Here is a 120,954-nt window from a genome sequence, read left to right as displayed (position 1 = left end):
TGGCAGCTTCACACTAGACCTCAAGCAGCTTGTGTTGTGGCCTCTCCACTCTTCCTCCAGACTCTGTGACCTTGATTTCCAAATGAAATGCAAAATTTACTTTCATCTGCAAACAACACTTTGAACTACTGAGCAACAGTCCAGTTCTTTTTCTTCTTGACCCAGGTAAGAAGCTTCTGGCATTGACTATTGGTCATGAGTGGCTTGACACAAGGAATGCTACACTTGTAGCCCATGTCCTAGATACGTCTGTGTGTGGTGGCTCTTGAAGCAATGACTCCAGCAGCACTTCACTCGTTGTGAATCATACCCTCAATTTTTGAACGGCCTTTTATTAACAATCCTTTCAAGACTGTGGTTATCCCGGTTGCTTGTGGACCTTTTTTTACCATACTTTTTCCTTCCACTCAACTTTCCATTTCTATGCTTGGATGCAGCACTCTGTGAACAGCCAGCTTCTTTAGCAATGACCTTTTGTGGCTTACCCTCCTTGTGGAGTGTATCAATTATTGCCTTCTGGACATCTGTCAAGTCAGTAGTCATCCCCATGATTGTGAAACCTACTGAAACAGACTAAGGAACCTTTTTAAAGAAAGCCTTTGCAGGTTTTTTTTGTTGATTATTCTAATTTACTGAGATAAAGACTTTTGGGCTTTCATTGGCTGTAAGCCATAGTCCTCAACATTAACAGAAATAAACAGAAATAGATCACTCTGTCTGTAATGACTTTATATAATATATGAGCTTCACTGTTTGTATTGAAGAACTGAAATGAATTAACGTTTGGTGATATTCAAATTTTGTGAGAAGCACCTGTATGTCAGTGACCTATATAATCATATACAGCCTATGGAGCAGTGAGGATTGGCCATCCTGGCTGCAGACGTTTACCTGGGAGGAGCAGTTTACCCTGAATGTAAAAGTATCAAGGCTAGAAGAGGAGCTGCCTGCCAAGACTGGAAGCCATTCCTCCTGACACAAGCCAACAGTTCTCTAGCAGCATGGTAGGGATGAAGCTGCTGCTGTCCGCTTTGCTCATAGGGCTCTGTGCCTATTACTTTTACAGCACAGAGACCATAACTCTGGGTGAGTAGATTAGTATTCTATTTAACTTGTTGTAGATAGATTTTCTGCATTCATATTCATGCTTACTACATGAGAAATATCATGAATAGTGTAGTGTATGGGATTGTACCAGTCAATGCAAAGCAAAATTAGGATGTAGAGTAGTGTTCAAACTAATAGCAGTGTGTTATTCACAGAATCTTTAGATTAGTTTTTATTTCCAGCATTGGGAACATTGCACACTGTTTTCTAATTCAAAACATGAAGAGAAATGTATATAATTTTTAACTACTTTACAGAAAAAAAAACAAAAATGTACATTAGGCTGTTCTAAAAAATAGCAGTGTCTGCATTTGTCTTTTCCAACTCACAATATGTATTTTTTTGGGATTTAGCATTTCTGTGAATGACTAACCTAATATTTAGTTGTGTACCCACAGTTTTTTAGAACTACCGTATATACTCGAGTATAAGCCGACCCGAGTATAAGCCGACCCCCCTAATTTTGCCACAAAAAACTGGGAAAACTTATTGACTCGAGTATAAGCCTAGGGTGGAAAATGCAGCAGGTACCAGTGAATTTCAAAATTAAAAATAGATACTCCATACCATTCATTATGGCCCCATAGATGCTCCACATAAAGCTGTGCCATATATAATGCTCTGCACCGTTGCCCCATAGATAGCTGTGCCATATATATAATGCTCTGCACCGTTGCCCCATAGCTGTGCCATATAGTGCTCTGCACCGTTGCCCCATAGCTGTGCCATATATATAATGCTCTGCACCATTGCCCCATAGCTGTGCCATATAGTGCTCTGCACCATTGCCCCATAGGTGTGCCATATATGCTCTGCACCGTTGCCCCATAGCTGTGCCATATATATAATGCTCTGCACCGTTGCCCCATAGCTGTGCCATATAGTGCTCTGCACCGTTGCCCCATAGCTGTGCCATATAGTGCTCTGCACCATTGCCCCATAGCTGTGCCATATAAATAGTGCTCTGCACCGTTGCCCCATAGCTGTGCCATATAGTGCTCTGCACCGTTGCCCCATAGCTGTGCCATATAGTGCTCTGCACCATTGCCCCATAGCTGTGCCATATATGCTCTGCACCGTTGCCCCATAGCTGTGCCATATAGTGCTCTGCACCATTGCCCCATAGCTGTGCCATATATGCTCTGCACAGTTGCCCCATAGCTGTGCCATATATGCTCTGCACCGTTGCCCCATAGCTGTGCCATATAGTGCTCTGCACCGTTGCCCCATAGATAGCTGTGCCATATAGTGCTCTGCACCGTTGCCCCATAGCTGTGCCATATAGTGCTCTGCACCGTTGCCCCATAGCTGTGCCATATACACTCACTGGCCACTTTATTAGGTACACCTGTCCAACTTCTTGTTAACACTTAATTTCTAATCAGCCAATCACATGGCGGCAACTCAGTGCATTTAGGCATGTAGACATGGTCAAGACAATCTCCTGCAGTTCAAACCGAGCATCAGTATGGGGAAGAAAGGTGATTTGAGTGCCTTTGAACGTGGCATGGTTGTTGGTGCCAGAAGGGCTGGTCTGAGTATTTCAGAAACTGCTGATCTACTGGGATTTTCACGCACAACCATCTCTAGGGTTTACAGAGAATGGCCCGAAAAAGAAAAAAAATCCAGTGAGCGGCAGTTCTGTGGGCGGAAATGCCTTGTTGATGCCAGAGGTCAGTGGAGAATGGGCAGACTGGTTCGAGCTGATAGAAAGGCAACAGTGACTCAAATCGCCACCCGTTACAACCAAGGTAGGCCTAAGAGCATCTCTGAATGCACAGTGCGTCGAACTTTGAGGCAGATGGGCTACAGCAGCAGAAGACCACACCGGGTACCACTCCTTTCAGCTAAGAACAGGAAACTGAGGCTACAATTTGCACAAGCTCATCGAAATTGGACAGTAGAAGATTGGAAAAACGTTGCTTGGTCTGATGAGTCTCGATTTCTGCTGCGACATTTGGATGGTAGGGTCAGAATTTGGCGTAAACAACATGAAAGCATGGATCCATCCTGCCTTGTATGGAGCATCTTTGGGATGTGCAGCCGACAAATCTGCGGCAACTGTGTGATGCCATCATGTCAATATGGACCAAAATCTCTGAGGAATGCTTCCAGCACCTTGTTGAATCTATGCCACAAAGAATTGAGGCAGTTCTGAAGGCAAAAGGGGTCCAACCCGTTACTAGCATGGTGTACCTAATAAAGTGGCCGGTGAGTGTATATAGTGCTCTGCACCGTTGCCCCATAGCTGTGCCATATAGTGCTCTGCACCGTTGCCCCATAGCTGTGCCATATATATAGTGCTCTGCACCGTTGCCCCATAGCTGTGCCATATAGTGCTCTGCACCGTTGCCCCATAGCTGTGCCATATAGTGCTCTGCACCATTGCCCCATAGCTGTGCCATATAGTGCTCTGCACCGTTGCCCCATAGCTGTGCCATATAGTGCTCTGCACCATTGCCCCATAGCTGTGCCATATATGCTCTGCACCGTTGCCCCATAGCTGTGCCATATAGTGCTCTGCACCGTTGCCCCATAGATAGCTGTGCCATATAGTGCTCTGCACCGTTGCCCCATAGCTGTGCCATATATATAGTGCTCTGCACCGTTGCCCCATAGCTGTGCCATATAGTGCTCTGCACCGTTGCCCCATAGCTGTGCCATATAGTGCTCTGCACCGTTGCCCCATAGCTGTGCCATATAGTGCTCTGCACCGTTGCCCCATAGATACTCCACATAAAGCTGTGCTGCTGCTGCTGCAATAAAAAAAAAAAAACACATACCTCTTTTGCTTGCAGCTCCTCACATCCCGTCCCGGCGTCTCTCCGCACTGACTGATCAGGCAGAGGGCGGCGCGCACACTATATGCGTCATCGCGCCCTCTGACCTGCACAGTCAGTGCGGAGAGAGAGACGCCGGGAAGATGGCGCGACGCCCGGCGGGTGGAACGAGGGAAGGTAAATATGACATACTTACCTGCTCCCGGCGTCCCGCTCCTTCCCCCAGACAGCTGGTCTTCGGTGCCGCAGCCTCTTCCTCTATCAGCGGTCACCGGCACCGCTTCATTAGAGAAATGAATAGGCGGCTCCGCCCCTATGGGAGGTGGAGCAGCCTATTCATTTCTCTAATGAGCGGTCCCATGTGACCGCTCAGGGGAAGAGCTGCGGCACCCGGAGACCGTGGGACGGGCAGGGGGAGCGACAGGAACGCCGGAACTAGGTAAGTATATGACAGTCCTCACCCGCCGACCCCACCACCGATCATGACTCGAGTATAAGCCGAGAGGGGCACTTTCAGCCCAAAAATTTGGGCTGAAAATCTCGGATTATACTCGAGTATATGCGGTATGTCCTGGCACCTGTCATCTGTTATATCAGCCCAGGATGCTTGGACTATATCCCACAATTTTTTGGCATTGCTTTACCTCAGAAACTGCATTTTTAACCCCTTCGCCCCGAAGCCGGTTTTCACCTTCCTGACCAGGCCAATTTTTACAATTCTGACCACTGTCACTTTATGAGGTGATAACTCTGGAACGCTTCAATGGATCCCACTGATTCTGAGAATGCTTTCTTGTGATATATTGTAGTTCATGATAGTGGTAACATTTCTTTGACATGACTTGCATTTATTTGTGAAAAAAAAAACAGAAATTTGGCAACAATTTTTGCATTTTTTTACATTTTCATTTTTGTGCCCTTAAATCAGAAAGTCATATCGCACAAAATAGTTAATAAATAACATTTCCCACATGTCTGCTTGACATCAGCACAATCTTAGAAACATATTTTTTTTGTTAGGAAGTTATAAGAGTTAAAAGTTGACCAGCGATTTCTCACTTTTAGAAGAAAATTTACAAAACCATTTTTTAGGGACCACCCCACATTTGAAGTGACTTTGAGGGGCCTATGTGACAGAAAATACCCAAAAGTGACACCATGCTAAAAACTTCACCCCTCAAGGTACTCAAAACCACATTCAAGAAGTTTACTAACCCTTCAGGTGCCTCACAGGAAATTTTAGAATGTGGAAGGAAAAAATAAACATTTACTTTTCTTTCACAAAAATGTTCCTTTAGACATAATTTTCTTTTACTTTCTCAAGGATAACGGGAGAAAATAGAAATATATAGAAAAATAAGGCTAAAAGCCACAGCCAGCTCACCAACAGACCGAAGGAGCACGGAGATCTCGTCCAGGCCAAGACGTGCAGCAATGGAAGATGAGGAAAAGGTGTATACTCCAGCTCCTAAAATCTTGAAATTCTTTATTGGTGCATATAAAGATCTTAATCTTAAAATCGCATAGATCGAAACGCGTTGTCTATCCTCATGACTGCATCCACCTTTGTGCAAGGATTTCAATCACGCTATATTTATATGCACCAATAAAGAATTTCAAGATTTTAGGAGCTGGAGTACACACCTTTTCCTCATCTTCCAGGAGAAAATAGACCATTCAATTTGTTGTGCAATTTCTCCTGAGTATGCCAATACCCCATATGTGGGGGAAATCTACTGTTTGGTCACAAGGCAGGGATCGGAACAGAAGGTGCATAATTTCACTTTTTGAATGTAAAATTTGCTGTCATGATTAGTGGACGCCATGTCATGTTTGGAGAGCCCTTGATGTGTCTAAACAGTGGAAACCCCCAACAAGTGACACCATTTTGGAAACTAGACCTCTTTGGGAACTTATCTAGATGTGTATTGAACACCTTGAACCCCCAGGTGCTTCACAGAAGTTTATAACGTTAAGCTGTGAAAATAAAAAAATCACATTTTTCCCGCAAAAATCTTTTTTAGCTCCAAATTTTGCATTTTCACAAGGGTAACAGGATAAAATGGACCCTAAACATAGTTTTTCAATTTCTCCAGAGTTCATCGACATCCCATATGTGGTCAAAAACTACTTTTGAGTCACAGTGAAAAGCTCAGAAGCAGCACCATATTACAGTGCAGATTTTGCTGCACTGGCTTGAGAGTGCCATGTCACATTGGTAGAGCCCCTGAGGTGCCAGAACAGCAGAACCCCCCATAAGTGACCCCATTTTGCAAACTAAACCTCTCAATGAATTTATCTAGGGGTTCAGTGAATATATTGACACCACAGGTGGGTCACAGAATTTTATACCATTGGGCAGTAAAGAAAAAATAATTTCCTTTTTTACCACCAAAACTTTGTTACCTCCAAATTTTACATTTTCATACTAGGAAAATGCTAAAGATGTCACCAAAATTTGTCCCACAATTTCAGCTGAATTTAGAAATACCCCATGTGTAGCTGTACAGTACTGCTTAGCCATACGGAGAGACTCAGACTCTGGAGGGACGGAGCAGTATTTGCTTCCTGGAGCGCTGATTTTCCTAGAATAATATGCGGACTCCATATACAGAGCCCCTAAGTGCCTCAAAAGCAGAATCCCCCCTCAAGTGACCCCATTTTGGAAATCATACCCCTTTGTGAATTTATTTACAGGTGTAGTGACGATTTTGACTCCATGGGTGTTTTCCAGAAGCAAGCAGCATTGGATGTTTTCTGAGTGGAAATTTCAAACTGCCGTTCTAGTGACAAATACGCTGTAGTGACCAGTACATTGCAGTCACCAGTACTTTATGCCCAGCCCGTGCTTCTGGAGACATGCACCCGTAAGGTAGGCGGGCTCTCATCACTACAGAAATATCAAACATGTGGGTACTAAATGTGGTTTAGGCACACTGGGGCTCAGAATGGAGGGGGGCATTTGGATTTAGGAGTGTAGAATTTGCTGAATTTCTTTTGGGGGCGAGGAGCCATTTTGTTTTTCAGAGCCTTTGTGCTATCAGTAATGTGGAAGTCCACTATATTTCCATTCGCATATGACAGACCTGAGCTTGCTTTTTTGCTGATTGAATTGAAGCTTTTATTGGGTACATTTACATAACATTTATCACATCTTGTGTTCTACGCTGAGCACTTTCGGTGGGGTAAATAAGTATTTGATCCCTTGCTGATTTTGTAAGGTTGCCCACTAACAAAGACATGAACAGACTATAATTTTAAGAGTAGCTTAATTTTAACATTGAGAGATAGAATATCAAAAATAAAATCCAGAAAATCACATTGTATAAATTATATAAATTTATTTTCATTTTGCAGTGAGAAATAAGTATTTTATCCCTCTGGCAAATAAGACTTAATACTTGGTGGCAAAACTCTTGTTGGCAAGCACAGCAGTCAGACTTTTCTTTATAGTTGATGATGAGGTTTCTGCACATGTCAGGAGGAATTTTGGTCCACTCCTCTTTGCAGATCATCTCTAAATCATTAAGATTTTGAGCCTGTCGCTTGGCAACTTGGAGCTTCAACTCCCTCCATAAGTTTTCTATGGGATTAAGATCTGGAGGCTAGGCCACTCCATGACCTTAATGTGCTTCCTTTTGAGCCACTCCTTTGTTGTCTTGGCTGTACAGTTTGAATCATTGTCTTGCTGGAAGACCCAGCCCAGACCCATTTTTATTGTCTTGGCGGAAGGAGGTTGTCACTCAGGATTTTATGGTACATGGCTCCATCCATTCTCCCATTGACGTGATGAAGTAATCCTGTGCCCTTAGCAGAGAAACGCCCCCAAAACATTATGTTTCCACCTTCATGCTTGACAGTGGGGATGGTGTTCTTTGGGTCATATGCAGCATTACTCTTCCTCCAAACACGGCGAGTTGAGTTAATGCCAAAGACCTCAATTTTTGTCTCATGTGACCACAGCACCTTCTCCCAGTCACTCACATAATCATCCAGGTGTTCATTGGCAAACTTCAGACGGGCCAGCACATGTGCTTTCTTGAGCAGGAGGACCTTGCGGCACTGCAGAATTTTAAATCTTTACAGCGTAATGTGTTACCAATGGTTTTCTTGGTGACTGTGGTCTCAGCTGCCTTGAGATCATTAACAAGTTCCCCCCGTGTAGTTTTAGGCTGATCTCTCACCTTCCTCATGTTCAAGGATACCCCACGAGGTGAGATTTTGCATGGTGCCCTAGAACGGTGTTAATTGACAGTAATTTTGTATTTCTTCCATCTTCTTACTATTGCACCAACAGTTGTCTCCTTCTCACCCAGCGTCTTACTTATGGTTTTGTAGCCAATTCAGGCTTTGTAGAGGTTTATGATCTTGTCCCTGACATCCTTAGAAAGCTCTTTGGTCTTGCCCATGCTGTAGAGGTTAGAGTTTGACTGATTGAGTCTGTGGACAGGAGTCTTTTTTAAAGGTGACTATGTAAGACAGCTGTCTTTAGTGCAGGTAACGAGTTGATTAGGAGCGTCTAACGGGTCTGTAGGAGCCAGAACTCTTAATGGTTGGTAGGGGATCAAATACTTATTTCTCACTGCAAAATGCAAATAAATTTTATATAATTTATACAATGTGATTTTCTGGATTTTATTTTTGATATTCTATCTCTGAATGTTAAAATTAACCTACCCTTAAAATTAGAGACTGTTCATGTCTTTGACAGTGGGCAAAATTACAAAATCAGCAAGGGATCAAATACTTATTTCCCCCACTGTACATCGGGGATTGCATCTAAATCTCTGAGTGACGTGACAGATGAAACCCCCAATGGATCCATTCACTATAATGAGGCAGCAGAGTTACTCTGGACTCCATCTGGCCTCTATTCAGCAGTATCCTTCTTTTCAGAGGTGCACAAAACTGGCCGATGGCATTTTTTTTGCAATCCTAAAAAGACAGACACCGTCGGATGACAGGACCTATGGCGTCCACTATGCCGCCATCTGCCTCATTATAGGGAATCTTCCACAAGATGTTCCATCTGAATCATGTATTTCAGAGATTTATCAGGGCAGTGCGCGGGATAAATGTGCGCTGAGCCTTACTGAGATCTTTGGAAGGCGGAATGAAAAAAATCAACAGCTTGTGAAGAATTGGTTTTATTTTTAGTTTTTTACACCTCATGCGGTATAGATGATTAGGCGACTTTATTCTTTGGGTCGGTGCGATTACAGAGATACCAGATTTATATTGGGTTTTTATGTTTGGCAGCTGTCACACACTAAAAAACACTTTTTATTGCAAAAAAATAGTTTTTGCATCACCATATTTTGAGAGCTATAATTTTTCCACATTTCGGCCGACAGAGTCATGTTATGGCTTGTTTTTTGCGCGACGAGCTGACGTTTTTATTGGTACAATTTTCGGGCACATAACTTTTTTTTGTCCCTTTCTATTCCGATTTTTCTCAGACAGAATGAACAAAAACCAGCAATTCAGGAATTGCTTTTTTTTTTTTTCTACACCGCTCTGCTTGCGGTAAAATTGGTAAGGCAGCTTTATTCTTCGGGTCTGTACAATTACAGCAATATCCAATTTATATATTTTTTTTTTTTTTTTTTGACGCTTTTGCACAGTAAAAACTTTTATAGAATAAATAATTATTTTTGCATCGCTTTATTCTGAGAGCTATAACTTTTTTATTTTTCTGCTGATGGAGCAATATGATGGCTTGTTCTTTTGCAGGACAAGATGATGTTTTCAGCGGTACCATTATTATTTACATCCGTCTTTTTGATCACGTTTATTGCACTTTTTTTCGGCTGTATGATAAAGCATTGTTTTTTCCTTGTTTGTTTTTACAGTGTTTACTGAAGGGGTTAAGTAGTGGGAAAGTTGTATAAAACGGGTTGTTACAGACGCATCCATACCAAATATGTGTACTTTTATTGTTTATTTTTTTATTTGCATAAATAAATGTATTTATTGGAAAAATACACAAAACCTACAAGAAACAAAATGAGCAAAAAACCCTGCTGTAACTAAACAAGTAAAAAGCAAGTATATTTAAATAACTCAGAGTTCTTAGTAATTCTGTTTTTGATCAAAACTAGCATAAAAGCCATCCCACTATGGTCAAGGTGCCCTGATCGGGACGGTCCTATTCGGTCTAATATTAAACCAGCTTAGGGAAGCTTTTCATGATAATAATAATAATAACAATAATAATCTTTATTTATATAGTGCCAACATATTCCACAGCGCTTTACAGTTTAAGGAGTCACACTTAGCGTAGGGAAATACGGTCCATATTTTACAAGCGTAATACGCAGAAATGATCCCAAAACAGTGTTCCGTATGTCATCCGTAGGCATGGTGTGGCTGCGTATTTTACGCATGTCATCCTCCGTATGTAATCCATATGGCATCCGTACTGCCTTTTTTTCTCACAACTTTGCAAAATGGACATATAATGGATCGATGGGCTCAAATATTTGTGAAAACATATATATACAGTCTATATGTATATATATTATGTATATATATATTGTATATACAGTACAGACCAAAAGTTTGGACACACCTTCTCATTTAAAGATTTTTCTGTATTTTCATGACTATGAAAATTGTACATTCACACTGAAGGCATCAAAATTATGAATTAACACATGTGGAATTATATACTTAACAAAAAAGTGTGAAACAACTGAAAATATGTCTTATATTCTAGGTTCTTCAAAGTAGCCACCTTTTGCTTTGATGACTGCTTTGCACACTCTTGGCATTCTCTTGATGAGCTTCAAGAGGTAGTCACCGGAAATGGTCTTCCAACAATCTTGAAGGAGTTCCCAGAGATGCTTAGCACTTGTTGGCCCTTTTGCCTTCACTCTGCGGTCCAGCTCACCCCAAACCATCTCGATTGGGTTCAGGTCTGGTGACTGTGGAGGCCAGGTCATCTGGCGTAGCACCCCATCACTCTCCTTCTTGGTCAAATAGCCCTTACACAGCCTGGAGGTGTGTTTGGGGTCATTGTCCTGTTGAAAAATATATGATGGTCCAACTAAACGCAAACCGGATGGAATGGCATGCAGCTGCAAGATGCTGTGGTAGCCATGCTGGTTCAGTATGCCTTCAATTTTGAATAAATCCCCAACAGTGTCACCAGCAAAGCACCCCCACACCATAATACCTCCTCCATGCTTCACGGTGGGAACCAGGCATGTAGAGTCCATCCGTTCACCTTTTCTGTGTCGCACAAAGACACAGTGGTTGCAACCGAAGATCTCAAATTTGGACTCATCAGACCAAAGCACAGATTTCCACTGGTCTAATGTCCATTCCTTTTGTGCTTTAGCCGAAACAAGTCTCTTCCGCTTGTTGTCTGTCCTTAGCAGTGGTTTCCTAGCAGCTATTATACCTTGAAGGCCTGCTGCACAAAGTCTCCTCTTAACAGTTGTTGTTGAGATGTGTCTGCTGCTAGAACTCTATGTGACATTGACCTGGTCTCTAATTTGAGCTGCTGTTAACCTGCGATTTCTGAGGCTGGTGACTCGGATAAACTTATCCTCAGAAGCAGAGGTGACTCTTGGTCTTCCTTTCCTGGGGCGGTCCTCATATGAGCCAGTTTCTTTGTAGCGCTTGATGGTTTTTGCCACTGCACTTGGGGACACTTTTTCAAAGTTTTCCCAATTTTTCGGACTGACTGACCTTCATTTCTGAAAGTAATAATGGCCACTCGTTTTTATTTACTTAGCTGCTTTTTTCTTGCCATAATACAAATTCTAACAGTCTATTCAGTAAGACTATCAGCTGTGTATCCACCAGACTTCTGCTCAACACAACTGATGGTCCCAACCCCATTTCTAAGGCAAGAAATCCCACTTATTAAATCTGACAGGGCACACCTGTGAAGTGAAAACCATTTCCGGTGACTACCTCTTGAACCTCATCAAGAGAATGCCAAGAGTGTGCAAAGCAGTCATCAAAGCAAAAGGTGGCTACTTTGAAGAACCTAGAATATAAGACATATTTTCAGTTGTTTCACACTTTTTTTTGTTAAGTATATAATTCCACATGTGTTAATTCATAGTTTTGATGCCTTCAGTGTGAATTTGCAATTTTCAGTCATGAAAATACAGAAAAATCTTTAAATGAGAAGATGTGTCCAAACTTTTGGTCTGTACTGTATGTCATTTAGACACATATTTAAATATATATATATATATATATATATATATGTATATATATATATATTTATTTATATTTCATACAGCGCTAGATAGCAGAAAAGCCGGTAATTCAATTGCTGGCCTTTGCAATCTCCTTCCCAAACCCGACAGGATATGAGACATGGTTTACATACAGTAAACCATTTTATATCCCTTTTTTTTGCATATTCCTCACTAATAATTTTAGTAGAGTCTGTGCAAAATTTGGGGGCTCTAGCTGTTAAAATAAAGGGTTAAATCACAGAAAAAACTGGCGTGGGCTCCCGTGCAATTTTCTCCGCCAGAGTGGGAAAGCCAGTGACTGAGGGCAGATATTAATAGCCTAGAGAGAGACCATGGTTATTTGCTCCCCCCTGGCTAAAAACATCTGCCCCCTTCCACCCCAGAAAAGGCACATCTGTAAGATGCGCCTATTCTGGCACTTAGCCTCTCTCTTCCCACTCCCGATTAGCAGTGGGATATGGGGTAATAAAGGGTTAATACCACCTTGCTAATGTAAGGTGACATTAAGCCTGGTTAATAATGGAGAGATGTCAATATGACACCTATCCATTATTAATCCAATAATATTAAAGGGTTAATAATACACACACACATTAAGAATAAAGTTTTTTATTGAAATAAAAACACATGGGGTTGTAAAATCTTTATTATACACTTAATCCACCTGAAGACCCTCGTTCTGAAAAAGAACAAAAATAAAAAAGCAACAATATCCCATACCTTTCCGGCGCTCAGTCACGTCCCATGCTGTAAATCCATCTGAAGGGGTTAAATAAGGAGGCAGCGGCAATGCGGCGGCATGGTTATTGTAGGCTGTAGGCTTTCCTGAAGAGATGGGTTTTCAGGTTCCGTCTGAAGGATCCGAGGGTGGTGGATAATCGGATGTTTTGAGGCATGGAATTCCAGAGGATGGGGGATATTCGGGACAAATCTTGGAGGCGGTTGTGTGAGGAACGAATAAGTGTGGAGGAGAGTAGGAGGTCTTGGGAGGATCGAAGATTACGTGGGGGAAGATATTGGGAGATTAGTTCAGAGATATAGGGAGGGGACAGGTTGTGGATGGCTCTGTAGATCAGTGTTAGTAGTTTGAACTGGATTCGTTGGGGGATTGGGAGCCAGTGGAGGGATTTGCAGAGGGAAGAAATGGGAGTAGCGATGCAGCATCATCAACAGACTTGCTGCAGACTAGGGTCCTGGGGAAGGACATAGACAAGTGAGAAAATACAAACAGTTAATTTTTAACACAGTGGCTGCAAGCGAACACCATTTGCTATAAAAAAAAGTGAAAGCAGAAAGAATTGCATTAGAAGGAACTCAAAAGTGAAGTGCTTGTTCCCTCGGGGAAGAGTTTGAAGGAGACACCAGGTCACGTGACAGCTGTGGTGCAATTAGTAAGTGCCCAGGATGGCAGTGAATGCTAGAAGTTGGTGCCTGAACCTGTAGCAGGACAAATGTTCAGTACAGGGAGCTGGCTAGTAGCCACCATTGCGAGAGACCAGATCCAAGTAAAGGTGTCGAGAGACCAGATCCGAGTAAAGGAGTCAAGAGATGGGATCTTAGTAAAGGAGCTGAGAGACCAGATCCAAGTAAGGACTCGAGAGACCAGAGCTGGGAATGTTGACCCGAGCGAGCAGAATCAGAGCAGAGAGAGAGAGACAAGTATGCCGCAGCGGAAGGATGTTTATGTGAGTCGTCGTTTCCAGTGTAGATGTACGGTACAAAGGGGGAGCAGTGGTCGTGCTTGAGGAAACGAAATCGGCCAATGTGATAAGTGTACCGAGTAACGCACCCATTTGGAACTTGCAGCCTAGTGGGTAGAATCTTTGACTCCCCTTAGGGCCTATGTGATGTTTTGAGTTGCCTAGAGAGTGATGACTGTAACGGGCCCAGTAGTGACAGTGACGCATTTTAGGTTGGGATATTAGGACTAAGACATCACTAACAATAACAGTTATTTAATGGTAGAAATAGAAAAAGTGTAAATAGCATTGTGCCAATATCCTGTTCATCTGAATAACTGTATTCTACTTTTAATATGACTTGCTTCATTTTCACCGTTTGTGCTATTCCCTGGTATTGTGCTGAAGGCACCGCTTTGATTGTGTTCATCAAATAAATAATTGTTGGCTTAAGTACCACTGTCTCCTCATTGTTTGCGCTGTTACATCCGTGTACCTGTTAACACTTGCACCACTCCCTGTCAAAAGCTGGCAGGTTATCTTTAAGGGGTTAATAAATAAACAATTAGGCTTTGTAAAACATACCCAATTCAGGTGTCAGTTAATTATTTAATTTAAAGGGAACCTGTCATCAGGTTTTAATACCCTGAACTAATGTCATGTATGTAATGTCACTTTATTGCTGATTATATCCTTACCTTTCTTTTAGAAATCCATGTCTCTGTTTTAGAGACTTTCGTCATTGAAATCTTACGCAAATGATGTGCAGTGGGGTTGGACATTACATTTGAGGCTCTCCTGCCCTCTCTTGACATCTGACAGGTCACTGTTCTCTGTTACCTGCCTTCCCTAGTGAGATCTCTCGCCGACACTGTCATTTCCTGGGGCGGCACATAGTAAGGTTCTGATGATGTTGTGAGAGCCAGACTATCAATCTACACTTGCGTCGCCCCAGGCAATGACGGCGGTGCCAAGATATTTTGCTAGGATAAGCGGAGATGACAAACCTGTCAATCCCTCACAGAGGCAGGCAGGGGATAGGGAGAGAAAGAGGGTAGGAAAGCTACAAGTGCAGTATCCCACCCCACAGCACTTGTAGCTCATTTGAATAAGATTTTAACTATGTATTTTTCTAAAGAAGAAAAATTAATTTACAAAAGAAAGGTAAGTATTCAATAAGCGTTAAAGCGACATTACATAAATGACATTAGTTTGGGGGTATAAACACCTGATGACAGGATCCCTTTAATGACATTTATCCAATCATCCACACCTCATGATTATTCATTAGTCCAATGTAACTTTGGTTACTATTGGTTAGGTGTTTCGGTTCTTTCTTGGCTTTTCTATGTGTAAATTCCATTGCATTGTGCTGAGAGGTGAATACTATTCCTGCCATTTCATTTTTATAGTTTCTTTTGTGCATGTTCTATTTTCAAGGCATATTGCTTTAAGTTTTCTATCCCGGTTGTTTCAGTCCCCCTTTGGACTGCCTATACATTTTACTTTCATAAACTTCCAATTTTGTTTGCTAGTCTATAATTTCTTACTCCGGATTGAGTGATTCCATGTGTTTTTTTTCTGTACTTGATCTGGAAAAATCTATAACGATAATTAAACTCATTTACCGCACTTTCATTTGTTACCCAAAGCAAAATTGTTCAGGTATTACCATACTTTTTCATGCCATGACTATGATTTCTGTATTTGTAAGGCTAACTTCACACGACTGTATAAAAAAGAAAATCGTCCGATTTTCATTTATAAAAAATGACTGATTTTTCATCTGTATTCTTATCCGTTTGGCATCGATTTTTATCAGCATTAAATGTAATTTACAACAGTTTCCTATGTTAGGAATTGCAATGTATCCGTAAAAATCGGATGCTGTACCATTGATCCGTATGGGATCAGATTTTTTTGCACACCCATAGACTTGAATAGGCAATCTTATAAAAAGTATTCCATTGTTTTCATGCAGACATTTGATTTGTGTGAATAAAAATTGTCATCTGAGCTGTCCTATTGAATATCATTGGTCCACGTGCTGTCCGTATGAGGCCAATTTTTTTCTACTGACAACATTCATACTAAAATTATGATGATGGGAATGTACCCTTACCGTATAAATAAGATATTAACTTGGGATTCTATCATTTTTTATCAAATGTTGAATTACGGACTCTGCTGAGCAAGTTACCACCTGTGATTTGTGTACCTTTGCTTCTTCTAGAAATGGTAAAAGGGAAGAGAGTACTAGTGACTGGATCAAGTTCAGGAATTGGAGAACAAATTGCATACAGATTTTCAGAAATGGGGGCTCATGTTATGCTCACGGCCAGAAGGGCTAAGCAACTACAGGAGGTATGTTTATACAGCTTCAACTTTTCATGTATAATGATATGTAACACTATTATCATATGAGTATCGTAAGCAAACCAGACCCACCGGGAACATCCATGCAGGAATCTGGGCGTCAGGTGTCATCATCGCTTTTCTAGCTAAACCAACCTGAAATTAAGGTGAGCAGTCACCTAAGTTAGTCTGCCCAAATGAAAATACTGATTCACGTAACAGAACATTTTTGCTTTTTTCTCTCTCTGTATCCTTGAAATTTTGTTGGTATTTTAGGTGGCAAAGAAGTGTTTGGAATTAGGAGCAGCATCTGCCGGTTATGTGGTAGCCGACATGGAAAATTTGACTTTAGCTCAGAATGTGGGCCAAGAAGCAATTAAACAATTAGGTAAAATTGTTCTTTATTTATATGCCAATCAAGAGAATTTACTTTGTATGGTCACCAATGTAAAGACAATCTGCCATGCTTTAGTCAGCTTTTATTACATCATAGATAACCCATAATTCAAAAGGAATCTGTCACCACATTTGTCTTATGTAAACTATTAACATGGGCATACAGGTTATAGACTGCTGAAAAACAGTCCAACCTGTATGTGTCATATCAGATGCCTTGTTGTTGAGAAATCATCTTTTATCACTTTGTATAAATGACCGCTTCCAGGCTCTGGGGACGGCTCTGGAAGATAACTCTGCCTTCAGAGATTATTTTACATGAAGGGGAGTTACCTTCATGCAAATATCATAGCAAACATGAGGACCACACAATCATGATCTCAGGGTGCCGATGGGGATAAAGAGGAAGCCCCCACAGTCTGGTAGCCATTTATATGATGTAGTCATTATTGACAGCAGCATCTAAAGGGTTAAACAGATATGGACGGTGACAACACTGATCGTGGCTGATGCAGCCAGGTGTCAGCTATAGTGGACAGCTGACAGCTGCGGGATTGTCACCTGTATGGGGAGGCTATTCTCTTATATCTCACGTCAGTAAAAAGACGTATTGGCTGTCATTAAGGGGTTAATATCTAGTATTTACAATATTCTACAGGCTCCAGACACAGATTCCCTAGCTAGACACTCTTATATGCTCAAATGGGAGGAATATATATCTCAGATCAGTTAAAAGACGTATTGACGGTCATTAAGTGGTTAAACAGGCTGCCAGTCACCTGATGAATTAGTGTTTTGCTTGTTCTTTGGGTGAATTTATTTTTTGCGCAGTGGAAAAGTTCATCGTTCTCGGTTCATCGTCCTATTTAAATAAGAATTGCAATGCTGCAAACAATAGGTGTCTATTGGCACTGTAACAGTATTGCGAGAGTTTTGTGCGCATGCTCTGTGATCTGTGCGGTGTTCTTTGTGCAGAGAGAGGAGAAGACGAACAAATGTCCATCGCCTATTTCAGTGGTGCATCCGGTGTTATCTGCATCCAGCTTCCTAACACAGCTGTTCTCTTTCATTGTAATCTTGGCTCTGAATATAGGGAGATGAATATGAATATTAACAATTCTAAAATAATATCTTAACATAAAAACATGACTTAAACAATTGGTCATGTAACTATCACAACATCTTTATCATGTTTGGTTCTTGGGTTTGTGGAAGTTTTAGTAATCAGGCCCCCACCAATCATATTGTTATACCTCTTTAAAGGGAACCTGTCAGCAAGGTTGTGCATAGTAACCTACACACAGTGTCAGGTCGGCGCCATTATACTGAATAAAATGATACCTTGGTTGATTAAACTTGTTTTGTGGTTGTCTCTTAATCTTTATTTTCAGTTTTGTGTTAATAAGATTCTCATGCCGTAAGGCGGGGTCGGTGTACACCACAGTTCCAAAGTTTAGGGTCACCCAGACAATTTTGTGCTTTCCATGAAAACTCATACTTTTATTAATCAAATGAGTTGCCAAATTAATTGAAAATCTAGTCCAGACACTGACAAGGTTCGAAAAAAAGATTTTTATTTGAAATAATAATTTTCTCCTTCAAACTTTGCTTTCACCAAAGAATGCTTGATTTGAAGCAATTCCAGCATTGCAGACCTTTGGCATTCTAGCAGTTAATTTGCTGAGGTAATCTGCAGAAATTTCACCCCATGCTTCCAGAAGCCCCTCCCACAAGTTGGTTTGGCTTGATGGGCACTTTTTGCGTACCATACGGTCAAGCTGCTCCCACAACAGCTCAATGGGGTTGAGATCTGGTGACTGCGCTGGCCACTCCATTACAGATAGAATACCAGCTGCCTGCTTCTTCCCTAAATAGTTCTTGCTTAATTTGGAGGTGTGCTTTGGGTCATTATCCTGTTGTAGGATGAAATTGGCTCCAATCAAGCGCTGTACACAGGGTATGGCATGGCATTGCAAAATGGAGTCATAGCCTTCCTTATTCAAAATCCCCTTTATCCTGTACAAATCTCCCACTTTACCAGCACCAAAGCAACACCAGACCATCACATTACCTCCACCATGCTTGACAGATGGCGTCAGGCACTCTTCAAGCATCTTTTCAGTTGTTCTGCGTCTCACAAATGTTCTTCTGTGTGATCCAAACACCTCAAACTTGGATTCGTCTGGCGGGTGGCGCCATCTTGGTGGCGCCTGGGCAACAGCAGCTATTGGATCTCTATACAAACCTCCATTTTCAAAATGACTTTCCTCAATCAAGTAAATCTGCAAAAGGGATTAAGTGCACAGTAACAATGCGATTATGCTGCAGCGCATGTGCCATGGCTGGCACCTGCCTGCAAAAGCGTTTTTTTTATTCAGTATGTGATGGTATTTATTATGCAAACTAGGGGGAAGGTCACTGAGGAATCAGTGACCTGCAGCAGTCTGCGTTATGAATATCTAATCAGAGCACCACATACACTGACCCCACCTTAGGGCACGAGAATCTCATTAACACAAAACTGAACATAAAAATTAAGAAACAACCACAAGACGTATTTCATCAACCAATGTATCATTTTATTCAGTATGATGGCCTCACACTGTGTGTAAGTTACTGTGCACAATCCTACTGACAGGTTCCCTTTCAATTATTCTAGTAATTGAAGTGAAAAAGTTTAATGGTATTGGTGTCATCATTATGTTTTTCCTGGTATCATGACCACTTATACCGGGTTGTTAAAGGGTGACAGCCGTTAAATTATTATAATACTATTTATTAGTTTCATTTTACCATATAAATAGTGGCTTCTGAATATAAATTCATATAATTCAGGTCTGTTTTTTTTTTTATTATTAAGATGGCAAATGTAGGACTGTGGGTGTATTAAAAGGGTTGTTCATTACTTGAACATCTCCTATTTATATACTATATATAGTGTGTGAGGCAGTGAGGGGGATCATATGTGAGGGTCGATATGTGTCCCCCACGATGCGAACGGAGTCCTACTAAACCCGCTGGAGTGCATTGTGTTCACAGCAGGACGCCTGTGAGTCACAAGACAAAATAAAAGAAAGTATGGATTGGGTCCAAGTAGTGTCATATTTTTAGGAAAACCCGTTAAGGGCTTTTATTTTTAGAGGGATTTGCAGGTTTGGTAGTGGGGCGAAACCCTCTCTCCACTCTGGGTTTTGGAAGTGGCTCTATGACCACGATTCCATTTAAATCTGTCAGTTTTGCCTTGGGTGTGTCAGTTTTTGAAGTTTGCAAGCTGCAGAGCAGCAGGCTCTGTGCAATCCCAGGACTCTGTGGAGCTAACACAGAGCCAGGGGCTTCTAGGCGGCTGACGCAACCAAGAGATACGGCGGTGTCATTGTCCACGGCAACAGGTTTTTATACGAACTATATATATGGAAACACGGCTGCGATTCGGAGGATATAACGCCTGTATGTGAGTCTGCAAATAAAGACACTGTTTATGTTGAACTTTCTGTGGTCCCTGCCTGTCTGTTGCACTGCACCAACCCCGCTGCACTACATATGGTTGGAGAATGCGGGCAGTGTGAACTGATGCATACCCAAAGCCCGCTGCATGTTGGTAATTAAGCCTGCAATGCTACAGCTCAAGCCTGCTAACAAGATGTAGGAAATACTCAAGCAGTTGGCCCTCACCCAGCCATGGCAGCAGGAGCAGCAGCAACAGCAGAAGGAGCAGCTGCAGCAGAAGCAGCACAATCATCATCAGCTGTTGTATCAGCAGAAGACTAATGAGCTGATTCTCCAGCAGACTGCGGCCCTGCGAGAGGAGCCATCACCAGCGACCCCTATTTGTTCTGAGGCCCAGTTCAAGGTTCGGTCAGCACTGAGGAAGATGAGTCCTGAGGACGATATGGAGGCTTTCCTCACCGTGTTCAAGCACATAGCAGAGCGGGAGAGCTTGCCAATTTCCCAGTGGACTAAAGTGGTCGCCCCCTTCCTGACGCGAGATGCCCAGAAGGCCTACTTTGACTTCAGTCGGGACGATGCCCTGGACTATGAGAAACTGAAAGGTGAGATCCTTACCCGACTGGCGGTAGCACATATGTACGGGCACAATGGGTGTTCCAGTGGTCCTTTGTGGAGACTCGCCCAACTAGGTCTCAGGCATATGACTTGCTACAGCTGGTAAAAAAATGGCTTCAGCCTGAGACCTTAACTCCCTTACAGATGGTAGAGAGGGTGGTAGTCGATCGGCTAGTAAGAACTCTGCCAGCTGCTCTTCAATGCTGGGTGGGCCAAGGGGAACCCGGAACCCTAAACCAGGTGGTCCGTCTGATTGAGCGGTATGCGGCCACTTAGGATTTTTAAATGGGACTCTGCTCCACTACAGTTATAATGTCGGGCCCCACCAGCCCAGGAACCTGGGAAAGGTTCCCGACCCTCTGCTGGGGCCAATCAGAACTGAGCTTGTACTGAGGGAGTACCCCGAAGTGAGAGCGACGAAAGATACGTTTCCCCTAAAGTGGCCCCAAGGTTCAGTTGTGCCGCAGCTACTGTTGGCGGTGCCAAGGGCCACAACATGTGGCTGCCAACTATCCCCATTCTTCCCCGCCAGTGAACAACATCTGTGCCAGGTGCGTGTCAACGGAGACCAGGCCGAGGCCCTCCTGGACTCAGGGAGCCTAGTGACACTTGTTCATGGGTCATTAATCTTGGGCTTAGAACCCACTGATAAAAATATGGGTGTCGTGTGTATACATGGTGAACTCCGCGAGTATCCAACAGTGGAGGTTTCATTTGTTACGCTCTGCTGGGAAATTAAACATGTGGTGTGGGTGGTGAAGACCCATCCCTACGGGGCTGTCCTGGGAAGGGATTTTCCCCTCTTCTAGTCTCTGTGGAAAAATAAAATTTAATATTTTTCTGCGGGCAGAGACCGAAGATCCCGACACAGGGGTTCCTGCCGTAGGGATCACCCCCATAGGGAAAGAATGTGAACCCGATAGGTTTCCACTAGAGTTGATGGCAGGAGAGGTCAAGGAGACCCTGACAATCCCTGAGCTGGAAGTGCCACGGGGAACCTTTGGGACCGCCCAGCTCCAGGTTCCTACACTAACCCAGGCACTGGAAAGAGTAATCAAGGTACAGTGGGTAAGGAAAGTATTCAGACCCCTTTAAATTTTTCACTCTTTGTTTCATTGCAGCCATTTGATAAATTCAAAAAAGCTCATTTTTTTCTCATTAATATACACTTTGCACCCCATCTTGACTGAAAAAAAAAAAAAAACATGTAGAAATTTTTGCAAATTTATTAAAAAAACAAAACTGAAATATCACATGGTCATAAGTATTCAGACCCTTTGCTCAGTATTGAGTAGAAGCTGTTATGATCCTAGTGGCTGAGGATCACAAATCTAACCAGCTAAGTAGAAGAAAATAGGACGAGCTCTGGGGATGTGGTAACTGGACTGACCGCAAAACTGATCCTAACTGCACACACTATAGGCAGCCGTGGAACGTTTCCTGAAATCCTAGACGTCTCTTCACGGCCTGAGAAACTGACTACCCCTAAAGAGAAAGTAAAGACCTCACTTGCCTCAGAGAAATAACCCCAGAGATATAGAAGCCCCCCACAAATAATAACGGTGAGTTAAGAGGAAAAGACAAACGCAGAGATGAAACAGGTTAAGCAAATGAGGCCCGCTAACGCTAGATAGCAGAAAATAGCAAGGGATCTGTGCGGTCAGTAAAAAACCCTATGCAAAAATATCCACGCAGAGAATGCGAGAACCCACACAACCAACTAACGATGTGGGGGGAGCAACTCAGCACCCCAGAGCACCAGCAAGCTGGGAAATCACATATTAGCAAGCTGGACAAAACTCATCATATACTAAGAAACATATTGAACACAGATGAGCAAAAATAAGCAAACAAAACTTAGCTTCTCTTGGAGAGACTGATAACGGATGTAGACAAGAGCAATCAGAATAGCACTGAATACAACGACAACAGGCAAGGAATGAAGGACCAGCTGGATTAAATAGGAAACCTAACTAGCAGATGACGAGACAGCTGATCCCAGACAGAAACCTGCAAAATAACAAAAAGAGCCACCAGGGGGAGCCCAAAGAGAGAACTCACACAGTACCACTCACGACCACAGGAGGGAGCCCGGAAACAGAGTTCACAACAGTACCCCCCCCTTGAGGAGGGGTCACCGAACCCTCACCAGAACCCCCAGGGCGATCAGGGTGAGCCACATGGAAGGCACGAACCAAATTGGCCGCATGAACATCAGAGGCGACAACCCAGGAATTATCCTCCTGGCCATAGCCCTTCCACTTAACCAAATACTGAAGCCTCCGTCTTGAAATACGAGAATCCAAGATCTTCTCCACCACGTATTCCAATTCTCCCTCAACCAGCACCGGAGCAGGAGACTCAACAGAAGGAACCACAGGCACCACATACCTCCGCAACAAAGACCTATAGAACACATTATGGATGGTAAACGATGCCGGGAGGGCCAAACGAAATGACACAGGGTTGAGGATTTCCAAAATGTTATAAGGACCGATAAAACGAGGTTTAAACTTAGGAGAAGAAACCTTCATAGGAACATAACGAGAAGACAACCACACCAAATCCCCCACATGAAGTCGGGGACCCACACAGCGACGACGGTTAGCAAAGCGCTGAGCCTTCTCTTGTGACAACGTCAAATTGTCCACCACATGGTTCCAAATCTGCTGCAACCTATCCACCACAGAATCCACCCCTGGACAGTCAGAAGACTCAACCTGACCCGAGGAAAAACGAGGATGAAAACCAGAATTACAAAAAAAAGGCGAAACCAAAGTAGCCGAACTAGCCCGATTATTAAGGGCAAACTCGGCCAATGGCAAAAAAGTCACCCAATCATCCTGGTCAGCAGAAACAAAACATCTCAAATAAGTTTCCAAGGTCTGGTTAGTTCGCTCGGTTTGGCCATTCGTCTGAGGATGGAAGGCCGACGAAAAAGACAAATCAATGCCCATCTTAGCACAAAAGGACCGCCAAAATCTGGACACAAACTGGGATCCTCTGTCAGACACAATGTTTTCAGGGATGCCGTGCAGACGAACCACATTCTGAAAAAATAACGGAACCAAATCGGAGGAAGAAGGCAACTTAGGCAAGGGCACCAAATGGACCATTTTAGAAAAACGATCACAAACCACCCAGATGACAGACATTCTCTGAGAGACCGGAAGATCCGAAATAAAATCCATGGAAATATGCGTCCAAGGCCTCTTAGGAACCGGCAAAGGCAAAAGCAAACCACTGGCACGAGAACAGCAAGGCTTAGCCCGAGCACAAATCCCACAGGACTGCACAAAGGAACGCACATCCCGCGACAAGGAAGGCCACCAGAAGGATCTAGCCACCAAATCTCTGGTACCAAAAATCCCAGGATGACCCGCCAACACTAAAGAATGGACCTCGGAAATAACTCTGCTGGTCCATATATCTGGGACAAACAGTCTCTCTGATGGACAACGGTCAGGTCTATCCGCCTGAAATTCCTGTAACACCCGTCGCAAATCTGGGGAAATGGCAGACAAAATTACCCCCTCTTTGAGGATACCAGCCGCCTCAGAAACTCCTGGGGAGTCAGGCACAAAACTCCTAGAAAGAGCATCAGCCTTCACGTTCTTCGAACCAGGAAGGTACGAGACCACGAAATCGAAACGTGAGAAAAACAACGACCAACGAGCCTGTCTAGGATTCAACCGCTTGGCCGACTCAAGATAAATCAAATTTTTATGATCAGTCAAGACCACCACACGATGCTTAGCTCCCTCTAGCCAGTGTCGCCACTCCTCAAATGCCCACTTCATTGCCAACAACTCCCGATTTCCAACATCATAATTTCGCTCAGCCGGCGAAAATTTTCTTGAAAAGAAGGCACATGGCTTCATCACAGAGCAATCAGAGCTTCTCTGTGACAAAACAGCCCCTGCTCCAATTTCAGAAGCATCAACCTCGACCTGGAAGGGAAGAGAGACATCTGGCTGACATAAAACTGGAGCCGAAGAAAACCGGCGCTTCAGCTCCTGAAAGGCCTCAACCGCCGCAGGAGACCAGTTAGTCACATCAGTACCCTTCTTGGTCAAATCCGTCAAAGGTTTAACCACACCAGAAAAATTAGCAATGAAGCGACGGTAAAAATTAGCAAAACCCAAGAACTTCTGAAGACTCTTAACCGATGTAGGTTGAGTCCAATCATGAATAGCCTGGACCTTGACTGGGTCCATCTCAATAGAAGAAGGAGAAAAAATAAAGCCCAAAAAGGACACTTTCTGGACTCTGAAGAGACATTTGGAACCCTTCACAAATAAGGCATTGGCACGCAGGACCTGAAATACCATCCTGACCTGCTTCACATGGGATTCCCAATCATCTGAAAAGACCAAAATATCATCCAGATACACAATCATAAATTTATCCAGATATTCTCGGAAGATATCGTGCATGAAGGACTGAAACACAGAAGGGGCATTAGAAAGTCCAAAAGGCATCACCAAGTACTCAAAATGGCCTTCGGGCGTATTAAATGCTGTTTTCCATTCATCGCCCTGTTTTATACGCACAAGATTATACGCACCGCGAAGATCTATCTTGGTGAACCAACTAGACCCCCTAATCCGAGCAAACAGATCAGACAACAATGGCAAGGGATACTGGAATTTGACCGTGATTTTATTTACAAGGCGATAATCTATACAGGGTCTCAACGAACCATTCTTCTTGGCCACAAAAAAGAATCCCGCACCAAGAGGGGACGAGGAGGGGCGAATATGTCCCTTCTCCAAAGACTCTTTTACATAGCTCCGCATAGCGGCATGCTCTGGTACAGACAAATTAAACAGTCGTCCCTTAGGGAACTTACTACCAGGAATCAAATTTATAGCACAATCACAATCCCTATGAGGAGGTAGGGCACTGGATTTGGGCTCATCAAATACATCCTGGTAGTCCGACAAAAACTCAGGGACTTCAGAAGGAGTAGAGGAAGCAATTGATACCAAGGGAGCATCGCCATGAATTCCCTGGTAACCCCAACTCAACACAGACATAGCTTTCCAATCCAGGACTGGATTATGAGCCTGCAACCATGGCAGACCCAACACGACAACGTCATGCAAATTATATAACACAAGAAAGCGAATCACCTCCTGATGTACAGGAGTCATGCACATGGTCACTTGGGTCCAGTACTGAGGTTTATTCTTGGCCAATGGCGTAGCATCAATTCCCTTCAATGGAATAGGGAACTGTAATGGCTCAAGGATAAAACCACAGCGCTTGGCAAATGACAAATCCATCAGATTCAGGGCGGCACCTGAATCTACAAAAGCCATAACTGAGTAGGATGACAGAGAGCAAATCAAAGTAACAGACAAAATTAATTTAGGCTGTACAGTACCAATGGTGACAGATCTAGCGAAGTTTTTTGTGCGTTTAGAGCATGCTGAGATAACATGAGCTGAATCACCACAGTAAAAGCACAACCCATTCTGACGTCTATGATTTTGCCGTTCAATTCTGGTCAGAATCCTATCACATTGCATAGACTCAGGTTTCTGTTCAGAAAACACCGCCAGATGGTGCGCAGGTTTGCGCTCCCGCAAACACCGATCAATCTGAATGGCCAAAGCCATTGACTCATTCAGACTCGCAGGCGTGGGGAACCCCACCATAACATTCTTAATGGCTTCAGAAAGACCTCTGAAATTTGCAGCCAGGGCACACTCATTCCATTGAGTAAGCACCGACCATTTCCGAATTTTTTGACAATACACCTCAGCTTCATCCTGGCCCTGAGAGAGAGCCAGCAAGGCCTGTTGTACTGTTATGATCCTAGTGGCTGAGGATCACAAATCTAACCAGCTAAGTAGAAGAAAATAGGACGAGCTCTGGGGATGTGGTAACTGGACTGACCACCACAAAACTGATCCTAACCGCACACACTATAGGCAGCCGTGGAACGTTTCCTGAAATCCTAGACGTCTCTTCACGGGCTGAGAAACTGACTACCCCTAAAGAGAAAGTAAAGACCTCACTTGCCTCAGAGAAATAACCCCAGAGATATAGAAGCCCCCCACAAATAATAACGGTGAGTTAAGAGGAAAAGACAAACGCAGAGATGAAACAGGTTAAGCAAATGAGGCCCGCTAACGCTAGATAGCAGAAAATAGCAAGGGATCTGTGCGGTCAGTAAAAAACCCTATGCAAAAATATCCACGCAGAGAATGCGAGAACCCACACAACCAACTAACGATGTGGGGGGAGCAACTCAGCACCCCAGAGCACCAGCAAGCTGGGAAATCACATATTAGCAAGCTGGACAAAACTCATCATATACTAAGAAACATATTGAACACAGATGAGCAAAAATAAGCAAACAAAACTTAGCTTCTCTTGGAGAGACTGATAACGGATGTAGACAGGAGCAATCAGAATAGCACTGAATACAACGACAACAGGCAAGGAATGAAGGACCAGCTGGATTAAATAGGAAACCTAACTAGCAGATGACGAGACAGCTGATCCCAGACAGAAACCTGCAAAATAACAAAAAGAGCCACCAGGGGGAGCCCAAAGAGAGAACTCACACAGTACCACTCACGACCACAGGAGGGAGCCCGGAAACAGAGTTCACAACAAGAAGCATCCTTTTCAGCTAGTATAGCCATGAGTCTTCTTGGGAATGATGCAACAAGTTTTTCACACCTGGATTTGGGGATCCTCTGCCATTCTTCCTTGCAGATCCTCTCCAGTTCCGTCAGGTTGGATGGTGAACGTTGGTGGACAGCCATTTTCAGGTCTCTCCAGAGATGCTCAATTGGGTTTAGGTCAGGGCTGGTTTACTTACTAGTTCACATCAATCTGTTAAAGGCGTGGAAGAACAAGGAGTGTATGCTGATTGGATGTGACTCCAGAAGTATCATCTGGGGACCCTTTGATAGCGTCCTGGACAGAGGCCAAGAGAGTGGTAAAGATAGGAGATACTCTATTCAAACCGCAGCATCAAGAAGTTCGGAAACTAGTACAAGAAAACACAGATGTATTCTCGGAACTACCAGGCCGCACCTCTGTCATCCAGCATGACATTGTCACAAAGCATCATGTAAGGGTGCAAATGAAGCTGTACTGTGTGCGTCCCAGGCCCGGAGACAGGCTATCGCGAGTGAGGTGAGACAAATGCCCCAGCTAGGAGTAATTGAAGAGTTCCATAGTGAGTGGGCTAGCCCCACTGTGCTAATCTCGAAGCTGGACGGCTCATGACGGTTCAGTAATGACTTCTCTAAATTGAATGAGGTGTCGAAGTTCAACTTTTATTCAATGCCCCAGGTGGACGAGCTGATTCAGCGACTGGAGCAAGCCCAGTACTTTACCACGCTCGATCTAACCAAGGGTTACTGGCAGGCACCTCTCACGGAGTCAGCAAAAGAGAAGACCGCCTTCATAACAGCGCAGGGCTGTACCACTATGTCATATTGCCCTTTGGGCTACATGGGGCACCAGCCACATTCCAGAGGCTGATGTACATAGTACTAGAACCCCATTGGAAGTATGCCTCAGCATACTTGGATGACATAATCATTTTTAGTGCTGACTGGCATACCCACTTGTCCCGGGTACAAGCGGAGGTGAATTTGCTCAGAGCCGCGGGCTTGACAGCGAATCCCAAGAAAGTGCGATAGGGCTCGAGGAAGCCCGGTACTTAGGGTATGTGATCAACTGTGGGGTTATCAAACTCTAAATAAATAAAATTGAGGCCATACAGAACTGACCCTAACCTGTTACCACCAAACAGGTGAGAGCTTTTCCGAGCATCTTTGGGTATTACCAGAGGTTTATACCTAATTTCTCTGGGAGAACAACACCCCTAAGCAATCTCCTAAAGGAAAAGAAGTCGGTCATGATGCGGTGGAACCTTTAAGTGGAGGAAGCATACTAGTCTATGAAGGTGGCACTGTGCAGACAGCCCGTCCTTATCAGCCCCAACTTCAAGAGAGACTTCGTCGTACAGACGGACGCCTATAACGTCAGCCTAGGAGCGGTCCTGTTGCAGGAGGTGAACAGAGAGGAACATCCGGTCATCTACCTAAGTAGGAAACTCACCCCGGCCGAGAAGAATTGTAGCGTAGCGGAGAAGGAGTGCCTGGCTATTAAGTGGGCCTTGGAGTCCCTGCGCTATTATTTACTCGGTCGACCATTTCGCTTGGTGACGGATCATTCACCCTTGGTCTGGATGAGAAATGCCAAGGAGAGGAATCCTCGGGTCATCCAATGGTTCCTGTGTCTGCAAAATTTTAATTTCACCGTGGAACACCATGCAGGGAAGGCGCAAGGGAATGTAGATGCCCTGTTGCGGGCACCTTGTATCGTGACAAGTGTTCAACCCCACAAGTTTGAACAGAGGGGGAATATGTGAGGCAGTGAGGGGGATCATATGCGAGGGTTTGATATGTTTCCCCCAAGATGAGTACGGAGTGACTTGTGTTCACAGCAGGATGCCTGTGAGTCACAAGGCAATCTAAAAGAGAGTATGGTTTGGGTCCAAGTATTGACAGATTTTTAGGAAAACCCGTTAAAGGCTTTTATTTTTAGAGGGATTTGCAGGTTTGGTTGTGGAGTGAATCCTTCTCTCCACTCCAGGTTTTGGAAGTGGCTCTATAGCCACAATTCCATTGAAATCTGTCAGTTTTGCCTTGGGTGTGTCAGTTTTTGGAGTTTGCAAGCTGCAGAGCAGCAGGCTCTGTGCATTCCCAGGTCTGTGTGGAGCTAACAGAAAGCCAGGGGCTTCAAGGCAGCTGATGCAACCAAGAGATATAGTGGTGTCATTGTCCACGGGAATGGGTTTTGAACATGGACTGTATATATGGAAACCCAGCTGTGATCTGGAGAATATCACGCCTGTATGTGAGTCTGCAAATAAAGACACTGTTTACGTTGAAATTTCTGTGGTCCCTGCCTGTCTGTCGCACTGCACCAACCCCGCTGCACTACAAGTGGCATGTAAAAGTTTGGGCACCCCTGGTTACAATTACTGTTATTGTGAACAGTTAAGCAAGTTGAAGATGAGATTATCTCTAAAAGGGTTAAAGATGACACATTTCCTTAGTATTTTAGGCAAAGCATATATATATACTGTATGTATATTTTTCATCTTTTACCTTTTAAAAACTACAAAAAGGAAAATGGGCCGATGCAAAAGTTTGCGCACCCAGCATGGTTATTACCCAGTAGCACCCCATTTTGCAAGTATCACAGATTGTAAACTGTTCTTGTAGCCAGACAAGAGTCTTTCAATTCTCGTTTGAGGGATTTTCTTCTCTGAAAAATTCTTCCAGTTCTGTGAGATTCCTGGGTCGTCTTGCATGCACTGCTATTTTGAGATCTAACCACAGATTTTCAATGATGGTCAGATCAGGAGACAGTGAGGGCCATTGTAAAACCTTCAACTTGTGTCTTTTGAGGTAGTCTATTGTGGATTTTGACTCGTGTTTAGGATCATTATGTGACGCAAGTCACTGCTCATGGCCAAGCAGTGAGTCAGAATGATCGAGGAGTCCAAGGTCAGAAGCCAGGAGAGTACGTCATAAACAAAAGGAAGAAAAAAAAGCGTGGTCAGGTAATGTTCCTTTCAGAGTTTCGGGATGATAACAGATCATAGATGAAGGGGTTAAACAGACGGATGGTCAGAACAAAGTCCAAGGTCAGGCAACAACAGATCAAGCATACAGAACTCAAGCCACAGGAGAACAAATCTCACAAGCTGAATCTATGTCTGGCAGAGGTCTGGGAGACAGCTCAGTTAAGTAGCATGGCAATCACCTGGAATAATTAACACTTGGAGACAGTCAACACCTCACAGTCTCAGATTGGATAGTCCAGCTGTCAATCAACACAATGACAGCTCAGCAGAGCTGTACCAGATTGGATGGCCAAGCTGTCAATCAAAGTACTGACAGCTTCAGCACACCCCTATACCAAATTTGACGGCCGAGCTGTCAGTAATTGCATCCCAGACACTCTGAGGGGTAGAACCATGACACATTATCCAATTATAGAAGCCATCCTTTTTTCAACTTCAGGGTTTTTTTTACAGAGGATGTTATGTTTGAATTAAGAATTTGTTGAAATTTCATTGAATCCATTCTTCCTTCTACCCGTGAAATGTTCCCCGTGCCATTGGCTGCAACACAACCCCAAAGCATGATTGATCCACCCCCATGCTTAACGGTTGGAGAGATGTTCTTTTTCTGAAACTCTGTGCCATTTTTTCTCTATACATATCTTTGATCATTTTAGAGATCATTTCATCTTCAACTTGCTTAACTGTTCACAATAACAGTCTATGCCCTATGTCAATCTAAAAACATAACTACCGTATATACTCGAGTGTAAGCCGAGATTTTCAGCCCATTTTTTTAGGCTGAAAGTGCCCCTCTCGGCTTATACTCGAGTCATTGTCCCAGGGTTTGACGCGGGAAGGGGAGCGGCAGGAGTGGTGGTTGTCACATCATACTCACCTGCTCCCAGCGCGGTCTCTTCACTTCCCTGCTTCTCCAATGGTCTCAGGGGCCAACAGTACTTTGATTGACAGCTTGGCCATCCAATCTGGTACAGGGGCGTGCTGAGCTGTCATTGTGTTGATTGACAGCTGGACTATCCAATCTGAATATGGACGTGACTCCACTCCCATAGGCGTAGCGCGCAAATTCATTACTTTAATGAGCGGTACCATGTGACCGCTGAACACAGGAACACGCTGCCGGCACGCGCCGGAGACCATCAGAGAAGCAGGGACTTGCAGAGAGACCACGCCAGGATAGGGTGAGCCATGCGATATTCACCTGTTCCCGTTCCACCACCGGGCTCTGTGTTCCGCGTCCTCTGGCTGTGATGTTCAGTTAGAAATCTTCTTACAACTCAGTATATGCAAGGGTAAATAATTAATGGCTTACTAAAGAAAAACTACCCTGTTAAAATATAACCTTTATTAAGTGAACATAATAAAAGAATCCCAACAGCGGGATTTGTTCCTTATAATTATACTAGATGTTTCCAGCCAGCTAATGCTCGGCATGCTCATTGCTATCTAATTAACGCTGCTGGTGATTATGCAATTAAATGTATGTTTACCTTGGCTGAAGTGGTTGAATTACATAGAAAGGACGTGCTGCTTGTGGTAATGTGGGGGGGAGGAGCCTCGTGTGGTAATATGGGGACGGAGCCTCGTGTGGTAATGTGTGGGGCTGGAGCCTCGTGTGGTAATGTGTGGGGACGCAGCCTCGTTTGGTAATGTGTGGGGACGCACCCTCGTGTGGTAATGTGTGGGGACGGAGCCTCGTATGGTAATGTGGGGGGACGGAGCCTCGTGTGGTAATGTGGGGGGGACGGAGCCTCGTGTGGTAATGTGTGGGGACTAGTGTTGAGCGATACCGTCCGATACTTGAAAGTATCGGTATCGGAAAGTATCGGCCGATACCGGCAAAATATCGGATCCAATCCGATACCGATACCCGATACCAATACAAGTCAATGGGACTCATGTATCGGACGGTATTCCTGATGGTTCCCAGGGTCTGAAGGAGAGGAAACTCTCCTTCAGGCCCTGGGAACCATATAAATGTGTAAAAGAAAGAATTAAAATAAAAAATATCGCTATACTCACCTGTCCGACGCAGCCGGGACTTCAGCGAGGGAACCGGCAGCGTTGTTTGTTTAAAATTCGCGCTATTACTTGGTTACGTGAATTCCCGGCTTGTGATTGGTCAGGGCGGCCATGTTGCCGGGACGCGGACCAATCACAGCAAGCCGTGACGAAATTACGTCACGGCTTGCTGTGATTGGTCCGCGTCCCGGCAATATGGCCGCCCTGACCAATCACAAGCCGTGACGTCACGGGAGGCTGGACACGCGCTCATTTTAAAATGGGCGCGTGTCCAGCCTCCCGTGACGTCACGGCTTGTGATTGGTTGCGCCGCGGTCAACCAATCACAAGCCGGGAGGCTGGACGCGCTCATTTTAAAATGGGCGCGTGTCCAGCCTCCCGTGACGTCACGGCTTGTGATTGGTTGCGCCGCGGTCAACCAATCACAAGCAGGGAGGCTGGACGCGCTCATTTTAAAATGGGCGCGTGTCCAGCCTCCCGTGACGTCACGGCTTGTGATTGGTTGCGCCGCGGTCAACCAATCACAAGCCGGGAGGCTGGACGCGCTCATTTTAAAATGGGCGCGTGTCCAGCCTCCCGTGACGTCACGGCTTGTGATTGGTCAGGGCGGCCATATTGCCGGGACGCGGACCAATCACAGCAAGCCGTGACATAATTTCGTCACGGCTTGCTGTGATTGGTCCGCGTCCCGGCAACATGGCCGACCTGACCAATCTCAAGCCGGGAATTCACGTAACCAAGTAATAGCGCGAATTTTAAACAAACAACGCTGCCGGTTCCCTCGCTGAAGTCCCGGCTGCGTCGGACAGGTGAGTATAGCGATATTTTTTATTTTAATTCTCTCTTTTACACATTTTAACATTAATGTTGTTGCGATACCCGATATCCGATACCACAAGAGTATCGGAATCCCGGTATCGGAATTCCGATACAGCAAGTATCGGCCGATACCCGATACTTGCAGCATCGGAATGCTCAACACTAGTGGGGACGGAGCCGCGTGTGGTAGTGTGTGTGGACGGAGCCTCGTGTGGTAATGTGGGGGACGGAGCCTCCTGTGGTAATGTGGGGGGACGGAGCCTCGTGTGGTAATGTGTGGGGACGGAGCCTCGTGTGGTAGTGTGTGGGGATGGAGCCTCGTGTGGTAATGTGTGGGAACGGAGCCTCGTGTGCTAATGTGTGGGGACGGAGCTTCGTGTGGTAATGTGCGGGGACGGAGCCTCGTGCGGTAATGTGGGGGGCGGAGCCTCGTGCGGTAATGTGTGGGTGGCAGAGCCTCGTGCGGTAATGTGTGGACGGAGCCTCGTGTGGTAATGTGTGTGGATGGAACATCATGTGGTAATGTGGGGGGATGGAGCCTCGTGTGGTAATGTGGGGACGGAGCCTCGTGTGGTAATGTGGGGGGACGGAGCCTCATGTGGTAATGTGGGGACGGAGCCTCGTGTGGTAATGTGTGGGGACGGAGCCTCGTGTGGTAATGTGGGGGGGCGGGATAATGTGTGGTAATGATGCGGGGGGGCGGGATTATGTGTGGTAATATGGTGGGTGGGCGGGATTATCTGTGGTAATGTGGTGGGGGGAGGGAATATGTGTGGTGGAAGGGCGGGATTTTGTGTTGTAATGTGGTGGGGGGTGGGATTATGTGTGGTAATGTAGTGGGGGGCGGGATTATCTGTGGTGATGTGGTGGGGGGCGGGATTATGTGTGGTGATGTGGTGGTGTGTGGGATTATGTGTGGTGATGGGGTGGGGGGGCGGGATTATGTGTGGTGATGGGGTGGGGGGGCGGGATTATGTGTGGTGATGGGGTGGGGGGGCGGGATTATGTGTGGTGATGTGGTGGGTGCAGGATTATGCGTGGTGATGTGTTGGGGGGCGGGATTATGCATGGTGATTGCCTAGGAAAAACCGGGCTTGTAAAAATACAAGAGAGCAGACCAAAAAATAGAAGCTCTCTACCTGACTAGTCAATGTAAATAATGATATACCGGAAAAGACTAGAAAAAATGTTAGGAAAAAGACCCCTCTTTCATGATAGAAGTATGCCCAGTCAAAAAATCTCAACAAGCAGAACTGCCAGCACCTAAATGGTTAACAACTACAAGGTGATAATATTAGTGCAACTATGTCATAACAAACTTACTAAACCAATGTGAAGAAGTGAGTGACCTCTCCCTGGATACCACTTCTTTCTGAGCACCTACCTAGATGCGGAGGTCGGCACCCTAAGAAAAAGCGAGATTGGCGCCCCCGCTCGTACGATGGCTGTACCTGAACTCCTATAAGGACCCTATAAGGCTGATAGTCAGAAACAGAGGGCTAAAGGGCCTGTAATCATTGTATGATATCAAGATGAAGTGGTGTCAGTGTATGATAACACAGGCCAAAAAAAAAGGGTGTGAATGTATACAAAGGAGAGATTAAAATCAACTTAAGTCACTCAAAACAAATATGTTAGAATACTAAAAGATATATCATAGCTGCAATAACAATCCCCCAATATGAAAATGATTAGACCAGTGCTGACACACAATGACCCTGATAAATATTCCAGCAAATATGCAAAATAACAGTCAGCATAACATAAATGCATAGATGTTACCACACACATGCTTCAACCCCCAAATATTCCAGTTTACAAAATGACAAATAGGGGCACAAAAAGATACAACCCCAAAATACATCATACTCATCTGACATAGTGTGGAACTTCATGCAGATAGCTGGAAATGGTGCTATTATGCATAGAATTTCATTTGGATGCTTGATCATACAAATTCTTTCAATCTTTTTCTACCAGGTGTTCTGGATTCCAGAGGATGATAAGTGCGGTTCTTAATTTTAAAGACAATGTCACTGTCATAAATGCCATCCACACCATGACTTTCTGCTTGCTACTGCTGGCAGGACATAAATGTGCTTTGCTCATTGAAAAATAAATCAGAAAATGCAATAGTGTGGGTAGACAAGCTGGTAGACTCAGATTCCAAAATGGCATTGTCCTTTAAAAAAATGTCTTTTGACCGTCAAATTGCGGGCAAACTTGCATAGTTTGAAAAAGATTGAAGTTCTGGCTATTGGATACTCAAGCTTGATAGCAAATACCCTATGGGCATGAATTTAAGAAATTATTATTTTTTTTTAAAATTCTTATTATTTTTGTTTTCATTCAACATAAAGTGTGATTGTTTATATTTTGTTATTTACATTTTACTCCCATCAATTGTTAAATATAATGTATTTATGTTTTTGAGATGGTTTTTTTTCTTGGAATTTACATACTGATTTAAGTTCTCCATTAGTGTTCAGGTGTATCCCCAGTCATGTGGTCTCCCTGTTAATTGCAATTACGTCATGTGTTTGTCTACCATGATTGTTTTTTGTGCTTTAATTAAGACCATTGCAATATAAGTTTTATGCCATGATTAAGGGTAAGTGACTCTCCAGAAACGCGTTGGTTTTAAATCCCTTGTTTATAATTTTAATGGATATAGATTAAAGAATTAAACTTTCATTTACCTTAGATGTGCCTTTTCTTCCGTCTTCCCCATGGCAAAACAGCATCACAATAGCCATGGGAGACCCGGCATTGATATCACTTCAATTACACCGGAGTGGGAGGGGAGTATATGTTATTTTTATTTTGCACTGGGAAATATAGTATTTAGGAAGGGGTTGTCTGAGTAGTGAACAACCCTTTTAAATGTTGTTAGAATTGCACGTTCTTTACTGTGTCTCATTTAACTGTGAAGTGACTCGGGTATATTCTAGGCACAAACCTAAGCATTGTTTGTGCAAGGATTTTCCATTAAGGTACCTTCACACTGAACAACTTAACATACCGATAGCGATCCGTGACGTTGCAGCGTCCTGGATAGCGATATCGTTGTGTTTGACACGCAGCAGCGATCTGGATCCCGCTGTGACATCGTTGGTCGGAGCTAGAAGGCCAGCACCTTATTTTGTCGCTGGATCACCCGCTGACATCGCTGGATCGGTGTGTGTGACACCGATCCAGCGATGTCTTCACTGGTAACCAGGGTAAACATCGGGTTACTAAGCGCAGGGCCGCACTTAGTAACCCGATATTTACCCTGGATACCATTGTAAATGTAAAAAAAAACAAACACTACATACTCACCTTCTGATGTCTGTCGCGTCCCCCGGCGTCCGCTTCCCTGCACTGTGTCAGCGCTGGCTGGCCGTAAAGCAGAACACAGCGGTGACGTCACCACTCTGCTTTAGGGCCGGCGCTTACACAGTGCAGGGAAGCGGACGCCGGGGGACCCGACAGACACCGGAATGTAAGCATGTAGTGTGTGGTTTTTTTTTACATTTACACTGGTAACCAGGGTAAACATCGGGTTACTAAGCGCGGCCCTGCGCTTAGTAACCCAATGTTTACCCTGGTTACCCGGGGACTTCGGCATCGTTGGTCGCTGGAGAGCTGTCTGTGTGACAGCTCTCCAGCGACCACACAACGACGAAACAGCGACGCTGCAGCGATCGGCATCGTTGTCTATATCGCTGCAGCGTCGCTTAATGTGATGGTACCTTTACTCCCTACCAGTTCCATTCTTGGTAGTTCAGTGGTTAGTACTACAGCCTTGCAGCACTGGGGTCTAGGGTTCAAATCCCACCAAGGACATCTGCAAGGAGTTTGTATGTTCTCCCTGTGTTTGCGTGGGCTTCCTCCGTGTACTCCAGTTTCCTCCCACATTCCAAAGACATACTGATTGGGAATATAGATTATGAGCCCCATTGGGGACAGCGATGATAATGTAAAGCTCTAAAAAGCAGAGCATAAGAAAAAAATGATAATAAATTCTTCCAATTTTTCCAGCTATAGAGGTGCTTTCACATTTCTGAATCCAAAAAGCCTGGCACATTGTGACCTAGGATATGATGACAGTCTTCAGCCACTTTGTTACATCCATCATGATGTTTTATAGATTGGTTCACCTAGAGTTTATTTCTTTATTTAGGTGGACTTGATTATCTGGTGTTAAATCATGCGGGAGGACCTGTAAGTTTTGAATATTTTAAAGGTGACGTGGAGCCTATGCTGAGTTCCAGCAAAATAAATTTTCTCAGTTATGTCGAACTAACGTCCACAGCTCTGAAGGCGCTTCTGGAATCCCAAGGGAGCATCGTTGCTATATCCTCGATGAGCGGTAATAATAATGGCTTGGTTGTACAGTACTTTTGTATGCTTTACTAGTTTGGATTACCAGAACAGTTTATATTGATGGTAAATGCAGATCATTGTAGCAATCTATGTTATTATCACATCTAAAACAAGAGGCAGAATTCAGATTGTATACCAAGTCCACACAGCTTCTAAACTTTTTACACTTCACCCATCTCATAGCTCACTCAAAAAAGATGTGCACAGATTCAGATTCCCTGAGGGGCCTGAGGATCCCTGCCTTGTTTGATCTCAAGTGGAAGTAAAAGCTGGAAAGTTGGATGCAGAAATTTCTGCACCATTTCTGCATCTCTAGGCAGGGAAAAATGCAGTGACAAAAGTTACATTTCGATACGTTTTCACATGCACTTTTTCACTTGCGTTATTCTAATGTTTTTGGACAGCAATGAATGCTATATAGTGTACTGCAGCGATCACTAACGGGTTGGGGAATACTCGCTTTACAACGGGATGAAGGCACATAGTCACGTTTTCTTAGTTAAACAGTGCATGTGGTTTATTATACACTCAGCATAAACTACTATAGGCCATGTTACACATCACAGACCTTCCACATAGTCCATAGCACTTCACATTGAGTTGCAGTCTCTATACACGCCGGACCTCACTTCGTCCAGTTACCATGGGAAACCACACAGTTTATTAACTGACTTGTCAGTGCACACAGTTCCCAAACTCTGGGTTACCTTCCTCGAGCTCCTGCTCCACACGATAACCTCCTGTCAGTGCTCTCTCCTGGGGAAGCTGCCGAACTGGGATCACCGTACCTGTGACCAGTTCACTCCCGCCAGTCCAGATCCTCAGACAGACAATAGCTTCCCTCGCGCAGTGCCATCACAGACTCTGTACATACGGCCTCTCTGTGTGCTGTTCAGGATGTCCATCCCCACTTGGAACCGACCAGCTCACAGGCCACCAGATCCAAGGCTTCACCATGTGCTCTTCAGGACGTCCATCCCCACCTGGGACCGTCTAACACACAGGCCTTCCAGAACCTTACACACGAACCAATCAGGTCCATACATTCTCTAACATGTGACCACACCATGGTCACATTATATACTAGTAACCACTCCCATAGGTGGGAGGTGTGTGTGGTTAGTCAGACCCGCCCAGCTCTCCGACTAACCCTGTAAGCCTCCCTTTAAAGCTACACAATACTTATGGGACTACAGGTCCCAGAACAACCTTATCGGCTTACAGCGCAGAGGATTCTCCTCTGCGACACATACCGGCCATTTACAATAATGCTGTACGTTGTCTGATCACCACAGTTATGCCTGCGACTGCCATGCATTCCCATGGCCTCAATACGCCTCCACTCTGAGGAGAACATGCAGCACCCCCAGATAGACAGACAGATATAATTGAACAACCCCCCAACATATAATAAAATTGCAGCCCCCGGAAGAAGAAAACGTTGAAACGCGTGTTGGGGTGGGAGACAGGGCAATTTCGGCTTCCCACTACGATAAAGAAAACTCATATGCACCTTCTTTCATTTGGTTTTCATGCTTACTTGAATCTGCAATATTGTTTACATGCACTGAGGCACTTTCTAGCATTTTTTCTAGTGGTCATTGTTTACATCTGTCTATTACCCACCTTAGGTATACCTATCTTTTGCAGTGGGGCACTTTATTAAGGATCTATATTATCCATATATTGTCAATAAGGTATACATAGGTGGTGTTATAAATATACAGTTAAATGACCCAGTAAATCCAGCAAGTTATGGAACCATTTAGATTTGGGCTTTTTTACAATAAACCATTAGTGGGTAGTGGAATTAGGCCTGTTCTATGACATGTTCTATGACATGAGGCATCCTTTTATTCTTGTTGAATTATTGTATGATTTTTGAAATATAAATAAAAATATTGATTATCTTATACATTCCTTTTCCTTCCGTTTTTATGAAGAGTTTGTTTAAAGTACTGTGATATCGGAGTGTGACCTTAGTGTGTTTATGGACTAATGGAGCGCCCCCACACCGCCGCAGGGCCGAGGGGTACCCGGAGCCGGGCCTCTAGGTCTCAGTCCTGGGGTTGTCACGGTGGCTAGACCCGGTCCGTGGCCCTGTCTGTCAGTGGGGGACGTCCGGTGCAATAAGTGATGTTGTAGCGGTGCAGTTGTGGGGTGCAGGTCGCGGTAAATAACGAGGACACCAGGTTGCAGTCTCTTTACCTCTTTACTGAAGCTCTCTGGGTCCTCAGTCCGGAATACGGCTCACCAGGCTGCGCAAGTCCGGCCGGTCCAATGGCACTTCCAGAGCTCTCCTTGCAGGTGGAAATCGGTGCCTTCCTTCTAGCGCTATGTGTTGCAGTCCTTCCCTGCTGTGCTTACGGAAAGTACCCCACAACTGTTGTGTCTGTTTCTCGTGTTCCCTCACAACAACTTAATTCGCAATGATCTTCCTCGTCCCTCCAGATACTATGGTAGGAACGCACCCGTATGACGGGGAGGCTCGGAGATCTTCCGGGACTCTATCTGCGCCCCTCTCCTGTTGGTACCCCCCTTTGCCTTCCTGGGTGATGCGTGAGACAGTCCGCCTCAAGCTAACTGCCCTGCCGTAGGTCTGAGGTATGGCTTGAAACTCTTTACCTCCTCGGCGTTCCGGCCACCGGTAGTGCGCCTCAGTAAGGTGCTGCCTCTTTCAGCACAACCCTCACTGGTATCTCCTTTCGCTTGATTTCGTTTCTCACTCAGCACAATCTATCTCGCTTCTTAGTCCTTCCTTGGGCACCGCCGCTATGCTGAGCAGGCACGGTCTCTTTACGTTCTTTCCATGCCAAGCCTCTGCCAGGATCCCACCCCTGGCAGAGACCCTACAGTCTCTCCCTTCACAACACCCTCTGCCACCAGGTGTTGCTCCGTTCAATCCCGTCAGCGTTCTCTCTAACTTCCTGCCTGACCCCCAGTTTACCCACTATGGTGGGGAGTGGCCTAATGAATAGCACCCTTAGCTCCCCCCGGAGGCCCAGCTGTGAAATGTATTGGTGACTGTGATACCTGCTCAGAGAACTCCTTCCGTGCCATCGAACGCAGCATGGCCCCCCTTAGTGGCTGAACCATGCTACTGCAACGACCAGGACTCTGGGGCGCTGCACTCCCCCCTGGTTAAACACAGTACTCCGGGACTGGGAAGAAAAACAACAATACAGGTTAGCAAAAAGACATACAATTTTGTTGAGTGCAAATAACAATAAGTATACTTAAGTAGGCTTCCCTTTATGGGAGGTGAGGACACTTGTAACGTTACAAACATAATTAACCTTATAATTTACAGAGTATAAATAACTTCTGTTACCCAACCGGGTATTCTATTTAGTGCAATTTTTGAAATAATAACTTAACATTGCCTTTAAGAAACTCACACTCTTAGTCTATCAAAGGCCTTCCTATAATCACATTATAAGGCATTTCAACTTTACATTCTCCTTCTTGTGAACCTGCAGGACCGCCTGTCCCTACGGCACCAGACCTACTGCCTCTCCTTTCTTCTACAGGACCGCCCTGTTCAGCCAGGGCCTACTGCCTTTCGCTACTATACACAGTATAGACATAACATTCCTTTCGGTTGAAGAACTCTGAGCCAGCTCTACTCGGCCCCTTTAAGGACTCACTCTCTAACCCCTACGGGTTCACTCTCTGTCCTTAGCAACAAAGTAACTTTTCAATGGGGACGCAGGGTTTACCTTCTATCCTCACCCTCATTATTACTTCTCTTACTTTCAACTATGCAGACCTCTATTTCTACCCCTACGGGCTCTCTGCATCCTTCCTGTCTTCAAAACATTATTCAAATTTCACATTTTAACAAATTCAACACATATAACTCGGCATGTAAAACAGTTACATTTTCTTTTCAAGGCATCATTACCACATTACTGTTCTGTAACAGTATCGCTTTCAAGTACAATTCTTCACATCCCCTTTAAGAGGGGACCAGGTCTCTCTGAGGTAGCTCGTCTTCTCAGCCTACCAGTCTCATGCAAAGTTCCGGTCCGGTATCTTCACAAAGTGTCTTTAACTAGGACCAGTAGGAACGGTTTCTTCGCAAAGTGTCTTTTTGACTAAAACCAGTAGGGAGCACCTTTAAGAAAGTGCAAACTATTTACAAGGGAAAGTTTGAATCATGCGCAGTTCATGATTTCTGCAGTTCTCTTTTTTTTAAAACTGTATAAACTTCAGGAAAACAACAGTGACCCCGGGTCAACAAAGGGGTCACCTTTAACCCTAGACGGGTTTAGCAGCAAACAGGAACAGTTAAAGGAATGAACAGTTAACTATTTACATTTTCCATAAAGCAATCTTACTGAGGTTCTACGGGAGGTGACCTTCTTCCTGGCTTCACCAGACTCACAGATCGGCCAGGTGAGCCAGGACGCCGTTCTGGTCCCAGTAAGGATAGAATCCCTCTCCGGGAGGTCCTTCTCGTCGGTAGACGTACCCGCCTCTCCGGGGCGCGGTGAGGTCGAACTTCCCCTGGTTCCGCGGGGTCAGGTCCCGCTGCCTTTCCTCCAGGACTATCCTCTTCTGGTGTCCCAGCAGCAGCCTGGAGGGCGACACATCTTTGGACCCCCCGGGCAAACCAGCCCGTCTCACTGGTGTTCTTTCTCCACCTCGTATAGGTGACGGCGTCCCCCGGCTCCAGATTGCAATCAGACCGCCTGCCAGAAGGTTCCACCTCTTCTCGGTCCACCCGGACCTGGATTGGCTCCCCGATCTCCTGTATGACCCCTCTCCCTTGCTGGGGATGGAAGGCCACCACAACACCCCAGTGTGAGGGCGAAATCTCGGGGACACTGACCAAGTCTACTTGTTCTGCAGGCTGGGGCCGGCTCCGCCACTCTGCCATAAGGCGCCGTAAGTGCTCCGCATCCGGCATGATCTTCAGACCCGGTGCAGGTAGGGCGCTTTCAGCCGGGTAAGGAGCAATGGGAGACAGCTTAATCTCGGTGGGTTGGCCCACCCGGGTGAGCACGCGGGCATCGGCCCTCAGTCGGCGGGTCAGTTGGCGGGCCTCGGCCGCAGCCACACGTTCCTCCGATAACGGCGTCGGAGGTCGGCCCATCAGGGACTCGGTAAGGGTCAGACCTCCCAGCAGCGGTGCCTCGGAGCCTATCTCGGACGCCGCGGCCTCAGACTGAGCCGACTCTGCTCCACGTGGTGCTTCGGGTGCCGCCATCTTTTTCTCCTCTCCCGCGTCTTCTTCCCGCGGTCTCTTCCGTGGGCGGCCCCGTCCCCATGGTCTCCACCCTCCGACCAAGATCAGGAGGCGTACCTCAGCTGTTGACGGGCACGTCCTCAGGACACAGAAATACTTAGACTGGGCGGCCATTACTGTTCGCGCTCTCCAGCTCGTCTACGCCCACTCCACGCCCCTCTTCTCTTCCTGCGCTTTCCTCAGCGCTGCAATGGCGGCGGATTTTGGCGGCAAATGGCACAGCACACAGTCTTGCAATAAAGTACAGTCCAAGCACAGTAAATCACAGTCTCTAGGCACACATGACCTGATTCTTCAGGCTTAAGTAGATCCTGTTCGTGACGCCAAGTTGGAGCGCCCCCACACCGCCGCAGGGCCGAGGGGTACCCGGAGCCGGGCCTCTAGGTCTCAGTCCTGGGGTTGTCACGGTGGCTAGACCCGGTCCGTGGCCCTGTCTGTCAGTGGGGGACGTCCGGTGCAATAAGTGATGTTGTAGCGGTGCAGTTGTGGGGTGCAGGTCGCGGTAAATAACGAGGACACCAGGTTGCAGTCTCTTTACCTCTTTACTGAAGCTCTCTGGGTCCTCAGTCCGGAATACGGCTCACCAGGCTGCGCAAGTCCGGCCGGTCCAATGGCACTTCCAGAGCTCTCCTTGCAGGTGGAAATCGGTGCCTTCCTTCTAGCGCTATGTGTTGCAGTCCTTCCCTGCTGTGCTTACGGAAAGTACCCCACAACTGTTGTGTCTGTTTCTCGTGTTCCCTCACAACAACTTAATTCGCAATGATCTTCCTCGTCCCTCCAGATACTATGGTAGGAACGCACCCGTATGACGGGGAGGCTCGGAGATCTTCCGGGACTCTATCTGCGCCCCTCTCCTGTTGGTACCCCCCTTTGCCTTCCTGGGTGATGCGTGAGACAGTCCGCCTCAAGCTAACTGCCCTGCCGTAGGTCTGAGGTATGGCTTGAAACTCTTTACCTCCTCGGCGTTCCGGCCACCGGTAGTGCGCCTCAGTAAGGTGCTGCCTCTTTCAGCACAACCCTCACTGGTATCTCCTTTCGCTTGATTTCGTTTCTCACTCAGCACAATCTATCTCGCTTCTTAGTCCTTCCTTGGGCACCGCCGCTATGCTGAGCAGGCACGGTCCCTTTACGTTCTTTCCATGCCAAGCCTCTGCCAGGATCCCACCCCTGGCAGAGACCCTACAGTCTCTCCCTTCACAACACCCTCTGCCACCAGGTGTTGCTCCGTTCAATCCCGTCAGCGTTCTCTCTAACTTCCTGCCTGACCCCCAGTTTACCCACTATGGTGGGGAGTGGCCTAATGAATAGCACCCTTAGCTCCCCCCGGAGGCCCAGCTGTGAAATGTATTGGTGACTGTGATACCTGCTCAGAGAACTCCTTCCGTGCCATCGAACGCAGCATGGCCCCCCTTAGTGGCTGAACCATGCTACTGCAACGACCAGGACTCTGGGGCGCTGCACTAATATGTATGCATATTTTTTTATGATTACATAAATGAAAAAAACAACGTGGAGTATCCCCCATTTTTCGTATCCAGCAAAGGTAAAGCATACAACTGCGATCTGATACTATCAGACTAGGAAGGTCCATGGTTATTGGGCCCTTCTCAGCCTACAGCTGTCTCAGAAGTGGAACATCACATTAGATGCGCCAATTCTGGCGTTCAGTTTGGCTCTTCCTCATTGCCCTGGTACGGTGGCAATCAGTGTAATGGTGCATGTGTTTGATGTCAGCTGGGTACTGTCCACAAACACAGCTGACATCAGGCCCTGGTGTTAGCAATTGAGAGGTGTCTATCAGACACCCCTCATTACTAACCCAGTAAAAAAAATAGAAAAACCACACATACAGAATCTTTATTTAACTAAACCCTCCCCTACATTTTCCCTGGTTCATAATTTTATTTTAAAAATAACGTTCCCATGCAGGCCCGACGTAGTCAACAAATGGAAACCTGAAAAACATAAACAGGGAGAAATAAAACAAGACACTGTCCTTCTGTAAGGGGTTACAAAGACTGAAAAAAAAAACACCCTTCTCTCGGTTAAATGTTCTTACTGTGTATGTTTTACTACCAAATGCTGTTATGCATATTGTAAATAGGAAAGTGCAGTATGTTAATTAGAAAACTAGATGGGGGTACATTAGTGTACATAGTTCACATTGGAGGGGCTACTGTGGGTAAGCCAGGAGCATTTCCTGATCATAGGCAGTAGTGCCAGGGAGCCCAGACAGTCCTGTAGGGCTTAGAGTCTGCGAAAGCACAGTGACTCCGCAACATTCACAAGATAAGAGCCCAGCCGTCAAGAGCTTGAGAACTGGAAATTACAGCAGCACAGGAACACAGATGGCTCTAACATGTGGAAGCTTGCTACATGAGCAGAAGCCCTTATGTCTGGTGCGAAACAGGAAGGGGAACTCTTAAGAGTAGTAAAGCTAGACAGGGAGGATGCTGCGGTCTCGGACCAGACGGCACGAGCTGGGAACATGCCAAAGGACATGAGGGAGAGCACAGGGAAAGAGAAGGATATCAGCTGTGTAGAACCCTATGTCAATGCTGTAATGGATTTTGATGTGCTGAGAAAAGGAACCAATAAAGTTGTCTGTTTTAAGTTGAACTTGGTCTCTGTCTCTTTATGCATAACAATGCCAGCAGCAGAACTACAGCAGCCCCGATGGGACCCTGACGGTGCAGAAGGTAGAGCAGAAGGTATGCTAAAAAGGGGACATTGTATTCAAGTGATGGGGGCCAGGGCACAATTGAGCAATCTATGTCAGCCACGACTATGGCCCTGCTACCCCACACACCTCGTTCACTATTTTATTACAAAAAAGTTGCCACGCAGGACCGACATAATCCACCAAATCCAACATAGTACAGAGCATAGAGTGAGCAGAAACATCTAAAGAGAAGTGACGTTACTGTCTCTGTTATGATCCGGTGACCTTGGAGTCACATGAGAGACTTTCTCAGGAGTACGTGGTATCTGTACTGACCGCAATCCCTAAACTGACACCGCAACTGGAAGTAGCCGTGGGGTGTGCCTAACACGTCCTAGACACCTCGACACAGCCGGAGGACTAAATACCCCTATAGATGGAAATGGGAATTCTATCTTGCCTCAGAGCAGAACCCCAAAGGATAGGCAGCCCCCCACAAATATTGACTGTGAGTATAAGAGGAAAGACACACGCAGGCAGAAAAACAGAATTTAGCAAAAGAGGCACTTCTAGCTAAATAGAAAAGGATAGGACAGAATTCTAAGCGGTCAGTATTAAAATCCTAAAAATATCCACAGCAGAAAATACAAATAGTCTACATCTAACTAAAGACATAGCAAGTATATCTGCAACTCCTGAGAATCCAGCATGACTGAAAAATCCAAACAAAGTCTAAGCTGGACAAAAAACACAATGAATTGCACTGAATTGCAAAGCACACTGCATGTGTGCACAGAGACAAAAACCCAGACACTTATCTTAGCTGAATTGGCAGCAGAGCATGAGGAACCAGAGAGAGATGCAATCCCTCCAAGAACAATGGACAATTGGCCAGGAGTAATGGATCCTGCACACCTAAATACCTGGTAGAGCTGCAATCAGCAGAAACACCTGCCCTGGATTACAACCCCAAGACAACTGCACTACCATTAACAACCACCGGAGGGAGCCCAAGAGCAGAATTAACAACAGTACCCCCCCCTTGAAGAGGGGTCTGTTATGGTTTCCAATGGCAAGGAAACATCAGAAGCATAGAATAAACGGACAAGCTCTCGGGTGATGGAAACTAGAGCTGACCGCGATGCTAAACCTACACACCACACTAGAAGTAGCCAGGGGGCATTCCTGCGTTGTCTCTAGATGCCGCGCGCCAGCCGGAGAACTAACTACCGCTGGTAGAAGAAAACACAGTCCTGGCTTGCCTCCAGAGAATGTCCCCACAGGAGATAGCAGCCCCCCACATATAATAACGGTGAGAGCAGATGAAAAGACACACGTAGTATGAAAGCAGATTTAGCACAGAGAGGCCCGCTAACTAAATAGCAGAAAGATACAACAGAGGACTTCGCGGTCAGCTGCAAAACCCTTCAAAACACCATCCTGAAATTACCTTAACTCATGTGACAACTCATGCCACTGGAATGGTAATTTCAGCCCAACAAGAGCTTCCAGCTGCAGAGATTCACATAAGTGCAAACTGGACAAAACATACAAAAATAGACTTAAGGACTAAAGTGTCCAACTTAGCTGAGCAGAAAACTGGGAGCAGGAACATGCAACCACTCTGGATACATTGATGGCCAGCATTAGAATGACTGAGGAGCAAGGTTAAATAGGATACTCCCACATCCTGATAGGAACAGGTGAACTGAGAAGGCAAAGCTTGCAGGACACCAGTACCACAAGAGACCACCGGGGGAGCCCACGAACCGAATCACAACAGTACCCCCCCCCCTTAAGGAGGGGGCACCGAACCCTCACAAGAACCACCAGGGCGATCTGGATGAGCCCTATGAAAGGCACGGACCAAATCAGAAGCATGAACATCAGAAGCTGTAACCCAAGAATTATCCTCTTGACCGTAGCCCTTCCATTTCACCAGATATTGAAGTCTCCGTCTGGAAACACGGGAGTCCAAGATTTTCTCCACCACGTACTCCAATTCACCCTCAACCAGTACAGGAGCAGGAGGCTCAACAGAAGGCACAAGTGGTACCTCATACCTCCGCAATAATGACCGATGGAAGACATTATGGATAGCAAAGGATGCTGGGAGGTCCAAACGAAAAGACACAGGGTTAAGAATTTCCAAAATCTTATAAGGACCGATGAACCGAGGCTTAAACTTAGGAGAAGAGACCCTCATAGGGACAAAACGGGAGGACAACCACACCAAGTCCCCAACACGAAGACGAGGACCAACACGACGATGGCGATTAGCAAAACGTTGAGTCCTCTCCTGGGACAACTCCAAATTGTCCACCACCTGCCCCCAAATACGATGCAACCTATCCACCATGGTATCCACTCCAGGACAATCCGAAGACTCCACCTGACCAGATGAAAAACGAGGATGGAACCCTGAATTGCAAAAGAAAGGGGAGACCAAAGTGGCAGAACTGGCCCGATTATTAAGGGCAAACTCAGCCAACGGCAAAAAGGAGACCCAGTCATCCTGATCAGCAGACACGAAACACCTCAAATAAGTCTCCAAGGTCTGATTAGTACGTTCCGTCTGGCCATTTGTCTGGGGATGAAATGCAGACGAAAAAGACAAATCAATGCCCATCCTAGCACAAAACACCCGCCAAAATCTGGACACAAACTGGGATCCCCTGTCGGAAACGATATTCTCCGGAATACCATGCAGCCGAACCACATTCTGAAAAAACAGGGGCACCAACTCAGATGAGGAAGGCAGCTTGGGCAAGGGCACCAAATGAACCATCTTAGAAAAGCGGTCACACACCACCCAAATGACGGACATCTTCTGAGAAACAGGGAGATCAGAAATAAAATCCATAGAGATGTGTGTCCAAGGCCTCTTAGGAACAGGCAAGGGCAACAACAACCCACTAGCCCGAGAACAACAAGGCTTGGCCCGAGCACAAACATCGCAAGACTGCACAAAAGTACGCACGTCCCGAGACAGGGAAGGCCACCAGAAGGACCTAGCCACCAAATCTCTGGTACCAAAAATTCCCGGATGACCTGCCAACGCAGAAGAATGAACCTCCGAGATGACTCTATTGGTCCACTCATCCGGCACAAACAATCTACCAGGCGGACAACGATCAGGCCGATCCGCCTGAAACTTTTGTAAAGCACGTCGCAGGTCTGGGAAGACAGCAGACAATATCACCCCATCCTTAAGTATACCCGTAGGTTTAGAATCACCAGGGGAATCAGGTTCAAAACTCCTAGAAAGGGCATCCGCCTTCACATTCTTAGTACCTGGCAGATACGAAACCACAAAATTAAACCGGGAGAAAAACAACGACCAGCGCGCCTGTCTAGGATTCAGACGTCTGGCCGACTCAAGATAAATCAAATTTTTGTGATCAGTCAAGACCACCACCTGATGTTTAGCACCCTCAAGCCAATGACGCCACTCCTCGAATGCCCACTTCATCGCCAAAAGCTCCCGATTACCGACGTCATAATTTCGCTCGGCGGGCGAAAATTTTCGAGAAAAGAACGCACAAGGTCTCATCACTGAACAATCTGAACTTTTCTGCGACAAAACCGCCCCCGCTCCGATCTCGGAAGCATCAACTTCCACCTGAAAAGGAAGAGAAACATCAGGCTGGCACAACACCAGAGCAGAAGAAAAACGGCGCTTAAGCTCCCGAAAGGCCTCCACAGCAGCAGGAGACCAATCTGCAACATCAGCACCCTTTTTAGTCAAATCAGTCAAAGGCCTGACAACGCTAGAAAAACCAGTTATGAATCGACGATAAAAGTTAGCAAAGCCCAAAAATTTCTGAAGGCCCTTAAGAGAAGTCGGTTGCGTCCAGTCACAAATAGCCCGAACCTTCACAGGATCCATCTCAATAGAAGAGGGGGAAAAAATGTACCCCAAAAAAGAAATCTTCTGAACCCCAAAAACACACTTTGAACCTTTAACAAACAGAGAATTGGTCCGCAAAACCTGAAAAACCCTCCTAACTTGTTGAACATGAGATTCCCAGTCATCCGAAAAAATCAAGATATCGTCCAAATACACAATCATAAATTTATCCAGATATTCACGGAAAATATTGTGCATAAAAGACTGAAAGACCGAAGGGGCATTTGACAGACCAAAAGGCATCACCAAATACTCAAAATGGCCCTCGGGCGTATTAAATGCGGTTTTCCACTCATCCCCCTGCTTAATTCGCACCAAATTATACGCACCGCGAAGATCAATCTTAGAGAACCACTTCGCCCCCTCAATGCGAGCAAATAAATCTGTCAGCAATGGCAAAGGATACTGATACTTGACTGTGATCTTATTCAAGAGTCTATAATCAATACAAGGTCTCAAAGAACCATCGCTTTTAGCTACGAAAAAGAACCCCGCTCCAAGAGGAGACGAAGAAGGACGAATATGTCCCTTTTCCAAGGACTCCCTAATATACTCTCGCATGGCAGCATGTTCAGGTACAGACAGATTGAATAGACGACCCTTAGGAAATTTACTGCCAGGGATCAAATCTATGGCGCAATCACAATCTCTGTGAGGAGGAAGAGAATTAAGAGTAGATTCCTCAAAAACCTCACGATAATCAGACAAAAACTCAGGAATTTCAGAGGGAATAGATGAAGAAATGGAGACCAGAGATGTGTCCCCATGATTTCCCTGACATCCCCAGCTTAGTACAGACATTGTTTTCCAGTCAAGGACTGGGTTATGAGTTTGCAACCATGGCAATCCCAGCACCAACACATCATGTAGATTATACAGTACAAGGAAGCGAATCACCTCTTGATGGTCTGGAGTCATACGCATAGTCACTTGTGTCCAGTATTGTGGTTTATTACTAGCCAATGGTGTAGAATCAATACCCTTTAAAGGTATAGGAACTTCCAGAGGCTCTAGATCAAACCCACAGCGCCTGGCAAAGGACCAATCCATAAGACTCAAAGCGGCGCCAGAATCCACATACGCATCCGCAACAATAGAAGATAACGAACAAATTAGAGTTACAGACAAAATAAACTTGGACTGCAAAGTGCCAATAGCAGAGGATTTATCAACTTTCTTTGTTCGTTTAGAGCATGCTGATATAACATGAGTAGAATTTCCACAATAGAAGCACAAATGATTTTTGCGCCTATAAATCTGTCGTTCGCTTCTGGACAGAAAGCTATCACATTGCATACTCTGTGGTGCCTCTTCAGAAGACACCGCCAACTGGTGCACAGGTTTGCGTTCCCGTAAACGCCGATCAATCTGAATTGCCATTGTCATGGACTCATTCAGACCAGTAGGCGCAGGAAACCCCACCATGACGTCTTTTACAGCATCAGAGAGACCTTCTCTGAAAATTGCCGCCAGAGCGCACTCATTCCACTGAGTAAGCACAGACCATTTTCGAAATTTTTGGCAATATATTTCGGCTTCATCTTGCCCCTGAGAGAGGGCTATTAGGGCTTTCTCAGCCTGAATCTCCAAATTTGGTTCCTCATAAAGCAACCCCAAAGCCAGAAAAAACGCATCCACATTGAGCAACGCAGGATCCCCTGGTGCCAATGAAAATGCCCAATTTTGGGGGTCACCCCGCAGTAAAGAAATAACAATTTTTACTTGCTGGGCAGGATCTCCAACAGAATGAGATCTCAGCGAAAGAAACAATTTACAATTGTATTTAAAATTTAGAAAACAAGATCGATCTCCAGAAAAAAACTCCGGTATAGGAATTTTAGGTTCAGACCGAGGAGCATGTAACAAAAAATCTTGTATATTCTGAACTTTAGAGGCAAGATTATTCAAATTGGTAGCCAGACTCTGGGGATCCATATTTCAACAGATAAAGTCTGAGCCATTCAGGGGTTAAGAGGAGAGGAAAACAGGAGACTGCAATTAGAGCTGGAGTGCAACTTCAGAGGAAGGAAAAAAAAAAAAAAAAAAAAAGGTTTCACACAGTTCCTTTTCTCTCCTGCTTCAGCCTATAGATTAAACATTTTGGGCTGGCCATACTGTTATGGTTTCCAATGGCAAGGAAACATCAGAAGCATAGAATAAACGGACAAGCTCTCGGGTGATGGAAACTAGAGCTGACCGCGATGCTAAACCTACACACCACACTAGAAGTAGCCAGGGGGCATTCCTGCGTTGTCTCTAGATGCCGCGCGCCAGCCGGAGAACTAACTACCCCTGGTAGAAGAAAACACAGTCCTGGCTTGCCTCCAGAGAATGTCCCTACAGGAGATAGCAGCCCCACACATATAATAACGGTGAGAGCAGATGAAAAGACACACGTAGTATGAAAGCAGATTTAGCACAGAGAGGCCCGCTAACTAAATAGCAGAAAGATACAACAGAGAACTTCGCGGTCAGCTGCAAAACCCTTCAAAACACCATCCTGAAATTACCTTAACTCATGTGACAACTCATGCCACTGGAGTGGTAATTTCAGCCCAACAAGAGCTTCCAGCTGCAGAGATTCACATAAGTGCAAACTGGACAAAACATACAAAAATAGACTTAAGGACTAAAGTGTCCAACTTAGCTGAGCAGAAAACTGGGAGCAGGAACATGCAACAGAATCACTCTGGATACATTGATGGCCAGCATTAGAATGACTGAGGAGCAAGGTTAAATAGGATACTCCCACATCCTGATAGGAACAGGTGAACTGAGAAGGCAAAGCTTGCAGGACACCAGTACCACAAGAGACCACCGGGGGAGCCCACGAACCGAATCACAACAGGGGTCACCGAACCCTCACCAGAGCCCCCAGGCCGATCAGGACGAGCCAGATGAAAGGCAGGAACCAAATCAGCAGCATGGACATCAGAGGCAAAAACCCAAGAATTATCCTCCTGGCCATAACCCTTCCATTTGACAAGGTACTGAAGCCTCCGCCTCGAAAGGCGAGAATCCAAAATCTTCTCAACCACATACTCCAACTCCCCATCAACCAACACAGGAGCAGGAGGATCAACAGAGGGAACAACGGGCACCACATATTTCCGCAATAAAGATCTATGGAAAACATTATGGATGGCAAAAGAGGCCGGAAGGGCCAAACGAAAAGACACCGGATTGATAATCTCAGAAATCCTATAAGGACCAATAAACCGAAGCTTAAACTTAGGGGAAGAAACCTTCATAGGAACATGACGGGAAGACAACCAGACCAAATCCCCAACCCGAAGCCGTGAACCAACACACCGACGACGGTTAGCAAAACGCTGAGCCTACTCCTGAGACAACACCAAATTGTCCACCACATGAGCCCAAATCTGCTGCAACCTGTCAACCACAGAATCCACACCAGGACAATCAGAAGGCTCAACCTGCCCCGAAGAAAAACGGGGATGAAAACCAAAATTACAAAAGAAGGGCGAAACCAAGGTAGCCGAACTAGCCCGATTATTAAGGGGAACTCAGCCAATGGCAAGAAAGCCACCCAATCATCCTGATCAGCAGACACAAAGCATCTCAAATAAGTTTCCAAAGTCTGATTAGTTCGCTCGGTCTGGCCATTTGTCTGCGGATGAAATGCGGAAGAAAAAGACAAATCAATGCCCAGCCTAGCACAAAAGGCCCGCCAAAACCTAGAAACAAACTGGGAACCTCTGTTGGACACAATATTCTCCGGAATACCATGCAAATGAACCACATGCTGAAAAAACAACGGAACCAAATCAGAAGAGGAAGGCAATTTAGGCAAAGGCACCAAATGAACCATCTTAGAGAACCGGTCACAAACCACCCAGATAACCGACATCCTCTGGGAAACCGGAAGATCTGAAATAAAATCCATAGAAATATGCGTCCAGGGCCTCTCAGGGACCGGCAAAGGCAAAAGCAACCCGCTAGCACGGGAACAACAAGGCTTGGCCCGCGCACAAGTCCCACAGGACTGCACAAAAGAACGCACATCACGCGACAAAGAAGGCCACTAAAAGGACCTACCAACCAAATCTCTGGTACCAAAAATACCAGGATGGCCTGCCAACACAGAACAATGAACCTCAGAAATCACTCTACTAGTCCTTCTGTCAGGAACAAACAGTTTGCCCACTGGACAGCGGTCAGGTTTGTCAGCCTGAAATTCCTGCAGAACCCGTCGCAAATCAGGGGAAATGGCCGAAAGGACCACCCCTTCCTTCAGAATGCCGACCGGTTCCAGTACCTCAGGAGAATCAGGCAAAAAACTCCTAGAGAGGGCATCAGCCTTAATATTCTTAGAACCCGGAAGATACGAGACCGCGAAATCAAAACGGGAGAAAAACAAGGACCATCGAGCCTGTCTAGGATTCAGCCGTTTGGCAGACTCGAGGTAAATCAGATTTTTATGATCGGTCAAGACCACAATTTGGTGCTTGGCTCCCTCAAGCCAATGTCGCCATTCCTCAAACGCCCACTTCATAGCCAACAACTCCCGATTGCCGACATCATAATTGCGTTTAGCAGGCGAAAACTTACTGGAAAAGAAGGCACACGGTTTCATCAAGGAACCAACAGAATTCCTCTGAGACAAAACGGCCCCTGCCCCAATCTCAGAAGCATCAACCTCAACCTGAAACGGAAGAGAAACATCCGGCTGACGCAACACCGGGGCAGAAGTGAATCGGCGTTTAAGCTCCTGAAAGGCAGAAACAGCCACAGAGGACCAATTCGTCACATCAGCGCCTTTCTTCGTCAAATCGGTCAGGGGTTTAACCACACTGGAGAAGTTAGCGATGAAACGGCAATAAAAATTAGCAAAGCCCAAAAATTTCTGAAGGCTCTTCACGGATGTGGGCTGAATCCAATCATGAATGGCCTGAACCTTAACTGGATCCATCTCTATAGATGAGGGAGAAAAAATGAAGCCCAAAGAAGAAACCGTCTGCACTCCAAAGAGACACTTAGACCCCTTCACAAACAAAGCATTATCACGAAGGATCTGAAACACCATCCTGACCTGTTTCACATGAGACTCCCAATCATCGGAAAAAATCAAGATATCATCCAAATATACAATCATGAATTTATCAAGATAATTCCAGAAGATATCATGCATGAAGGACTGAAAAACAGATGGAGCATTAGAGAGTCCGAATGGCATCACAAGGTATTCAAAATGGCCTTCAGGCGTATTAAACGCAGTTTTCCATTCATCACCCTGCTTAATACGAACAAGATTATATGCCCCCCGAAGGTCAATCTTAGTAAACCAACTAACCCCCTTAATCCTGGCAAACAAATCGGAAAGCAAAGGTAAAGGGTATTGAAACTTAACCGTGATCTTATTCAAGAGGCGATAATCAATACAGGGTCTCAAGGAGCCATCCTTCTTAGCAACAAAAAAAAATCCCGCTCCCAACGGGGAAGAAGATGGCCGAATATGCCCCTTCTCCAAAGATTCCTTAACATAACTCCGCATGGCGGTATGTTCAGGCACAGACAGGTTGAAAAGTCGGCCCTTGGGAAACTTACAGCCTGGAATCAAGTCAATAGCACAATCACAGTCCCTATGCGGTGGAAGGGAACTGGACTTAGGCTCATCGAATACATCCTGAAAATCAGACAAAAACTCTGGAACCTCAGAAGAGGTGGAAGAGGAGATTGACATCAAAGGAACGTCATTATGAACCCCCTGACAACCCCAACTAGTCACAGACATAGACTTCCAATCCAATACAGGATTATGTATCTGCAACCATGGAAAACCCAGCACAATAGCATCATGCAAATTATGCAACACCAGAAAACGACAATCTTCCTGATGGGCTGGCGCCATGCACATGGTCACCTGTGTCCAAAACTGGGGTTTATTTGTAGCCAAAGGTGTAGCATCAATGCCCCTTAAAGGAATAGGGTTCTGCAAAGACTGCAAGGGGAAACCACAACGCCTGGCAAATTCAAAGTCCATTAAGTTCAAAGCAGCGCCTGAATCCACAAACGCCATGACAGAAAATGACGACAATGAGCAGATCAAGGTCACAGATAACAGAAATTTAGGTTGTACAGTACTGATGGTAACTGAACTAGCGATTCTTTGTACGCTTAGGGCAGACTGAAATGACATGAGAAGCATCGCCACAATAAAGACACAACCTATTCTGACGTCTGAATCCTTGTTATTCCGTTCTAGACAGAATCCGATCACGCTGCATAGGCTCAGGCATCTGCTCTGAGGACAACGCCACAGCGCGCACAGTTCTGCGCTCCCGCAAGCGCCGATCAATCTGAATGGCCAGAGACATAGAATCATTCAGACCAACAGGCGTGGGAAACCCCACCATAACATCTTTAACAGATTCAGAAAGACCCTTTCTGAAAATTGCAGCCAAAGCATCATCATTCCATTTAGTCAGCACAGACCATTTTCTAAATTTCTGACAATACAATTCTGCCGCTTCTTGACCCTGAGACAGGGCCAACAAAGTTTTCTCCGCTTGATCCACAGAATTTGGTTCATCATATAATAATCCTAGAGCCTGAAAAAAGGCGTCTACATTAAGCAAGGCCAGATTCCCAGATTCCAGTGAAAATGCCCAATCCTGAGGGTCGCTGTTGTGAATTCGCTTTTTGCTCCCTCTAGTGGTTACTAGTTTTTTGACTCTGGTTTTTCTGTCATTCCTTTTATCCGCACCTGGGTCGTTAGTTAGGGGTGTTGCTATATAAGCTCCCTGGACCTTCAGTTCAATGCCTGGCAACGTAGTTATCAGAGCTAGTCTGCTGTGCTCTTGTCTACTGATCCTGGTTCCAGTTATATCAGCTAAGTCTGCCTTTTGCTTTTTGCTATTTGTTTTGGTTTTGTATTTTTGTCCAGCTTGTTCCAAATATATATCCTGACCTTTGCTGGAAGCTCTAGGGGGCTGGTGTTCTCCCCCCGGACCGTTAGACGGTTCGGGGGTTCTTGAATTTCCAGTGTGGATTTTGATAGGGTTTTTGTTGACCATATAAGTTACCTTTCTTATTTCTGCTATCAGTAAGTGGGCCTCTCTGTGCTAAACCTGGTTCATTTCTGTGTTTGTCATTTCCTCTTACCTCACCGTTATTATTTGTGGGGGGCTTCTATCCAGCTTTGGGGTCCCCTTCTCTGGAGGCAAGAAAGGTCTTTTGTTTTCCTCTATTAGGGGTAGCTAGATTCTCCGGCTGGCGCGTGTCATCTAGAATCAACGTAGGAATGATCCCCGGCTACTTCTAGTGTTGGCGTTAGGAGTAGATATATGGTCAACCCAGTTACCACTGCCCTATGAGCTGGATTTTTGTATTCTGCAGACTTCCACGTTCCTCTGAGACCCTCGCCATTGGGGTCATAACAGTTTGCCAGGCCAGTATTAAATGTTTAATGCATTGCAGAAGAGGGATTATAAGAAAGAAGATTCTGAGTTTTTTTTTTTTTTTCTTCTTCCCCTTTACCTCAGAGTGGCTATGCTTGCTGCAGACATGAATGTCCAGACCTTGATTACAAGTGTGGACCAGCTGGCTACTCGTGTGCAGGGCATACAAGACTATGTTATCAGAAATCCTAGGTCAGAACCTAAAATACCGATTCCTGAACTGTTTTCCGGAGACAGGTTTAAGTTTAGGAATTTCGTGAATAATTGTAAATTGTTTTTGTCCCTGAGACCCTGTTCATCTGGAGACTCTGCTCAGCAAGTTAAAATTATTATTTCGTTCTTACGGGGCGACCCTCAGGATTGGGCTTTTTCGCTGGCACCAGGAGATCCGGCATTGGCTGATATTGATGCGTTTTTTCTGGCGCTCGGTTTGCTTTATGAGGAACCCAATCTTGAGATTCAGGCAGAAAAGGCCTTGCTGGCTATGTCTCAGGGGCAGGATGAGGCTGAAGTGTATTGCCAAAAATTTCGGAAATGGTCCGTGCTGACACATTGGAACGAGTGTGCACTGGCCGCTAATTTTAGAAATGGTCTTTCTGAAGCCATTAAGAATGTTATGGTGGGTTTTCCCATTCCCACAGGTCTGAATGATACTATGGCACTGGCTATTCAAATTGACCGGCGGTTGCGGGAGCGCAAAACCGCAAATTCCCTCAAGGTGTTGTCTGAACAGACACCTAATTCGGTGCAATGTGATAGAAAAACCGCAAATTCCCTCATGGTGTTGTCTGAACAGACACCTGATTTAATGCAATGTGATAGAATCCTGACTAGAAATGAGCGGAAAATTCATAGACGCCGGAATGGCTTGTGCTACTACTGTGGTGATTCTACACATGTTATCTCAGCATGCTCTAAACGTATAGCTAAGGTTGTTAGTCCTGTCACCGTTGGTAATTTGCAACCTAAATTTATTCTGTCTGTAACTTTGATTTGCTCACTGTCGTCTTATCCTGTCATGGCGTTTGTAGATTCAGGTGCTGCCCTGAGTCTTATGGATCTGTCATTTGCTAAGCGCTGTGGTTTTACTCTTGAACCATTAGAAAATCCTATTCCTCTTAGGGGTATTGATGCTACGCCATTGGCAGCAAATAAACCGCAGTATTGGACACAAGTTACCATGTGCATGACTCCTGAACACCGCGAGGTGATACGTTTCCTGGTTTTACATAAAATGCATGATTTGGTTGTTTTAGGGCTGCCATGGTTACAGACCCATAATCCAGTCCTGGACTGGAAGGCTATGTCAGTCTCAAGTTGGGGCTGTCGTGGTATTCATGGGGATTCCCTGCCCGTGTCTATTGCTTCTTCTACGCCTTCGGAAGTTCCTGAGTATTTGTCTGATTATCAGGATGTCTTCAGTGAGTCTGAGTCCAGTGCACTGCCTCCTCATAGGGACTGTGACTGTGCTATAGATTTGATCCCAGGCAGTAAATTTCCTAAGGGAAGACTGTTTAATCTGTCGGTACCTGAACATACCGCTATGCGTTCATATATCAAGGAGTCTCTGGAGAAAGGACATATTCGTCCGTCTTCTTCCCCTCTTGGTGCGGGATTCTTTTTTGTGGCAAAAAAGGACGGATCTTTGAGGCCTTGTATTGATTATCGGCTTTTAAATAAGATCACTGTCAAATTTCAGTATCCTTTACCACTGTTGTCTGACTTGTTTGCCCGGATTAAGGGTGCCAAGTGGTTCACCAAGATAGACCTTCGTGGTGCGTACAACCTTGTGCGCATTAAGCAAGGTGATGAATGGAAAACCGCATTCAATACGCCCGAAGGTCATTTTGAGTACTTGGTGATGCCTTTTGGGCTCTCCAATGCGCCTTCAGTTTTTCAGTCCTTTATGCATGACATCTTCCGGAAGTATCTGGATAAATTTTTGATTGTTTATCTGGATGATATTTTGGTTTTTTCTGATAATTGGGATTCGCATGTGGAGCAGGTCAGGTTGGTCTTTAAAATTTTGCGTGAAAATTCTTTGTTTGTCAAGGGCTCAAAGTGTCTCTTTGGTGTACAGAAGGTTCCCTTTTTGGGGTTCATTTTTTCCCCTTCTGCTGTGGAGATGGACCCAGTCAAGGTCCGAGCTATTCTTGATTGGACTCAGCCCTCGTCAGTTAAGAGTCTTCAGAAGTTCTTGGGTTTCGCTAACTTCTACCGTCGTTTTATCGCTAATTTTTCTAGCATTGTGAAACCTTTGACGGATATGACCAAGAAGGGCTCCGATGTAGCCAACTGGGCTCCTGCTGCCGTGGAGGCTTTCCAGGAGTTGAAACGCCGGTTTACTTCGGCGCCTGTTTTGTGCCAGCCCGATGTCTCACTTCCCTTTCAGGTTGAGGTGGATGCTTCAGAGATTGGAGCGGGGGCCGTTTTGTCGCAGAGAGGCCCTGGTTGCTCTGTTATGAAACCTTGTGCCTTTTTCTCTAGGAAGTTTTCGCCTGCCGAGCGAAATTATGATGTGGGCAATCGGGAGTTGTTGGCCATGAAATGGGCATTTGAGGAGTGGCGTCATTGGCTCGAGGGTGCTAAGCATCGTGTGGTGGTCTTGACTGATCACAAAAATCTGATGTATCTCGAGTCTGCTAAACGCCTTAATCCGAGACAGGCCCGCTGGTCATTGTTTTTCTCCCGCTTTGATTTTGTTGTCTCGTATTTACCAGGTTCAAAGAATGTGAAGGCCGATGCTCTTTCTAGGAGCTTTGTGCCTGATGCTCCTGAAGTCGCTGATCCTGTTGGTATTCTTAAAGATGGAGTTATCTTGTCAGCTATTTCTCCGGATCTGCGACGTGTGTTGCAGAGATTTCAGGCGGATAGGCCTGAGTCTTGTCCACCTGACAGACTGTTTGTCCCGGATAAGTGGACCAGCAGAGTCATTTCCGAGGTTCATTCCTCGGTGTTGGCAGGTCACCCGGGAATTTTTGGCACCAGAGATCTGGTGGCCAGGTCCTTTTGGTGGCCTTCTTTGTCAAGGGATGTGCGGTCATTTGTGCAGTCCTGTGGGACTTGTGCTCGAGCTAAGCCTTGCTGTTCTCGTGCCAGCGGTTTGCTCTTGCCCTTGCCTGTCCCGAAGAGACCTTGGACACATATCTCCATGGATTTCATTTCTGATCTTCCGCTATCTCAGGGCATGTCCGTTATCTGGGTGATATGTGATCGCTTCTCCAAGATGGTCCATTTGGTTCCTTTGCCTAAGCTGCCTTCCTCTTCCGATCTGGTTCCTGTGTTTTTCCAGAACGTGGTTCGTTTGCACGGCATCCCTGAGAATATTGTGTCAGACAGAGGATCCCAGTTCGTTTCCAGGTTCTGGCGATCCTTTTGTAGTAGGATGGGCATTGATTTGTCGTTTTCGTCTGCTTTCCATCCTCAGACTAATGGACAGACGGAGCGAACCAATCAGACTTTGGAGGCTTATTTGAGGTGTTTTGTCTCTGCTGATCAGGACGATTGGGTGACATTCTTGCCGTTGGCTGAGTTTGCCCTTAATAATCGGGCTAGTTCCGCCACCTTGGTTTCGCCTTTTTCTGCAACTCTGGTTTCCATCCTCGCTTTTCTTCGGGTCATGTGGAGCCTTCTGACTGTCCTGGGGTGGATTCTGTGGTGGATAGGTTGCAGCGGATCTGGAATCATGTGGTGGACAACTTGAAGTTGTCACAGGAGAGGGCTCAGCGCTTTGCCAACCGCCGCCGCGGTGTGGGTCCCCGACTACGCGTTGGGGATTTGGTATGGCTTTCTTCCCGCTTTGTTCCTATGAAGGTCTCCTCTCCCAAATTTAAACCTCGTTTTATTGGGCCTTACAAGATATTGGAAATCCTTAATCCTGTATCTTTTCGTCTGGATCTTCCTGTGTCGTTTGCTATTCACAATGTATTTCATAGGTCCTTGTTGCGGCGGTACATTGTGCCTGTAGTTCCTTCTGCTGAGCCTCCTGCTCCGGTGTTGGTTGAGGGCGAGTTGGAGTACGTGGTGGAGAAGATCTTGGATTCTCGCCTCTCCAGGCGGAGGCTTCAGTACCTGGTCAAGTGGAAGGGCTATGGTCAGGAGGATAATTCCTGGGTGGTCGCCTCTGATGTTCATGCGGCCGATTTAGTTCGTGCCTTTCATGCCGCTCATCCTGATCGCCCTGGTGGTCGTGGTGAGGGTTCGGTGACCCCTCACTAAGGGGGGGGTACTGTTGTGAATTCGCTTTTTGCTCCCTCTAGTGGTTACTAGTTTTTTGACTCTGGTTTTTCTGTCATTCCTTTTATCCGCACCTGGGTCGTTAGTTAGGGGTGTTGCTATATAAGCTCCCTGGACCTTCAGTTCAATGCCTGGCAACGTAGTTATCAGAGCTAGTCTGCTGTGCTCTTTTCTACTGATCCTGGTTCCAGTTATATCAGCTAAGTCTGCCTTTTGCTTTTTGCTATTTGTTTTGGTTTTGTATTTTTGTCCAGCTTGTTCCAAATATATATCCTGACCTTTGCTGGAAGCTCTAGGGGGCTGGTGTTCTCCCCCCGGACCGTTAGACGGTTCGGGGGTTCTTGAATTTCCAGTGTGGATTTTGATAGGGTTTTTGTTGACCATATAAGTTACCTTTCTTATTTCTGCTATCAGTAAGCGGGCCTCTCTGTGCTAAACCTGGTTCATTTCTGTGTTTGTCATTTCCTCTTACCTCACCGTTATTATTTGTGGGGGGCTTCTATCCAGCTTTGGGGTCCCCTTCTCTGGAGGCAAGAAAGGTCTTTTGTTTTCCTCTATTAGGGGTAGCTAGATTCTCCGGCTGGCGCGTGTCATCTAGAATCAACGTAGGAATGATCCCCGGCTACTTCTAGTGTTGGCGTTAGGAGTAGATATATGGTCAACCCAGTTACCACTGCCCTATGAGCTGGATTTTTGTATTCTGCAGACTTCCACGTTCCTCTGAGACCCTCGCCATTGGGGTCATAACAGGTCGCCACGCAACAGGGAGATGACAATTTTAACCTGCTGAATGGGATCACCAGAGGAACGAGGTTTCAGAGCAAAAAACAGTTTACAGTTGTTTTTAAAACTCAAAAATTTGTACCTGTCCCCAAAAAACAAATCAGGAGTAGGAATCCTAGGCTCTAAAAGCGGAGTCTGAATAATATAATCAGAAATACCCTGTACCCTAGCAGCAAGCTGGTCTACACGAGAAACTAATCCCTGAACATCCATGCTAGCACAAGTCTCCTTAGTCACCCAGAGGAAAGGAGGGAAGGAAAGAAAAAACAGGCTACAGAAAAAAAAATGGCTCAATACCTTTCTTCCCTTCTTCTGAGATGCATTTAACTCATTGTTGGCCAGTTGTACTGTTATGATCCGGTGACCTTGGAGCCGTATGAGAGACTTTCTGAGGAGTATGTGGTATCTGTACTGACCGCAATCCCTAAACTGACACCACAACTAGAAGTAGCCGTGGGGTGTGCCTAACACGTCCTAGACACCTCGACACAGCCGGAGGACTAAATACCCCTATAGATGGAAATGGGAATTCTATCTTGCCTCAGAGCAGAACCCCAAAGGATAGGCATCCCCCCACAAATATTGACTGTGAGTATAAGAGGAAAGACACACGCAGGCAGAAAAACAGAATTTAGCAAAAGAGGCACTTCTAGCTAAATAGAAAAGGATAGGACAGAATTCTAAGCGGTCAGTATTAAAATCCTAAAAATATCCACAGCAGAAAATACAAATATTCTACATCTAACTAAAGACATAGCAAGTATATCTGCAACTCCTGAGAATCCAGCATGACTGAAAAATCCAAACAAAGTCTAAGCTGGACAAAAAACACAATGAATTGCACTGAATTGCAAAGCACACTGCATGTGTGCACAGAGACAAAAAAACAGACACTTATCTTAGCTGAATTGGCAGCAGAGCATGAGGAACCAGAGAGAGATGCAATCCCTCCAAGAACAATGGACAACTGGCCAGGAGTAATGGATCCTGCACACCTAAATACCTGGTAGAGCTGCAATCAGCAGAAACACCTGCCCTGGATTACAACCCCAAGACAACTGCACTACCATTAACAACCACCGGAGGGAGCCCAAGAGCAGAATTCACAACATGTCTCGGATTCCCTGGACTACATCGGACCTGCGTGGTGAACCAGGTAAAGCATGGGGGAGTTTTTGTTTGTGTTTTTTCTTTTTATTTACTAGGATAGTAACAGGGGGTGTCTCATAGGCACCTCTCCGTTACTAAAACCAGAGCTTAATATCAGCTGTGTTTTTGGACAATTCACAGCTGACATCCACCCAAAGCACCATTACACCGATTGCCAAAGCACGAGGGAAGAGCCACAGTGAATGTGATACGCCACTTCCCTAATGTGATGCAACACTTCTGGGGTGGCTGCGGACTGGTATTTTTAGGTTGGGAAAGGCTCAATAGCTAGGGACTTTCCCATCCTGATAATATCAGTTCACAGGTGTCTGCTTTACCTTGGCTGGTTACAAAAACGGGAGGAGACCCCACATCGTTTTTTCATTTATTTATTTAATCATAAAAATCTGTCCAATAAGCTCCACAGGGTGAAATTTTATAATATGTCGGGGGTTGTGCAATATATTAGACAAAAATAACACAAATAAGCACAAAATGTAGTTTTTAAATGAAGTTCTTTATCATTAAGGGAAAAAGAAATACAAACTTACAAGGCCCTGTGTGAAATTGCCCTCTAAACCAAATAACTGGTTGGGCCACCTTTAGCAGCAACAACTGCAATAAAGCGTTTGTGATCACTGGCAACGAGTCTTTTACAACATTCTAGAGGAATTTTGGCCCACTCATCTTTGTAAAATTGTTGGTAATGAGCAACTTTGGAGGGTCTCCGAGCATGAACCACCTTTTGTTTTATATCAAGCCACAGCATCTCAATTGGATTAAGGTCAGGATTTTGACTAGGCCGCTCCAAAGTCTTAGTTTTGTTTTTCTTTAGCCATTCAGAGGAGGACTTGCTGGTGTGTTTTGGATCATTGTCCTACTTCACAACCCAAGTGCACTTTAGCTTGGGGTCACAAACAGATTGCCGGACATTCTCCTTCAGGATTTTATGATAGGCAGCGGAATTCATGGTTCTGTTTATCACAGCAAGTCTTCCAGGTCCTGAAGCAGCAAAACAGCCCCAGACCATCACACTACCAGTACCATATTTTACTGTTGGTATAGTGTTCCTTTTCTGAAATGCTTTGTGTTACTTCTACACCTGGTGTAATAAGACATATACCTTCCAAAAAGTTCAACCTTTGTCTCGTCAGTCCACAGAGCATTCTCCCCAAAGTCTTGAGGATCATCAAGATGTTTTCTGGCAAAATGAGACAAGCCTTTAGATGTTCTCATTGCTCAGCAGTGGTTTTCGTCTTGGAGCTATTTTTGCCCAGTGTCTTTCTTATGGTGGAGTCATGATCACTGACCTCAACTGAGCAAGTGAGGCCTGCAGTTATTTGGATCTTTTTTTGTGGGGTCTTTTGTGACCTCTTGGATAAGTCATCACTGCTCTTTTGAGGTAATTTTGGTCAGCCGGACACTCCTGGGAAGGTTAATCACTGTTCCAGGTTTTTGTTATTTGTGGATAATGTCTCTCCCTGTGGTTCACTGGAGTACCAAAGCTTTCGAAATGGCTTTACAACCTTTTCCAGACTAAAAAATCTCAATTACTTTGTTTCTCATTTGTTTGCATTTTGTGTTTACTTGTGTTATCTTTGTCTAATATTTAAATTTGTTTGGTGATCTGAAACATTTAAGTGACAAACATGCAAAAGTATAGGAAATCAGGAAGGGGCAAACACTTTTTCACACCACTGTATGTCTATCTATTATCTATATCTCTAGATCCAACAGAAAAAAAACAGATTCTCTTCTCCAATGATTAATGTCAAAGTCCTTTACTGCTACTTCAATTCAAGTGGACATACATATTAAAACCATTTACAATTACAAAACAGGGGAATGTGTAGGATGCCAAAAACAGACTCAGGGCACAATATAAAAACATTTTACATTTACAACAAAATACCATTCATATATACCTGAAGACCTGTGCATCAAACCACCACATTAGGTTGTGAATATAATGGAAAGATATACACACATTGAATATAAATAAGATTTAAATAATGAATAGTAGAGTGATCCATAGAGTAAATAGATATACAAATGTATATATAAAAACAAAAGAAACTAAACAAAGTGCATTCAAATAATACTCCAAAGTGTGGCAGTATGGGAGTCTCACAAAGGGAGAACTAAACCAGTGCAAACAAATGAGCAGACCAAGGTACGAAATCAAATAACATCCACACATAACCATAATATGTTAACCCCTTTACCCCCCAAGGCTGTTTTCACCTTTATGACCAGGCCAAATTTTACAATTCTGATCAGTCTCATGTTATGTAGTAATAACTCTTGAACACTACAATGGATTCAACTGAGTCTGATGCTCATTTTTGTGACATATTGTACTTAAGTGCACTTATATCAGAGAGTGATGTCACACAAAATAGTTTATACAAACATTTCCCACATGTCTACTTTACATCAGCACAATTTTTGAAACATTTTTTTTTTTTAGCAAATTAGAACGGTTAAAAGTTGACCAGCGATTTCTCATTTTTACAACAAAATTTACAAAACCATTTTTTAGGGACTACCTCACATTTGAAGTGACTTTTAGGGGCCTATATGACAGAAAATACCCAAAAGCGACGACATTCTAAAAACTACACCCCTCAAGGTGCTCAAAACAACATTCAAAAAGTTTATTTACCCTTCATGTGCTTCACAGGAATTAATGGAATGTGGAAGGAAAAAATGAACATTTTAACTTTTTTTGACAAAAATTTTACTTTAGACCCAAATTTCTTTATTTTCACAAGGGGCAGCAGAATTTACCTGCCCAGGTCTCAGAACTAATGCCCTCTCAAGATGCAGCAAACCCATGTAGTAAAGGTGGTGGCCACACAGGTGTAAAATACTGATGAGACAACCACTCACAGCCTACGAATTCATGGAGGGGGTGATTACTTAGTATTAGATTGCACAAAAGCGGCTTATATAGGGCACTGGTCACACACAGGTAATGAACAGCATCTGACGTATTGCCTATTAGTGATGCCCATACTATTAGAACAGGCAGGCTGCTGAGCACTATCTAAATGCATCCCATGAGAACAGACATCCAAGTTTGCAAGGATAATAATAATGGACCTAGCTGCACCCTGAAAATGAAGTGCAAAAAAAAATATAAATAATATATCAGGTATTGATCGATATTTTGGCCAAGATGTGCAAGTTCGCAACTCGCGTGAAGGGTCCTCACACTTGTGAGTCCTAACACTAAACTTGTAGTAAAGATGGCGGCAACAAATCACCAGTATTTTGTACTTGTGTTGCCACCATCTTTACTATATGGGTTTGCTGCGTCCTGAGCTGAGAGTGCATTAGTTCTGAGACCTTTTGGAGGATTTTTAGTCCTCTTTTTGTGGCTCTGCTATTAAGTTTAGTATTATTACAAGGGTAACGGGAAAATAGACCCCACAATTTGTTGTGCAATTTCTCCTGAGCATGCTGATTCTCCATATATGGGGAAAAACCACAGTTTTTTTTGCACACGACAGGGCTCAGAAAGGAAAGAGCGCCATTTGACTTTTTGAATGCAGAATTTGTAGGCATAATTAGCGGACTCCATGTTGCGTTTGGAGAGACCCTGATGTGCCTAAACAGTGGAAACCTCCCACAAGTAACACTGGTTTGGAAAGTAGACCCCTCAGGGAACTTACGTATATGTTTGGTGAGCACCTTGAGCCCCCCCCAGGTGCTTCACAGAAGTTTTTAATGTTTAGCCGTGAAAATAAAAAAAATCTGATTTTTCCCACAAAAATGTTTACTAGCCCCAAATTTTGCATTTTCACAAGGGTACCAGGAGAAATTGCACTGTACAATTTGTTGTGCAATGACTCCTGAGCACGAAGATACCCAATGTGTGGAGGAAAACTACTGTTTGAAAGGAAAGAGCACGATTTGACTTTTTGAATGCAAAATTTGCTTGAATAATTGCGTTTCGAGATCCCCATGGCAAGGAGTGATGTTTTGGAATGCAGACTTTGATGGAATGGTCTGGGGGTGTCATGTCGTGTTTGGAGAGCCCCTGTTGTGTCTAAAAAGTGGAAAACCCCCACAAGTGACCCCATTTTGGAAACTAGACCCCTCAAGGAATGTGACTAGATGTGTGGTGAATGTTGTAAATCCCCCAGGGGCTTCACAGAAATTTAAACCATAAAGCCGTGAAAATACAAAAAAAAAAATCAAATTTTTTATTTTAACCCCCAATTTTTTATTTTCATGAGGGTAACAGGACAAAATGGACACCAAAATTTGTTGTTCAATTCCTCCTTAGTACACCGATACCCCATGTGTGGTTGAAAAGTACTTTTGAGGTACAGTGCAAAGGTCAGAAAGGAAAGAGCACCATATTGGAGTACAGATCTTGCTGGACTGGTTTGAAAGTGCCATGTCACATTGGTAGAGTCCCTGAGGTGCCAGAACAGCAGAACCCCCCATAAACTACACATTTTACAAACTACGCTCAATTAATTCATCTGGGGTGCAGTGATTATATTGACACCTCAGATGTGGCACAGAATTTTATACCATTGGACAGTGAAGAAAAAAATATTAAATTTTTACCACCAAAATTTAGTTTTGGCCCAGATTTTACATTTTCACAAGGGGAAATACTTTCTATTCCAATTTTTGGGAGGCAGAATGAACAAAACACAGCAATTCTGGAATTTTTTGGGGGGGATTGTTTTTGCCGTTCTGCATGTTGTAAAATTGATAAGGCAGCTTTATTCTTCAGGTCAGTACGATTACAGTGATATCACATTTATATAATTTTTTTGTATTTGGCGCTTTTACACAATAAAAACTATTTTATAGAAAAAATTATTATTTTTGCATCACCTGTATTCATTTTTACTTTTCGATTGACGGAGCTGCATGGTGGATTGTTTTTTTGAGGGACAAGATGACGATTTCCGATCTACCATTTTTATTTACATTCATCTTTTTTATCGCGTTTTGTTCCATTTTTTGTTCAGCGGTATGATAATAAAGCATTGTGTTTTTACTTTTTTTTTACGGTGTTCACTGAAGGGGTTAACTAGTGGCACTGCACACTAGTGAACTATTTTGCTAGTGCCTGGTGACCTGGATGTCATCATGACAGCATCAGGTCACCATGTCAACAATTGGGCCCCTGAAATAACGTTGTGGAGGGCACGATTGAAGAGCAAAGGGGGCTCCCTCCTTCTACCTGCCTGCTAAATGCTGGGATCGCAGTATTTAGGGGGGTTAAAGTGCTGGGCACTGCTCCTGGCACTGAGTGCCGGGTGTCAGCTGTCTGGATCAGCGGTGATCGCTGTATTGAAACGTCAATGGTAGCATTAGGGGGGTTAATACATCTGTAAACAATACAGGAGAGTAGCTACTACATGAATGGTCCCCAGGGACGCAAAGGGGGATTTTGTCTCTCGTATTGACACTGAGGTCAAATAGGTTATTATTATCTATATAGAATTCACTGCTGTCCAAAAATGCATGAAAAAAACACTACAAAAAAGCAGCAAATCCACAGACATTTTTAGACCTGCGTTTTTGTAGCCTTTTTTTACAGACTTCATTGAAGTCAATGGGTGAAAAAACACTGCAAAAACGCTGAAAGAATTGACATGTTGCAGATATGAATCTGCACCAAATCTGCAAGTCCAATAAGCAACATATGCATGAGACTTCAGGATTCTCATTCACTTTGCTGGCATTAGGATTCCCTTCAGGTTTTTGTGACAAATCCTAACTGGAAAAACGCTGCAGAAAAGCAACGTGTGCACATGGCCTAAGAGATACAGTACTGCTCTACCAGCAGCACCTTCATAGGAGATCAGTAAAATAAGAAATAAACCATAAAAACGATATTCCTTTGTAACTAATATAATAATATTAACTTGCACAATGAAATTAAAATGTTATTTTACCAACACAGTGAACACCAAAAGATCCGAAGTTATAGCAACAATGGAGAATTTTTTTTTCTTTATTTCTCATCAAAATATTGTTTTTATGTTTTCCAATGCATTATATGGTAAATTAAATGGTGACTGTCAAAATTCTAACCCACCTTACAAAAATAGATCTACATACTACTATATCAAGGAGAAAAAAAATAAGGAAAAAGTTATGGCTCTTGAAAAATGGGTATGCAAAAACAAAAGAGGAAAAATGTAAAATGACCTGGTTAAAATTGTAGCCAAATAATACTGTATAGGTGTTGTAATCCTTCCCCTTCATCTCCTGTACATTGGAGTAACAGCTAAAGCTACACAGCTGGGAATACAGCTCACAACTGCATTCTAGAACTGCACATCAGGATTACCGTGGTTGTTTTTTTAAGGAGTTGTCCACTACTGGAAAACCCTTGCTTAATCAATTCTAGGCCCTGTAGAATATAAAAACAATGTATACTCACCTCCCACAGTGGCGTCATCCCAGCAAAGTCTCCCCTTCTTTTCCCAGTGGTTACGTGACATTGCAGTTCATCAGTATTCCATTACAGTGGACATCCCCTCCAACACAATAGTAAAGACAGATGTCTGTGAGAGGCCGCCGATTGGTTGCAGCAGACACGTGACACAATGTCACGTCACCCACTGTGAAAAGTACAGTAGTACCAGCATCTCTGGAACGAAGCCACTACAGGAGATGAGTTTATATTATTTTTTTCTCTATTGAGCTACGAATCAGGGGTTCTCCAATAGTGAACAACCACTTTAAGTATTTCCGCAGTTTGATTTACGTCAAAAGTAGTATTTTTTTACTTGATAATGAAAAAACGTCTCATACAGCTCTTCTCATTCCATGCAGGACGTATTGGGTCACCATTTACAGTATATTACTCTGCTGCCAAGTTTGCACTGGAAGGTTTCTTCAGTTCTCTCCGCAGAGAATTTATACTCAGCAAGAATAATGTGTCTGTGACTGTGGCCGTTCTGGGATTTATTGATACAGGTGAGGTTGAAGGCATCTTTCAATAGGCACTAAGATATTATTTTTATAAATTAGTTGTGTATGATATCTGTTTTGGAACGAAGGTTTAACACTCTTTTACCAGAGCACCCGGAAGAGAAGAAAATATTAAAATTTCAGGAAAGCTGAGGCACCAAAATAACAGGTTCTTGATAAAAAAAAAAACCTACTTCTTTATTCCATGTCAATTAAAAAGCATCACAGGAAACTGTGTGAATTTTCTCTGGGCTTGAAAAATGCCAGTTATGGCCGAAATGGGTTCTTCCTGTGATGCTTTTTAATTGACATGGAATAAAGAAGAAGTTTTTTTTTTATCCAGAACCTGTTATTTTGGTGCCTCGGTTTTCCTGAAATGTTCTTATTGTTTTTGGACCAGGTGGGACGCCCTGCTGAGTTTAGCACATATTGGTCAATGCTGCAGATGAATTCATTTTGGGAAGAAAATAGGAGTAGAAGCTATACCTATGGCCACTAGCAAGAGACAACTAATTACAAAAAAATTAATATGCAATATAAGTATATGCAGACGTGAACACCGTGGAAGCACTTAGCAGTCCTCACCCTGGAGCAGATTCCCCAAATCTACCTACATGCAACTGGTTTTGCCAGGGAAAGTTGCCAATCAGTGAGGTATGACATGATAGCAGTTCAGATATTGTATGTAATAAATGGAGAAGAATCTGTTGCTTGTTCCATGTTTGGTGGTTGCAAGTGGAAGAATATCCTTTATGGTGTCTGCATGTCTTAATAAGACATATATTTATAAGCTTTCTTGTTGGGACTACACTTACAATGTGATAAATATTGAGGGTCTAGGTGAGTATTTCATGATTTCAGGTATACTGCTATCACAAGGGAAGACTATGTGACATCTGTTTTGTATTTTACAGAAAGTGCTCTACAGGTAATACGTGGCAAAATTACCATGTCACCATCACCCAAGGAGGAATGTGCGGACGAGGTAGTTAAAGCAGCCGTCTTGCGTCAGCCAGAAGTCTTTTATCCTTTCTGGCGCACTAAGCTGATTTACGTGTTGCATAGTTTAGCTCCAAATCTCATTGACAATCTACTAAATAAAATGTATATGCTAGAAAACATTTAATAAACTGCAATAAAAGACTCCAATGTCTATATCTCATTATTTTTAGCCCTTTTTTGTTAGTAAGTAGTGTTGGTGAGACCAGTGAATGATTATGTGATCTTTGGTCTAAAGGGTATCGTTTCTCCTTATGGAGAGTGACATACCTGCTCTGGCTTGTCAAGGTAAGGAGGCTTATTCACCGTGCAATGCTCCTCTGGGAATTTAAATATGCTAATTGCCTCTGCTGAAAAAAAGAGGACTTAACTCTATAGCGCCACCTATTGGAAGTAGCGATCCTACAAGTCACAATCAACCCTTTAACGAGTCGTGCAATATGACTTAGGATAAAAGCCAAATCAGTATCTCAATTCGCAGACACGGTGTTTCGGGCTGTTGGCCCTCGTCAGTGCGAAGCATATTGCACGACTCGTTAAAGGGTTGATAGTGCGTACTCTGTGTCTTGCTTTGCTCCTTGCTCTGCATTCTGTGACCTTGCTCTGCTCTCTGTGGTTTTGCTCTGGGCTCTGCACTCTGTGTCTTGCTCTGCACTCTGACTTTGCTCTGCTCTCAGCTCTGCAATCTGTGTCTTGCTCTGCACTCAGCTCTGCACTCTGACTTTGTTCTGCACTCTGTAGCTTTGCTCTGCACTCTGACCTTGCTCTGCACTCTGTGGCTCCGCTCAGCTCTTGCTCTGCAGCTCTGCTCCTTGTGGTTCTACCTGGCTCTGCTCCTTGCCGTTCTACGTCTCCTGCTCTTGGCTCTGCCTCCTGTGTTTCTGCACGTGGCTCCGCCTCCTGCTCTTGGCTCCCCCTCCTGTGTCTCCGCCTCCTGCATTTCTGCACTCGGCTCCGCCTCCTGCTCTTGGCTCTGCCTCCTGCGTTCCTGCACGGGGCTCCGTCTCCTGCGTTTCTGCACGTGGCTCCGCCTTCTGCTCTTGGCTCCGCCTCCTGCATCTGTTCTTGGCTCTAGCTCCTGTGCTTTCGCTCTGCATCCGCTCTTGCGGTCTTTCTCTACCTATTCTTTAGTCCTCCTGTCTGAACAGGTTCTTACCTGTTTTTTTTACATACCTGCCTGCAGACCGGTCCCTACCGGTTCTTCCTGTGTACCAGCCTTGTCCGCCTGTCCTGCCAGAGAGCCAGCTGTACCTGCCTGCTTACCAGAGAGCCAGCCGTGCCCGCCTGCCTGTCTATATTCCGTTCTCCAGGGGGATCAGCAGCCACAGCCAGACACCACCCTGGAGTAGCACCTGGTAGCTTCCTGCCGCACAAGCCTGACCTCACCATCAGAGGCTCCAGCGAATACCAAGGAAGCTACTTGGTTACGCCCCTTCCAGGGTAGTCTGGTCTGTGGCCCAGTGGGGCCGCACGCCCACGCCAGCCAGTCTGGGGACGAGCGTGACAAGTAGACTGTGAACAAAAAGTGATGCATAATACATGCAGTCATAATACATGCAGTCATGGTTCATTGGCATTAAAGGGTTTGTCCAATGAACAAAGTACATTTCAATCAATACATCTTGGAATAATAATAAGTTCCACAATTGGATGTGTTAAATAAAAATGTCCCTGTGCTGAGATAATGTTATACATGTGCCCCTGCTGTGTACTGTGTAATGGCCGTGTCTGACAGTACAAGGATATGGTCTGGTCATACCACAGCTCCTGGGCAGGGAATAAGGAATAGATTATACGGGCAGGACAGCATGTGATCCCATGCTATCCTGTCTGTATGCTCACTTTTTCCCCCCTGCCCAGGAGATGTGGTATGACCAGACCATATCCTTGTACAGTCAGACACGGCCATTACACAGTACACAGCAGGGGCACATGTATAAGATTATCTCGCACATCAATGTTTTTTTAACGCATCCAATTATGCAACTTATTTTTATTCCGTTGATTCTATTGATTAAAATGTACTTTGAGTATGGGAAAACTCATTTAATATATACAGTACTTAGAAAAATAAAATCACCCCCTCACTAGTACCCTGGCCATTAGTCTGAACTATTAGAAAAAAAACTCAGTTTCCCTAGGTGTGGACTACCTTTACTATGCTGCGCCATTGTTGTGGTCATCTTCAAATCGGCTTAGTTTATCTGGTTTTCATTTACCTCTTTCATTACCCAGGTATTGTGTGTGGTCCTCACAGTATCCCAGGTTGCACAATTGATGATTCCACAGCAAAGTCAATCATATCACATTGCACTTAACAATATAACTACCCTATCTACCTTCCAGTCATTGATCTTCCTCCACAACATCCACTTAAAGGGAACCTGTCACCACGTTTTTGGAAGATGGGATAAAAATAGCGTTAAATAGGGGCAGAGGTGGGCGTTACATTAGTGTGTGTGTTATGCGTTTATTACCCACCTAAGTTGCCGAAATAACTTTGCAAAGTCTCCGTTTTCGCCTGTCAATCAGGCTGGTCAGGTCGCATGGGCGTTGTCTTCCCCCAGATTTGGCGTAGTTTTCTGTTGGTGGCGTAGTGGTGTGCGCATGCCCAAAGTCCGGAATCCTCTTCCAGGGGATTTAAAATAGCGCGGTGTTCGTTATTGCATTGGTGATCGGTGGGCGCGGCCATCTTCCTTTGGCCGCGCGTGCGCAGAAGCGGCGCTCTGCTGGCCGCGGCTTCAGGAAAATGGCCGCCGCGATATCCATCTGCGCACGCGCGGCATCCCGCGGCCATTTTCCTGAAGCCGCGGCCAGCAGAGCGCCGCTTCTGCGCACGCGCGGCCAAAGGAAGATGGCCGCGCCCACCGATCACCAATGCAATAACGAACACCGCGCTATTTTAAATCCCCTGGAAGAGGATTCCGGACTTTGGGCATGCGCACACCACTACGCCACCAACGGAAAACTACGCCAAATCTGGGTGAAGACACCACGCCCATGTGACCTGACCAGCCTGATTGACAGGCGAAAACGGAGACTTTGCAAAGTTATTTCGGCAACTTAGGTGGGTAATAAACGCATAACACACACACTAATGTAATGCCCACCTCTGCCCCTATTTAACGCTATTTTTATCCCATCTTCCAAAAACGTGGTGACAGGTTCCCTTTAACAATATCTATGAAATTGATGAGGCCTGTAACTACTTGTCATGTGATGTAACAAAGCTTCTCGGCTTCCCTAATTGGTGCTAACTCTGTGCTTTTAAAACAAGGTTTCACAACCTTTTTTGGTCCAAGGGCCACAATCTCATTTTGAACCATGGTGCACAATAAAAATCTAAACGGTATTACATTCGGTGACAGTTATGGCATATCAAAAGTATATACCATGAATGTCTGATGGCTGCAAATTCTACTTGCAGGACTTTTACCTCCACCAATGAGAACTCTACCGGTACGTTCAGAGCTTTTTGGTGACGGCTTGGAAATTGATTTTATCAATAAATGTCTGATTGAATTTTAGGCTGTGTGCACACAGAGTGTTTTTGATGCATTTTCACCGTTTTTTTTCCATTCGGAAATGGGCCCAAAATGCTATGGAATCCTTATGCAAGTTAATTCAATGACAATCCTGAAGCGTTGTGCACATGATCAGTAAATTTCCTTTGAGTATTTGCAGTGCGTTTTTTCTGCAGCATGTCAATTCTTTGCATTTCTGCAGCGTTTTTCAATCATTGACTTCAATTGAGTCAGTCAAATCCACAGCAAAAACGCAAGTATAAAATTGTTTGTGGATTTGCTGAGTTTTTGTTTGCGTCTTTACTGGTTTCCTATGGTGTTTCCCAAACTGTCATCTGTACATAGTGTATATACTGTATATACACACACGCATAGACTATGTAAAGAAGTGTGGAGAAGGGAAATATACCATCCATATAAAGTTGTAGGTGGAGAGTGAACATATAAAGTGCAGGTGCATAGCAACACCATATAATAATAGAATATATATAGTGGGTGCTGGGCCCAAGACAGGCATATGTGAAATAAGTGTGAAGAATAAAAAATTAAGAAATAAAATATATTAACAGCATGCAAAGAGCAAAATATTTTTCCAACAGGTAAAATCCCAGTGACCACTAGCCACATAGTATAAAATCCAGTGACACATATAGCAATTTGCAACACATAAAAATTATAAATGAAATATGCAGTAGTAACCAACAGAATTCAAGGGCAGTACAAAAGATAGATAAACTAGACAAGAAATCTATTGACGATTAGCGCACGCATCAACAACAAAACAAAAAGACAAGGCCAAAATGGTGGAAGTGGTGCATGTGAAGACCAACAGGACCCTAAGAGTAAGACTGTAACATGATCCAACATCCGATTGGAACAATAGATGCATTTGATGTGTCGGGCACATGAATATAAGTCCATCTGGATGATCCAGAGGAGGCATGGGAGAAGGTCACGTGGTCAGATGAGATCAAAATAGAACTTTTTGACATCGACTCCACTCGCTGTGTTTGGAGGAAGAAGAAGCATGAGTACAACCTCAAGAACACTGTACCAACTGTGAAGCATGGTGGGAGAAAAATCATACTTTGGGGGTGCTTTTATGCTAAGGGGCAAAGGGGACAGTACGACTGCACCATATTAAAGGGAGGATGGATGAGGTCATGTATCATGATGTCAAGGTGAAAAAGATATATCTGTATACCTTTTTGTACTTTTATATATATTCTTATACTGTGAAACAATAAGTTTTCCCTATGCTTGCAGATGCTAATGTAACTGTATTTAAAATGGCTGCCAGTATTCACCTTTGCCCTACTTTTCGTCTCTGAGGAAAGAAGTATCATTTCTTCTGAAATTGAAACTTCAGGAATGTGAAGAAAGGAGGATTCATTAGAAGACATCAGGACAAATCAGAAAGACTGAATACTAGACATATACTGCTTAAACCCTGCCTATTGCATTCCTTTTTCCTAAAATGATATAGTACTGCGTATCTAGAAATAAAGTCAGTTGCTGTGATCGTTGCCGACACTTAAACAAGCACGAGCATGCACTGAGATTGAACCAGCTTTTTGTCTGACTCATTCTTACCCGGTACCACATGCTTATAGTCTAATTTGGGATGACTGGTGAATGAGGGTTATTGTCGTGACGACCCCGACAATTTGGCGCTTCCAACGTGGGGCGTGGCCAGCGATCCGAGACCCCCTGGACCCATTCCTGGATGTCCGTGGACGACACCCGTAGTGGCTGACCTCGAGGACTGATCACCCTCCAAACACGGTAAGTGGAGATCATATACTCTGTATGTGTCACACTTGCTAGTGTCTCAGCCGTTATTGGTTTGTCTGTGGTCTCCTTGGGTCCGAGAGGTGACCGGTCGAGTGGTGAGACCGAGCGCGATCCTGTGCCACGCTCTGAACCAGCAACTGAGAGACATCGCATCCTGCGCATCCTCGGGTACACCACACCTCCTCCACCGGTCATTGTACTCCATTCAACCACCCTACCCGTGACTATTGTCTAGTAGTGAAGTGGAGTGAAAGATTGAACAAGTTGTAGATTGCGGGGCGGCTTAGAGAAAGGGATAGGAGATGCAGCCTCTGTGATATTGTACTAACAGGTAATTAAGACGTCCCAAGTGGGGGACCCCAGAATTTTTGAGTACAAACAGGTAATTAAGACGTCCCCGTACGGGACCACCAGAAACAGGTAATTAAGACGTCCCGAGACGGGACCATCAGAAATAGGTAATTAAGACGTCCCCGTACGAGACCACCAGAATTTTTGTGGAGGGGTCTCACAAGGAGACCGCCTCCCAACGGTTTAGAATATCGTGACAGGATAGTCTGTTAATCACTGTTGTTCAGGTTAGGGACAGGAAATATTGAGCGCGAGGCTCTTTTCCTAGTACGTTGAACGAGAGGTTCTGTGCTATAGGACACAGTGTTGATATCGCTGTCAGTGGCCTACTGCAGAAGGGCATAGTATTCTGTGAGTCATGCTGCGTCTCTTAAAGCAGAAGAAGTCTGTGCCCCACAAGTTAAATGAGGATGCTGTGGAAGTCAAGACAATAGTAGAGTCACGGGAGGGAAAGAAGGCAGTCAAGAATGTTGAGAGGTTGTACGAGCATGTAGGACTGCCCTCGTCAGGGAGATTGCAGCCGTCTACATGGCACAATCTCATAGAGAACAAAAGGGGCATGTTGAAAGATAAAGGATTGCTAGAACAAGCACAAGCTCATCTGTGAGTTGCACGAGGCTTGAAAAATGAAGGATGGAAAGAGGTTGATGGAGAGGGAGGATCAGAAGATGCAGAACCCGTGTTTGGTTATAAAATGCCTTCGAACTGTAATCTCACAGATTGTAAAATGGCCGCCGCGCCACTGATGATGAACACGCAGTCCCAGCCACCGCCCTATAATGGCGGCGGGACGAGGTCTCCGGAAGCATGGGTGTGTCCTGTTTGTGGCGTGCAGAATCCGTCTTGGGTGGAAACCTGCCGTGTGTGCGGGGCGGGCCGTCCTTGGGGCTCCGCCCAGACCACGGACAGAAGTGGGGCACGCCACGCTTCCGCCGCCGGCCATCTTGGTATACCTAGAACTCCTCCCCAGCCGTTATGTCCGCTGCTGACACCTTCCGGCGAGTACTATCAGGGACCACCCCTTCCTGAGAAACCTCCGGCACCGACCGATGCTGTTTCCACCTCCATTGTTCCTGTTTCCACTTCGGTCTCAGGGTCTAGTCTTCCGGTGCAACCCACTGTGATATTTGTAAATACACCCGGGCAGGGTCCATTCACTCTCGATGCCCTGACTGGTAGTGCGGCCTTCCAGTCCGCATTGCGTATGAGATGCCAAGTTATCGGAGATGATGAAGAACCGGAAGATCCGGACAATCAGGCTGCTACAATTCCCCCCAATCCCCTTGCCCCGCCACCGCTGTTAGGTCCGTTCGAATCCCCCCGGCCCGGAAGGAGCCCGCGACCTACCCCTTTCAACAAACCCTCTAAGCTACCCCATGACCCTGAAATTTGGTTCCCCTGTCATTCACGCTACTACATCACACCTCAGGGTTCCCAGGTTCTTTTCTCAGTAGGGTATGGGGATATAATTACCCACCAGGTGGGAGCCATAGTGAGCCCAGCCAACTCTACTCTGTCACATAGAGGTGGTTTGGCCCAACAGATAGCCAAAAAGGGGGGCCCAGTCATAGCCCAAGAGTGTCAGGCCTACCTTGCTGCTTATGGCCCCTTGCAACCGGGAGATGCTATGTCCACCCAAGGGGGAAATTTACCCTGTGATTTAGTGTTACACACTGCAGGCCCTATATATGATTATAGGACACCCGAGCACTGCCGTACAATGTTGCAGACCGCCTTGCAGACAGTGGTCATCTTTGCAGGACGGCTAGGGAAAGATACACTTTCTCGTAGAACCTTGGCTATACCATTGATATCTTCAGGACTCTTCGGATACCCACTGGGCCCTTGTATGAAGGAACATGTTGAAGTCATCAAGAATTGCCTCCAATCAACCCCAAATCTTGATTTGCAAGAAGTTAGGATCGTCTGTTACCATGAGTCTGGAATAGACGGCATTATGCCCCTGGTAGCTGAATATATGGTGCCACTAATGCACACAGGTATAAAGCCTCTGGATGGGACAACGCCCACAGCGCCCCCAACTGCCCCGAAGGATGAGGTAGTGACACATGACGGAGAAGAAGAAGGGCTGAAGCTGAAGTACCAACCCTTCACTCCGGTACAAATTGATGCTATTGTTAACAAGTTACCTGACCCGGACAAATTTCCCATGCAGTATGTAAGGAAACTGGAACAGATTAGGAGCATCTATGGGGCTACATGGTCTGATCTATCAGGCATCACCTCAATCAAAGCCTCCGAATACTTTCTCCCCACCATCATGAAGGAATTGGACTCCACTAGGGCGGGACCTCTCAACAAGTTCAAGTCTGGAGAAGAGTTTATGGCACAACTCACGAAGTGGGCTCAGGACCGTCTTTCTGACGAAGCAGGATCAATACAGGATATACAACAAGAATCTGGTGAAGCTGTGGAGAAAGATGCTGCCAGACTAACTATGCAGTTTGAAGACTTGGGTTATTCAACTCATGTGAAGACGCAAGCAGCCTTGTTGGTTCGTGCTTTTATTGATGGTCTGGAGGATCCACTGAAGGATAAGGTCATGAAGCTTCGTCCCGAATTACCCGATGGTCCCCTAAAACAGGCCCTCACTGTTGTGAAGAGTTATCAGAAAATGCTTCAAAGGGAAGAAAAAGAAGCACAAAAAGAAGCACAGAAGGATAAAGGCAAGAAGAAACCAGCCATGTATATGGCAGAAGCCTCAGAAGTACCAGTTATGGTGTATCAGGCTCAGGATCGGTATGGACCACCATCCTTGAGGCCAAGGGGGCCCCAAGGCCGAAACTGCAGGGATAGACCATTTCGCGATGACCAAGGGAGACCTCTGTGTTGGGAGTGTGGCAATCCTGACCACATGAGAAGAGATTGCCCCCACAAGGAGTACCATCGGAGACCCCCTCCTCCACACTCATGAAGTTCAGGCCAACCGGTGCCCACCTTCCCTACCACTTGTACTTCTTCATCTTGCGGTACAGTGACCCTGGAAGTGGATAACCAATCTCTCAAGTTTTTAGTGGACACTGGGGTGGCCACCTCTGTTATCTCCTCATCTCAGCTGCCTCTTACTATCTCCCTGTCATCAGACTTCCTCACGTGTATCTGAGTAGAAGGCCAACAAATCTCATCACCACTCACTGTTCCTGTCCCAGCTGGCCCATTCTCTGGTGTCTTTGCCAAGTTTCTGGTGTCTGAAACCTGTCCTGTCAACCTTCTAGGAGCTGACCTCCTTCAAAGGCTTCGTGCTACCATCACCTTCGGTGATCAAGGGATGGAACTGCAGTTACAGGACCCTGCCTCACAACAAGGCATTGAAGATCGTTGTGTTCTTAAGGCCTTCCCTTTGATGATGATGACACTGCAACTGACGCCTCCCCCGAACTTACCTGACCTACCTACCGCTTTGTGGCCAACCGGACCTGAAGACGTGGGTCTGCTCAAAGTGCCTCCAGTGAAAGTCCACCTCAAACCTGGGCACCCGTACCCCAGGCTACCTCAATATCCACTTAAGGCTGCTCAAGAACAAAGTCTCGGAGTTCAGATTACCTCCCTCTTACGTTCTGGAGTGCTAATCAGGTGTGTCTCACCCTGTAACACACCCCTGTTTCCGGTAAAGAAAAAGACAGCCCCTGGAGACCCTCCGAGATACAGACTCGTTCAGGACCTCAGAGCAGTCAATTCAGCCACCATCTTGGAAACTCCTGTGGTACCCAACCCAAACACCTTGCTCTCCCAAGTGCCTACTTCAGCAACACTTTTCACTGTCATTGACCTGGCCAATGCCTTCTTCAGTGTCCCCCTTCATGAAGACTCACAGTTCTTATTTGCTTTCATGTTCCAAGGATCTCAGCTGACCTGGACCAGGACACCACAGGGTGCCCAGAACTCCCCTAACCAGTTCACTCAGGCTATGAAGATGATTCTGGACCCATGGATATTGGGGAATCTTCACGTCACGCTTCTCCAGTATGTTGATGACCTACTCCTCTGTGGAACTGAAGAAAATCTATTTGCTGCTTCTGAGTCCTTGCTCCTTTTCCTTCACTCTGCCAACTGCAAAGTCTCTAAGGCCAAGGTCCAGTGGTGCAAAGAAAAGGTTGTCTTTCTCGGACACTGTATCTCTCAAGGCTCGAGACATCTCACCGAGGACAGAAAACATGCCATCGAGGACATCCCTTATCCGAAGACATACTCCGCTATGCAGTCTTTCTTAGGACTCATTACCTACTGCAGACAGTGGATTCCGGATGCTTCAAGACTCATGCAACCCTTGTATGACTGTCTCAAGACTGGAGGACCAGATTGGGATCATGCTGAAAACCCGTATATCTATGCTCAGCAAAAGGACTGTTTTCTGGCTCTCAAGGAAGCTGTTGTCAGTGCCCCTGCTCTGGGTCTCCCTGACTACACTCAGCCGTTCCACCTCTTTGTTTCAGAATCTGAAGGATATGCCTCTGGTGTGCTAGCGCAGAAACATGTTGATCGTTTCCATCCTCTGGCCTACTACTCAGCCAGACTAGACCCTGTTGCCAGAACTGCTCCATCCTGTCTCAAGGCTGTACATGCGGCCCATGTTCTCTTGGACAAGTCTGCTGACATAGCACTTGGTCATGACTTGGTCATTCAAGCTGGACACGATCTCTCTGCTGTCCTCCAACAAACATCTCCTAAGCATCTGACGAGCCAAAGACATCTCAGGCTTCAGTGCTCTCTACTTCTGCCCTCCAACATCACTTTCCAGAAATGTACCACTATCAACCCAGCCACTTTGCTTCCACATTCTAGGGGGGAGTTACCTGACTGGTATAAGGACTTACCAGACTGGAGATCACCTGATGACCCACATGACTGTGTAAAAGCACTGGAACAAGAAATCTCTGCACCACAGAATGTGGTAACTCAAGAACTTCTCAACCCTGACTTGCAACTATGGACTGATGGATCTCGATTTGCAGACTCTCATGGCAAGTTCCACACTGGATATGCTGTCACCACTGACACAGAAGTTCTTCTGGCCGAAGCCTTACCACCTCACCTGTCAGCTCAGGAAGCTGAACTTGTGGCCCTACAACAAGCATGTTATCTAGCAGAAGGGAAAACGGCCAATGTCTACACCGACTCAAGATACGGCCATGGAATCTGCCACGATTTTGGATTCCTATGGAAGTCCCGAGGGTTCATTACGGCTACAGGAACCCCTGTTAAACATGTACTAAGGATAAAAGCCCTGATGGAGGCACTGGAGCTTCCCGCACAGATTGCGGTGATCAAGGTTAAAGCTCATGGGAAAGTCAACTTGAAGGAGACTAGAGGAAACCATTTACCAGACCAAGCGGCCAAAGCTGCTGCCATAAAGAATGTCTCAGCAAAGTGGGAAGAAGAAGAAACAGCACCTGAAAAACCCTATTGGGAAGACACTGCTACACCTGTGATGCCTGTGCTTACCAGAGCACAAACAAAAGAACAAGCAACCAAAGAAGCTACCCAAGCCGAAGAAGAACGAGACTTTGAGAAGTCCGAAGCCCGAAGAAAGAAGAGGGAGTTGATAGAAGACATGGAAATGGAATACCCTGCCACCGGATCTGTCTGGAAGCCAGCCCGACCACCTGAAGAAAGACTGTGGGAAGAACAAAAGTTGACCTCTAAAGAAGAAAAACGACAGTGGGAAGCTGCAGGAGCCATTCATGGGAATCTGTTATGACCCCAATGGCGAGGGTCTCAGAGGAACGTGGTAGTCTGCAGAGTACAAAAATCCAGCTCATAGGGCAGTGGTAACTGGGTTGACCATATATCTACTCCTAACGCCAACACTAGAAGTAGCCGGGGATCATTCCTACGTTGATTCTAGATGACACGCGCCAGCCAGAGAATCTAGCTACCCCTAGTAGAGGAAAACAAAGACCTTTCTTGCCTCCAGAGAAGGGGACCCCAAAGCTGGATAGAAGCCCCCCACAAATAATGACGGTTAGGTAAGAGGAAATGACAAACACAGAAATGAACCAGGTTTAGCACAGAGAGGCCCGCTTACTGATAGCAGAATAAAGAAAGGTAACTTATATGGTCAACAAAAACCCTATCAAAATCCACACTGGAAATTCAAGAACCCCCGAACCGTCTAACGGTCCGGGGGGAGAACACCAGCCCCCCTAGAGCTTCCAGCAAAGGTCAGGATATAGATTTGGAACAAGCTGGACAAAAATACAAAACCAAAACAAATAGCAAAAAGCAAAAGGCAGACTTAGCTGATATAACTGGAACCAGGATCAGTAGACAAGAGCACAGCAGACTAGCTCTGATAACTACGTTGCCAGGCATTGAACTGAAGGTCCAGGGAGCTTATATAGCAACACCCCTAACTAACGACCCAGGTGCGGATAAAAGGAATGACAGAAAAACCAGAGTCAAAAAACTAGCAACCACTAGAGGGAGCAAAAAGCAAATTCACAACAGTACCCCCCCCTTAGTGAGGGGTCACCGAACCCTCACCACGACCACCAGGGCGATCAGGATGAGCGGCATGAAAGGCACGAACTAAATCGGCCGCATGAACATCAGAGGCGACCACCCAGGAATTATCCTCCTGACCATAGCCCTTCCACTTGACCAGGTACTGAAGCCTCCGCCTGGAGAGGCGAGAATCCAAGATCTTCTCCACCACGTACTCCAACTCGCCCTCAACCAACACCGGAGCAGGAGGCTCAACAGAAGGAACTACAGGCACAATGTACCGCCGCAACAAGGACCTATGAAATACATTGTGAATAGCAAACGACACAGGAAGATCCAGACGAAAAGATACAGGATTAAGAATTTCCAATATCTTGTAAGGCCCAATAAAACGAGGTTTAAATTTGGGAGAGGAGACCTTCATAGGAACAAAGCGGGAAGAAAGCCATACCAAATCCCCAACGCGTAGTCGGGGACCCACACCGCGGCGGCGGTTGGCAAAGCGCTGAGCCTTCTCCTGTGACAACTTCAAGTTGTCCACCACATGATTCCAGATCTGCTGCAACCTATCCACCACAGAATCCACCCCAGGACAGTCAGAAGGCTCCACATGACCCGAAGAAAAGCGAGGATGGAAACCAGAGTTGCAGAAAAAAGGCGAAACCAAGGTGGCGGAACTAGCCCGATTATTAAGGGCAAACTCAGCCAACGGCAAGAATGTCACCCAATCGTCCTGATCAGCAGAGACAAAACACCTCAAATAAGCCTCCAAAGTCTGATTGGTTCGCTCCGTCTGTCCATTAGTCTGAGGATGGAAAGCAGACGAAAACGACAAATCAATGCCCATCCTACTACAAAAGGATCGCCAGAACCTGGAAACGAACTGGGATCCTCTGTCTGACACAATATTCTCAGGGATGCCGTGCAAACGAACCACGTTCTGGAAAAACACAGGAACCAGATCGGAAGAGGAAGGCAGCTTAGGCAAAGGAACCAAATGGACCATCTTGGAGAAGCGATCACATATCACCCAGATAACGGACATGCAGAAGATCAGAAATGAAATCCATGGAGATATGTGTCCAAGGTCTCTTCGGGACAGGCAAGGGCAAGAGCAAACCGCTGGCACGAGAACAGCAAGGCTTAGCTCGAGCACAAGTCCCACAGGACTGCACAAATGACCGCACATCCCTTGACAAGGAAGGCCACCAAAAGGACCTGGCCACCAGATCTCTGGTGCCAAAAATTCCCGGGTGACCTGCCAACACCGAGGAATGAACCTCGGAAATGACTCTGCTGGTCCACTTATCCGGGACAAACAGTCTGTCAGGTGGACAAGACTCAGGCCTATCAGCCTGAAATCTCTGCAACACACGTCGCAGATCCGGAGAAATAGCTGACAAGATAACTCCATCTTTAAGAATACCAACAGGATCAGCGACTCCAGGAGCATCAGGCACAAAGCTCCTAGAAAGAGCATCGGCCTTCACATTCTTTGAACCTGGTAAATACGAGACAACAAAATCAAAGCGGGAGAAAAACAATGACCAGCGGGCCTGTCTCGGATTAAGGCGTTTAGCAGACTCGAGATACATCAGATTTTTGTGATCAGTCAAGACCACCACACGATGCTTAGCACCCTCGAGCCAATGACGCCACTCCTCAAATGCCCATTTCATGGCCAACAACTCCCGATTGCCCACATCATAATTTCGCTCGGCAGGCGAAAACTTCCTAGAGAAAAAGGCACAAGGTTTCATAACAGAGCAACCAGGGCCTCTCTGCGACAAAACGGCCCCTGCCCCAATCTCCGAAGCATCCACCTCAACCTGAAAGGGAAGTGAGACGTCAGGCTGGCACAAAACAGGCGCCGAAGTAAACCGGCGTTTCAACTCCTGGAAAGCCTCCACGGCAGCAGGAGCCCAGTTAGCTACATCGGAGCCCTTCTTGGTCATATCCGTCAAAGGTTTCACAATGCTAGAAAAATTAGCGATAAAACGACGGTAGAAGTTAGCGAAGCCCAAGAACTTCTGAAGACTCTTAACTGACGAGGGCTGAGTCCAATCAAGAATAGCTCGGACCTTGACTGGGTCCATCTCCACAGCAGAAGGGGAAAAAATAAACCCCAAAAAGGGAACCTTCTGTACACCAAAGAGACACTTTGAGCCCTTGACAAACAAAGAATTTTCACGCAAAATTTTAAAGACCAACCTGACCTGCTCCACATGCGAATCCCAATTATCAGAAAAAACCAAAATATCATCCAGATAAACAATCAAAAATTTATCCAGATACTTCCGGAAAATGTCATGCATAAAGGACTGAAAAACTGAAGGCGCATTGGAGAGCCCAAAAGGCATCACCAAGTACTCAAAATGACCTTCGGGCGTATTGAATGCGGTTTTCCATTCATCACCTTGCTTAATGCGCACAAGGTTGTACGCACCACGAAGGTCTATCTTGGTGAACCACTTGGCACCCTTAATCCGGGCAAACAAGTCAGACAACAGCGGTAAAGGATACTGAAATTTGACAGTGATCTTATTTAAAAGCCGATAATCAATACAAGGTCTCAAAGATCCGTCCTTTTTTGCCACAAAAAAGAATCCCGCACCAAGAGGGGAAGAAGACGGACGAATATGTCCTTTCTCCAGAGACTCCTTGATATATGAACGCATAGCGGTATGTTCAGGTACCGACAGATTAAACAGTCTTCCCTTAGGAAATTTACTGCCTGGGATCAAATCTATAGCACAGTCACAGTCCCTATGAGGAGGCAGTGCACTGGACTCAGACTCACTGAAGACATCCTGATAATCAGACAAATACTCCGGAACTTCCGAAGGCGTAGAAGAAGCAATAGACACAGGCAGGGAATCCCCATGAATACCACGACAGCCCCAACTTGAGACTGACATAGCCTTCCAGTCCAGGACTGGATTATGGGTCTGTAACCATGGCAGCCCTAAAACAACCAAATCATGCATTTTATGTAAAACCAGGAAACGTATCACCTCGCGGTGTTCAGGAGTCATGCACATGGTAACCTGTGTCCAATACTGCGGTTTATTTGCTGCCAATGGTGTAGCATCAATACCCCTAAGAGGAATAGGATTTTCTAATGGTTCAAGAGTAAAACCACAGCGCTTAGCAAATGAGAGATCCATGAGACTCAGGGCAGCACCTGAATCTACAAACGCCATGACAGGATAAGATGACAGTGAGCAAATCAAAGTTACAGACAGAATAAATTTAGGTTGCAAATTACCAACGGTGACAGGACTAACAACCTTAGCTATACGTTTAGAGCATGCTGAGATAACATGTGTAGAATCACCACAGTAGTAGCACAAGCCATTCCGGCGTCTATGAATTTTCCGCTCATTTCTAGTCAGGATTCTATCACATTGCCTTAAATCAGGTGTCTGTTCAGACAACACCATGAGGGAATTTGCGGTTTTTCTATCACATTGCACCGAATTAGGTGTCTGTTCAGACAACACCATGAGGGAATTTGCGGTTTTGCGCTCCCGCAACCGCCGGTCAATTTGAATAGCCAGTGCCATAGTATCATTCAGACCTGTGGGAATGGGAAAACCCACCATAACATTCTTAATGGCTTCAGAAAGGCCATTTCTAAAATTAGCGGCCAGTGCACACTCGTTCCAATGTGTCAGCACGGACCATTTCCGAAATTTTTGGCAATACACTTCAGCCTCGTCCTGCCCCTGAGACATAGCCAGCAAGGCTTTTTCTGCCTGAATCTCAAGATTGGGTTCCTCATAAAGTAAACCGAGCGCCAGAAAAAACGCATCAAGATCAGCCAATGCCGGATCTCCTGGCGCCAGCGAAAAAGCCCAATCCTGAGGGTCGCCCCGTAAGAACGAAATAACAATTTTTACTTGCTGAGCAGAATCTCCAGATGAACAGGGTCTCAGGGACAAAAACAATTTACAATTATTCACGAAATTCCTAAACTTAAACCTGTCTCCGGAAAACAGTTCAGGAATCGGTATTTTAGGTTCTGACCTAGGATTTCTGATAACATAGTCTTGTATGCCCTGCACACGAGTAGCCAGCTGGTCCACACTTGCAATCAAGGTCTGGACATTCATGTCTGCAGCAAGCATAGCCACTCTGAGGTAAAGGGGAAGAAGAAAAAAAAAACTCAGAATCTTCTTTCTTATAATCCCTCTTCTGCAATGCATTAAACATTTAATACTGGCCTGGCAAACTGTTATGACCCCAATGGCGAGGGTCTCAGAGGAACGTGGTAGTCTGCAGAGTACAAAAATCCAGCTCATAGGGCAGTGGTAACTGGGTTGACCATATATCTACTCCTAACGCCAACACTAGAAGTAGCCGGGGATCATTCCTACGTTGATTCTAGATGACACGCGCCAGCCGGAGAATCTAGCTACCCCTAGTAGAGGAAAACAAAGACCTTTCTTGCCTCCAGAGAAGGGGACCCCAAAGCTGGATAGAAGCCCCCCACAAATAATGACGGTTAGGTAAGAGGAAATGACAAACACAGAAATGAACCAGGTTTAGCACAGAGAGGCCCGCTTACTGATAGCAGAATAAAGAAAGGTAACTTATATGGTCAACAAAAACCCTATCAAAATCCACACTGGAAATTCAAGAACCCCCGAACCGTCTAACGGTCCGGGGGGAGAACACCAGCCCCCCTAGAGCTTCCAGCAAAGGTCAGGATATAGATTTGGAACAAGCTGGACAAAAATACAAAACCAAAACAAATAGCAAAAAGCAAAAGGCAGACTTAGGTGATATAACTGGAACCAGGATCAGTAGACAAGAGCACAGCAGACTAGCTCTGATAACTACGTTGCCAGGCATTGAACTGAAGGTCCAGGGAGCTTATATAGCAACACCCCTAACTAACGACCCAGGTGCGGATAAAAGGAATGACAGAAAAACCAGAGTCAAAAAACTAGCAACCACTAGAGGGAGCAAAAAGCAAATTCACAACAGGAATCGTAGTTCTGCTGGACAATACCAATTTCCCAGACTCTATAAGGTGGATGGGAAACCCTGTCTACCCAAAAGAATGTATCCAGCCGTTGCAGCATGGGCTCATGGATCAACTCATCGAGGAAAGAACCAAGCTCTAGCCTGTATCAAGAAGCTCTACTGGGCCCCAGGAATCTCTACCACTGTCACAGCCTACTCAAGAGCCTGCCCAGTCTGTGCCATCTGTAACCCAACAGCTACCGCCAAGGTTCCACTTCAGCATCTTGCCAAACCAGACTACCCTTGGCAGAGAATCCAGGTCGATCATATTCAGATGCCCAAGTCAGGAAAGTATGAGTACGTCCTAGTGGCCATGGATATGTTCTCAGGATGGCCTGAAGCCTACCCAGTGACTAACATGACTGCCAAGACTACAGCTAAGAAGCTCATCACTGAAATTTCGTGCAGATTTGGAATTCCCGAAGTTGTTGAATCAGATCAAGGCCCAGCCTTCACTGCCAATGTCTACGAGGAATTGTGGCACATGTTAGGGACAGATCTGGGTCTACACACCCCTTATCACCCCTCCAGTTCAGCCAAAGTTGAGAGAATGAACTCCACAATTAAGACCCAGTTGCTTAAGATGAGCCAGGACCACCCACTCCCATGGCCAGATTTGCTCCCCGTGGTCCTATACCATATCAGACACACCCCACAGGGAAAACACGGCCTGACTCCCTTTGAGATTCTTTTTGGTGCTCCACCTAAAATAGGAGATATTAGGCCCCAAGAGTTGTCTGAGACAAATGATAAAGTTGTACAATTTGTGATTGCATTGTCTAAAGAACTGTCTAACACCCACCCTACAGTCTCTGCTTCTCTTCCAGAATCCACAGGTGACGTGGTCCATGACTTTGTGCCAGGAGACCTGGTGTATGTGAAAAAGTTTGTGCGCAGAGATTGTCTTCAGCCAAGATTTGAAGGACCCCACACGGTGATCCTGGTTACTCCCACTGCAGTAAAACTTGAAAGAAAGAGTACCTGGATCCACGCCTCACACTGTAAAAGAGACCAAACCAGTGTTTAGTCACAGTAGTGACTGAAGGGAAATGTTGCTGTTGTTTTTGGTCCTGGGGTTGGGGGCCATCCTCGCCCCTACCTCTTTGACCCCTATTGTAAATAAGAATCCTGGTCCCACTATTCTCTGGGTAAACCTAACGGCCCCGGTAAACATCTGGCGATTTGATTTCTGCGATGTAGTCAAGTGCCCCGAGACTCAACGGGTGGTAGAGGGAATCATCCAGTTTTATATGTGTGTTACCAGAAATGACAACAATAATTGTTATTATTGGTCAGATGTTGCCTGGAATACGGGGGATGATTGGGGATATAAACCTAGTGAAGCCATGTTCCCTAAGGATGGGACAGGTAGGAGTCTTCGTGAGAGAATGCATCTAACAGCCCTTCTGCAACTACTTAGGGGCTGTAAATGGGGTAGAAACTGTCACCCCCTCCTCCTAAATCTTGAAAACCCCCAATCTGCTGACCTGCAGACGTTTGTACTGGGAAGACATTTCCATTATGTATTTAATGGTGGATACTATGGGAATTTAGGCCACATACAGCTCCAGGATATTAGCTTCAGACCAACCAAGGCCCCTGTTACCAGTACAGCTAAAATAGGCCCAGGTGAGCATTTGCAAAATGTAGTTAATGAAGTAATCCCCATTCCAGGTCTCAGTTGGCAAGAAGTTTTCTCCATAGAAACACAAACAGCCCCAAGGAAAAACCTATGGTTAGAATGGGTAAGATACAATGTAAGAGTCCAGAATATCTCTGTAGGATGTATTGCTTGTGCTGCTGCGAATACACATCTACATCTATACACACATGCATTGCTTTTTCCTGATGATAATATCACTGTCTGTGTAATGAATCTGTTGAAAGGTCTGAAGCCCACTGATTGCCCAGATTACGTCCCACTAATTCATGAGAGACCCAAACTAAAGGTCCCAGGAGAAGTAACCGTATTAGCTGACAATTACACCTGCTATAATTCCCATGACACCACAGGTACACCAGTAGGGATCTTCGAGACAGGTTTCTGTAAAGAGAACAGTTCTCTAGATACTGATTTGCTAATTAAACATACACAATATATGTACGACATTTATTGGTTATGTGGAGATGGTAAGCTCCGTCCTAGGTTGCCTAATGCCTGGATAGGTCAATGCACCCTTGTTAAACTAGCCATGCAGTTCAAGATTTTACCTTGGGATCCAGAGACACCTGATGAACCTACCAGAAAGAGGAGAAGCCTTGATCAGCTCCACATGAGTTATGAAGAAGATCCACTGGTATACAGTATATTGATGCCATTGGAGTGCCAAGGGGGGTGCCTGACCAGTTTAAAGCTCAGAACCAGATTTATGCCGGCTTTGCTTCTCTAATCCCACAGGTGCAGATTAATAAAAATGTTGATTGGATCAATTACATATATTACAGTGAACAAAGATTTGTCAATTTTAGTCAAGATGCCTTTCAGGGTATAGTTGAGGAACTGGGCCCTAACACTAGAATGACCCTCCAAAACTGACTAGCCCTTGATTTGATTTTAGCTGAGAAAGGAGGAGTTTGTGGGATGGTAGGAGAAGAATGTTGTACCTATATCCCTCAGAACTCTGGAGTAAATGGAAAAACCATGATAGCCCTTAAAAAGATAACTGGGTTAGCAACAGAATTGAAAACTAATGCTGGAGTAGACACATCTTTCTTTTCCGGCTGGTTGGGTGGGCTCAAGGGATTCCTTCAACAGGCCTGTCTGGTACTGATTGCCCTCCTTATAATTGGATCGATAATTCTCTGTTGTGTTATTCCCTTGTATAAAAAGGTTATTGCCAAAGCAATTCCGACTGGCACCTTCCTCAATCAAGAAGTAGACCCACTAGAGTACGATGGTACTGATCCAGGGGAGATCCCTAAGTACGTCCCCCTCAAGAAATTAGACAAAACCCCCTATTCTCAGATGACGCTAAGAGACTTAGTTTAGGGACAGTGGGAGAACTCCATGTGAGGTTAGTGAAGGGTTCAGCTGCCTGGAGGCCTCTCGCTAGGGGAGAGCTTCTGAGGTGTCTGAATGAAGAAATCCACCTCCCCTTTCCCCATCACATGGACAGTCTCGAAGGATCTTTCTTTAAGGGAAAAACTTAGTGTTTAGGGGGGATTGTCAAGGTGAAAAAGATATATCTTTATACCTTTTTGTACTTTTATATATTCTTATACTGTGAAACAATAAGTTTTCCCTATGCTTGCAGATGCTAATGTAACTGTATTTAAAATGGCTGCCAGTATTCACCTTTGCCCTACTTTTCGTCTCTGAGGAAAGAAGTATCATTTCTTCTGAAATTGAAACTTCAGGAATGTGAAGAAAGGAGGATTCATCAGAAGACATCAGGACAAATCAGAAAGACTGAATACTAGACATATACTGCTTAAACCCCGCCTATTGCATTCCTTTTTCCTAAAATGATATAGTACTGCGTATCTAGAAATAAAGTCAGTTGCTGTGATCGTTGCCGACACTTAAACAAGCACGAACATGCACTGAGATTGAACCAGCTTTTTGTCTGACTCATTCTTACCCGGTACCACATGCTTATAGTCTAATTTGGGATGACTGGTGAATGAGGGTTATTGTCGTGACGACCCCGACAATCATATTTTGGCCAATAACCTCCTTCCCTCAGTAACAGTAATGGCATTGAAGATGGGCTGTGGCTGGGTCTTCCAGCATAACAATGACATGAAACACAGCCAGGGCAACTAAAGAGTGACTCCATAAGAAGCATTTCAACATCCTGGAGTAGCCTAATCAGTCTCCAGACTTGAACCCAATAGACATTTTTGGAGGGAGCTAAAACCCAATGTTGTCCAGCAACAGCCCCGAAACCTGAAAGATCTGGAGAAGATCTGCATGGAGGAGTGGGCCAAAATCCCTGCTGCAGTGTGTGCAAACTTGGTCAAGAACTACAGGAAACGTCTGACCTCTGTAATTGCAAACAAAGGTTTCTGTACCAAATATTAAGTTCTGTTTTTCTATTGTATTAAATACTTATTTCATACAATAAAATGCAAATTAATTATGTAAAAAGCATACAATGTGATTTTCTGTTTTTTGTTATATATAAATAACCATGCAGTATAATTAACAAAAGATCCGAAAACTATGAACAGCACTCACTGTATCTGTATCTACCATAGACATACATGGACTGGGACCTTGTATCTGATGCAGACAGAGAACATGACAATTTAGCCTATGACGTTATCTGACACCCCATAATGTGGTTGGATGACCACCATTGGTACAGGCAAATAAAAACACAGTAATTTGATTTTATGCTTTTATTTATTTCTCTTTGCATTATCATCACTTAGCAGTGTTTGTCTTTATCCAAGTCTTTGTATGACGCGTTGTATGGAGAGCTTGCAAAACAATTGGCAGCAACTCGATCACAGTTGCAGATAAATTGAGCACAGGCATCACTATTGGCTGTTGGAAGACACACAAAATGGCAAGAATTATTTTATGGTGTGTGCAAATAAAATGCATCTCTAAACTGCAATACACATGCAAGATTTCCTTAGAGTCAAAGTGATGAATATGTTGCCTACTTAATGTCCTTAGAAACTTTAGATAATTGGACTGCACATTGCTTCTACCAATCAAAATTATTTCTACACCTTTACAGAATAAAAGTGAACAAAAAAATGTATGAAGTACTGTAGCTTTCTTAACCCGGTCATACACGCAAGGTGTGAGATGACTGTTGGCGAATCCTTGTTGGGCAACTATGTTCTCCGACCAAAGGCCATTAGGGGAAAGTGAAGGACCATTCAATATATACACGAGTCAATATATACACTCGGCCTGGGACATCTCATAAGGTCCTATGGCTTCCAGTACCATCTATATGCCGATGACACTCAGATCTACCTCTCTGGCCCAGATGTCACCTCTCTGATCTCCAGAATCCCTGAGTGTCTATCAGCCATATCCTCCTTCTTCTCCTCTCGCTTCCTCAAGCTCAATGTGGACAAATCTGAACTAATTATCTTTCCTCCATCTCGCATATCTTCCCTACCTGATCTATCTATCAAAATAAATGAAATCACACTTTCCCCTGTCCCCAAAATCCGCTGCCTCGGAGTAACCCTTGACTCTGCCCTGTCCTTCAAACCGCACATCCAAGCTCTCGCCACCTCCTGTCGCCTCCAGCTCAAAAATATTTCCAGAATTCGTCCTTTCCTTAACCCACACTCTACCAAAATGCTCTTGCATGCCCTAGTCATCTCCCGCCTCGACTACTGCAACATACTCCTCTGTGGCCTACCTTCTAACACTCTCGCACCCCTCCAGTCCATCCTTAACTCTGCTGCCCGACTAATTAATCTCTCTCCTCGCTACACTCCTGCTTCCCCTCCTTGCAAATCCCTTCACTGGCTCCCAATTTCTCAGCGTATCCAGTTTAAATTACTAACACTGACCTACAAAGCCATCCACAATCTTTCTCCTCCGTATATTTCCACACTAATCTCTCAATATCTTCCCTCACGTAATCTCCGGTCCTCCCAAGACCTCCTCCTCTCCTCCACGCTTATACGCTCCTCACCCAATCGCATCCAAGACTTCTCCCGAATATCACCCATCCTCTGGAATTCAGTGCTCCAACACATCCGGTTATCCACTACTTTTGGATCCTTCAAAAGAAACCTGAAAACCCATCTCTTCAAAGAAGCTTACAGCCTGTAAAGACCACATGGCCATCTCAACACCATTGGAGCTACTGCCACCCCCGACCTACTGTCTCCTTCCCCATAATCTTGTAGAATGTAAGCCCGCAAGGGCAGGGTCCTCTTCCCTCTGTACCAGTTTGTCGTTGTTAGTTTTGTTTACTGTAAGTGATATTTGTATTTTGATGTAACCCCTTCTGATGTACAGCACCATGGAATTAATGGTGCTATATAAATAAATAATAATAATTATAAACACTAGGGTGAAAATTCATCAAGACTAACATTTTATACCTCCAGTATTGATCCAGAGTCTGCTGGAGTAAGATGCACAAAATTCCTTAAGAGGTATATGTCTCACAATGAATGTGATGCATCTTTCAGCTGTCCTTATATCAGCAATGGAAAACGCTCTCCAGTCCTAGACAGGAGTACATTTATACTTTAGTTTACCCCACTTTTGTGGCATAACCAATACTGGATCTGTCGGGCTGTGCTCTGAGGGTCCTCCGTCAGCTAAGCCTTGGACACTTTTCAAAAAGTTGTAAATACACCGAAAGTCGCAACACTTTTGTACAACTGCTCATTGGGCAAAAATGTGCAATTATCTAACTTCTGGCATGAGATGCCCTGCATTGTCAGTAAAACGGCGAACAGCGGAAAATTGACCAGCTGTTTATCTCTTACGGTCATCATTGCAAGCCACTTACATGTACAGGTAATAGTTGTCCCCGAACATTTATAGTCATAACTCTTGGTGTATGGATTATCTACAAGGCCACCACAACTAGATAATGTCTTTACTTGTGAATAGCAGTTGTCATGGACTTGGCAGCATCTGTAAAAATAATACAGTGAGTTGTTTACATTTACATTTTCACAATTGCGGAATTTTTCTCATCCTGGCTGTTGCATTTAAAGGGGGTGTCCACTATTCAGCAATCCCTCTTAAATACCATATCCCCCTTTCTAAAATAAAAACACCATATCCCGCAGCAGCAGTGTCGGCACAGAGGCTTGTAATTGTAAATATTGTTATTCCACGCGATCCCTACATCCAATCAGTGGCCGCTATCGGGCTGCGATGCTCACACCTTCCTCAGACATTCTAAGTTCGTCCAATGGAAGTGAGAGCGCAGTAGTCAATACTGATTGGCTCCAGGGCTCATATGGCATAACAATGTCAAAGGAGACCTGGCGCCGACATTGCTGGAACGACGCAGTTATGGGTGTTGAGTATATGGGGTTTTATATTTTTACAAGGAAAAACAAAGTATTGCAGAACGTGTTTTCTGAGTAGTGGGTAACTCCTTTAAAATAATAGAAAACAAATGCATAAGATACTAAACTGACATTTACATTGTAAATAAAAAGCTGTGAATCTAGTTAAGAAGGGTGACTATTTTCATCCAAAATTGAGGAAAAAGTAGGAAACACATTAAAACAGTAAATAAAATACATTACTTACCTGTAGAAGCCCCTGCAGCTGCACCATGTTTCTGCTGCTCAAGTCTTTGTTTACTGGGCTGTGGTTGGGACCTCCTCTCTACAGCATATGACCACTGCAGCCAATCACTGGCCTCTGCAGTCTCATTCTATTTATCTCGGTATGACTTTTACCTTCTTAATTTTATGATTGACATGACATGTTGAATATTTAAGGGAATTCTATTGAATTCAATAGAACATTTTCCTTTTAATAAACATATATATGTTAACCCCTTAACGACCGTCGATACGCCTTTTAACGGCGGCAGTTAAGGGTACTTAAACCACAGCGCCGTTAATTAGCGGTGCTGTGGAAAAAGTGAATAGCGCCCCCCAGAGTCGGATTTTCTCTGGGGTCTCGGTTGCCGGGGGTAGCCGAGACCCCAGAGAACATGATTCGGGGGTTTTTTACCGACCCCCGAGTTGCGATCGCCGGTAATTAACCGTTTACCGGTAATCGCAAAAAAAAACAACAACGCGATCTCCCTTTTAATTTCTCTGTCCTCCGATGTGATTGCACATCAAAGGACAGAGAAATGGGGTCCCCGATAGCCCCCCGATACTCACCTGTCTCCCCCGGTGCTCCTCGTGGCTCCCGATGGGCGCCGCCATCTTCTTCCGGCAAAAAAATGGCGGGCGCATGCGCAGTGCGCCCGTCGGCCGGTACCCGGAGGATCTTTGGGGGTCTCGGTTGCCGGGGGGTAGCCGAGACCCCAAAGAACATGATCGGGGTCGGTTCTTACCGACCCCTGTTTTGCGATCGCCGGTAATTAACTGTTTACCGGCGGTCGCAAAAAAAAAAAGAAAAAGCGATCGGTCATTCTCTGTCCTCTGACCCTGCTATACTTACCGGTGTCCCTGGGTCCTCCTGCATCACCTCCTGCCCGCCGGCTTCTTCCTATGGAAAGAAAATGGCGGGCGCATGCGCAGTGCGCCCGCTCTCTGCTGCCATCTGCTGGCCGGCAGGAGAGAGGAGTTGGGGCTAATTTAGGGTTAGGGTTGGGGCTAAATTTAGGGTTAGGGTTAGGGCTAGGGTTAGGCTTCTTTCACACTTGCGTCGGTACGGGGCCGTCGCAATGCGTCGGCCCGACGTACAGACGCACGTTGTGAAAATTGTGCACAACGTGGGCAGCGGATGCAGTTTTTCAACGCATCCGCTGCCCAGTCTATGTCCTGGGGAGGAGGGGGCAGAGTTATGGCCACGCATGAGCGGAAATGGTGGATGCGACGTACAAAAAAAAGGTTACATTGAACTTTTTTTGTGACGACGGTCCGCCAAAACACAACGGATCCAGTGCACAACGGACGTGACGTGTGGCCATCCGTCGGCAATACAAGTCTATGGGTAAAAAAGGCATCCTGCGGGCACATTTGCAGGATTCGTTTTTTGTCCAAAACGACGGATTGCGACGGATGCCACATGACGCAAGTGTGAAAGTAGCCTTAGGGTTAGGGTTGGGGCTAAAGTTAGGGCTAGGGCTAGCGTTAAATTTAGGGTTAGGGTTGGGGCTAAATTTAGGGTTAGGGTTAGGGCTAAAGTTAGGGTTAGGGCTAGGGTTGGGGCTAAAATTAGGGTTAGGGTTAGGGTTGGGGCTAAAGTTTGGGTTAGGGCTAGGGTTGGGGCTAAAGTTAGGGTTAGGGCTAGGGTTGGGGCTAAAGTTAGGGCTAGGGTTGGGGCTAAAGTTAGGGTTAGAGTTGGGATTAGGGTTTGGATTAGGGTTGGTATTAGGGTTAGGGTTGGCATTAGGGTTACGATTGGGATTAGGGTTAGGCTTGGGATTAGGGTTAAGGTTAGGGTTGGGATTAGGGTTAGGGGTGTATTGGGATTAGGGTTAGGTTTGAGGTTAGGGTTGAGATTAGGATTAGGGGTGTGTTGGATTTAGGGTTTTGATTAGGGTTATGGTTAGGGTTGAGATTAGGGTTGTTTTGGGGTTAGGGTTGTGATTATCGTTAGGGTTGTGATTAGGATTATGGATCGGGTTGGGATTAGGGTTAGGGGTGTGTTGGGGTTAGGGTTGGAGTTAGAATTGGGGGGTTTCCACTGTTTAGGTACATCAGGGGGTCTCCAAACACGACAGCGAATTTTGCGCTCAAAAAGTCAAATGGTGCTCCCTCCCTTCTGAGCTCTGCCGTGCGCCCAAATAGTGGTTTACCCCCACATATGGGGCATCAGCATACTCGGGAGAAATTGGACAACAACGTTTGGGGTCCAATTTCTCCTGTTACCCTTGTTAAAATAAAAACTTGGGGGCTAAAAAATCTCTTTTGTAGAAAAAAAAATATTTTTTTATTTTCACGACTGCATTATAAACTTCTGTGAAGCTCTTGGGCATTCAAAGTTCTCACCACATATCTAGATAGGTTCCTTGGGGGGTTTAGTTTCCAAAATGGGGTCACTTCTGGGGGGTTTCTACTGTTTAGGTACATCAGGGGCTCTGCAAACACAACATAATGCCCACAGACCATTCTATCAAAGTCTGCATTCCAAAACGGCGCTCCTTCCCTTCCAAGCTCTGCCGTGCGCCCAAACAGTTGTTTACCCCCACATATGGGGTACCAGCATACTCAGGACAAATTGGACAACAACTTTTGGGGTCCAATTTCTCTTGTTACCCTTGTGAAAATAAAAAGTTGGGGGCTAAAAATCTTTTTTGTGGAAAAAAAATATTTTTTATTTTCACGACTCTGCGTTATAAACTTCTGTGAAGCACTTGGGCATTCAAAGTTCTCACCACATATCTAGATAAGTTCCTTGGGGGGTCTAGTTTCCAAAATGGCGTCACTTGTGGGGGATTTCTACTGTTTAGGCACATCAGGGGCTCTCCAAACGCGACATGGCGTCCGATCTCAATTCCAGCCAATTCTACATTGAAAAAGTAAAACGGCACTCCTTCTCTTCCAAGCTCTGTGGTGCGCCCAAACAGTGGTTAACCCCAACATATGGGGTATCAACGTACTCAGGAGAAATTGGACAACAACTTTTGTGGTCTAATTTCTCCTGTTACCCTTGTAAAAATAAAAATTTGGGGGCAAAAAGATAATTTTTGTAGAAAAAATGCGATTTTTTATTTTCACAGCTCTACGTTATAAACTTCTGTGAAACACCTGGGGTTTAAAGTGCTCACCACACATCTAGATAAGTTCCTTAAGGGGTCTAGTTTCCAAAATGGTGTCACTTGTGGGGGGTTTCCACTGTTTAGGCACATCAGGGGCTCTCTGAACGTGACATGGCATCCAATCTCAATTCCAGCCAATTCTGCATTGAAAAAGTCAAACGGCGCTCCTTCACTTCCAAGCTCTGCGGTGCGCCCAAACAGTGGTTTACCCCCACATATGGGGTATCGGCGTATTCAGGAGAAATTGCACAACAAAATTGATGGTTAAATTTCTGTTTCTACACTTGTGAAAATAAAAAAAAATGGTTTTGAAGTAAAATGTTTGCAAAAAAAAGTTAAATGTTCGTTTTTTCCTTCCACATTGTTTCAGTTCCTGTGAAGCACGTAAAGGGTTAATAAACTTCTTGAATGTGGTTTTGAGCACCTTGAGGAGTGCAGTTTTTAGAATGGTGTCATACTTGGTTATTTTCTATCATATAGACCCCTCAAAATGACTTCAAATGTGATGTGGTCCCTAAAAAAAAAATGGTGTTGTAAAAATGAGAAATTGCTGGTCAACTTTTAACCCTTATAACTCCCTAACAAAAAAAAATTTTGTTTCCAAAATTGTGCTGATGTAAAGTATACATGTGGGAAATGTTATTTATTAACTATTTTTCGTGACATATCTCTGTGATTTAAGGGCATAAAAATACAAATTTTGAAAATTTCAAAATTTTAAAAATTTTCGCCATATTTCCATTTTTTTCATAAATAATCGCAAGTAATATCGAAGAAGTGTTACCACTACATGAAGTACAATATGTCACGAAAAAACAAACTCAGAATCAGCGGGATCCGTTAAAGCGTTCCAGAGTTATAACCTCATAAAGTGACAGTGGTCAGAATTGTAAAAATTGTCTCGGTCATTAAGTACCAAATTGGCTCTGTCACTAAGGGGTTAAACTCATTTTGAAACATACTGTTGTTAATGTATTACCAAGCCAAATCAAGGTTTATGGTGGCCTCTATACAGTAGCTCAAACTTATCAAAATTATGGCATGTAGAAGAGAAGTGCCCCAAAATGTCCATACATATATACAGTGCCTTGCGAAAGTATTCGGTCCCCTGGAACTTTTCAACCTGTAACCACATATCATGCTTCAAACATAAAGATACCAAATGTAAATTTTTGGTGAAGAATCGACAACAAGTGGAACACAATTGTGAAGTTGAACGAAATTTATTGGTTATTTTAAATTTTTGTGGAAATTCAAAAACTGAAAAGTGGGGTGTGCAATATTATTCGGCCCCTTTAACTTAATACTTTGTTTGCAAGCCGCTTGGGGTATGTCTCTATCAGTTTTGTACATCGAGAGACTGAAATTCTTGCCCATTCTGCCTTGGCAAACAGCTCGAGCTCAGTGAGGTTTGATGGAGATTGTTTGTGAACAGCAGTTTTCAGCTCTTTCCACAGATTCTCGATTGGATTGAGGTCTGGACTGTGACTTGGCTATTCTAACACCTGGATACGTTTATTTGTGAACCATTCCATTGTAGATTTTGCTTTATGTTTGGGATCATTGTCTTGTTGGAAGACAAATCTCCGTCCCAGTGTCAGGTCTTTTGCAGACTCCAACAGGTTTTCTTCAAGAATGGTCCTGTATTTGGCTCCATCCATCTTCCCATCAATTTTAACCATCTTCCCTGTCCCTGCTGAAGAAAAGCAGGCCCGAAGCATGATGCTGCCACCACCATGTTTGACCGTGGGGATGTTGTGTTCAGGGTGATGAGCTGTGTTGCCTTTACGCCAAACATATCGTTTGGCATTGTTGCCAAAAAGTTCGATTTTGGTTTCATCTGACCAGAGTACCTACTTCCACATGTTTGGTGTGTCTCCCAGGTGGCTTGTTGCAAACTTTAAATGACACTTTTTATGGATATCTTTGAGAAATAGCTTTCTTCTTGCCACTCTTCTATAAAGGCCAGATTTCTGCAGTGTACGACTGATTGTTGTCCTATGGACAGACTGTCTCACCTCAGTTGTAGGTCTCTGCAGTTCATCCAGAGTGATCACGGGCCTCTTGGCTGCATCTCTGATCAGTCTTCTCCTTGTTTGAGATGAAAGTTTAGAGGGACGGCGGGGTCTTGGTAGATTTGCAGTGATTATTACTCCTTCCATTTCAATATGATCACTTGCACAGTGCTCCTTGGGATGTTTAAAGTTTTGGAAATCATTTTGTATCCAAATCCGGCTTTAAACTTATCCACAACAGTATATCACAGTATCACAGAGCAGGTGCATTTATAAGGAAACTTGATTACACACAGGTGGATTATATTTATCATCATTAGGCATTTAGGACAACATTGGATCATTCTGAGATCCACAATGGACTTCTGGAGTGAGTTTGCTGCACTGAAAGTAAAGGGGCCGAATAATATTGCACACCCCACTTTTCAGTTGTTGAAATTCCACAAAAATGTAAAATAACCAATACATTTCGTTCAACTTCATAATTGTGTTCTACTTGTTGTTGATTCTTCACCAAAAATTTACATTTGGTATCTTTATGTTTGAAGCATGATATGTGGAAAAAGGTTGAAAAGTTCCAGGGAGCCAAATACTTTCGCAAGGCACTGTAGAAATCTATATATATATATAAGAGGCATCGTGATTACTAGCTAATCCCGTCCCGGGCAGAGTAGCTCCGCCCCCACCACATCACCACACATAATCCCGCCCCCCACCCCATTACCACACAATCCCACCCCCACCACATTACCACACACAATCCCACCCCCCCACCACATTACCACACACAATCCCGCCCCCCCACCACATCACCACACATAATCCCGCCCCCCCACCACATCACCACACCACCACACATAATATTACCACACATAATCCAGCACCCCCCACCACATTACCAGACATAATCCAGCCCCCCACATCACCACAGATAATGTGGAAAAAGGTTGAAAAGTTCCAGGGAGCCGAATACTTACCACACAATCCCGCCCCCACCACATTACCACACACAATCCCGCCCCCCCACCACATCACCACACACAATCCCGGCCGCCCACCACATCACCACACATAATCCTGCCCCCCACCACATTACCACACATATTCCCGCCCCCCACCACATCACCACACATAATCCCGCCCCCCACCACATCACCACACATAATCCCGCCCCCCCACCACATCACCACACCACCACACATAATATTACCACACATAATCCAGCACCCCCCACCACATTACCAGACATAATCCAGCCCCCCACATCACCACAGATAATCCTGCCCCCCAACACATTGCCACACATAATCCTGCCCCCCACCCCATTACCACACACAATCCCGCCCCCACCACATTACCACACACAATCCCGCCCCCCCACCACATTACCACACACAATCCCTCCCCCCACCACATCACCACACATAATCCCGCCCGCCCACCACATCACCACACATAATCCCGCCCCCCCATATCACCACACATAATCCCGCCCCCAACACATCACTACACATAATCCCGCCCCCCCAACACATCACCACACATAATCCCGCCCACCACTCCATTACCACACATAATCCCGCCCCCCACCACATAATCCCGCCCCACCATATCACCACACATAATCCCGCCCCCCACCACATTACCACAGATAATCCTGCTCCCCCACCACATTACCACACATAATCCCGCCCCCCCACCACATTACCACACTTAATCCCACCCCCCACCACATCACCACACATAATCCTGCCCCCCACATGTTACTACACATAATCCCGCCCCCCACTACATTACCACACATAATCCCGTCCCCACACCGCATTACCACACATAATCCCGGCCCCCACCCCATTACCACATATAATCCCGCCCCCCACCCCATTACCACACATAATCCCACCCCCCACCCCATTACCACACATAATCCCGCTAACCCACCGCATTACCACACATTATCCCGCCCCCACACCACATTACCACACATTATCCCGCCCCCACACCACATTACCACACATAATCCCGCCCCCCACCACATTACCACACATAATCCTGCCCCCCCACATTACCACACATAATCCCGCCCCCTACCACATTACCACACATAATCCCGCCCCCTACCACATTACCACACATAATCCCGCCCCCCACCACATCACCACATATAATCCCGCCCCCACCACATCACCACACATAATCCCGCCCCACCACCACATTACCACAGATAATCCCGCCCCCCACCACATTACCACACATAATCCCGCCCCCCAAAACATCACCACACATAATCCCGCCCCCCACCACATCACCACACATAATCCTGCCCCCCACCACATCACCACACGCAATCCCACCCCCCACATTACCACACATAATCCTGCCCCCCACCACATCAACACACATAATCCCGCCCCCCCACCACATTACCACACATAATCCCGCCCCCCACCACATTACCACACATAATCCCGCCCCCCACCACATCACCACACATAATCCCGCCCCCACCACATTACCACACATAATCCCGCCCCCCACCACATTACCACACATAATCCCGCCCCCCCACCACATTACCACACATAATCCTGCCCCCCACCACATTACCACACATAATCCCACCCCCCCACCACATTACCGCACATAATCCTGCCCCCCACCACATTACCAGACATAATCCAGCCCCCCACATCACCACAGATAATGTGGAAAAAGGTTGAAAAGTTCCAGGGAGCCGAATACTTACCACACAATCCCGCCCCCACCACATTACCACACACAATCCCGCCCCCCCACCACATCACCACACACAATCCCGGCCGCCCACCACATCACCACACATAATCCTGCCCCCCACCACATTACCACACATATTCCCGCCCCCCACCACATCACCACACATAATCCCGCCCCCCACCACATCACCACACATAATCCCGCCCCCCCACCACATCACCACACCACCACACATAATATTACCACACATAATCCAGCACCCCCCACCACATTACCAGACATAATCCAGCCCCCCACATCACCACAGATAATCCTGCCCCCCAACACATTGCCACACATAATCCTGCCCCCCACCCCATTACCACACACAATCCCGCCCCCACCACATTACCACACACAATCCCGCCCCCCCACCACATTACCACACACAATCCCTCCCCCCACCACATCACCACACATAATCCCGCCCGCCCACCACATCACCACACATAATCCCGCCCCCCCATATCACCACACATAATCCCGCCCCCAACACATCACTACACATAATCCCGCCCCCCCAACACATCACCACACATAATCCCGCCCACCACTCCATTACCACACATAATCCCGCCCCCCACCACATAATCCCGCCCCACCATATCACCACACATAATCCCGCCCCCCACCACATTACCACAGATAATCCTGCTCCCCCACCACATTACCACACATAATCCCGCCCCCCCACCACATTACCACACTTAATCCCACCCCCCACCACATCACCACACATAATCCTGCCCCCCACATGTTACTACACATAATCCCGCCCCCCACTACATTACCACACATAATCCCGTCCCCACACCGCATTACCACACATAATCCCGGCCCCCACCCCATTACCACATATAATCCCGCCCCCCACCCCATTACCACACATAATCCCACCCCCCACCCCATTACCACACATAATCCCGCTAACCCACCGCATTACCACACATTATCCCGCCCCCACACCACATTACCACACATTATCCCGCCCCCACACCACATTACCACACATAATCCCGCCCCCCACCACATTACCACACATAATCCTGCCCCCCCACATTACCACACATAATCCCGCCCCCTACCACATTACCACACATAATCCCGCCCCCTACCACATTACCACACATAATCCCGCCCCCCACCACATCACCACATATAATCCCGCCCCCACCACATCACCACACATAATCCCGCCCCACCACCACATTACCACAGATAATCCCGCCCCCCACCACATTACCACACATAATCCCGCCCCCCAAAACATCACCACACATAATCCCGCCCCCCACCACATCACCACACATAATCCTGCCCCCCACCACATCACCACACGCAATCCCACCCCCCACATTACCACACATAATCCTGCCCCCCACCACATCAACACACATAATCCCGCCCCCCCACCACATTACCACACATAATCCCGCCCCCCACCACATTACCACACATAATCCCGCCCCCCACCACATCACCACACATAATCCCGCCCCCACCACATTACCACACATAATCCCGCCCCCCACCACATTACCACACATAATCCCGCCCCCCCACCACATTACCACACATAATCCTGCCCCCCACCACATTACCACACATAATCCCACCCCCCCACCACATTACCGCACATAATCCTGCCCCCCACCACATTACCACACATAATCCCCCCCACCACATTACCACACATAATCCCGCCCCCACCACATTACCACAGATAATCCCGCCCCCACCACATTACCACACATAATCCCGCCCCCACCACATTACCACAGATAATCCCGCCCCACCACATTACCACACATAATCCAAGCGCTATTGAATGTTATTTATTATTACTTACTTTAGTTTAATCACCAGCATCGTTAATTCGATAGCAATGAGCGTGCCGAGCGTTAGCTGGCTGGAAACAGCTAGTATATATATATTGGATGTTAGCTCATGTATGCAAATATATATACTCTTATTCCACTGGCATCATGACAAGCAAATCTGGCTGAGTATCCACTTACCTCTGATCCCCTGTACGCCCTTACTTACTGGGTCCTGTATACCCTTGCACTAACCCCCCTAGATTAACCCCTTGATTTATATATATAGAGACAGCTGGCTAGTGTTAGGCGGGAGGGCTGCTCATTGGAATTGTGTGATTAGGTAATGTGGGTGGAAAATATTAGGTAATCGTGGGTTGGAATGTGTGGTATTGTTGTGATATTAGGGTTGTAGTATCAATATATGTCTATTACATACATACAGGTATGGACTTGGGGATGAAATTCAGCCTTGGCATTTGAAATCACACAGGCCCATGCTGTCTCCGTCCCCAATAACCAGATGGAATATATTACTAATATTACCCTGGATGGAGGAAAGGAAGATTTACTACAAGACCAATATTTATAATTATACCCACGGCATGCTGAGGTAAGTGACGGAGTGACCGGCTTTGTGCTCCGTCACAACTGTTAACAGTATGGGTGTCTTGAGAACATTGATTCTGTTAACAATGTAGCACACAAGGCAGTTCACAACCAGACCGGCCCTGCATACATATATATTTATACCCAAGCTCACGAATATATATAGTTGCCAGCTTGGGTAGAAATATATATTTAATAGACTGTAGACTTGTGTGTAATAAACATTATTTTTTAATACACAGTTTTGTCTCAGTTAGCTGTTCGTACATACAGTATGTAGGATATGGAACTGATAAAGTTAAGGCATCACTAATTATTTATTAATTATAGGGCACCACAGTGGCTCAGTGGTTAGCGATGGGGTCTTGGGTTCAAATCACACCAAGGACAACATCTGCAAGGAGTTTGCATGTTCTCCTCGTGTTTCCCTGGGTTTCCTCCGGGTTCTCCAGTTTCTTCCCACACTCCAAAGACATACTGATAGGGAATCAAATTGTGAGCCCTATTGGGGACAGCGATGATAATGTGTGTAAAGCGCTGCGGAATATGATAGCACTATATAAGAAAAAGCATAATAATAATAATTAATCATTAATAGTCAAAAATGACCATAATTAATATCTGACCTCAATAAAGGTGTAGGAGTCCCTGTAGCATTTTTGGAGGGAATTTCTCCCCTATTTAAGGGCATATGGTATACAGAGAAAAACAACAAATTAATATGTTCCAAGGCTATAAACTATAACATCATCCCATGGATGCATAATATACACTCGTTGGGTCGCTCTGTTATCCAATGTCAGTTGAATATCACCTACACGGAAATCATGCTTACTTGTCCAGAGTATCCTTGGGAGTCCCGTGTCCTCCAAGTCCACAATAACAACCATAATTATTATATTCTTTTAGAGGTGCACTGTCAGGAATGGCGCATTTGATCAAACTGTGGAAATTCCAGAGTGCCCGATTATAAGGAGAGGCACAGGCGCAGGATACTGGGACAAAATCAAAATGTGTTACTATAGTCAAAATTAAAAAGACTTATCCATCAAACTTCAATATTACTATTGTCTACACAACCCAACTCATCCAAATTGAAAACAGAATAAAATTAAAAAAATTCGGGTTTTTCAGAAGCCCTATATCAGATAATAACAGATACAACAAAAGAAGGAAAAGCATATGGGTATAAGGGTATGTGCACACGTTGCGGATTAGCCTTAGGAATTTCTGCTGCAGATTATTCCCTCTCTTGCCAGAAAATGCAGGTGCGGTTTTGTTGCATTTTTGCTGCGGTTTTGTATGTGTTTTTGAAAGCTAAATATAAAGATCTATTATTGACAAAAAAAAAGATTTGTGATGTCATTTCCTGTCCAGCCTCCTCTTTTACATTTGTCCAACCCACACTCAATTACACACAGATAGACAGACAGACAGACAGACAGATAGAAGGAATGAGATAGATAGATTGATAGATAGATAGAAGGAATGAGGTCGGCGTCACACTAGAGAGTTTTACGGATGTATGAGAGGTGCAAAAACAACGCATTGCACACGGACCAATGATTCTCTATGGGGCAGCTCCTATCTGCCGTATATTTCGCAGCCGCATTTTACGGGCGTAGAAAATCGCAGCATGCTGCGTTTGTCAGCGTATTGCGCAAAAATTCCACCAATGAAAGTCTTGCCAACCTTGCCAATGGATTACATACAGAACACTGTTTTGGGAACATTTCTGCGTATTGCGCCCGTAAAAAACGGACCGTATTTTCCTACGCCAAGTGTGACGCTGGCCTGAGATAGATAGATAGATAGATAGATAGATAGATAGATAGATAGATAGATAGATAGATAGAAGGAATGAGATGCATAGATGTAGATAGATATATGGATAGTTAGGCTACTTTCACACATCAGTTTGTTTCCATCAGGCAGGATCTGGCGAATTTTTGAAAAACCGGTTCCGTCGCTATGCGTTTTTTTGCCGGACAGAAAAACCGTTCCTCTGTATGTGTTTTCCGTCCGGCGGAAACAGCTTTTTTGACGGATCCGGCAAAAAACGGATGAAACATGTGGCCATCAGGTGCAATCCGGCGCTAATACAACTCTATGAGAAAAAACAGATCCAGCAGAAAAAAAATCGTATCGGCTTTTTTCAAAACTCGCCGGATTGTGCCTGACGGCAAAAACCTGATGTGTGAAATTAGCCAGATAGATATATGGATAGAAACATCTATTTATCTATAGATATATCTATAGATAGATATATCCATAGATAGGCCGATGTTGATTAATGAACATAAAGAAAAAAAAACGGGGAAAAAAACGGCTTGGGCTCCCGCGCAATTTTCTGTGCCAGAGGGGGAAAGCCGACGGCCAATATTTGGGAAGGGGGTATTACCCATGGCCCCTCTCTAGGAATGAATATCAGCCCGCAGCTGTCTGCGTAGCCTTTACCGGCTATTAAAATAGGGGGACCCCCAAAAAATGACTTGGGGTCCCCCTATATTTTATAGACAGAAAGGCTACGCAGACAGCTGTGGGCTGATATTCATAGCCTAGAGAGGGGCCATGGATATTGCCCCCCCCCCGGCTACAAATACCAGATACCAGCCCGCAGCCGCCCCAGAAATGGCGCATCTGTAAGATGCGCCAATTCCGGCACTTAGCCCCTCTCTTCCCACTCCTGAGTAGTGGTGGGATATGGGGTAATAAGGGGTTAATGTCACCTTGTAAGGTGACATTAAGCCAGGTTAATAATGGAGAGGCGTCAATAAGACGCCTATCCATTATTAATCCTAGAGTAGTGAAAGAGTTTAAAAAAAATAAAGACACAGCCAGAAAAAAGTATTTTATTATTCTTAATTTAACAATACTTACCATACTTGAGCGCCTGCAAAAAACGTAAAATAATAAGCCACATACTCCCTGTCTGACGCAGTCCAATTAATAACGAGTGTCCCACGACGATCTCCCCTATAGAACAGTGACATCGGGTGATGTCACTGCTCTATAGACTGTCATGGTTCTCAACACACAGAGAACATAGTTGAGCATACAAAAAGGACTAGCTCTTGGAAGATGGGAACTCGAGCTGACCGTGAGCTAAACCTATCACAACAACTGAAAGTGGCCGGGTAGCGTGCCTACGTTTTATCCCTAGATGCCCAGCGCCAGCCGGAGAACTGACTGACCCTAGCAGAGGAAAATACAGACCTGGCTCACCTCTAGAGAAATTTTCCCCAAAAGGCGGACAGTAGCCCCCACAAATATTGTGGGTGATATTAGAGGAAATTGACATACGAAGTATGAAAATAGGTTTAGCAAAATTGAGGTCCGCTTACTAGATAGAAGGAAGACAGAAAAGGGGACTTCACGGCCAGCTGAAAACCCTATTCAAAATTCCATCCTGAAATTACTTTAGAACTCTAATATCAACTCATGACACCAGAGTGGCAATTTCAGTTCACAAGAGCTTCCAGTCTCAGAAATATTCAAACACAGAGAACTGGAACAAAAATGCAAACAAACTTAGGACAAAAATCCAACTTAGCTGAAAGTAGTCTAGGAGCAGGAACATGCAACAGAAAGGCTTCTGGTAACATTGTTGGCCGGCATAGAAATGACTGAGGAGCAAGGCTAAATAGAAACTCCCATCTCCTGATGGAAACAGGTGAACAGAGGAGATGACAAACCCACGCTCAGTACCACCAGTGACCACCGGGGGAGCCCAGAAACCAAATCCACAACAATAGACCTCCAGTGACACACTGATAGGAGACAATGGCTTCTGCAGTGTATCACTGAGGTTACCTTAGTTCAGGGTCTCACTTTATGCCATTTGTTGTGAATTTGCTTTTTGCTCCCTCTAGTGGTTACTAGTTTTTTGACTCTGGTTTTTCTGTCATTCCTTTTATCCGCACCTGGGTTGTTAGTTAGGGGTGTTGCTATATAAGCTCCCTGGACCTTCAGTTCTATGCCTGGCAACGTAGTTATCAGAGCTAGTCTGCTGTGCTCTTGTCTACTGATCCTGGTTCCAGTTATATCAGCTAAGTCTGCCTTTTGCTTTTTGCTATTTGTTTTGGTTTTGTATTTTTGTCCAGCTTGTTCCAAATCTATATCCTGACCTTTGCTGGAAGCTCTAGGGGGGCTGGTGTTCTCCCCCCGGACCGTTAGACGGTTCGGGGGTTCTTGAATTTCCAGTGTGGATTTTGATAGGGTTTTTGTGGACCATATAAGTTACCTTTCTTTATTCTGCTATTAGTAAGCGGGCCTCTCTGTGCTAAACCTGGTTCATTTCTGTGTTTGTCATTTCCTCTTACCTCACCGTCATTATTTGTGGGGGGCTTCTATCCAGCTTTGGGGTCCCCTTCTCTGGAGGCAAGAAAGGTCTTTGTTTTCCTCTACTAGGGGTAGCTAGATTCTCCGGCTGGCACGTGTCATCTAGAATCAACGTAGGAATGATCCCCGGCTACTTCTAATGTTGGCGTTAGGAGTAGATATATGGTCAACCCAGTTACCACTGCCCTATGAGCTGGATTTTTGTATTCTGCAGACTTCCACGTTCCTCTGAGACCCTCGCCATTGGGGTCATAACAGCCATTGCTGCGTGGGAACTTTCTCACACAGCAGTGCCAAAAGTGAGACTAGGGACTATTTTTTACAGTGGCGGAGGAATACAGTGCGGAAGGATAACTCCCTCCCATCATTGTATTCCTGGAGCCCCTAGAGAGCGGTCACATCAGCTGATGCTGATGCTCTCCACGGGAGATCGTCGTGAGACACTCGTGGATTTCTGCGGATCAGGGAGTATATTGTTTGTTTGTTATTTTAATACTTTTTACAGGTGACACTGGCTTCGGGGAACAAAGTGACAAGTGATGGTGAGTATGTACTCTATGTATATATGTACTGTATGTTATATGTATGTAATGTATGAATGTACTGTATGTATGTATTGTATGTCTATATGTATGTATGTTATATGTTGTATGTTCTGTCATATGTTGTATGTTCTGTCATATGTTGTATGTTGTATGTACTGTCATATGTTGTATGTACTGTCATATGTTGTATGTTCTGTCATATGTTGAATGTACTGTCATATGTTGTATGTTGTATGTACTGTCATATGTTGTATGTTGTCATATGTTGTATGTACTGTCATATTTTGTATGTTGTATGTACTGTCATATGTTGTATGTTGTTATGTACTGTCATATGTTGTATGTACTGTTATATGTTATATGTTGTATGTTCTGTCATATGTTATATGTACTGTTGTATGTTGTATGTTCTGTTGTATGTTCGTGGTTTTTTTTTTACATTCAACACATTAGCCAGATGATGGGACTACTACTTTCCCATCATTGGCTAATGTGTCAATCACTGTCACTATAGCAGGCATAGCCGGATGGGACTTGTAGTCCCATCGGATGATGCCTGCATGCGCACACACCCCCAAGGACCCCCCACAGCCCGGCACAGACCCCCGACAGCCCACCGCAGACCCCCCACAGCCTGGCACAGACCCCCGACAGCCCGGCACAGACTCCCCACAGCCCGGCACAGACCCCCACAGCCCGGCACAGACCCCCCCACAGCCAGCCGCAGACCCCCGACAGCCCGCCGCAAACCCCTGACAGCCCGCCGCAGACCCCCAACAGCCCGGCGCAGACCCCCGACAGCCACGCACAGACCCCCGACAGCCCACCGCAGACCCCCAACAGCCCACCGCAGACCCCCGACAACCCACCGCAGACCCCTGACAGCCTGGCACAGACCCCCCACAGCCCACCGCAGACCCCCCACAGCCCACCGCAGACCCCCGACAGCCCACCGCCTACCCCCCACAGCCCGGCGCAGACCCCCAGCAGCCCCCCACAGACGCCCGACAGCCCCGCGATCCCCGCAGATCCTCGCAATCGCCGCAGACACACACAAACACGCACACAGACACGCACATCTTCCCCGCACAAACACAGTCTCCGCCCACACAGACAGTCTCCGCCCACACACTCTTCCCCCCTCCCGATCTGCAGCGTTTCTCGCAGCAAAACCGCAGATCTTTTTTAGATCTGCGGTTTTGCTGCGGATGTGCCCGACTCAATGCAAGTCAATGGGTGCAGAAACGCTGCAGATCCGCACAAATAAATGACATGCTCTTTCTTTTAACCCGCAGTGTTTTCAGTGCGGAGTTTTCTGCACCATTAGCACATCATTTTTTTTTCCATTGATTTACATTGTACTGTAAATCACTTGCGGATCTGCAGCGTTTCTGCACGGTAAAAAACGCTGCAGATCCGCAGGAAATCCGCAACGTGCGCACATGGCCTAACAGAGACACACAGAATATACATATATATTATACACATTATATTCATTTGTGACTGGCTCCATTAATTTATCTTTCCCTGTGCAATGTTTTTGTTCTAGAACTGGACATGGGAGGGAGGGTGCAATTCTTTTTATAGATGGTACTGGTTTTGGAATTCTAAGTGGTTTTATCCTTACCTATGTGCAATGAATTTTCTAATTAATATATATTAATATATACACTGCTCAAAAAAATAAAGGGCACACTTAAACAACTGTTAGGTGTCGAGTTCCCGCCGCTGTACAGGGGGAATCTCGAACCATGTCTGCTGTGGTCTCCCATTCTCCTCCCGCTGCAGTGGAACCTGCTCAGTGGAGACGTCGGTCCCAGAGTCTGGCTCAACCTGATACTGTGTGAATGGTTACTGCTGCCTTTCCAGGCTCTGCCTTTGTAGCCAGCATTGGTCAGCGGCGAGCAGGCTTTTCTGGGCCCAAGTCCTGCTTTTCACGCACTGACCATGCCCACAGGAGGACCTCTCATTGCAGGTCGGGGGTCACACGCTCAGGCCCTGTAGCAACTCCTATTGGTCCACCAGGAAGGTCCTGAAAGAGCTGCAACTATAAAAGGTTCGCATGGCCGCACGGCCAAGCGCTAGTATCAAATGTGTTTGGCTTGTGCCAGTGGATACTATACCAGTCTATACATATGTGGTATGAGGCTGTAGCTTTGGGACTGTACACTCAGGCAGGCAGCTAGCGTCAGTGGGGGCAATTAGTCGCTTGGCTTAGCATCTGGTTCCTTCATGTGTGCGGTTAGCACAGAAGAGTTCCAGAGAAAGCTCAACCCTAGTTAGGGTAATAGTTTTGTGTACAGCACGACTCTGTGAGTCAACAGAGATCGCTTCCAATTCACACGGGTTGAAGCTCAACCCACGTGTGAGCTCAGAGTTTATCCGCCGTTACTTTGCAGCAGATATCTCTGCACGGTGGACCCCGGGCTGCGAACGCACCTTGTTGCTACCTATCTATACTCGGTGCTAGCCCTAACAACAACTCCAAGTAAATCAAACTTCTGTGAAATCAAACTGTCCGCAGAAGCAACACTGTTTGACAATCAATTTCACATGATGTTGTGCAAATGGAATAGACAACAGATGGAAATTATTGGTAATTATCAAGACACAATAAAGGAGTGGTTCTGCAGGTGGGGACCGCAGACCACATCTCAGTACCAATGCTTTCTGGCTGATGTTTTGGTTACATTTGAATGTTGGCTGTGCTTTCACACTCGTAGTAGCATGAGACAGACTCTACAACCCACACAAGTGGCTCAGGTAGTGCAGCTCATCCAGGATGGCACATTAATGCGAACTGTGGCAAGAAGATTTGCTGTGTCTTTCAGCATAGTGTACAGAGGCTGGAGGCGCTACCAGGAGACAGGTGTCAGGACTCTGAACAATTTTTACCTTTTGTGCATTACTGCCCTTTTCCAAGATGGCATCTTTGGTCTCATGTGCACTATGTCTTCCTGCTATAAAACTCCACCCCAGCCTTCAGTCTGTGCTAGAGTATTCTGCCTTGCATCCAGCTCCTGACCTCTGATTACTCCCTGGCCAAACAACTGCTCCTGTGAACCTGTGTGGTGATCCTGCTACTCTGCTCTGAGTTCCTGCTGCATACACAAGTTTCCAGTAATCCTCCTTCATCTGCTGCTCATATTTACTTCCATCTGCATTTGCTGGACGTAAGCTGTTGCTGCTTTGCAATAACCTGAGACTATTAACCAGGCCTCCCTGGTTGAGCTAAGATTTGATTTGAACTGCCTTATAAGCATATCTATCTGTGTCTGGACTAAGACAAGGATTTATTTGTGTCAAGTATCCTCAAGAATAACTGTGCTTCATAGACTTTCTGCTTGATTGCATTTTCCTCTGAAGTTTCCTATAGACTGCTAAGCTGCGTTTATTATTTGCACCAAGTGTTGTGGACTTGAGTTTCTCTCTGCACCTGTTTGAATCACCGTGTGATAATATAGACTTTACCACTTATAAAACTGTGTCCTGTAGTTATCTTGTTCCACGCAAAGAGTCTCCTGAGTTATCCCCTATAATTATTACAGGATACTCTAGCCTAAAAAAAAAGAAGGAGACTGCTGGAACAATGACTGCAGAAAGCAGATTAGAGCAGGTGTTTTCCATAATTAGATCACTGCAGAAAGATGTGGAAGGTCTGCAAAAGAAGTTTGGAAGTTTGGAAGCTTTGAACACAATCAACAAGTGTTTGGACAAACTTTGCAGGACTTGAGCAACCGCATGGCAGCCCAGGAAAACAAACTTGCTGGCATAGAGTCCCAGTATGGACGGGCTTTTCAGGACATAAGCACGCAAACAGCTGCACAAGTGACTTTACCCTCTGGGCAACCGTCACCAGCTAGCCCACCTAAGTTGCCCCCATTCAGATTTAATGGTGATCGCGACAAATTTCGTGGCTTTGTGAATCAATGTATGCTATATTTTGATGTGCATGCTGACCGTTTTCCTACTGATAGATCCAAAGTATTGTGTGTAATAATGCTACTGACCTCACGAGCGCTCGCCTGGGCGAATATGATGATTGAGTCTCGTGACCCACGGTTAAATAACTTGGATGATTTCTTGGCCGCTATGGCATTAATGTTTGATGACCCTGTTATTGAGTATGCCACTGAATTCAGGAGATTAGCGGTAGATACCAATTGGGACAGTTATGCGCAATTGCCTATTTTTAAAAGGGGTCTGTCTAGTATTGTAAAAGATGAACTAGCCCGCTCTGAGTCACCACAAGAGCTAGAGACATTTATACAGCATTGTGTGCGCATAGACATTCGCCTTACTGAGCGTAGGCAGGAGAAATTTGCTGCATATAACCGTGTTTCTAACTTTTCCCTTCCTTCCAAAGAGCCTGCAGGTAAAACCTCTCGGGAGGTGGAGGAGGTGCCCATGCAAATTGATTCCGTTCAGAGGCGCGAGATCAATGAGCGCCGGGAGCATCCCCTTCGTGAAAGTCTATGTTTCTTCTGCGGCCAGTCTGACCACTTCTTGATCAATTGTCCTAAGTGTCCTAGACGGCCTAACAAGGTGCTAGCAGCAATAGGGGAGTATGACAACTGTGATGATGAATCTGACATCTCTGAATGTAGCCTGCCTTTAAACGCTGTATTCCATTCACTTTCTATGACTTCACCCCCCAAGGAGCTGAAGGAAAAGAACTCTCACTGTTCTCTCCCTATTAAGATCCTGTGTTCAGAACAGTGGATTTCCAGTGCAGCTATGATTGACTCTGGTGCAGGTGGCAATTTCATGGATACCGCATTTGCCAAGGAACATGGTATTAAAATTCAGCAAAGAGCCTCTCCAATTACCATGGAAACAGTGGATGGGTCACCTTTAATCTCTGGGCCTGTGGATCAGGAGACCGTACCCCTTGAAATTTTGTTGGAGCCTAATCATCAGGAGCAACTTTCTTTCTTGCTAATTTCTTCTCCTCATTTTCCTGTGATTTTAGGTATTCCTTGGTTGCGTTCTCAGAACCCAATTATCAACTGGGAGACAAAGGAGATTATCTTCCCAACAAGGAGCAACTCAGCGTTAACAGAAGCTGTCACTGAGTCCACGGCTACGAAACCACATGTACAGGTATTTTCTTTACCTCCAGCTAATAAAGAGTTCTCTGACATCTGTGACAAGAAGAATGCAGATCAGCTTCCTCCACACAGGCATTATGACTGTCCCATTGAGCTGCTTCCCGGGGCAGCCATTTTTTTTGGTAACGTATACCCTTTGGCGGCACCTGAGCTTCAAGCCTTAAAGGAGTATATTGATGAAAATCTGGCCAAAGGCTTCATACATCCTTCTTCCTCACCAGCAGGGGCACCTATCTTTTTTGTAAAGAAGAAGGATGGGACCCTGAGACCCTGTGTTGACTATCGAGAACTCAATAAGGTAACCATACGAAACCGTTACCCTTTGCCTCTGATTCCCGAATTACTGGAAAGAGTCCGCCATGCTAAGGTGTTCTCTAAACTGGATCTTCGTGGGGCTTATAATTTGGTGCGTATTCGTCCAGGGGATGAGTGGAAGACAGCATTCAGATGCCGGTATTGACACTTTGAATCTCTTGTGATGCCCTTCGGGCTTTGTAATGCCCCTGCAACATTTCAACACCTTGCTAATGACATTTTCAGAGATTTGTTGGACCAGTTTGTAGTGATCTATTTTGACGATATACTAATCTTTTCTGACTCTCTACAGGAACATGAAGAACATGTCAAAACTGTTTTAAGACGTCTGAAAGAGAACCATCTGTATATTAAGCCGGAGAAATGCGAGTTCCATCGTTCTGAGATACAGTTCTTAGGTTATATCATCTCTCCCCAGGGGCTGAACATGGAATCTGGTAAGATTCAGGCTATCCTTGACTGGCCGGTACCCAAGAACGTTAAGGAGGTCCAACGTTTTATTGGTTTTGCAAATTTCTACAGACGCTTCATTCAAAATTTTTCTGATATTGTCCGTCCCATTACTTCCTTGACAAAGAAGGAAAAGCCCTTTAAGTGGTCATCACAGGCTCAAGAAGCTTTTGATCGGCTTAAGATCTGTTTCACCTCAGCACCGCTGTTGATACACCCAGATCCAACACTTCCTTTCATTGTGGAGGTGGACGCTTCTGATAATGCTTTGGGGGCTATTCTCTCCCAAAGAACTGGAGAGAAGGGTCTGCTACATCCTTGTGCTTTCTTTTCCCATAGACTAACCTCAGCAGAGAAGAATTACGACATGGGAGACAAGGAATTGCTGGCTATTATTGTGGCTTTCAAAGAATGGAGGCATCATCTGCAAGGAGCTGCACAACAGATCATAGTGCTAACTGACCATCGCAATCTAGAGTTCCTTAAATCCGCTAGATGTCTTTCTCCTTGTCAGGCTCGTTGGAACTTATTTTTAAATCAATTTAACTTTGTTATCTCGTACCGTCCAGGTTCTCGTAATGGGAAGGCTGATGCTTTATCCCGAATCCATGCTGTGGATTCCGTACCTGGAGCCCCGTCCAAGACCATTCTATCTGATGCCAATTTCATCGGAGTTATCCACGATCAGGACTTGTGGAAGGAGTGCAGGGAGGCCTATGAAGGTGATGTGTTTCTGGCCAACCCACCTATGGATATTAATCTTGTCTTTAAGGGTGGCATGTGGTTCAGAGATCGACTTATCTACGTCCCTGAGATTGTCCGTCTGCAGATACTCAAGTTGGTACATGACTCCAAGTTGGCTGGTCACAGGGGGGTACAGAAGACACAAGAGTTCCTGAGCCGATTCTTCTGGTGGCCAACTTGCCTGAAGGATACCAAGGACTATGTTCTCTCTTGCAAGGTATGTGCCCGTTACAAGACTCCTCATGTGGCACCTACGGGTCTTCTACAACCATTACCTGTTCCGTCCCGCCCTTGGGGGTCTATATCAATGGACTTTATTGTGGAGCTACCTACATCGGGGGGCATGAATACAATCATGGTGGTAGTTGATCGCCTGACTAAAGCTGCTCATTTTGTTCCGTGCACCGGCCTCCCCTCAGCTAAAGATACAGTGAACTTGGTTATACAGAATGTCTTTCGGTTGCATAGGGTTCCGGATGAGATCATCTCTGACCGTGGAGTGCAGTTCACTTCAAGATTCTGGAAGGGGTTTTGCTCTGCACTCAATATTAATGTCTGTCTCTCTTCTGCTTACGATCACCAGACAAATGGTCAGACTGAGTGTACCAACCAGACGCTGGAACAATATCTAAGATGCTATGTCAGCCATCTCCAGGATGATTGGTTGGAGTTGTTGCCGTTAGCTGAATTTTCATATAATAATTCTCAGAGCGCCTCACCTAAATTTACACCTTTCTTTGCCAATCTGGGTTATCATCCGTCTATTTTACCTAGGTCTCCAAGTAATTCTCCGGTTCTGGCAGTGGAGGAAAGGCTGACTGCGATGAGACAAAATCTGGAGGTTCTGAAGGAATCCCTGACCACAGGTCAAGAACGTTATAAGAGATCGGCTGATAGATTCCATAAACCTGCACCCATGTTCAAGGTAGTAGATTCCGTGTGGTTAGCAACTAAGAATCTGAAGTTAAACATTCCTTCACAAAAACTTGGACAGAAATTAATTGGCCCTTTCAAGATCAATGGTATTGTGAGCTCTGTGGCCTGCCGGCTGAAGCTGCCTAGGACAATGAAGGTACACCCAGTTTTTCATGTATCTTTACTAAAGCCTGTATCTCCTAATACCTTCCAGGGACGTGTTGTGCCACCTCCGCAGCCTGTGGTGATTGATGGGCAAGAACAATTTGTGGTGGAGGAAATTATTGATTCCAGGATTCGCAGGAATCGGCTCCAATATCTGATAAGATGGCAGGGATATCCCCCTGAGGAAGACTTTTGGGAACCTGTGGAAAACATCAATGCGCAACAGAAGATTTCTTGTTTCCATCAGAGATTCCCTGAGAAACCAGGTCCAGGATCGTCCTGAGGCCGCTTCTAAGGAGGGAGTAATGTCAGGACTCTGAACATTTTTTACCTTTTGTGCATTACTGCCCTTTTCCAAGATGGCGTCTTTGGTCTCATGTGCACTGTCTTCCTGCTATAAAACTCCACCCCAGCCTTCAGTCTGTGCTAGAGTATTCTGCCTTGCATCCAGCTCCTGACCTCTGATTACTCCCTGGCTATACACCTGCTCCTGTGAACCTGTGTGGTGATCCTGCTACTCTGTTCTGAGTTCCTGCTGCATACACAAGTTTCCAGTAGTCCTCCTTCATCTGCTGCTCATGTTTACTTCCATCTGCATTTGCTGGACATGTAAGCTGTTGCTGCTTTGCAATAACCTGAGACTATTAACCAGGCCTCCCTGTTTGAGCTAAGATTTGATTTGAACTGCCTTATAAGCATATCTATCTGTGTCTGGACTAAGACAAGGATTTATTCGTGTCAAGTATCCTCAAGAATAACTGTGCTTCATAGACTTTCTGCTTGATTGCATTTTCCTCTGAAGTTTCCTATAGACTGCTAAGCTGCGTTTATTATTTGCAAGTGTTGTGGACTTGAGTTTCTCTCTGCACCTGTTTGAATCACCGTGTGATAATATAGACTTTACCACTTATAAAACTGTGTCCTGTAGTTGTCTTGTTCCACGCAAAGAGTCTCCTGAGTTATCCCCTATAATTATTACAACAGGTCTGTACACCAGGAGATATGGTATTGTCTTACACCTGCTGTGTCACCGCTTTTCTTATCGTTTAGTGCACCAATTTCTCTCCACTACTATTACCAAGAAGTGAAAAAAAAACTCTCTTATGGGTCCCACACTGACGGGAAGTGCCCTATACTGCCAAGCAGCAATCTAAACTCATTTGAAAGATTTCTCATTTAGGTTTCAGAAAGATTATCTGGTTTCTTCCAACAATACCTTGCAAGTTGTTTTTTTTTTAACTCTGACAATCATAAAGGGGTATTTTATTTCATTACAATTATGCAGGATAAGTGGGGGTTTGACCATTGGGAACCCCACTGATCACAGGAAAAGGGGTCCCTGTGTATTTGAATGGAGTGCATGCTGCTCCTCCATATTTAATCTGATTGGTTAATACACAATTTGCATTAATGTTGATAACCCTCCTCAAACATTTCAATAAATGAGAACACAAATACTAATAGAAGAAAATTCATACAGTTCAATATTCTTAATATATGTAACAGTTTGCAAAACAATACAATATCCAGTTCTGTAGACAGATTCTTCCAAAATGTGGTAAGTGCAGCTAATAATTGGTGAATGGGAAAAGCCTACCTGCTAAGAGAACTGCAAACAATCGGAGCATCATGGCAGTAGAGACTCACTGCAGGCTGAATGCTGAATGCCCCCCCTTATATAGTGAAACACTGACCTTCACACTTCAGGGACATCAACTTCTGACAACGTCGTGCTGCCAAGTGCACATTTTCTCACTCTAGCTGTGACAGACGATGTATGGCCTTCAACCTGTTTTTGTTTTTTTTTTGCTATTACTACAATTTCTGTTTTCTTATAAAATAGATTAGATAGTGTTTTTTTTCTTACAGAATCTGACTGGACTCTTGCTTATCACTCTAGAATGTATATGTATAGCATACATATGAATATACAGCTCTGGCAAGAATTAAGAGACCACCACATCAAAACCCTGTCATGGGCAGCCCAATCTCCAGACCTGAACCCCATTGAAAACCTCTGGAATGTAATCAAGAGGATGATGGATAGTCACAAGCCATGAAACAAAGAAGAACTGCTTACATTTTTGCTCCAGAAGCAGTGTGAAAGACTGGTGGAAAGCATGCCAAGACGCATGAAAGCTGTGATTAAAAATCGTGGTTATTCCACAAAATATTGGTTTCTGAACTCTTCCTGAGTTAAAACATTAGTATTGTTGTTTCTAAATGATTATGAACCTGTTTTCTTTGCATTATTTGAGGTCTGAAAGCACTGTTCTTTTTTTTTAGATTTTGAACATTTTTCTTTGTGAGAAGAAAATACAAAATTTATTGCTTGGAAATTCGGAGACATGTTGTCAGAAGTTTATAGAATAATTAAAAAATGTACATTTTACTCAAAAATATACATATAAAGAGAAAAATCAGATAAACTGAACATTTTGCAGTGGTCTCTTAATTTTTGCCAGAGCTGTATGTTATACATCACAGCGCTGCTATCATTTACACAAAACAACACAGACTCAATGTCCCCTTTGCTACATAATACAATACAATTCCAAAGGCTATGTAATAAGTTCGGGACCCTGTTACAGACTTTGAATAAGGGCCAAGAAGATGTAAATTACTCAAAACTAAAAGAAATGAACTGGAGTACAAGTTGGTATACATGCAATGTGTAGGAGCATGTTCACACTGGCTATTATCAGACAAAACCTAAGGGTGTTTTTCGACGGTCTGGAAACGCTGCGTGTTTGACTCTGCGTAGAGCCGCAGGGTCCAGATGTTACAGCATAGTGGAGGGGATTTCATGAAATCCCATCTCCACTGTGCTTTAAAACACGCAGGCGGCAG

General features: G+C 45.2%; 2 protein-coding genes across 2 annotated transcripts; one reads left to right on the top strand and one right to left on the bottom strand.

Annotated features, from left to right (window-relative positions):
• The first annotated feature begins 887 nt into the window (after positions 1-887).
• On the top strand, positions 888-70,945 carry LOC143815426 (hydroxysteroid 11-beta-dehydrogenase 1-like protein A). The gene is made up of 6 exons (XM_077294592.1): positions 888-1,086; positions 16,019-16,149; positions 16,417-16,528; positions 37,233-37,421; positions 69,664-69,807; positions 70,716-70,945. The coding sequence occupies exons 1-6, from the start codon at positions 1,002-1,004 to the stop codon at positions 70,925-70,927; spliced, it is 873 nt and encodes a 290-aa protein (XP_077150707.1). The 5' UTR covers positions 888-1,001; the 3' UTR covers positions 70,928-70,945.
• A 21,359-nt stretch (positions 70,946-92,304) lies between these two features.
• PLA2G1B (phospholipase A2 group IB) lies at positions 92,305-119,785 on the bottom strand. The gene is made up of 4 exons (XM_077280862.1): positions 119,702-119,785; positions 106,354-106,513; positions 94,409-94,536; positions 92,305-92,457 (listed from the first exon to the last, which is right to left on the bottom strand). Exons 1-4 carry the CDS (start codon positions 119,733-119,735, stop codon positions 92,339-92,341), a joined length of 441 nt encoding a protein of 146 aa, XP_077136977.1. The 5' UTR covers positions 119,736-119,785; the 3' UTR covers positions 92,305-92,338.
• Positions 119,786-120,954: the final 1,169 nt, after the last annotated feature.

Source organism: Ranitomeya variabilis, chromosome 1 (genome assembly GCF_051348905.1).
Source record: "Ranitomeya variabilis isolate aRanVar5 chromosome 1, aRanVar5.hap1, whole genome shotgun sequence".
NCBI lineage: Eukaryota > Metazoa > Chordata > Amphibia > Anura > Dendrobatidae > Ranitomeya > Ranitomeya variabilis.
The sequence above is the reverse complement of the archived record's forward strand: the minus strand, read 5'-3'. Positions and strand labels throughout refer to the sequence as shown.

Coding starts and splice junctions, on each gene's coding strand:
- LOC143815426 (XM_077294592.1), top strand. CDS start 1,002: ATGGTAGGGATGAAGCTGCTGCTGTCCGCTTTGCTCATAGGGCTCTGT. Junction 1,087..16,018: donor CACAGAGACCATAACTCTGG/GTGAGTAGATTA, acceptor TGCTTCTTCTAG/AAATGGTAAAAGGGAAGAGA. Junction 69,808..70,715: donor TCTGGGATTTATTGATACAG/GTGAGGTTGAAG, acceptor TGTATTTTACAG/AAAGTGCTCTACAGGTAATA.
- PLA2G1B (XM_077280862.1), bottom strand. CDS start 119,735: ATGATGCTCCGATTGTTTGCAGTTCTCTTAGCAG. Junction 94,537..106,353: donor CCCAAGGATACTCTGGACAA/GTAAGCATGATT, acceptor TTATTTTTACAG/ATGCTGCCAAGTCCATGACA. Junction 92,458..94,408: donor GACAACTATTACCTGTACAT/GTAAGTGGCTTG, acceptor GTCTTCCAACAG/CCAATAGTGATGCCTGTGCT.